The sequence below is a fragment of the Bos mutus genome, chromosome 22 (genome assembly GCF_027580195.1).
Source record: "Bos mutus isolate GX-2022 chromosome 22, NWIPB_WYAK_1.1, whole genome shotgun sequence".
Classification (NCBI taxonomy): domain Eukaryota; kingdom Metazoa; phylum Chordata; class Mammalia; order Artiodactyla; family Bovidae; genus Bos; species Bos mutus.
Genome location: NC_091638.1, coordinates 8269925 through 8414103, shown reverse-complemented (window position 1 = coordinate 8414103; position 144179 = coordinate 8269925). Strand labels below are relative to the sequence as shown.

Below are 144179 nucleotides of genomic sequence, written 5' to 3'. Positions count from 1 at the left end.
TCCAGGGAACCCTCCCCTTCCAGCAGGCTGACCCAGAGCTTGCATATGCTGTAACTCAGCAAGTTTCTAGGGAAACGAAGGAAGCACAGAAGCCCCTCAAGGCCTAGGCCGGGGCCTGGTGCTGGGTCACGTGGGGCACAGCAGGCTGCAGGGCAAGCCCGGGGTCAAGGCGTGGGGAAACACCCTGCACCTCTTGTTGGGGAAGCTTCAAGATCACAAAGCAAAGAGGTGTGAATAGAGGGGGGGAGAGGAACTACAGCCATTGTTCAGTCCACCATATTACCATCACTTTGCTAAACGGATCAGGCCTGGGAGAAATCTCCTAGGGCTGAGGGATGGACTTTTCTTAGTATGCCTTCTTATGCCTTTTGGATTTTAAATCTATTCAAACAATTAATAAATAATTTCAACTAAGTCTTTTATAAGCTCTGTTTTAAATGTCCAGTAACGAAGGAGATGGAAACATTTAGCTAAAGAAAATATGGGGCTTCATGATCCCTGCACAAATTAAGATAAATAACCACACGCTTGCTGAGTCTGCATTTCTAGCAGTCCAGCTTGCTGATTTCTTTGTATTTTGATTCTTTCTATAAGTCTTCCTGTGCTACTACATAATGATCAAGCGTTCAGTCCAAGAAGAAGATACAACAATTATAAATGTATATGCACCCAATATAGGAGCACCTCAATAGGTAAGGCAAAACTAGGAACTATAACGGGAGAAATCCCAACACAATAATAGTGGGGGACTTTAACACCCCACTTTATCAATGGACAGATCATCCTGACAGAAAATTAATAAGGAAACACAGGTTTTAAATGATACTTTAGACCAGCTGGACTTAATTGATATTTATGGAGCAGTCTATCCAAAAGCAACAGAGTATACATTCTTCTCAAGTATACACGGAACATTCTCCAGGATTGATGCTGGGCCACAAGGCAAGCCTTGGTAAATTTAAGAAAACTGATATCATATCAAGCATCTTTTCTGATCACAATGCTATGAGATTAGAAATAAATTCTGCCTGTCCTTAAAGAATGAACTGGTTGAAGTGTCATTTTAGAGGGCTGGTGTCACGTGATGTTATGCAATGTGCTCTGAGGTCACCCCTTCATGGGTTCAAATCCTAGTTGTAACATTTCCTGTCTGGAATTTCAGGCAACTCACTCATCTTATTTAAGTACCGATTTTCTCTGTAAAATGCAGAGACTATCATCTATTCTGTAGGGTTTGGGTAAGAATTAGAGGAAATAAATACAGAGTACCTAGAAAAATGTCTGGCACATCATAGATTAAACAAATGGCACTATTTAGAAAGTTGAAACTTGATTTTTCTTTTCACAAACCATTTCCTATGTTACTTTAAAAATAAAACTTTTGGGGAATTTCCCTGGTGGTCCAATGGTTACTGCTGCTGCTACTGCTAAGTCATTTCAGTCGTGTCTGACTCTGTGCGACCCCATAGACAGCAGCCCACCAGGCTCCCCCATCCCTGGGATTTTCCAGGCAAGAACACTGGAGTGGGTTGCCATTTCCTTCTCCAATGCATGAAAGTGAAAAGTGAAAGTGAAGTCGCTCAGGCGTGTCTGATTCTTGGTGACCCCATGGACTGCAACCTACCAGGCTCCTCCGTCCATGGGATTTTCCAGGCAAGAGTACTGGAGTGGGTTGTCATTGCCTTCTCCAGATCCAATGCTTAGGATTCAGCATTTTCATTGCTGTGGGCCCAGGTTCAATTTCTAGTTGAGGGACTAAGATCTCACATTCTGACAGAATGTGGTCCACTGGAAAAGGGAATGGCAAACCACTTCAGTATTCTTGCCTTGAGAACCCCATGAACAGTAGGGAAAGGCAAAAAGATAGGACACTGAAAGAGGAACTCCCCAGGTCAGTAGGGGCCCAATATACTACTGGAGATCAGTGGAGAAATAACTCCAGAAAGAAAGAAAGGAAGGAGCCAAAGCAAAAACAACACCCAGTTGTGGATGTGACTGGTGATGGAAGTAAAGTCCAATGCTGTAAAGAGCAATATTGCATACGAACCTGGAATGTCAGGCCCATGAATCAAGGCAAACTGGAAGTGGTCCAACAAGAGACGGCAAGAGTGAACGTCAACATTCTAGGAATCAGTGAACTAAGACGGACTGGAATGGGTGAATTTAACTCAGATGACCATTATATCTACTACTGTGGGCAGGAATCCCTTAGAAGAAAGGGAGTAGCCATCACAGTCAACAAAAAGAGTCTGAAATGCAGTACTTGGATGCAATCTCAAAAACGACAGAATGATCTCTGTTCGTTTCCAAGGCAAACCATTCAATATCATGGTAATCCAAGTCTATGCCCCAACCAGTAACGCTGAAGAAGCTGAAGTTGAACAGTTCTATGAAGACCTACAAGACCTTCTATAACTAACACCAAAAAAGATGTCCTTTTCATTATAGGGGACTTGAATGCAAAAGTAGAAAGTCAAGAAACACCTGGAGTAACAGGCAAATTTGGCCTTGGAGTACAGAATGAACCAGGGCAAAGGCTAATAGAGTTCTGCCAAGAGAACGCACTGGTCATAGCAAACACCCTCTTCCAGCAACACAAGAGAAGACTCTATACATGGACATCACCAGATGGTCAACACTGAAATCAGATTGATTATATTCTTTGCAGCCAAAGATGGAGAAGCTCTATAGAGCCAGCAAAAACAAGACCGGAAGCTGACTGTGGCTCAGATCATGAACTCCTTAAGGCAAAATTCAGACTGAAATTGAAGAAAGTAGAGAAAACCACTAGACCATTCAGGTATGACCTAAATCAAATCCCTTATGACTATACAGTGGAGGTGAGAAATAGATTTAAGGGACTAGATCTGATAGAGTCCCTGATGAACTATGGATGGAGGTTCATGACATTGTACAGGAGACAGGAATCAAGATCATCCCCAAGAAAAAGAAATGCAAAAAAGCAAAATGGCTGTCTAAGGAGGCCTTAAAAATAGCTGTGAAAAGAAGAGAAGCAAAAAGCAAAGGAGAAAAGGAAAGATACACCCATTTGAATGCAGAGTTCCAAAGAATAGCAAGGAGAGATAAGAAAGCCTTCCTCAGCGATCAATACAAAGAAATAGAGGAAAACAATAGAATGGGAAAGACTAGAGATCTCTTCAAGAAAATTAGAGATACCAAGGGAACATGTCATGCAAAGATGGGCTCAGTAAAGGACAGAAATGGTATGGACCTAACAGAAGCAGAAGATCTTAAGAACAGGTGGCAAGAATACACAGAAGATCTTCATGACCCAGATAATCACGATGGTGTGATCACTCACCTGGAGCCAGACATCCTGGAATGTGAAGTCAAGTGGGCCTTAGGAAGCATCACTACGAACAAAGCTAGTGGAGGTGATGGAATTCCAGTTGAGCTCTTTCAAATCCTGAAAGATGATGCTGTGAAAGTGCTGCACTCAATATGCTAACAAATCTGGAAAACTCAGCAGTGGCCACAGGACTGGAAAAGGTCAGTTTTCATTCTAATCCCAAAGAAAGGCAATGCCAAAGAATACTCAAACTATCGCACAATTGTACTCATCTCACATGCTAGTAAAGTAATGCTCAGAATTCTCCAAGCCAGGCTTCAGCAATATGTGAACTGTGAAATTCCTGATATTCAAGCTGGTTTTAGAAAAGGCAGAGGAACCAGAGATCAAATTGCCAACATCTGTTGGATCATGGAAAAGGCAAGAGAGTTTCAGAAAAACATCTATTTCTGCTTTATTGACTATGCCAAAGCCTTTGACTGTATGGATCACAATAAACTGGAAAATTCTGAAAGAGATGGGAATACCAGACCACCTGACTTGCCTCTTGAGAAACCTATATGCAGGTCAAGAAGCAACAGTTAGAACTGGACATGGAACAACAGAATGGTCCCAAATTGGAAAAGGAGTCCGTCAAGGCTGTATATTGTCCCCTGCTTATTTAACTTATATGCAGAGTAGTACATCATGAGAAACGCTGGGCTGGAAGAAACACAAGCTGGAATCAAGATTTCCAGGAGAAATATTAAGAACCTTAGATATGCAGATGACACCACCCCATGGCAGAAAGTGAAGAGGAATTAAAAAGCCTCTTGATGAAAGTGAAAGAGAATGAAAAAGTTGCCTTAAAGCTCAACATTCAGAAAACTAAGATCATGGCATCTGGTCCCATCACTTCATGGCAAATAGATGGGGCAACAGTGGAAATAGTGGCTGACTTTATTTTCCTGGCCTCCAAAATCACTGCAGATGGTGACTGCAGCCATGAAATTAGTAGACGCTTGCTCCTTGGAAGGAAAGTTATGACCAACCTAGATAGCATATTCAAAAGCAGAGACACTACTTTGTCAACAAAGGTCCATTAGTCAAGGCTATGGTTTTTCCAGTGGTCATGTATGGATGTGAGAGTTGGACTATAAAGAAAGCTGAGCACCAAAGAATTGATGCTTTTGAACTGTGGTGTTGGAGAAGACTCTTGATAGTCCCTTGGACTGCCAGGAGATCCAACCAGTCCATCCTAAAGGAGATCAGTCCTGAATATTCATCGGAAGGACTGATGCTAAAGCTGAAACTCCAATACTTTGGCCACTTCATGCGAAGAGTTGACTCATTGGAAAAGACTCTGATGCTGGGAAGGATTGAGGGCAGGAGGAGAAAAGGACGACAGAGGATGAGATGGCTGGATGGCATCACTGACTGATGGACATGGGTTTGGGTGAACTCCAGGAGTTGGTGATGGACAGGGAGGCCTGGTGTGCTGCAGTTCATGGGGTCGCAAAGAGTTGGACATGACTGAGCGACTGAACTGAACTGAACTGAAAGATCTCACAAGCCACACAGCTCAGCCAAAAGAAAGGTAAAAAAAAAAATAAACCTTTTCAATACAATGAATAACAACAAGTTCTTACTATATAGCACAGAGAACTATATTCAATATTCTGTAGTAAACCATAATGGAAAATAATATTTTTAAAAAGAATATATATAAAGATATATATGCTGTGTGCTAAGTTGCTTCAGTTGTGTCTAACTCTGTGCAACCCTATGGACTGCAGCCTGCCAGGCTCCTCTGTCCGTGGGATTCTCCAGGCAAGAAAACTGGAGTGGGTGCCATTTCCTCTCCCAGGGGATCTTCCCAATCCAGGGATCAAACCCACGTATCTTCGTCTAACCTGCATCGGCAGGCACGTTCTTTACCACTAGTGCCACCTGGGAAGGTTATATAAATATATAATTGAATCACTTTGCTGTATAGCAGAAATTGACACATTATAAATTAACTATATTTAAGTTAATTTAATAAATAAACACTTTTAGATCAGATAAGGCTTCCTACAGAAAGCCCTGGTAGTCAACCCTTTAAAAAGACATGGCAATCCTCTTACTGGCTATGATTTTGAAAACCCAGGTTTACTTATGGTAAACAATGCCAGTGTTAATCACCGTCACTCAGAAAGCAAATCTATCCTCCAATCCATAAATATACCATCAGAATCATGGGGCATTAAACCCAGAGCTAGATGAGTCAGGCCTCCAGGAAGCCAGAGGTTGGAACTGGCCCAGAGAAAAGAAACCTCTTTTCGAATAAAGCATAGGGTTTGGAAAAATTAGACTCTAATTTAGAATTTAGATGGCTAATAAGAGAATGGTCTGATGCCATCTGCTCCAGGAGATGCTCTTGTAAACCCCAGAGAAACGTGGCTCAGTTCCACAAGATGCCTTCTGGGATTTGGAAGGATAACTGAGACGGATCGAGTGGATTATCAAGGCTTTAACTAGGCTGATTGCATCCTTGCCAGCTTAATCACAAAGGCACTTCTCTGGAAGGGAAGGGCTCCACCCTTGCTAGGAGTTTAGAAACAGACGTGGTGGGCTCAAGGCTTCTGGGAAGCTAAAATGTGGTGCAGTTGCATGGAGTGCCTGCTGGGTGGCTGAAAACTGAAGACAATTGCCTTGAAAGGCAAGTTCCAGCTCACACTTGCTCACACATACAGATTTATGACCCAAACACCTGTCTGAGAGGCAAAATTTAATGTCTTTGACAAAGGGAGAGCATTTCTGAACTAGGGATTTACAACGATCAAGAAACAGCAGAAAGATACAGTCCTTTGCATCCATCTGAACAGTGCAGCAGTCTGAGAAATGATTATCACTGTGTTCCTTGAGGGCATTCATCAGAATTACAATGAGGAACTGGAAACTTCCACTGTGGAAAGGCCGGAGCTGGAGAAGTACTATTCCAGACTTCCAGGCTGTTCTCTCCTCCCAGTTAACCTGCCTCCCTGACTCGTCCCTACAGACCCTCTTTCCTGCATCCCACTCCCCTCAACATCAGAGGCTAACTCCCAGAATGATCAAAGCCAGGGACCAACTCACTTTTTCCAGAATATTTTAGACCTTCCAGACCATGAGTCTCTGTTGCAACAACCCGGCTCTGCCACTGCAGTACATCAAAAGTAGCCGAGGACAATACGGCATAATTGTGTTCCAACAACACTTTTAATTATGGACCCGAAATTTGCATTTCATATCATTTTCATGTGTCATGAAATATTCTTATTTTTTCACCAACCATTTAAAAATGTCAAAACCATTCTCAGTTCACTTGCCACACAGAAACAGGTTGGCAGGCAGCATTTAGCTCTGGGGCAGTAGTAGTCCTGAACCAATGGCATCATGTACACTGGGAAGTAAATGACTGCACGAGTTGAAAGTAACACCTCCCCAGTGGGGACTTGCATATAAAAGAATCAACAGAATCTATCCTTCCAATAACTAGGTAACGAACGTCTTCTAAGTGCCTAGAGCCATGCTGGACCCTGGAGATACAGGGGTGTTCCAAACAAGTCCTGATCCCTGAACTCTTGCAACTGACAGGTCACCAGGGAATTTCTCTAACTGTATTTTATGAAGACATAACTGAGCAGGATGAGAGGATATCTTAAAATGACTAGAAGGCTCCCCCAGATGCCAAATCCTTGAAGCCAAAGTCAACTTGTTACCGTGTCACAGCTCACTCTGCTCGCCACACGACAGGCCAGTGAATCTGAGAGACAAGATGTTGAAGCAAGGAATATGACTTTCTGCGGAAAGCTGGCTGATGGAGAAGATGGCAGACTCATGTCTCAAAGTAACCATCTTGTCGGGGTCTGGATGCCAGTTTCTTTTATAGAGTCGGAGAGAGAGAGGCAATGAAGAACTGAAGTCAAAAGGCAGAATAGAGAAGGAGAGGCGGTGAGGAAGTAAATAGAAAAGGATGCTTTAGTCTTGCAAAACATCTCCAGGAAGAGTCAGTCTTTAGAAGTGGTGTTTTAATCTCTATTTACAGGTGACAGGGTCAGATTCTCTCTCTACAAGCTGAACAAAGGCACTTCAGCTTACAGTCAGGCTGAGGGGTAGGGTCCTCTGAGGCAGGCTATTATGTATGATTAATTGATGCCTTTGAACTGTGGTGTTGGAGAAGACTCCCGAGAGTCCCTTGGACTGCAAGGAGATCCAACCAGTCCATTCTGAAGGAGATCAGCCCTGGGATTTCTTTGGAAGGACTGATGCTAAAGCTGAAACTCCAGTACTTTGGCCACCTCATGCGAAGAGTTGACTCATTGGGAAAGACTCTGATGCTGGGAGGGATTGAGGGCAGGAGGAGAAGGGGATGACAGAGGATGAGATGGCTGGATGGCATCACTGACTCGATGGACGTGAGTCTGGGTGGACTTCGGGAGTTGGTGATGGACAGGGAGGCCTGGCGTGCTGCGATTCATGGGGTCGCAAGGAGTCGGACACCACTGAGCGACTGAACTGTCAACTGTCACAATAACAAAAGCAAAGAAAAGCAAGTCAAAGGGAGAAGGAAATGGCAGCCCATTCCAGTATTCTTGCCTGGAAAAGTCCATGGACAGAGGAGCCTGGCAGGCTATAGTCCAAAGGGTTACATGACTGAGCATGTATACATGAGGAGGGTGGAAGGAGATTGGTTGGTAGCAATAAACTGGTAGAACTTAAGAAAAAAGAAAAACAAGTCAAAGAAACAGCTTCCAACATGGAGTCAAAATTGACCAGGACACCCAGCCCTGCCATTCCAGTTAGATCTTCTGGCCCCAGCACTCCCTGAGGAAGCTGCAACTGCTTTGTCCCTGGGAGAGTTGCATGCTTTTTGTTGGGGAGTTGGAGTGCAGGACAGAGGTAAGGGGACCAAGCCAGGGAAATCACTAAATGATATTACAACTCCAACCACAGACCTGCAATGGGATTAACATCTGTTCCCAGGCAAATCTACCGACGATAATTCAGAACTTTACATTTTCTGGGCAATGAGATCCTTTCATGCCAAGCTTTTGAAAATTCTGTTGTTCTGTCTCCCCAGCCCGTGAGGGGCACAGAAACACAATCTGCACTTGCTTATTTTGTATCTAAGCAACTGTCAGATTCCATATCTACTAATAAGAAAGGGTATAATTATACCCTGATACTTTAATTAGTAGCAGATGCCTGAGTTTGTGAATCAAATGTAAGATTTTGAAGGACCTGGAAGCTCAATCATATGCAAACTTCAGGAGCCTGATGTTTAAGACTCTAAATCTTCCTCTTGGTCACCCAGGACACAAGATGTTCAGACAGTGGCCTTTACCAGATTTGGCCACAGTGAGGAAGCCTAGGGGCCTATTTGCATGCGATTTTCATGTCACTGAATATCACTGTGTAATAGAACAGACTTCCCCTAGCCGTTTTTCCAGCTATGGTTGGTAACATCTTTATTTTCTAATTCACCACTTCTTTCTATCCACAAAACCTATTCAAGAAATAAACCCTATAAAAGGAGAGGTTCTCACCTTTTTTAGAATTCGACAAGCGTACCATAAACTGCAATTGGATTATAGTTGGGACAGTATCACTTGGATGATATTTTTGAGTTTATCTATTACAGAAGATGTATTTCCTCAGGCCAAAAAAAAGTCTTTAAGTTTACTAGCTTGGTTTATTTCCACACACTCCCCTCAGAATTCAAGACGAGTTCCTACAAATAAAAAAATAAAATAAAATGTTCTTCCTTGGGTCTGAAAGCACTACGTCTTATATCCAGGCCTTTGGAAAGGACAGAAATGATCAAACATGTCCTTGGAATTGCTAATACTGCTGCCTGCACACTTCTGCCTGGTAAATACAAAGCCCCTGAGGGCTGAAAAAATCATCACAATTCAAAAAAAAAAAGAGGAAGAGAGAAAGAGAAAGGGAAACTAATATAATAAAGGGGGGGGGGGGAGAAGAGGAGGAGGGAGACAGGAAGCCATTCTTCCCTACCTGTATCCACCACTCACCATCATCGCACCTGGGCCATAAGTTGATCCATTAAGTGGTAGAGACCGTGAGTCAGGTTCTTTGTTTGGCCTCAGTCTCCAGCACAGAGTGGGCCCTCATTTACAGTTTGCCAAAAGAAACCAAATGGAACTCTCTGGGTCTCAGTTTTCCCATCTGAACATGCAGGACAGGGATAGGATGATCTCTTAACATCCGTTCTGTAATTGTACAATCCTATTACCAGTAGGCTTGCAGACTTCTGCAGGGGTCAGTCTTCCAGCTAAGCCTACATCTTGGTTAGAGATAGAGGATAATTAGAAAAAGCCCAGACCCTGAAATCTCTTAGAATAACGTGTTTCCACCCACCTGATAGAACTTCAAGATATTTTCAGATGGCACTCCCACCAAACAGTCAGGAAAACATGACTCTCTTGAATGGATTCCCAACAAAGTGTTCCAACCTTTGGGATCTACAGACCAAATAAATGAGAGTTCTGGAACCAATCACTACAGGATTGAAAAAAAAAAAGGTTGGGTCTATATAGTATTCTCACAATCTGGGGAATTTCAGGAAACTTTCTTTTGCCCTTGTTTTCTTAGAAACCAAAGATGGACTCCAGTTCCTTGAACACGAGCGTCACAGGTCTCCACCCTAGAATTTAGTTCCAGAGGATATATGGAGGATGAAGAACCTTAGAAGCCAAAATAGCTCTGCATATTCTTTTCTCCAGTCTGGATTCAGCCAAATAGCTAGACACAGGAAAGAAGCAGATCTCTGCTGGCTTCAGAGGGTGTTAGAACATCTGGGCAGCGGGCGGGCCTATCCTGCGAGCCCAGTGCATGATGGGAAAGGATGCTCTCAATCCCCACCGGCGGGCTCTGACTAACCCCTGCTGCAGCCTGGCTACCACTGCCTCCCTGACCCCAGCGAGCAGAACGAAGCGGATTGGGAACTTTTTCCCACTCTTAATTCCCTTCGGCTTCACGGTACCCAGCTGCTGACATCCCTCCCCTGTGGGAAGATTGTGTGTTTAACATAGCTCGAGGCAAAAAAAGAAGCAATTACTCTTGCCCAAATCTCTCATTCCACAAAATAGCCTTTCCCAGACTGGCTGGTGAAGTTTCAGTTTCTTTAATATCATCCCAACAATCTCCTTTCACGACCCAACTGTGCTCAGCCACCCCCACCCACGCCTTTATCATTTCGTCTTGACCCTTGGCGGTGACAGCGCGGCGCCCGTTTACAGCCAAAACCTGTCCATCCACTGCCACCTAGCGTCCGCAGGCCGTCACATCCGCCCGACTCTGGCAGTCGTTGAGTGCATTTCCTTGAGCAATTTTGCTCATTCCCTTGATAAGAAATATTAGGAGTGGGTTTGGCTTTGTCCACCACTCGCAGGGGAATTTCTGTCAGTGGGGACACACAGCATGGGGCTGGTTGGTGTCACCGCTGTCTGAGGCTTCGTTCTGGAAGAAGCCCCTGGACATCTCTGGAGCAGGACTTCTCAGATTTTCAAATGCATTCCAATCACACTGGAGGGTCTGGGGAAAATGCAGATTCTGACACAGCAGGTCTGGAATGGGGCCTGAGACTCTGCACTGCTAACAAGCTTCTAGGTGATGCAGACGTGGTTGGTCCAGAGACCAGGCTGAATATCAAGGAGCTAGAGGGGCCGGAGGGACTCATCGATATTAATCATTAGCAGCTAAGTTGGTCCTCAGCTCTGTTTCTGAATTGCCCAGGCCTGCTGCACAAACACCCCACCCTTGCCACAGTCCACGGAAAGCCCGGCTCCAGGGCCATATGGGGGGTGGTCCTATACCTGACCTTGAAGTTTAAATCTGACTTTACCACTACAGTGTGGCCTTGGGGAAAGACGCTGACCCTCTCTCATCCTCAGTTTTCTCCTCTGCCAAATGAAGTCAGTGCTGTTCCTCAGAGAGAACACACAGAAACCAATCACTCGCCCCAAGGCGGGTGATGAGTGGCTCCATATTATGCAAGTTCATTGTCAGGAAGGCTCAAGTTCCTTCTCTGGCTGTCCCCGGACTGTTATTTGTGCTCTAAGAGATGATAAGTATTCAAATAGGTGTGGGCTTCCAGAGACCAAACAAGCAGACTCTGATATAAAAAAAAAGCTGGGAGGTGGGAGAAGGGGTGTGAGAGGCAGGAGAGGTAATAACCGCTGCCGCCTTTTGATTTCTGCTAAAGCCTCTGGAAGCTGCTCTGTCAGTTGTGAATGGCCCTCCAGGGAAGGTGACAACTGATGGCCCAGCTCAGGGGCTGTCAGCGGGCCACGCACGTGCACCCCCTCCCCACCTTGCTACTTGGTGCTGGTGGCTTTTATTTCTGCACAGCAGGCCTTGTTCCCACCCTGCAGGCATGCAGGGCACAGAAAGGCAGGCACCCAGCCCCTGGCCCTGGGGGCTTCGTGCCACGCGGTGGAGGGGGGACAGCAGCAAGTGGGGAGTGGGTGTGCCAGGACAAAGGTGGGTGGCAGACAGTCCTGCTCAGTCCCCAGGCTGAGGCCCCAAGGGACTGAGAGTGTGAAGAGTTAGGGACTGCACTTATTCAAGATGGTCGTTTAGAGACTTCCCTGGTAGGGTCCAGTGGTTGAGACTTCTCCTTCCTGTGCCAGGGGTGCGGGTTTAATCCTTGGTCAGGGAGCTAAGATATAACATGCCTGGTAACCCAAAGAAAAAACGTAAGACAGAAGCAATACTGTAACAAATTCAATAAAGACTTTAAAAATGGTCCAAATCAGGGACGTCCCTGACGGTCCAGTGGTTAACACTTCGTGCTCCCAGTGCAGGAGGCATGGTGTCAGTTCTTGTTCAGGGAAGATCCTCAATGCCAAGTGGCCAAAAAGAAAAAATAATAATAATAAAGATAAAAATGGTTCACATCAAAAAAAGCTTTTAAAAAAATGATGGTTGTTTTTGACCAACTAACCTGACCAGAATTCCCACATAAAGGAATATAAACCACAAACTTTGTTAAACCAAGAGTATTCCTAATTCCAGCTTCCTCATTTGGAGGCTTGAAAGTGTTTTCTGCCTAGTACATCCCTTTGTTATTGGAAGCCATAATCAGCCACGAAAAAGAGCCACAAGTCAAAGCATTAGAAGCAGAGAGGTAACACATTTGCATTGCTTTGATTCTTCCCAAGGACTTTTCCATTCTATTTTTTTATATTTGAATGGCAATTCCAGATAAAATAATTTTTTAAAAAAAGGCTGACATGCTGTTTACAATAGCTAGGACATAGAAGCAACCTAGATGTCCATCGGCAGACGAATGAATAAGAAAGTCGTGGTACACCAGTCAGAATGGCTGCGATCCAAAAGTCTACAAATAATAAATGCTGGAGAGGGTGTGGAGAAAAGGGAACCCTCTTACACTGTTGGTGGGAATGCAAACTAGTACAGCCACTATGGAGAACAGTGTGGAGATTCCTTAAAAGACTGGAAATAGAACTGCCTTATGATCCAGCAATCCCACTGCTGGGCATACACACTGAGGAAACCAGAAGGGAAAGAGACACGTGTACCCCAATGTTCATCGCAGCACTGTTTATAATAGCCAGGACATGGAAGCAACCTAGATGTCCATCAGCAGATGAATGGATAAGAAAGCTGTGGTACATATACACAATGGAGTATTACTCAGCCATTAAAAAGAATGCATTTGAATCAGTTCTAATGAGGTGGATGAAACTGGAGCCTATTATACAGAGTGAAGTAAGCCAGAACGAAAAACACCAATACAGTATACTAATGCATATATATGGAATTTAGAAAGATGGTAACAATAACCCTGTGTACGAGACAGCAAAAGAGACACTGATGTATAGGACAGTCTTATGGACTCTGTGGGAGAGGGAGAGGGTGGGAAGATTTGGGAGAATGGCATTGAAACATGTAAAATATCATGTATGAAACGAGATGCCAGTCCAGGATCGATGCATGATACTGGATGTTTGGGGCTAGAGCACTGGGACGACCCAGAGGGATGGTATGGGGAGGGAGGAGGGAGGAGGGTTCAGGATGGGGAACACATGTATACCTGTGGCGGATTCATTGTGATATTTGGCAAAACTAATACAATTATGTAAAGTTTAAAAATAAAATAAAATAAAAAAAAGAAAGTCGTGGTAAATATACAAAAAGGAATATTACTGATGGCAACCTCATAACGCGGCCCTCTTGCATGGGACTCTCAGGGACTTCGGAGGATTGGAGCTCACAGAGTTTGGGTGCGTGGCCAGCCCTGACCAGGCTCCCAAGAGGCGGGCACCAGGCCAGGTGGGCCGGGTGCTAATAGAGTGGCTGTCCTGCTCTCATTTCTGAATTAAATGGCAACATTCAAATCCCCCAGCCAAACGCAGCTTCTGAAGCTGTGCTTCCCACAGGCCATGGCCAGGCCCGACACTCCTGGTGCTGGTCACACCGCCCAACCCGGGTCATGAGGCTCCGCAGGCCAGTGTCTCCACAGCGCTATCTTCTGTGGAAGGCACCTCTGACCTCCCCGCCCTGCCCTTTCCCTTCTTCCTGCTGTTCTCATTAGCTCACGGGGGCTTTGCTTAAGGGGTCCTTGCCTTGGTCTGTCTCCCTGACATGCCCACTTTCCATATAGATATGGGGGTGAAGACCTCTCTGCTTCTGTGTCAGCGTTTGGGGGTGGTGGATCAGGAGGGGCATGTGCCTGCTGGGTTGATGACTCTCAGAGCTTTGCCTGCCGCCTCTCTCTAGGGCCATACACCGAGGCCCAATCCTGCTAGAATGGACCTTCCAGGATGGCCAGCAGGTCCAGCAAGAGCTCCCCGAGCTGTCAGCAGCCAAGCAGAGACTGGGAAGAATGGAAATGACTCCCTAGTTACAATTCATTTTGGAATTAGACAATCTCCCTGAGATTCTGCTCCCAAGAAGAAAATAAAGTGGACTCTCTTAGTCCTCAGACAGGCCAGCACCATATTAAAGCTGATGCCCATACAAAAAAAAACAAAAACAAAACAATGCTCAGTACTTAGTTCAGTTCAGTTCAGTTGCTCAGGCATGTCCAACTCTGCAACCCCATGAACCACAGCACGCCAGGTCTCCCTGTCCATCACTAACTCCTGGAGTCCCCCCAGACTCATGCCCATTGAGTCGGTGATGCCATTCAACCATCTCATCCTCTGTCATCCCCTTCTCCTTCTGCCTTAAACCTTTCCCACCATTGGGGTCTTTTCCAATGAGTCAGCTCTTCACATCAGGTGGCCAAAGTATTGGAGTTTCAGCTTCAACATCAGTCCTTCCAACAAACACCCAGGACTGATCTCCTTTAGGATGGACTGGTTAGATCTCCTTGCAGTCCAAGGGACCCTCAAGAGTCTTCTCCAACACCACAGTTCAGCAGCATCAATTCTTTGGCGCTCAGCTTTCTTTATAGTCCAACTCTCACATCCATACATGACCACTGGAAAAACCATAGCCTTGACTAATGGACCTTTGTTGACAAAGTAATGTCTCTGCTTTTTAATATGCTGTCTAGGTTGGACATAACTATCCTTCCAAGGAGTAAGCATATTTTAATTTCATGGCTGCAATCACCATCTGCAGTGATTTTGGAGCCCCCAAAAATGGAGTCAGCCACTGTTTCCACTGTTTCCCCATCTATTTGCCATGAAGTACTTAGTAGATGCTGAATTAATTTGTGTGGAATGAATGAATGAATGAATCAGTGAGGTTGATTCAGGATCAAGCCTAAACCCTCAAATCCCATTGAGGAATCACAGGGTGCTCCCTGTGGGCAAAGTCTGGTACCTCACGCCACAAGGAAGTCAGTGAGCAAGAATGCACTGTCCCTGCTTCAAAACTCACATAGCTTTCCCTGGAAGACAAGTCACAGACGTCAGGAAAGTTAATAACAGAGGATTTCACCCTTTGTGACCTAGGGAGATTTTTCAGTCTCTAAGACAAAATCTCTGTGTTATGGAATTAGCGATCCCTACTCACTGAAAAGTTCTCCAACCTCACCAAATGACACAATCCTCTTAATATGTGACTGGGGCCAGCTTACAGATATGACAGGACTGGTACATCAGTCCAGCTGCCGAAACAGCACCAGGAAGATACACAGAAGTTCAGGGAATTGAGTTAAATGACTACTGTACAGCACAAGGAACTGTATCCAATATCTTGTAGTAACCTACAATGGAAAAGAGTCTGAGAAAGAATAGATACATAGGTGTAGCTGAATCACTTTGCTGTACATGTGAAACTAACACAATATTCTAAATCAGTAAAAGAAAATAAACGAGAATTTTAAATCATTATAAAAGATACATGGATGTGAGAGTTGGACCATAAAGAAGGCTTAGCACCAAAGAACTGATGCTTTTGAACTGTGGTGCTGGAGAAGACTCTTGAGAGTCCCTTGGACAGCAAAGAGATCAAACCAGTCAATCCCAAAGGAAATCAACCCTGTATATTCATTGGAAGGAGTGATGCTGAAATTGAAGCTACAATACTTTAGCAACCTGATGCAAAGAACTGACTCATTGGAAAAGACCCTGATGCTGGGAAAGATTGAGGGCAGAAGGAGAGGGGGACGACAGAGGATGGGATGGTTAGATGGCATCACTGACTCAATGGACGTGAGTTTTAACAAAGTCTGGGAGATAGTAAAAGACAAGGAAGCCTGGTGAGCTTCAGTCCGTGAGATCGCAAAGAGTCGGACATGACTGAGCAACTGAACAACAGCAAAAACAAAAGATACACCCTGAGCAGGTATGTTTAAAGCTACCCTGTGGCCGCTTTGTTGTTCTTTAGTTGGATCATAGAAAAAGCAAGGGAATTCCAGAAAAACATCTACTTCTGTGGCCTCTAGAGAAGGTTATTACAAGAGAGTTGGAGGCAGCAGGGGTCACTTGGTGTCACTTCAAGCAGGACAGGTCAGAAAGGAAATACATTTGAGCCAGAGTCTCAGGTCACCGAGCCAACTTGTACACAGCCTACCAAGAGACCTGGGCTCCCTTGAAAGTGGAGGGATTTCCCAGAAAGGGAAGGAACCCTTTCTCCCACTAAGGACATCACCAAACTCCAGAACACCATGCTCTAGAAGTTTCCCTCAGAGGTCCCTTCTCTCTCGCAGGAGCACCGTGAGAATTTCAACACTTGGAGCACCCACGCCAAGCTTGGTTTCGGGAGCAGCCTTCATTCCCAGACAGATTCCCTCTTGTCCTCATATCTAAGAGCTGAGCCTCGGGGTGAAGTCGGGACTGACTGACACGTCCTGGCTGAGGGAGCAGGCCTGTCTTGTCACCCACTGTGTCATTTCCCTCCTTCATTCATAATTACTCTCACCTTCATCACCAGGCTCCAGGAGCTGCTGCCTGGCACGGCGCTGCCATTCTGGAAGCCTCCAAATGTGCGCAGGTGTGGTGCTCAAGAGGAGGGGGAGGCAATTATCCCCTGAAATGCACAGCTACCAAAATAGCAAAGTGGTGAGTCACCGAGAACTGCCAGCCATGGGGATCATGACAGTGATGTCATCATAAAGAGAGGAAAATAGGAGGAAATACTCCCGAATCCATCTTCTTAAAAGAGGTGGAATATGAAATGGGGGTGAGAGGACAAGAAATTGCTCAAACAATGAGCATGACGCTTCCTCCATTTCCTCCCTGCCCTTCTGCACCCCCTCCCAACAAAGGGATCTTTGCTGCCCTGAGGGACAGTCTTGAAATGATTCATTCAGCACATTCTGAACACCTACTATGTGTGCAGATGAATCAAGTGAGTGTCTAAAAGTCTTTGCAAGGCACTCAAGTCTGACTTCAAAATGCTTACTCACAATCTCATCTCTTGACTGTTTTCATCTGCAACCCACCTGAGAAAGAGCTGCCACCTAAAAATCAATCCCATTCAACTCAGGTTTCCCAAGAGAACAGGCTCATCTGCCTCTCAGAAGAATCTGTTACATCTTGTATATAACAACTGCACAGAGCTGTGAGGGTAAGCCAGGGCTCCTTTCAAATCTAAGGATGATAAAGCTGGGTGCCCGCAGCTCTCTGAACCCTGGGGCAGGGGGTGGGGGGATACCGCTTCCACCCAGCTGCCCCCTCCTCAGGGGTCAAGACAGCAAAAGACAGAAGCTGTGACCACACTGCAGAGCCTTGTCACCAAGGAGGGTCCTTCCTAGGGAAGTTGTAGACCTTGAGATCATCAGCCTCTCTTGGGAACACCCTTAACAACCTTTGATTCCCTTATTAATTAATGACTTCAATCAATCTTGGACACACATTCCTTCTATATTGGTATGACTGGCATTTTTAGCATTTTGAAGATTATATATTTGACAAATTCAATAGTATTAGACAGTATTTACTTTTCAGTCTGCATTTGAACCCATTCACATGAAGGTTTGAGAATATTGCTCTTTTTTTTCTTATTTTGGCTGCACCATATGGTATTTGGAGTCTTAGTTCCTCGACTGTGGATCAAACCTGCATTTGAAGTGTGGAGTCTTAACCACTGGCCCACCAGGGAAGTCCAAGGATTCAGGAATATTTTTTGGTGGAGGAGGAGTTGGTGGGGATGCACCCAAAATGCATGACTGGGGGGTGGGGGGGACAGTAATTAACCATAGCAGCTATTCATGATAGTTTGAGATTCACTCTTTCGGTGCTACCAAGCTCATTTTATTTACCATCATCCTTTAATTCCTTCCCTGGTGGCTCAGACAGTAAAGCGTCTACCTACAATGCTGGAGACCTGGGTTCGATCCCTGGGTCAGGAAGATCCCTTGCAGAAGGAAATGACAACCCATTCCAGTACTCTTGCCTGGAAAATCCTGTGGGTGGAGGAGCCTGGTGGGCTACAGTGCATGGGGTTGCAAAGAGTTGGACACAACCGAGTGACATCACTTTTGAATTCCTTCCTACCCTCCAAACATCTGGTTTTATCCTCTTTCACAAAAATATTTATTGTAAGGTCCTGCTCTCTTCTCACAGAGGAAAAAGGGGGGAAAATGTATTATTTCCTACTCAGAGATTTATCGGAAGTTCTAGAAGACAAAATTAAACCTGAGATCAGTCAGAAACTCAAACAAAGAGAAGAACTAGATTGCACGGTGGAGGCCTGGAGGGAGCCCTGCTTCCCATCTGGGGATGGAGGGGACTCAACGGCCAGGAAGCCCCACCGAGGCCCCAGCCCTGGCCCTGAGTCAATGCTCTGAGCTGTGCATTAGGTCCAGGGCTGGCAGTCTGAGATACTGCCAATTTTCTTCAACTTGCTGTGATTCACGGTTCCTGATGTGTTTCCATGGTCTTTTCTCACCACCTTTGCCTCAGCAGTGATGTCAGTGATATAAATGACTAGCTGAGAATGCTGATTTGAAATAAGCTAAGGATGGTCTCCATGGGTTGTCAAAGAACGGTAATTAGCAGCTAAGTATTGTGTCCGTCCTCTGTCATTTTCCTTAACTTGATAACAAATAAGTCAGGCTGCTTCGAGATTTTCTCTTTTCATTTTCAACTGCAAGTAGCTGAAGTCTAAAATGTCACAAATACAAAAATAACATCTCTTTACATTCTGCCACTTAAAGGCATTTCACAGGGAGAACTATATGTTCTGTTTCTCTACATATGTTTAGCTTACATCATCTTTTCCCACCCATGCCCTGCTGAAAAAAATGACTGATTTCTTTCCTGTTCCTCCAGTTTTGCTTGCTTTCCCATCATCTGCAGGATTTGTCTTCTCTCAACTTCTATCTTCAGCTTCTAAACCTGCCCCTCAGTTTCCCAGCATCAAGCTGTTAGTCCAGGAGTGTCCACCACCTTGTAAATGGGCTCCAGGCTTCTTAGATAGGAGGTCTTCTTGCTCTCAGACCTCCCCTGTCAACCTCTGGACTGATGCCTGGCCTACAGTTGTTGGAGCTAGGACTCAGGTGACGGGACCTGGGTACAGCTCCAACCCCATCATTTATCCATAAGACGATAGAAGCAAATCAATGGCTTTGAGACTGTCACCTGTCTATGCAAAGTGAGTGACACATCTCAGGGGTGCAGTGGGGACCAATGAGATGGCTTGTGAGCAAAGCACATCAAAGGGTCTGGAAAGCACTAAACACATGCTGACTCTGGTCTTCTTTTACCAAACGCCTGGCCATCATTTCTCTCACTCAGAGGTTTCCTGCAAGGTTTGCCTAAGACAGTCCAACAGGACACCTGCTTCTGGAATAAGGAAGACGGCTCCAGCTGATGCCTGGAGGACTTGACCCGGCCTCTCAACAGCTGCGTGGCCTTGAGCAAGCGTTGAGCCTCCCAGGACCTCAGTTTCCTCATCGGAAAGGATGAATAACAAACACCTCCCAGTATTTCTTGCAAGTTATCATGAGGATCAAATGAACATTTTCTGAAATCATTAAATGAAAAGCTTTATTATTTCTTAACTTGGAAAGAAAACTTCTTGACTTCTGCTCAGAATTTTTTCCCATGACCTCATGCCTCTCCTTATGGAAAATCTGACTCAGAAGATTTCTCCTAAGAAATCTCATTCATTCATTCACTCATTCAATCAATCCATCAACAAAAATTTCCTGAACACCTTCAGTGTGCCAAGACCCTCTGCCAGGCACCAGGCATCAAAGCTGAATGAGACACAATCCAGTCAAAAAGTGGGCAGAAGATATTAACAGACATATCTCCAAAGAAGACACACAGATGACCAATAAGCAATGAAAAAATATTGCATATCACTTATTAGAGAAATACAAATCAAAACTACAATGAGGCGCCATCTCACACCAATGAGAATGGCCATCACCAAAAAAATCTACAAACAATAAATGCTGGAGAGGGTATGGAGAAAAGGGAACCTTCCTATCCTGTTGGTGGAAATGCAAATTGGTAACAGTCACTATGGAGAAGAGTATGAAGATTCTAAAAAAAAAAAAAAAAAGAGTAAAAATAGAAGTGCCATATGACTTAGCAATCCCACTCCTGGGCATATACCCAGAGAAAACCATAATTCAAAAACATGCATGTACCTCAGTGTTCATCACAACACTATATACAATAGCCAGGACATGGGAGCAACCTAAATGTCCATCGACAGATGAATGGATGAAGATATATAGACAATGGAATATTACTGAGCTATAAAAAGAACAAAATAATGCCATGTGCGGTAGCATGGATGGATCTAGAGATTTTCACACTGAGTGAAGTAAAAGAAAAACAAATCTCATATGGTATCACTTACATGTGGAATCTAAAAATTGGTACAAATGAACCTATTTACAAAACAGAAATAGAGTCAGATGTAGAAAATAAATTTATGATTACCAAGGGGGAAGGGAGGAGAGGATAAATTGGGAGACTGGGGTTGACATATACACATTACTATATATAAAATAGAACTAATATAAAACTATATAAAACTAATAAGAACCTACAATATAGCACAGGGAACTCTACTCAATATTCTGTAATGACTTATATGGGAACAGAATCTAAAAAAGAATGAAGATATATAGAGAGAGACATATAAAGCTAAATATATATAACTAAATCACTTTGCTGTACAGCAGAAATAAACCCATTGGGCTGCCCTGGTGGCTCAGACAGTAAAGAATCTGCCTGTGATGCAGGAGACACAGGTTCAATCCCTGAGTCTGGAAGATTCCCTGGAGGTGGGAATGGCTACCCACTCCAGTATTCTTGCCTGGAGAATTCCATGGACAGAGGAGCCTGGTGGGCTACAGTCCATGGGGTTGCAAAGAGTTGGACACGACTGAGAGACTAACACTTGGCACTTTTTCCAAATCAACTATACTCCAATAAAAAATAACTTAAAAAAAAACAACATTGAATGAGAGGAGTCCCTGCTCTCAAGATCATGGGAAAATAGACAAGTACCAGCTAAGATGGGGCTTTGTTGGAGCAGAACAGGAAGGGGCCAACTCCGTAAGCTCTCTCTGGTCCACAGAGGGCCTGGTGTGAAAAGTAAGAGACTTGAACAAGACAAACCCTAGGCTTATAAATGAGCCTGCTGCTGCTAAGTCACTTCAGTTGTGTCCAACTCTGTGCAACCCCATAGACGGCAGCCCACCAGGCTCCCCCATCCCTGGGATTCTCCAGGCAAGAACACTGGAGTGGGTTGCCATTTCCTTCTCCAAAGCCTGAAAGTGAAAAGTGAAAGTGAAGTCGCTCAGTCAGCTACTCCATGGACTGCAGCCTTCCAGGCTCCTCCGACCATGGGATTTTCCAGGCAAGAGTACTAGAGTGGGGTGCCATTGCCTTCTGTGATAAATGAGCCTACTATGTTCTATTACTCCAAATCCCATTACAAAAGAAAAACATTGTAAGACTCAGGATGCCTGTATGCTCCAGTTCACCTGAGACGCCACACACATTGAAACATTCTCTCTCTCTCTCTCTCACACGCATAGACACACACCCCTCGCTGTGGGAGGGGATTTGGTGCATAATTCACAACCAGGCACCTTCCATTTAGTGCCTGCCCCCACCCTCCAACTCTTGGTCGTGGCTGAAGGCACTGCAGGGCTTTTCTGGATGTAAGCTGGAAGAAATCCAGGTTGGGCCAGCCTGGCACAGAGCAGCTGAGGTTAGCATGCAGACTGTCACAGCTTCAGGAGGTGGCTCAGGAGTTGTTCATAGACTTTTCAATATTCAGAGCTGTTGCTTCCCAATTTTCATTCATTTCTCTGAGGTTTTAGCTGTCAGATTAATTTCCAAGGTCCCCAAGGAATGCTGGACCTTTATCAACCCAGTTAGACTATTTTCTTTGAGGGTTCTTTTCTCTGTATGTGGAAAACACTTGACATCTTCAAAGATCTGCTCAATTTACCTGCGCTTCTTCAGCCAGAAAGGTCAAAAAGAGCTTCCAGGGACCTACCTGGTGGTCCAGTGGCTAAGACTCAGAGCTCTCAATGCAGGGGGCCTGGGTTCAGGGAACTAGATCCCACATGCCACAATTAAGAGTTCACATGCTGTAAATAAAGATCCCACATGCTGCAACTAAGACTCGGTGCAACCAAATAAAATAATTAAAAAAAAAAAAAAAACACCTACCAGATTTTAAGAATCCTAAGCACACCCTTCCCTGAACACCTTTCAGAGCAAACAAACTCACCATGGGGATGTGCAATTAGGAGAAACAGTGCACGCGTCAAGTATAAGCATGGTGACTACATACACAAATAAACAGAAATATGCATGACTTCATAAGTATTTCTGTAATCAAATCACAAAAAAAGACTATCTGTGTGATCTGAGTTCCAATGTTAGTTATGCTACCAACTATCTGCACTCCCTTGGGCTCAGCTTTCTACCTCTTTGAGTTTCTTTGTATCAAATAACAGAGTTGGGCTGAATTAGTGATTTTCAAAATTTCGAACAGCAGAATTCCTTCTTCAGACCAATGATATTCGAGAGGGGCTCAGGGCACAGAAGAGATGCTCCGATATATAAGGGAGATGCTCCAGCGGGTTGTGCAGGTCCTGAGTCCCACCTGGTGGGCCTCTCTTTTCTCCATTCTGGAGCCCTTGGGGATCACTGGAACACAGGCTGAAACCCCTTGAACTGAGAGTATTAAATCCTCACTGAATCCCAAGCTGTGTTATTGTCATTGCCAAGTTCTTGCTTCCATCAGCTCAGCCACCACCACAGGCTGCTTCACTGTTGTAAACAGGTCAGACATACAACAGTGAGACCTTCCTGACAAAAATTCCTAATGATCACTTCACTTTAGATGACCCCGCACGACTCAGTGAGGGTCCGTCAGCCCACGACACTGCAGCAGAAGTGACCCACTCCACAGGAAGCTGCTGTCAAGTGGGGAGACTTGGGCAAGTGACTTGAGATCTGCAGTGATAATCCAGACCTCCCCACAAACACAGAGCACCTCTCAAATACAGGGGTTCACCCCACTGCCACCAGGCACTAGCGGAGAACACAGAGACTAAGGTGAGTTCCCAGAGGAAGTCACCTCCAGTGGGACGCATTCAGCTCTGAGTATCAGGTACTGATGGGAGGACCCAGTGACTGGGGGTGAGCAGGGTGAATACCATCCTGAGGTCCAGAGCCTCAAAGCCAACTCTTCTGGAGGAGGTGGAGCCACTGTACCTTCCATCTCAAGGGCACGGTGCACCAGTGAGAGCCTCCAAAACTCTGGGGCTCCACTGATCCCTACAGAGTCTCTGAAGATTATGGAGCCCTTGATCAGGAAACCAATTGCAGCAAGTGTCTGCAGGCTCCACTACTGTTCCACCAGGCAGACAAGTTTCCACGGGATACGTCGAGGAGAGACTCCTCCCCTCCTTCAATAGAGGCCAAATGCCCACCACGTGCCCTGACATGTGCCAGGAATTAAGCCACAAACAAGACAAATATTCTTTGCAAAGCCACCAAGTCCAATAGACACTTATCAGTCCTCCTGTCAAGGAGCTTCTCAGCATTTGATGCAATTGACCAGCCCTTTTATGGATCACTGGTTTTCCATAGATTTTTACAGACAAAACTCATTTTCCCTACCTCCCAGGACTCCCTTCTAGGCCTTTTCAGCCTTTTCCTCCTTTGCTTATTAGCCCAAGACACTACCCTAACATCCTACGTACTCTCTTCCTCTAGCTCTAGACCAAGGGTCTTACCCTGGGGTCCCCGAGCCCCTTGCAGGGGGGGTCAGTGAACCTGAATGTGAAAAAAAAACTGCATCTTCCTTTTCACTCTCCTCTTACTGAAAGTTAGCAATTCTTTCAGTTCTGAATGCAAATTAGCAGGACCTGTCACCTCATCCCTGAGAAAAATCCCAGGGATCTTCATCCCACACAACAGTTGTTGCGGTTGTCTCAAAATCTGTATCCATCACTACTCTGCAACTAGAGCAATTATTAGAACTGCCACTGGGTATCATTATTTAATGAGTTAATAAAGAAGCATCTATACTTCTATAGCACAAACTTATTTTTAGTTATTTTGATAGCTGCGTTTCAACATAATTGGTTTCCATTGTTACCTTCTACATGTTATGTCACACATTTAAAATCACAGGCATACCCAGACTGCCAAAGGAATCCAAAGTGAAAAAAAAAAAAGTGAAGTCGCTCAGTCGTGTCCGACTCTTTGTGACCCCGTGGACAGTAGCCTATCAGGCTCCTCCGTCCATGGGATTTTCCAGGCAAGAGTGCTGGAGTGGATTCCCATTTCCTTCTCCAGGGGATCTTCCCGTCCCAGGAACTGAACCCAGGTCTCCCGCATTGCAGGCAGATGCTTTACCATCTGAGCCACCAGGGAAGCCCTTAAAAGGAATCCGAAGCACACAGAAAATGAAGTGCTGCCACCCTTGGGGGACTAACATATGACCTTGGCTTTAGTTACCACCATCTCATACAGGTCTTTAGCTCAGACCCTTCCTCTGAATGCCAAACTTGAAAAAATACTTGCTCAAGAGAAACTCTGAATATCTCCAAGTTACCCTAAACTCATCATGCTCAATGCCAAGTTCCAGTGGCCCCCAGGACTTCCCTGGTGGCACAGTGGATAAGAATTGGCCTGCCAATGCAGGGGACGCAGGTTTGATCCCCGATCCAGGAAGGTTCCCCATGCTGCAGAGCAACTAGGCCCGTGTGCCACCGTGCTCTAGAGCTCAGGAGCCGCAACTACCACTGAACAAGTTCTCTAGAGGCTGTGCTCCTCAACAAGAGACGTCACCAAAGTGAGAAGCCCTCAAACCACAACGAAGACCCAGAAAAGCCAAAACTAAATCAAGTGACTTCTTTCAAGGCAGCCCCCCACTCAGCAGAGAACCCCCAGTGTTAACTCCCCAGGCTTGCACTGTAACAGAGTCCAGCCGCTCTCTCCCTGCCCTCCAGCCTTCCTTGTCAGTCATTCATACCCCACCTTCTCCCCGCCACCAGACGTCTGGTCACAGAGGGTCCACCCTGCACCCTCAGCCTCTGCCTAGTTGACACTGAGTTTTCACATCTCAGCCCTCAGCAAAGCCTTCCTTGTCCTCCCTACCTATCAAATCCCCCATGGCATCATATAACCCTCCTTTCAGAACTACCTCTACAGCAATTTTACTTTTGCTTTAATTACTTATTGTGTGCGTGTGTGTGCCGTACCATGCAGGATGTTGGCTCTTAGTTCCCCATCCAGGGACCGAACCGGCACCCCTTGCAGTGCAAGCACGAAGTCCTAACCCCTGGACTGCCAGGGAAAAACCAGTAGTTACTTCTTACTGTTGGTGCCCCCAACTGATCATAAGCTCCCTGAGAAAGGAACTGGGTCTGTGTTTATCACCGCCCACATCCCCAGCACAACGCGTAGCAGAGAACTGGCATTCGATAAACATTTGGTAAGTAGGTGAGTTAATTAAAGTCCATGGAGTCTACAGGCTTCGAGAAAACAGATATGACACAAACATTCAAAATAATAATTATTTAATTCCAGTTATTGTAAGTAGTACTGAGTAAAGAACGATGTGCATTGTGAACGTATAACTGAAGGGTCTCATCTAGTCAGTCCGGATTAGTCAGTGAAGATTTTCCCCAAAAAGCAACATTTGAGCTGAGACTTGAAAGATGAGGACCAACTGTTCAGCTGAATGAAGGAACAGCATTTTAGGCAAAAGGATCGGCATGTGGGTAGTCTCTGGAGCAGGAAGAGCTGGGCAGATTCAGGGATGGCAAGGAGGCCTTTGGGGCTGGAATGCCGAGAAGGAGAGGACAGGACCAAATTACAAAGAGCTGCACAGACCAGGGTGAGGGTTTGGGGCTGTGATCGGTTGCATAAGTGGCTACAGAACTTCCGTGGTGTTCCAGTAGCTAAGACTCCGTGCTCCCACTACAGGAGGCTCAGGTTCGATCCCTGGTGGGAGAACTATTAATAGATCCCACATGCTAAACTAAAGATCCCTCATGCTGTAACTAAGACCTAGCACAACCAACCAAACAAACAAAAACATTTAAGTGGTCTCAGTTATTCCCCTACATGGATCTAGCCCCTCCACAATGTGGTTCTGTGGTTCCTCCCATCAAGAAATAGAATCCACTCCCCCACCCCTTGACTCTGACCTGGACTTTACTCTTGCTTGAGTCTAAAGAATGCAGAGGAAGCCATATGCCAGATCTGAGCCCAGGCTTCTGAGTACCTTGAGCCTCTTCTCTCTTTCTCTCTCTCTCTCTCTCTCTGTGTGTCTCTCTCCTCCTCTCCGCCCCCACCCTTTCTTTCTCTCTTGGAACCCTTCCCAGCTCCTGCAGCATGAGACCTTGTGTACAGCAAAGTCCAGCCATCCAAGCTGACTCCCTCCTAGACTGGCCCCTTCCCAGCTGACCCACCAGCTGACCCCAGAATTATGAGTGAGCCCAGACAGGTCCAGAAGAACCACTCAAGTGAGTCCAAACCAAGTTATCAATCATAAGCCATAAATGCCTGTTAGTTACAGCCACTACGTTTGGCATCATTTGTTAGGCAGCAAAATCTAAGTGATATCACGGCTTTCTCCTGAGAATCAAGTGACACCTCTGAAGAGACTTAACAGCTGAGTGCCAGGATGAGATGTGCCTTTGTAAGAACTCCTCTGGCTGTTGTGTGAACAATGAGTGGAGAAGGGGCAGGACCATCTCAGAGACCAGTTAGTGGGTGCTGCTGCCACCTGGGGGGTGGGGATGACCTGACCTAGGAGATGGTGGTGATGTGGTGAGAAGATGGGCACAAGAGTGCTTCAGGAAGTGATATCCGAGGATTTGGTGGCTGATTCAGTAACGGGGGTAATGAGAGGGGATGACGCTTCCATCTCTACTTAAGCTGCTAGGAAGGCAACTGTATTAGTCAGGCTTCTCTGGAGAGATAGAATTAATAGAATGTGAATACATATAGAGAGAGAAAGAAATTTACTATAAGGAAATAGAGCATAAAATTATGAGGACTACAGTACAGATCTGCAGTGTGGTCGGGCAGCCCTGAGACCCAGGAGAGCTGACAATGCGATGAAGTCCAAAGCCAACTGCTGGAGAAGCTTTTTACTCAGGGACATACCCATCCTTTTTATTCCCTGGACCTTCAACCAGTTGGATGGGGCCCACCCACATTACAGAGGGCAATCGGCTTTACCAATGAAAATGTTCATCTCATCCAAAAACACTCTTGCAGAAACATCCAGAAACATGACTGGCCAAATATCTGGGTACCCTGTGGTCAGGTCAAGCTGGTACTTAAAATTAACCATAGCACTGGTACTGCCAGTTACTGAGACAGGGAGGCTGAGAGGGGCAGGCTTGTGGGCTAAGGTGCTGAACTCAGGAAGGATGAGGTTCATTGGACAGAGGCTGCTCTGGATGGGACCAAGGCCACCCAGGGATGCCTGAGCAATGAGACTGGTTCCTCCCACTCCTACCATCATTCTACCATTGGATTGTGATGTGACCCTGAAGAAACCATGGAGAGGTGGATGGCACAGCACCTATCTAGGGACTTGGACAGTCCAGTTAGAGGAGGAAAGTGTAACTCAAGGAGAATGGATTCCAGCTGGACTCATGGAGGAGACCCTGGGGCCACCCTTCCAAAGCAGGCTCCACTGCAGCTCTTGCAGTGGACAGCCCAGCTCTGTTACTGCCCCACCTTGTGGCTGTGGGCCTGGGTGCTCCAGGGTCTGGGGCCTCTCTGCCTGCTGTTCCACTCACCTTCCCTCACTCCACCCTTCCAGGAAAAGAAATCAGAAAAGGACAATGATTAGGAGCATGGGCTTTGCCTTATGGCTGCCTGGGAGCAAACCTTCACCCACTGGTCAAGAGCATCTCTTCCAGGACAAGTCACTTAACCATTTCCCAGTGTCCTCATCCATGTTCAGTTCAGTTCAGTTCAGTCGCTCAGTCGTGTCCGACTCTTTGCGACCCCATGAATCACAGCACACCAGGCCTCCCCGTCCATCACCAACTCCCGGAGTTCACTCAAACTCACATCCATCGAGTCGGTGATGCCATCCAGCCATCTCATCCTCTGTTGTCCCCCTCTCCTCCTTCCCCTAATCCCTCCCAGCATTAGAGTCTCTTCCAATGAGTCAACTATTCACATGAGGTATCCAAAGCACTGGAGGGGGGAGGAGCCAAGATGGCGGAGGAGTAGGAAGGGGAGAACACTTTCTCCCCCACAAATTCATCAAAAGAGCATTTAAACGTCGAGTAAATTCCACAAAACAACTTCTGAATGCCGGCAGAGGACATCAGGCACCCAGAAAAGCAACCCAACTCTTCGAAAGGAGGTAGGAAAAAATATTAAAAACAAAAAAAAAGAGACAAAAGAGGGAGGGACGGAGTTCCGTCCCGAGAAGGGAATCTTAAAAAGAGAGAAGTTTCCAAACACCAGGAAACCTTCTCACTGCCGAATCTGTGCCGAGCTTTGGAAGCACAGAGGGCAACATAACAGGGAGAAAAAATAAATAAACAATTAAAACTCGCAGATTGCGAGCCCTACGGTAACTCCCCCAGCGGAGAAGCAGCGCAGACGCCTGCATCCGCCATTAGCAAGCCGGGGCTGGGCAGGGAGGCGCGGCGTGGGCTGCATCACTGAGAGTAAGAATCTGGCCTGAATACCCTGAGCGCTATCTGAGCGAAATAATTTGGGCTAGCAAACCAGACTGTGGAATATCTACCACGAGAAAAGCCAGCCCTAACCTAAGACCGCCAGGCCCGCGCACGGAACAAAGGACTGAACAGAGATAGCCGGCTGCAAATCTTCCCCCTCCGGTGACAGGCAGCCAGAGCCGGAAGGGGGCAATCGCAGCCCCAGAGAGACATTATCTATAAAACTGTAAGCAGGCTTCTTGGCTAACTAAAACTTCTTGGGGGTCTGGACGGTCAACATCTGCCTGAGAAGGTGCGCCGGTTTTAACACCCAGATAACCGAGTGGCGGGGAGGCGATAAGTCGCAGCATTGGCGCCCGCCAAACACCTCATCACCTGAGCTGCTCGGACCTGGGAAGAGCACAAAACGCAAGCCCAACTGAGTCTGCGCCTCTGAGGACTACCCGAGTGCCTGAACCTGAGCGGCTTGGACCTGGGAGGTGCATGCAGCCCAGGGCCAGCCTCGGATTGTTCCCGGCGGAACAACCTAGAGTCCGAGCAGTGTGGACAGGGAGGCTACACGCGCCGTGAGCAGGGGCAGACCCAGGGTGGCTGAGGCACTGCGAGCCCACGCCAGTGTTATTTGTTTGCAGCATCCCTCCCTCCCTCCCTCCCCACAGCGCGACTGAACAAGTAAGCCTAAAAAAAAAAGAAAAAAAAGTGTCCTCCACCGTGCCCTTTGTGTCAGGGCGGAAACCAGATACTGAAGAGACTAGCAAACAGAAGAAGATATAACAGAGGGAAACGCCTTGGAAGCTACAGGCAATAGATCAAAACCCTGTGGTTACTACGGACTACATAGGAAGGGGCCTATAGATCTTGAGAAATATAAATCTGACCAAGGAACTAGCCAAAAATGAACTGAACCCATTAACACCCAAAAAAAAAAAAAAAGTCCTAGATATATTTTTATTATTTTTACGATCATTCTTTCCTTTTTTTAATTAAAAAAATTTTTTTAAGTCCTCTATTGTTCCTTTAAATTTCACTTTTATAACCTATTACTTTGCAAAAAAAAAAAAAAAAAAAGACCCTATTTTTTTCTTCTTCAGCAAACTTCATATATATATATTTTATAATTTTTTGACCTTGTTTTTTGTTTGTTTTTGTTTTTGTTTTTTTCTTCTTTTCTTTAACATTGTATTTTTGAAATTCCAAACTCTACTCTAGATTTTTAATTTTCACTTTTTGGTATATTTTATCAATTTTGTACCTATAGTTTTTTTTTTTTTATATAATTTCTGACTTTTTTTTTTTTTTTTCCTCTCTGTTTCTTTCTCTTCTTCTTTTATATAACATTGTATATCTGAAACTCCAAACTTTACTCTAGATTTTTAATTTATGCTTTTTGGTATTTGATATCAATTTTGTACCTGTATTTTCTTTATAATTTTTGTGACATTGTTCGTATTTGTTTGTTTGTTTTCTCTCTTTATTTTTTTCTTCTTCTTCTTTTTTTTTTTTTTTTTAACATTGTATTTTTGAAATTCCAAACTCTACTCTAGATTTTTAATTTTTGCTTTCTGGTATTAGTTATCAATTTTGTACCTGTACTTTCTTTATAATTTTCACGACCTTGTTTGTTTTTTGTTTGTTGTTTTTCTCTCTTTCTTTTCCTTCTTCTTTTCTTTAACATTGTATTTTTGAAATTCCAAACTCTACTCTAGATTTTTAATTTTTGCTTTCTGGTATTAGTTATCAATTTTGTACCTGTACTTTCTTTATAATTTTCATGACCTTGTTTGTTTTGTTTGTTCATTTTTTTTCTCTCTTTCTTTTCCTTCTTCTTTTTCTTTAACATCATATTTTTGAAATTCCAAACTCTACTCTAGATTTTTAATTTTTGCTTTTATGTATTTGTTACCAATTTTGTACCTTTAAGGACCCAATCTTCAGGACCCATTTTTCACTAGGGAGTGAGATTACTGGCTTGACTGCTCTCTCTCCCTTTGGACTCTCCTTTTTCTCCACCAGGTCGCCTGTGTCTCCTCCCTAACCCCTCTCTACTCTACCCAACTCTGTGAAATTCTGTGTGTTCCAGACGGTGGAGAACACTTAGGGAACTGATTACTGGCTGGATCTGTCTCCCCCTTTTCATTCCCCCCTTTTATCCTTCTGGCCACCTCTGTTACCTTCCTCCTTCTTCTCTTCTCTGTATAACCCCGTGAACATCTCTGAGTGGTCCAGTTGTGGAGTGCACATAAGGAAGTGACTACTGGCTAGCCCACTGTCTCCACTATTGATTCACCTCATCTCATTTGGGTCACCTCTAACTCCCTCCTCCCTCTTCTCTTCTCCATGTAACCCTGTGAACCTCTCTGAGTGACCCTCACTGTAGAGAAACTTTTCATCTTTAATGTAGATGTTTTATCAATGGTGCTGTATAGAAGGAGAAGTTTTGAAACTACTGTAAAAATAAGACCGATAACCGGAAGCAGGAGACTTAAGCCCAAACCCTGACTCCAGGGAACTCCTGACTCCAAGGAACATTAATTGACAGGAGCTCATCAAATGCATCCATACCGACACTGAAACCAAGCACCACACAAGGGCCAATAAATTCCAGGGCAAGACATACCAAACAAATTCTCTAGCAACAAAGGAACACAGCCCTGAGCTTCAAGATACAGGCTGCCCAAAGTCACCCCAAAACTATAGACATCTCATAAATCATTACTGGACATTTCATTGCACTCCAGAGAGAAGAAATACAGCTCCACCCACCAGAACACCGACACAAGCTTCCCTAACCAGGAAACCTTGACAAGCCACCTGTACAAACCCACACACAGTGAGGAAACGCCACAATAAAGAGAACTCCACAAACTGCCAGAATACAGAAAGGACACCCCAAACTCAGCAATTTAAACAAGATGAAGAGACAGAGGAATACTCAGCAGATAAAGGAACAGGATAAATGCCCACCAAACCAAACCAAAGAGGAAGAGATAGGGAATCTACCTGATATAGAATTCCGAATAATGATAGTGAAATTGATCCAAAATCTTGAAACTAAAATGGAATCACAGATAAATAGCCTGGAGACAAGGATTGAGAAGATGCAAGAAAGGTTTAACAAGGACCTAGAAGAAATAAAAAAGAGTCAATATATAATGAATAATGCAATAAGTGAAATTAAAAACACTCTGGAGGCAACAAATAGTAGAATAACAGAGGCAGAAGACAGGATTAGTGAATTAGAAGATAGAATGGTAGAAATAAATGAATCAGAGAGGATAAAAGAAAAACGAATCAAAAGAAATGAGGACAATCTCAGAGACCTCCAGGACAATATTAAACGCTACAACATTCGAATCATAGGGGTTCCAGAAGAAGAAGACAAAAAGAAAGACCATGAGAAAATACTTGAGGAGATAATAGTGGAAAACTTCCCTAAAATGGGGAAGGAAATAATCACCCAAGTACAAGAAACCCAGAGAGTCCCAAACAGGATAAACCCAAGGAGAAACACCCCAAGACACATATTAATCAAATTAACAAAGATCAAACACAAAGAACAAATATTAAAAGCAGCAAGGGAAAAACAACAAATAACACACAAGGGAATTCCCATACGGATAACAGCTGATCTTTCAATAGAAACTCTTCAAGCCAGGAGGGAATGGCAAGACATACTTAAAATGATGAAAGAAAATAACCTACAGCCCAGATTATTGTATCCAGCAAGGATCTCATTCAAGTATGAAAGAGAAATCAAAAGCTTTTCAGACAAGCAAAAGCTGAGAGAATTCTGCACCACCAAACCAGCTCTCCAACAAATACTAAAGGATATTCTCTAGACAGGAAACACAAAAACGGTGTATAAACTCGAACCCAAAACAATAAAGTAAATGGCAACGGGATCATACTTATCAGTAATTACCTTAAATGTAAATGGGTTGAATGCCCCAACAAAAAGACAAAGACTGGCTGAATGGATACAAAAACAAGACCCCTACATATGTTGTCTACAAGAGACCCACCTCAAAACAGGGGACACATACAGACTGAAAGTGAAGGGCTGGAAAAAGATTTTCCATGCAAATAGGGACCAAAAGAAAGCAGGAGTAGCAATACTCATATCAGATAAAATAGACTTTAAAACAAAGGCTGTGAAAAGAGACAAAGAAGGTCACTACATAATGATCAAAGGATCAATCCAAGAAGAAGATATAACAATTATAAAATATATGCACCCAACACGGAGCACCACAGTACATAAGACAAATGCTAACAAGTATGAAAGGAGAAATTAATAATAACACAATAATAGTGGGAGACTTTAATACCCCACTTACACCTATGGATAGATCAACTAAACAGAAAATTAACAAGGAAACACAAACTTTAAACAAAACTTTAAACAAAAACTTTAAACGATACAATAGACCAGTTAGACCTAATTGATATCTATAGGACATTTCATTCCAAAACAATGAATTTCACCTTTTTCTCAAGCGCACATGGAACCTTCTCCAGGATAGATCACATCCTGGGCCATAAAGCTAGCCTTGGTAAATTCAAAAAAATAGAAATCATTCCAAGCATTTTTTCTGACCACAATGCAGTAAGATTACATCTCAATTACAGGAGAAAAACTATTAAAAATTCCAACATATGGAGGCTGAACAACACACTGCTGAATAACCAACAAATCACAGAAGAAATCAAAAAAGAAATCAAAATTTGCATAGAAACGAATGAAAATGAAAACACAACAACCCAAAACCTGTGGGACACTGTAAAAGCAGTCCTAAGGGGAAAGTTCATAGCAATACAGGCACACCTCGAGAAACAAGAAAAAAGTCAAATAAATAACCTAACTCTACACCTAAAGCAACTAGAAAAGGAAGAAATGAAGAACCCCAGGGTTAGTAGAAGGAAAGAAATCTTAAAAATTAGAGCAGAAATAAATGCAAAAGAAACAAAAGAGACCATAGCAAAAATCAACAAAACCAAAAGCTGGTTCTTTGAAAGGATAAATAAAATTGACAAACCATTAGCCAGACTCATCAAGAAACAAAGGGAGAAAAATCAAATCAACAAAATTAGAAACGAAAATGGAGAGATCACAACAGACAACACAGAAATACAAAGGATCATAAGAGACTACTATCAACAATTATATGCCAATAAAATGGACAACGTGGAAGAAATGGACAAATTCTTAGAAAAGTACAACTTTCCAAAATTGGACCAGGAAGAAATAGAAAATCTTAACAGACCCATCACAAGCATGGAAATTGAAACTGTAATCAAAAATCTTCCAGCAAACAAAAGCCCAGGTCCAGACGGCTTCACAGCTGAATTCTACCAAAAATTTAGAGAAGAGCTCACACCTATCCTGCTCAAACTCTTCCAGAAAATTGCAGAGGAAGGTAAACTTCCAAACTCATTCTATGAGGCCACCATCACCCTAATACCAAAACCTGACAAAGATGCCACAAAAAAAGAAAACTACAGGCCAATATCACTGATGAACATAGATGCAAAAATCCTTAACAAAATTCTAGCAATCAGAATCCAGCAACACATTAAAAAGATCATACACCATGATCAAGTGGGCTTTATCCCAGGGATGCAAGGATTCTTCAATATCCGCAAATCAATCAATGTAATACACCACATTAACAAATTGAAAAATAAAAACCATATGATTATCTCAATAGATGCAGAGAAAGCCTTTGACAAAATTCAACATCCATTTATGATAAAAACTCTCCAGAAAGCAGGAATAGAAGGAACATACCTCAACATAATAAAAGCTATATATGACAAACCCACAGCAAACATTATCCTCAATGATGAAAAATTGAAAGCATTTCCTCTAAAGTCAGGAACAAGACAAGGGTGCCCACTTTCACCATTACTATTCAACATAGTTTTGGAAGTTTTGGCCACAGCAATCAGAGCAGAAAAGAAATAAAAGGAATCCAAATTGGAAAAGAAGAAGTAAAACTCTCACTATTTGCAGATGACATGATCCTCTACATAGAAAACCCTAAAGATTCCACCAGAAAATTACTAGAAATAATCAATGACTATAGTAAAGTTGCAGGATATAAAATCAACACACAGAAATCCCTTGCATTCCTATACACTAATAATGAGAAAACAGAAAGAGAAATTAAGGAAACAATTCCATTCACCATTGCAACGGAAAGAATAAAATACTTAGGAATATATCTACCTAAAGAAACTAAAGACCTATATATATAAAAAACTATAAAACACTGGTGAAAGAAATCAAAGAGGACACTAATAGATGGAGAAATATACCATGTTCATGGATTGGAAGAATCAATATAGTGAAAATGAGTATACTACCCAAAGCAATTTATAGATTCAATGCAATCCCTATCAAGCTACCAACAGTATTCTTCACAGAGCTAGAACAAATAATTTCACAATTTGTATGGAAATACAAAAACCTCGAATAGCCAAAGCGATCTTGAGAAAGAAGAATGGAACTGGAGGAATCAACCTGCCTGACTTCAGGCTCTACTACAAAGCCACAGTTATCAAGACAGTATGGTACTGGCACAAAGACAGAAATATTGATCAATGGAATAAAATAGAAAGCCCAGAGATAAATCCACGCACATATGGACACCTTATCTTTGACAAAGGAGGCAAGAATATACAATGGATTAAAGACAATCTCTTTAACAAGTGGTGCTGGGAAATCTGGTCAACCACTTGTAAAAGAATGAAACTGGACCACTTTCTAACACCATACACAAAAATAAACTCAAAATGGATTAAAGATATAAACGTAAGAGCAGAAACTATAAAGCTCCTAGAGGAGAACATAGGCAAAACACTCTCTGACATACATCACAGCAGGATCCTCTATGACCCACCTCCCAGAATATTGGAAATAAAAGCAAAAATAAACAAATGGGACCTAATTAACCTTAAAAGCTTCTGCACATCAAAGGAAACTATTAGCAAGGTGAAAAGACAGCCTTCAGAATGGGAGAAAATAATAGCAAATGAAGCAACCGACAAACAACTAATCTCAAAAATATATAAGCAACTCCTACAGCTCAACTCCAGAAAAATAAACGACCCAATCAAAAAATGGGCCAAAGAACTAAATAGACATTTCTCCAAAGAAGACATACAGATGGCTAACAAACACATGAAAAGATGCTCAACATCACTCATTATCAGAGAAATGCAAATCAAAACCACTATGAGGTACCATTTCACACCAGTCAGAATGGCTGCGATCCAAAAGTCTACAAATAATAAATGCTGGAGAGGGTGTGGAGAAAAGGGAACCCTCTTACACTGTTGGTGAGAATGCAACCTAGTACAGCCACTATGGAGAACAGTGTGGAGATTCCTTAAAAAACTGGAAATAGAACTGCCTTATGATCCAGCAATCCCACTGCTGGGCATACACACTGAGGAAACCAGAAGGGAAAGAGACACGTGTACCCCAATGTTCATCGTGAGCACTGTTTATAATAGCCAGGACATGGAAGCAACCTAGATGTCCATCAGCAGATGAATGGATAAGAAAGCTGTGGTACATATACACAATGGAGTATTACTCAGCCATTAAAAAGAATACATTTGAATCAGTTCTAATGAGGTGGATGAAACTGGAGCCTATTATACAGAGTGAAGTAAGCCAGAAGGAAAAACATAAATACAGTATACTAACGCATATATATGGAATTTAGAAAGATGGTAACAATAACTCTGTATACGAGACAGCAAAAAGAGACACTGATGTATAGAACAGTCTTATGGACTCTGTGGGAGAGGGAGAGGGTGGGAAGATTTGGGAGAATGGCATTGAAACATGTAAAATATCATGTAGGAAACGAGTTGCCAGTCCAGGTTCGATGCACGATGCTGGATGCTTGGGGCTGGTGCACTGGACGGCCCAGAGGGTTGGTATGGGGAGGGAGGAGGGAGGAGGGTTCGGGATGGGGAACACATGTATACCTGTGGCGGATTCATTTTGATATTTGGCAAAACTAATACAATTATGTAAAGATTAAAAATAAAATAAAATTAGGAAAAAAAAAAAAAGAGAAATAAAAAAAAGCACTGGAGTTTCAGCTTTAGTATCAGTCCTTCCAAAGAATACCCAGGACTGATTGCCTTTAGAATGGACTGGTTGGATCTCCTTGTAGCCCAAGGGACTCTCAAGAGTCTTCTCCTACACCACAGTTCAAAAGTATCAATTCTTCGATGCTCAGCTTTCTTCACAGTCCAACTCTCACATCCATACATGACTACTAGAAAAACCATAGCCTTGACTAGATGGACCTTTGTTGGCAAAGTAATGTTTCTGCTTTTGAATATGCTGTCTAGGTTGGTCATAACTTTCCTTCCAAGGAGTAAGCATCTTTTAATTTCATGGCTGCACTCACCATCCGCAGTGATTTTGGAGCCCCCAAAAATAAAGTCTGACACTGTTTCCACTGTTTCCCCATCTATTTCCAATGAAGTGATGGGACCAGATGCCATGATCTTCGTTTTCTGAATGTTGAGCTTTAAGCCAACTTTTTCACTCTCCTCTTTCACTTTCATCAAGAGGCTCTTTAGTTCTTCTTCACTTTCTGCCATAAGGGTGGTGTCATCTGCATATCTGAGGTTATTGATATTTCTCCTGGCAATCTTGATTCCAGCTTGTGCTTCCTCCAGCCCAGCGTTTCTCATGATGTACTCTGCATAGAAGTTAAATAAGCAGGGTGACAATATATAGCCTTGATGTACTCCTTTTCCTATTTGGAACCAGTCTGTTGTTCCATGTCCAGTTCTAACTGTTGCTTCCTGACCTGCATATAGGTTTCTCAAAAGGCAGGTCAGGTGGTCTGGTATTCCCATCTCTTTCAGAATTTTCCACAGTTTATTGTGATCCACACAGTCAAAGGCTTTGGCATAGTCAATAAAGCAAAAATAGATGTTTTTCTGGAACTCTCTTGCTTTTTCCATGATCCAGCAGATGTTGGCAATTTGATCTCTGGTTCCTCACCCATGAGGTGGGGATAAAACAGGGCAGATTTGCCTCTGTTGAAAACTAACTGAAATAACGCTTAGCACAGTATCTGGCATTTAGTGAGGATGCAGTGAGTGGGATGATTAATTCTTGCTATCATCATTATCGGAAAAGGCAATGGCACCCCACTCTAGTACTTTTGCCTGGAAAATCCCATGGACGGAGGAGCCTGGTAGGCTGCAGTCCATGGGGTCGCTACAAGTCGGACACGACTGAGCAACTTCACTTTCACTTTTCACTTTCATGCATTGGAGAAGGAAATGGCAACCCACTCCAGTGTTCTTGCCTGGAGAATCCCAAGGACAGGGGAGCCTGGTAGGCTGCTGTCTATGGGGTCGCACAGAGTCGGACATGACTGAAGTGACTTAGCAGCAGCAGCATCATTATCATCACTCTGGGCTTTAGATTCTACAAGCCTGGTCCATTGCTTATTAACTACTTTTTTTAGAATATTCATATCCATTTCAAGCTATTTTATTTATTTAATATTTTTGCAAATTTTTTTTTTTTTTTGGCCGCACTGTGTGGCATGTGGGATCTTAATTTGCTGACCAGGGACCAAATCCGCACTCTCTGCATTGGAAGCACAGAGCTTTACCACTGGACTGCTAGGGAAGTCTCTAAACTACTTACTAACTACTTAGATAGTTAAGTCCCTTAATTACACATTCACCTACTGAGGTGAATCCTAGATATGTCATTTGACCTCCCAGTGCCCCAGGCCCTGAACAGTGAGATGGGACTCGGGTTCTTCATTCTCAGAGATTCTTTGAGGACTAAGATGGACCAATTGAAAACACCAAGAAGCTTCCCTGGAGTTTGATAAGTGAGCGGCATGCTTTAACCAGCAGCAGAGTAAGGGATGGAAGCTCTCAAACTGTGCCATGCTACTTGGCTCCTCTGTGACTTTTCTGCGCAGAAACCCTTGTCCATCTGTCAAGCACCACTCATCTGTGAAGCCTGCGCAAGCCACTGTTCCCCCTAGAAGTTTCCCAGATACTTGTCTCAGCCCAAGCACCCTCTGCTGGGCACACCTGCTGTGAAGGATATGCTTCTATCACTGCCTGGGTCTCTTCACATCCAGAGCATCTGCTTACTTCTCTGATCTCCACACGCAGGTCCTAGAATGGAGCAGAAGTTCCATAACTGCTGGTGAATTTCCCAGGTGGTCCAGAGGTTAAGAATCTGCCTGCCAATACAGGGGACATGGGTTCCATCCTCAGTCCGGGAAGATCCCACGTGCTGCAGGGCAGCTAAGCCTGTGCCTCACAACAACTAAGCCCACGCTCTAGAGCCCGTGCTCCACAACAAGAGAGACCACTGCAGTGAGAAGCCCACCACCACAATGAAGCATAGCTCCTGCTTGTTGCAACTAGAGAAAGCCCGCGTGCAGCAACAAAGATCCGGTGCAGCCATACAGAAAATTCTAAATGTTTTTAAAAGATCTAAAAAAAAAATGCTGGTGACACTGAACCAACTTGGCCAGAGACCATTCTGGATTGACAGGAGGTCTACAGCTGCAGATCTGCAGCCCCTCGGACCTGAGGGTCTCTGAGAAAGGCAGGGAGTCACTGAGGCTTCAAGGAGGCAGGCAGCCTGGGTGCTGCCTTCTCCCTGCCACCCACCCTCTTTCCTCCAGTAAGCCCTGGCATCACCACCCCAATCCCCAGAGAACAAGAAGGAAGACATGGAGAAGTGAGAATACCAGCAGGTGAGGACATGCCTCAGGGCCTCTCTCCTGCTAAGTGGGCTGAGTTTGCAGGTTTCCTGCGGCTCCAGCCCGATCCTTAATGAGTTGGCAAGAAAAGATGTCTCAGCTCAGGTTGCTACTCCTGCCAGCATCAAAAAATTCTTAACCGCCTCTCTCTGCCCCACCAAGCAGGAGGGTCACGCCCTGCCTGCCATGTGAGCTAACACGCCAGCCACCTGGGACTCGTGTGAATCCTCCCACCACCTGCGCTGGCCATAACTGGCGAGAGCTCTCGAGCTGGCCCCATCCCCAGTGCTAACAGCCCCCAGCCTGGCCCACCGGCAGCTCTATGGGCTCCCCCACCCATAGCTGTCTGCAAAGCCCACCATTAATGCAAAGCTCCAGGCATCCACACAGACTCCAGGAGGTGGGCCGAGAAGTTGCAGGCTTCACACCAGAAGCTCCCCACCCATCCTGCTAACTATTTCATCCAAGGTGCTGCATATGGGAGGGAGCCAGGGGCTGGGTGGAAGAGGGCAGAGAAAGATTTGCTATTTTCTTGTAAAACCTCAGACAAAACACAAACTGCTTGTTCACTCGAGTATTCTTTGGAAATTACTGAGTGCCCACTAGGTATCAGGTTCCGAGTTAGGTGCTAGACTCCCGGTGGTCACTCTGGTAAGATCCGCTGCTACTGGAGCCAGATTTGAACTAAGGAATCACAGAAACGAATGCTTGATTCTACTGTGCAAAGCTGCTACAGACTTCAGGGTGACAGTCCATGTCCTATGGAGAAGGGGCTCAGACTGAGTTGGGGGCTGGGAGTTAATCATCTCCAGAGATGCTTAAAAGGCATTTAATGATGACTCAGCAGGTAAAGAATCTGCCTGCAATGCAGGAGGCATGGGAGGCACAGGTTCGATCCCAAGGTTGGGAAGATCCCCTGGAGGAGGAAATGACAACCCACTCCGGCATCCTTGCCTGAAAAATTCCATGAATAGAGGAACACCGAAGGCTGGAGTCCAAAGGATCACAAAGAGCGGGACACGCCTGAGCGACTAAACACACATACACATGTACATTCTTAGGATGATTTCATTCGTAATAAAGAGAACTTTTTCACAGACTATCTTATGAACCTTTAGAAACAGTTAGTTGAGAGACTTCCCTGGCCATCCACTGGTTGGAATTTGGTGCTCTCACTTCGGGAATCCCAAGTTCGATCCCTGGTCAGGGAACTAAGAACACACAAGTTGTGCTTCACAGTCGAAAAATAAAAAAATAAACAAGGTCAGTGATAAAATACTCCATAATAGTTGTCCCCAAGTTTCATCCTTTCCTTCTACAGTAATCAAATGCCTGAATATTAGCAGGGGACTTGGCAATCTAGAACAAAATTACATTCTCCCAGGTGAGTGTGTAACTAAGCTGCACACAGTGTTGATATAAAGCAGAAATGGTCTGAGCAACTTCCTGGACATACACTTAGAGGGAAGGAGAATGCCCATGTATATTCCCTTCCCTCCTTTCTGCTACTAGAGCAGTGGTTATGGCTCCCGGTGCTGGAGCAGCCACCTGGGACACAAGTGGAGAAGGAGCTTAGAAGACGACGGAACAACAATTCACCCTAACTGAAACAAAACTCCTTTCCCGCAGGTGGGGAGCCGCAGGTAGCAGAGCATAAACGAGATGTTGTCCAGGCAGAGCTGGTGGGACGGCCCAGGGCAAAGGTGCAGACCTGAGGGACTTCCCTGGCGGGCGAGTAGTTAACAATCTGCCTTGCAGTGCAGGGGACACGGGTTCGATTCCTGGTCTGGGAAGGTTCCATGTGCCACAGGGCAACTAAGCCCTCACGTCACAACTACTGAGCCTGCACACCACGACTAGAGAGGGCGTGAACCAGCGAGGTCCGCACGATGCAACGAAGGTCCACGTGCTACAGCTAATGCCTGACGCAGCCAAATAAATAAATGGATTTTTTTAATAAAGAATTTTTTTTTAAAGGTACAGACGTGGTATCTTATCACACTCTAAGGTGCACATTTTTTGCCCATTTTAACATCTCTGAAATTGATTTTCATCTTACAACGAGGGCGCACTACAATCACCATGTGTCATATTTTACATTTTTAACACTGTTGAGTAAAAAGAGGTACCGAGCAATGGTGAATATCTCACATAAAATATGGCCTCACAAGCTGGTCATCTGATCCCTTGCCATTCCACGCAAAGCTCTTCATTAAACCATCACTGGTGGTTTCTTGGAAGACAGACAACCTGCCAGTCAAGGTGAAGCACTGGGGGAAATTCCAAAATTTTTTTTTTGTATTTTGAGTATTTATTACCTTTGTATAAAATGTATATGTTATCTTTAATTTGTAATACTTTATAATATTGTGATGGTTTTTGCCATGTAGCAACATGAATCCGCCATAGGTATACATATGTCCCCTCCCTCTTGTACCCCTTCCCACCTCCCTCACCCTCCACCCCTCCAGGTTGTCACAGAGCGATGGTTTTGGGCTCCTTGCATCACACTGCAAACTCCCACTGGCCATCTATTTTACAGATGGCAATGTGTACATTTCAATGCTATTCTCTCAAATAATCCCACCCTCTCCTTCCTTCACTGTGTCCAAAGTCTGTTCTTTACGTCTGTGTTTCCTTTGCTGCCCTGCCCATAGAATCATCAGAACTCTTTGCAGATTCCATATATATGTGTTAATATACAAACTATGGGGAAAAAACATGCTGTCTTTTTCTCTCCTTCCACCCAATGTTACGAGAGTGATGAACTCAGTAAAGAGCCAGCCAGTCACAAACACAGATGGAAGGGGATATAATTCTGCTAGGAGAGGGACTTTTTGTCTGTGGCCAGCAATCTAAGTTGGCTGGAAGTCAGTACTTTTACGGCCTTGAAGGATAAAAGATAAGAAAGTTAGTTTCCCTAGGCAGAAGTGGGAATTTCAGAGGACAATGAATTTTCTCAGAGAGCAGAAAAAGGTGGTCCAAATGGACTCACCAATGAAACGCATTCTACAGACAGAAAAGAGAACATTCACCATGCTAAGTCGCTCAGTCGTGTCCGACTCTCTGTGACCCTATGGACTGTAGCCCCACCAGGCTGCTCTGTCCATGGGGACTGTCCAGGCAAGAATACTTGGGTGCATAGCCATTCCCTTCTCCAGGGGATCTTCCCAACCCAGGGATGAAACTCACATCTCTTACATCGCCTGCACTGGCAAACAGGTTCTTTACCACTGAGCCACCAGGGAAGCCTGAAGTCCAGTGTAATCTGTGCCATGGACCAGTGTCTACCATAGTCCCCATTTTCCCTTTCCAACATGGGGTTCATGTTGTATTAACTTGTGTCCACTGAGTTACTACATATTGGCCATGCTGTGATTAGATCACTTCCTTTTAGTTCAAAGACCACCAGATCAAGGAAGACTATCTTTTTTCGCTGGTGTGGGGGGAAATGCTCTGAAGAAACAGCCTGCTTTCTGTTGGTCTTCAGATATCTCCACCAAGTGAGTCTGTATGATTCGTGCTGGGACATTCAGAGCCAAAGCTCTTCAATAAAGAGCTGAATATTTTATCTGTAAAAAGTTTAAGGTTCTTCATTATTTTCACTTCTAGTATATATTGTTACCTCTCAGACACAACCTCAATAATAATTTTGTTTAAAAAAAAACAGAAATTTGACAAAATAAATTATGATTCTAAACTTGATCTTATATTGTGGGTTGAAAAAACAAATCTCTTATAAAATGAAGATCAGACCATCTGACAATTTCTGAAAAACAAATCAGGAGAAGACTGTCTTCTCTTTTTTAATATTTCTTTATTTGGTTGCTCCGGGGCTAAGTTGTGGCACACGGGGTCTTTAGTTGCAGCATGCAGGATCTAGTTCCCTGACCAGGGGTTGAACCTGGGACCCCGGCGTCGGAATGCAGAGTCTTAGCCATTGGATCACAAGGGAAGTCCCAAGGGAAGACTGTGTTGCTCTGACGGGCAGGACCATGCCTCACCCAGAGATCCTGGCCTTTCACAGAGAAGCAGAACCAAATGGGACTCTGCCCCCAGTTAAGGGGTGGGGAGGCTCTATGTAGGGAAAAGGTACACAGATACTTGACTAGCCGAAGGAATTGGCCACAGCAAAGGCTATTAATGACGGATGCTTCCCTCATGTATTATAATAGATAAATATCTATTTCAACTTTTAAACCAGCCTCATGTTTAATGGGAAAACACAAGAAGCACTCCATGAAAGCCAGGAACCAAACAAGAATGTCCACCATAGTACATGCATGTTAAGTCGATTAGTGGCTTCCGACTGTTTGTGACCCCTGGACTGTAACCCTCCAGGCTCCTCTGTCTATGGGATTCTCCAGTCTAGAATACTGGAGTGGGTTGCCATGCCCTCCCTCCAGGGGATCTTCCCAACCCAGGGATCGAACCTGAGTCTCTTACATCTCCTGCATTGGCAGGCAGGTTCTTTACTACTAACATTACCTGGGAAGCCCATTATTTACAATGGTTCTGAAAATACCAAGCAATGCAATCAATAATAAACAGAAATATAAAGTACAAAGAATTTAAAAGTGGAAGCAAAGTTATTTGTCTTTGTAGTTGGTATGATTACTAACTAATAAAAGCCCAAAACAATACAAATTTTTTGTAGGTTGGATGACTACAAAATTAATACAAAGAATTTAATAGCCAGTTAGATTATTAAGGAAGAAAATCTCATTTGTAATAACCAAAAAGGATAAAATATACAGAAATAACCTAAATGTGCAAAGTTGATGTGAACAAAATTTAAATTGCCCCTGAGGGATGCACACCAAAAAAGGACTTGCACGAATGAGAAAACGTACCATATTCTCAAACAGGAAATCCCTTTAAAAAGCAGACCTTTGAAAAGTAGACATTTGAAAAGACTTCCCTGGTGGTCCAGTGGTTAAGAGTCCGCCTTGCGATGCAGGGGCCGTGGGTTCGATCCCTGGTTCAGGAGGATGCCCCATGCCTCGGAGTAACTGAGCTGGTGCACCACGAGTACTGAGCCCGCATGCTAGGGCCCATGCTCTGCAACAAGAGAAGCCGCTGCACTGAGAAGCCCGCGCACCCCAACAAAGTGTAGCCCTCGCTCGCCACAACCAGAGCAAGCATGTGTGCAGCAACGAAGACCCAGGGCAGCCAAAAATAATCTAAAAAAATTTTAAAGCATGTGAAAAGAGAAACAGATGCACAGACACAGAAAATGAACTTACCGTCACCAAAGGGGAAAGAGGGGAGAGGGATAAATTAGGATTTGGGGATTGATATACCAGACCACCTGACCTGCCTCTTGAGAAACCTATATACAGGTCAGGAAGCAACAGTTAGAACTGGACATGGAACAACAGACTGGTTCCAAATAGGAAAAGGAGTGCGTCAAGGCGGTATATTGTCACCCTGCTTATTTAACTTCTATGCAGAGTACATCAAGAGAAACGCTGGGCTGGAAGAAGCACAAGCTGGAGTCAAGATTGCTGGGAGAAATATCAGTAACCTCAGATATGCAGATGACACCACCCTTATGGCAGAAAGTGAAGAGGAACTAAAAAGCCTCTTGATGAAAGTGAAAGAGGAGAGTGAAAAAGTTGGCTTAAAGCTCAACATTCAGAAAACAAAGATCATGGCATCTGGTCCCATCACTTCATGGGAAGTAGACGGGGAAACAGTGGAAACAGTATCAGACTTTATTTTTCTGGGCTCCAAAATCACTGCAGATGGTGACTGCAGCCATGAAGTTAAAAGACGCTTACTCCTTGGAAGAAAAGTTATGACCAACCTAGACAGCATATTGAAAAGCAGAAACATTACTTTGCCAACAAAGGTCAGTCTAGTCAAGGCTGTGGTTTTTCCAGTGGTCAGGTATGGATGTGAGAGTTGCATTGTGAAGAAAGCTGAGTGCCAAAGAATTTATGCTTTTGAACTGTGGTGTTGGAGAAGACTCTTGAGAGTCCCTTGGACTGCAAGGAGATCCAACCAGTCCGTTCTAAAGGAGATCAGTCCTGGGTGTTCTTTGGAAGGACTGATGCTAAAGCTGAAACTCCAGTACTTTGGCCACCTCACACGAAGAGTTGACTCATTGGAAAAGACTCTGATGCTGGGAGGATTGGGGGCAGGAGGAGAAGGGGACGACAGAGGATGAGATGGCTGGATGGCATCACCGACTCGATGAGTTTGAGTGAACTCCTGGAGTTGGTGATGGACAGGGAGGCCTGGCGTGCTGCGATTCATGGGGTCGCAAAGAGTCGGACACGACTGAGCGACTGAACTGAACTGAACTGAAATACTCATCGCTATATATAAAACAAATAACCAACAAGGACTTACTGTATAGGACTTACAGGGAACCATATTCAATATTTTGTAGTAACCTATAAGAAACACACATACACACACATACACTTATATGTATATATGTTTAACTGAATCACTGCGCTGTACACCTAAAATTAACACAACACTGTAAATCAACTCTACTTCAATAAAAAATAAAAGTAACGTGAGAGACTGCCAGATATTAAGATACACTATAATACTATGGGGCTTCCCAAGTGGCGCTAGTGGTAAGGAATCCGCCCGCCAGTGCAGGAGCTGTAAGAAACCTGGGTTCGATCCCTGGGTCAGAAAGATCCCCTGGAGTAGGAAATGGCAATCCATTCCAATATTCTAACCTGGAAAATTCCAAATGGACAAAGGAGCATGGTGGGCTATATAGTCCATGGAGCCACAAAGAGCTGGACACGACTGAGCACACGCGCACGCACACACACACAATACTACAGTGACTAAGTTAATATGGTACTGGCACGTGAAAGGATAGACAGACAGATTAAAGGAACAGAATTTAAAGCCCCCTCCCCAAAAGATTTACAAATAAACATTTAACATACGATAAAGATGATATTTTGAAACAGTAAGAAAAAAATGGTTTCAACAAAATAATGTTACATGTTAGTCGCTCAGTCGTGTCCAACCCTTTGCGACCCCATGAACTGTATGTAGCACACCAGGCTCCTCTGTCCATGAGATTCTCCAGGCAAGAATACTGGAGTGGGTTGCCGTTTCCTACTCCAGGGATCTTCGTGACCCAGGGAGGAAAAACTAAATTACCAGATAGCAGGGCTGCCACATTGCAAATATTTTTTCCTAATCTGCTGGTATTTTTTTTTAACTTAGCATATGGTGTTTTTTTGCAATGCAGGTGTTTTTTATTTCTATTTTTGCTTTATGTAGTTAAATACATCCATCTCTTTTCTTATGACTTCTGGGCAAGTCTTGTCCACTTTGAGATTAAAACCATTTTCATATTTTCTACTAATACTTTATGACCTTATTTTTTTAATACTTAAATCGCTGTTCCATCTACATCTTATCTTGATGGAAGATGTGAGAGTGAGGCCATGTTTATTTCTCCTGGTGTGATTTCACAGAGAACCAAGGTGTGTTCAGAGAAGAAAAGTGAGTCTAGGGAATTCCCTGGCGGTCTAGTGGTTAAAACTCCATGTTTCCACTGCAGAACTGCAGCAGACATGGGTTCACTCCCTGGTAGGGTAACTAAGATCCTTCATGCCTCTAGGCATGGCCACAAAAAAAGCAAAAGCAAAAAAAAAATGATTCTTCCTTTACTTCTAGGACAAGAGCTAGCTCCCAACCGCAGGGAATCAAATAGCTTGCACTGGTCAGTCACTTCTTCAGCTCCAGTCCTGAGAACCCTCACAATAAAACGTGCAGTCACCAGCGGCCCTGCACTGCCTCCAAGACAAAGGTCAAAGGCAGGCTGAAGGCACTTGGGACCTGGCCCGGCTTTTCAGTGCAACCCCTCTCTGGCTCACTCCCTGCCCCTGAGTGCCCTCACTGATTATCTGGTGAAAGAAATGCCTTGTGTATCCTGGAATTCACTCTTAACCACATTCCTCGTCTGGCTGACTCATTTTTCAAATCTAAAGCCAGTCATTACAGGGAACTCCCTGGTGGTTCTGCGGTGAGGACTCCGCAGCGTCACTACAGGGGGCACAGGTTCAATCCCTGGCCAGGGAACTGAGATCCCACAAGGCTCACGACTCGGCCAATTAATCAGTCACAATCAAACAGTCAGAAATAAAAAGAAATAAATAAAGTCAGTCATTACCTACCCCTGGGATGCCTTGCCTTACAGACACACACACACACACACACACACACACACACACACACGCACGCTCCACCCACATCCCTCCCCCTGGGCCAAGACCCCTCCACACATATCCCTGCCAGAGCAGAAACCACAGTCCACGCTGGGCTGTCCCCCGCCGTGTGTCTTCCCTACTGGACTCCAACAAATGTGCCCAATGCTTCTGCCCCTCCCCGACCTTGTGCACAGAGATGCCGAATGAATGATTCAGAATGAGTGAAAGTCTTCCAACCCTGATCCCCTTTATAAGCATTCTTCTAATGTCAAGAATGCCAAAATCATCAGGAAGAATATAATATATTCACAGCAGTAATATATGTAATGTCCAGAATAATACATACTATAAATGCTTCATTTCTAACAGAGTGACACTTAGTCTGCCATTCTGCTACACAACAGCCTGTTGGTTTTTGCAAAAATGGCCCAAGTATGCTCCTCCCTGTATCCATACCTCTTTTCAGTGTGATGATTGTGCAGCATCTTCCTTCCAGAGGTGGAGAGTATTTCTTTGTCCTTGAGGCTGACCTTGGGACTTGCTTTGGCCAATTAAGTGTGGCAGAATTGACATCGTTCCCATTCCAAGCCTGGGCCTCAGGAGTCCTTGGGTGTTTTTTTGTTCCTTTTTTATGGAATGCTCACCCAGCCATGTGGAAAGTTAGATCTAGCCTTCTGGAAGATGAAATACATACGGTCAGGTCACCTCTATCACCCAAGGGGACCTGAAACACCCAGAGGCAGACAGTCTAACTGACCGGCAGCAAACCACAGGCACACGACTGACCCTAGTCAGGACCAGAAGAACCGCTCAAAGCCCCGCACAAATTGCAGAACCACAGAATCATGAGCTTAATGTGTTGGGATGTATTTTTTTAAGTCACTATGCTTTGGAATGGCTTACTACGCACTTAAAGCTAATTTACAGGGGACTTCTCTGGTCCCCTGCATTGCAAGGCAGATTCTTACCCACTATCCTTGGTCAGGGAACTAAGAGCCCACCTGCCATGGGGCAGCTAATCTGATGCACCGCAACTAGAGAGACTGAGAGCCACAGTCTGAGCCTGTGCACTCTAGGGCCCGAGCATGGCAAGAGAAGCCCTCTCACCACAACAAGAGAAGTAGACTGCAATGAGGACCTAGTGTAGCCAAAAAAAAGCCTATTTACAACTGGTTATTGAATTATTGGGCTTCCCTCGTGGCTCAGACGGTAAAGAATCTGCCTGCAATGCGGGAGACCTGGGTTCAATCCCTGGGTTGGGGGATCCCTCCAGAGGAGGGCATGGCAGCATGGTAACCTACTCCAGCATTCTTGCCTGGAGAATCCCCATAAACAGTGGAACCTGGCAGGCTACAGTCCATGCGATCGCAAAGAGTCAGACACGACTGAGCGACCAAGCACAGCATTGAATTGCTGCCATCCTTCTATATCAGTTACTAAATATTCATACCAAATCCCCCACCAGCAGCAAAGAGAGCCCTGGCTACTCTAAAACCAGCAACAAGGGCAAATGCTGGGCCCAGCAGGGATCTTAAGTACATATGCTGTTTCTATAGCCTGGTCTCTCCTGACTAAACGATATTAATGAGGTATCAGTTGTTAAATATTAACATCTGATCAAAGGGGAATAGCTAAACGAGCTCTAGCATATCAGAATATTACACTGTCACTAAAAATAATCATATGAACTGTCACTCCATAAAGCCCTGTTAATAAGATAATGTTAAGTGGAAAAGAACAGATTGCTACCGACTGGTATGCACCCACTGTAGTAACATCAAATGCCTATGTGCACAATGACAAAAAAGAGAATTGATATTATAGTACCAAGAGCTTGGTGTTTTTGTTCTCTGTAACTATTTTATTTTAGTGCATAATAAGAGAAAAGCAACTCTAAGTAGAATACACTTGGCAACTTGTCTTCTTGAATTGAATTATCTCAGAGCAAAGCCCTGATGTTGAGTAGAATGCATTAAGAAGAAATATTTCATTTCTTTGTAGGTAACATATCCTAAATGTCTATTTAGATTTCTAACTTATTTTTAAAGGGACTTCCCTAGCAGTCCAGTGGTTAAGACTTCCTGCTTCCAAAGCAGGGGGTGTAGGTTCAGTCCTTGGTGGGGACATAAGATCCTACATGCCCCAGGGCACGGCTATAATCAATTAACTAATTAAATAGCCTATGCCCAAGCTCTCTTTAAAAAATAAAAAAATAAAGTGATTTTTTAAAAGGTTAAGATGTTACAAAATAAGAACAAATCAATGTGTTCTAGAATGAATCATGCTTGTTTAAGTAAATACTAATTCACACTGGGTTAACTTTGCTCCATCAGCTTCTCTCCCCCAACCCAACATGGACAAGAGCCTGTTTCTGCCAAACTAGATGCCCAAATTCTTGTGATACAAAATCTAGAGGATGTGTATACCAGACATTGCCAAATTCCTATACAATATCTATTCTTTCTGTCTTTATTAACATGACCCTGATTTTTTTTTCTCAGGGTTGGAAGGTGAAAACTTACTTCCCCAGGATCCCTTGCTACTAGTGATGACCATGTGACCATTTCTGGCTAACAAGATGCAGGTGGTAATCTAATGCGAGGGGCTTCTGGGAAAGTAATTGTTTTCCTGATATAAAGAAATACAGAAGTTCTGTGTGAAGTTTTCTGCCATAACTTTGTAACTGTAGTGAGCTTTTTGAGGATAAGGGCTTCATCACTATTTTAAAGTCCTCCTCTACATTGTTTTAGCTGAGTGCACAGGAGCTCAATTGAACAAACAAGAATTAAAAGGACATCAAATAATTTTTAAGACACAAAGGTTGAATTTTAGAATGTGGATCAATGATTCTTTGAGTTCCTATATGCTTTATTTTAAGAAATAAAGAAGATGTAGTACATAGATACAATGGAATATTACTCAGCCATCAAAAAGAACAAAATAATGCCATCTGCATCGACATGGATGGACCTAGAGATGATCATACTAAGTGAAGAAGTCAGACAGAGAAAGACAAATTTCATATAATAACACTTCTCAGTTCAGTTCAGTTCAGTCAATCAGTCGTGTCCGACTCTTTTCGACCCCATGAATCGCAGCACGCCAGGCCTCCCTGTCCATCACCAATCCCAGATAACGCTTCTAGGTGGAATCTAAAATACAACCTCAGGAGCTAAATCAACTCAGTTGAGTCTAACTTTTTGCAACACTATGTAGCCCACCAGGCTCCTCTGTCCATGGGATTCTCCAGGCAATACTGGAGTGGGTTGCTGTGTCCTCCTCCAGGGGGATCTTTCCAACCCAGGGACTGAACCCACATCTCTTATGTCTCCTGCTCTGGCAGTGGGTTGTTTACCACTAGCGCCACCTGAGAACAAAGCAGAAACAGATTCACTGAGGTAGAAAAAACACTTATGGTTACCAAAGAAGGAAGGAGGTTGCTGCTGCTACTGCTGCTGCTAAGTCGCTTCAGTCGTGTTCGACTCTGTGCGACCCTATAGACGGCAGCCCACCAGGCTCCCCCATCCCTGGGATTCTCCAGGCAAGAACACTGGAGTGGGTTGCCACTTCCTTCTCCAATGCATGAAAGTGAAAAGTGAAAGTGAAGCTTTCCTCACTTTCCAAGTTGTGTCCAATTGTTTGCGACCCCAAGGACTGCAGCCCACCAGGCTCCTCCGTCCATGGGATTTTCCAGGCAAGAGTACTGGAGTGGCGTGCCATTGCCTTCTCCCACAAACTACTATATATAAAATACATAGACAACAAGGTTCTACTGTATAGCACAGGGAACTTTATTCAATAGCCTGTAATAAACCATAGTGGAAGAGTATGTGTATATATATACACTTATTTTTACATGTATATATACTTGTACTTATATGTTTATGTATTTATATTTATATATAAGCATGTTTAGTGGCTCAGTCATATCCAACTCTGTGACCCTATGGACTGTAGCTCCCCCCAGGCTCCTCCATCCATGTGATTCTCCAGGCAAGAATATTGGAGTGGGTTGCCATTTCCTCCTCCAAGACATCTTCCCAACTGAGGGATCGAACCCAGGTCTCCTGCATCTCCTGTGTTGGCAGGCGGATTCTTTACCACTGAGCCACCTGGGAAGCTCTCTCTCTATGTGTGTGTATGTGTGTGTGTGTATCTGAATCACTTTGCTGTACACCAGAAACTAATACAACACTGTAACCAACTATACTTCAATAAAAAATAATAATAATAAAGAAATCATTCATCAGGCATATGTCTTCTGCCTTCGTCCACTTCCCTCTTCTGGCCTGGAATACAAATATGATGCCTGAAGGTGCAGCATCCATCTGTGAGAATGAAGAAAGCTACACGGCCTCAATGGCAGAGCAGAAAAGCAGAAGGAGCTGCTGCTCCAGCTGCAGAACACCTTGCGATGGACTTTTCTGGAGGGAGAAGAAGAAACCTGGTACTTGTTTTAGCCACTGTAGTGAGGTTCTGCAACATGTAACCAGACACAATCTGGTTGATATAAAGGTGGGACGGGCGCTGAGAAAAAGGAGGATGGGATGGGGGCTTTGGACAGAAAGGCCAGGCCAGTCCATTTCAGAAAGAAGCAGATGGGAGGAAGGAAGGAGCAGGAGAAGACCCAGCCCCGGACTGCAATAAGGGAGCCAGGTAGGTGTTGGCACAGAGATCACGTGAGAAGAAAAGGCCTTTGGAAGTGTTATTAGAGCTTAGGAATCACAGCCCCTGAAAGGTCGCCAGCAGGGTCCTGTCACAATGGAATTCCTTCTCAATTACCTCTGGCTGCTGCATTTTATCTTTGTGTATAGTGGGGGGAAGAGTGTCTCTGCAGTGACCCAGCCAGGTGGAGCCCCAATATTTACTCTGGTGAATAAGCATCAACTCAGGCACACTCTGAAAGAGCAGAGACAAGGCAGCAGGAGATATGAGGTCAATCATCCTTTCAGGATTCGCTGTGGAATCTCAAGCCAGTATGCTGCCGTATGTGGCCTCAGGCTCCCCTTGGGGAAGCAGGGGAGCAGACCAAACATGCGGGGAGAAGCCTTTCGGCTCAGTGCCTATAGTAGCCCAAGAGTTACTGCAAGAGAGCATACCTGGATTCCTCAAAGGATATCCCTACTTTGGGTACTGATCCTTTTGGGCTTTGATGGCTGTACAGGGTGTGAAGGAAAGAAACACGTGCAGAAAGAATGAAGGTCATCCTAAGTCATGAACACCTGTCCACCAGCCACTCTGACTTGAGTACTCTGATGAAGATGGCCAAAAGAGGAGTCAAAGCTCCGTAGCTGGGCTACAGCTGAGCGCTGTAGCTGTAGCTCCATAGCTTCTCCAAAGCCCTTCCCACCTGGCCGGCTTGGACTCAGAGCCTTTCTTCCCCTGTTTCCCACACACATCCTCCTGTCTGGTTCCCAAGCCACCCACAGAGTCCTCAGCCTCTTGTGATACTCCACACTGCCCTCTCTCTCAACCAGTCCCACCCTCTCCCTGTAGGAGATGGCTTCCCTTTTTGACCTGGAAAACTCCTACCCATCCTTCAGGGCCCAGACCCAGTATTTTGAGAAAAATAAAAGCAGCCCTGGGAGCCTTCAGCTAGTCACTGGCCCAGCTGCTACCAGCTAGGTTGTGACGTCCCCTTGATAAACAATTTCATAGAATATCAACACCATACCACATGGATATCATACCTGAATAGAGAGAGAAACAGAGACACTGTGCAACCAGGAAAAGGACCACATCTCCCCTCCTGGGGTTGAAGAAAGCTGCCATGGCTTCTTTTTCAAGAACGTCTCTATTCCTCACTCCATTCCTCCCATCTCTTAGACAAAAGGTATTAAGATGCCCAATCATCAAACTGCCCCTCTTTCTAACAACACTATCCCAGAATAAACCCCACTTCCTTGTACTCAAATCGCCAAACACAAACCCAAAGCCACTGTGATGCCCCTCTGAGCCATTCTTACCCAGCACTGCATGGTTCCCTGGGGTGCGTGTTTTCTCTTCACGTAGCAGCTTACGAACCCAAGTCCGACTCCATGTGCATTCCTGGGGCCCTGGCCAAGTGGTTGGTGACAATCTCTTTCTCTTTGATCTGCTCCAATCCAACAGAGCTAATCTCCCCTCCCATGGACATCTACTATCTGGAACATTCTGCTGTAACATTTCACCATCTCGCTACCTCTCTCCTAAAAGGCCTGCTCATTCCCTCATGATGAGGTCCATGTCTTCCTCTGCACTGAACAGGTCCCTTGGGTGTCTTTGAAACAAATGCCCCAAGACCAACCACCACTGGGAGTTCCCTGGCAGCCCAGAGGTTAGGACTTGGCACTTTCAATGCAGTGACCCAGGTTCAATCCCTGGCGGGGGAAGTAACACCCCACACCACGTGCCACACATGGCCAAAATTTTTTTTAATAAATATTCTTTTAAAGACCCCACATCACAAAGCAGCATGACTAGACCTCTAAGAATCTCAACCCTAAGCACCAAAATGGTCCTAACTCTTCCCCCTTCCCGGTGCACACATCACGTGGAACCACAGGACGGGAATATTAGAAAGTCCTTCTTCATCAGCACTTGCCCTGCTGCTTTTCATTTTTGCCGTGTGCGCTCTTCTTAAATTTGCAACGTTGCCATCACTGCCAATGGCCCGTAGAGGCCACCTCTGTGGCTGGAACCTCCCCTGACAACAAGACGCCACGTTATTGCAAGAAGAGGACTGCAACCGCAGGCAAATAACAGGAGCACAAGTTAATGAGTTGAGAGCACCGAGCTCCTTCAGCAGAGGAAAGAAAGGAAGAGTCCTGAGGATTAAATCACATCCATAAAGTGTCTGCAAAGAGGCGTCAGAGGGGCTGCTGGCAGCCTAGGGCTGAGGTTTAACACGCACCGGTAACAGTGCCACGAAGCAGGCTTGTGGAGAGCAGCGTTTGCTGAAATGCCCCTTTCTATTTCTTTTCCAGTTTAAACACATGGACGTGCAGGCCAGCTTCACTTCTCCTGGTCCTGGCTCGACAGGACACCGCCAGGAAAGGCGGCCACAGTCCATCTTCCAAGGTTCTCTGTACAAAACCGCAACTGCTTTCACAAGGAAAATGTGATTTTGCTCAGCTTTATGGAATGTGGAGCAAATATTTTTTTTCAAAGACAGCTTAGGTGGGTTTTTTTTTTCCCCTCTCTGAAATGGTTCCCTAGATGACGAGGGTAGTACAAACACCACTCGCTCACCAAAATTTAAAAATGAAAACTTAAGTCAGACAGAAAGACAAATATCATATGACATCGCATATATGTGGGATCTTAAAAGGGTGATACAAACGAGCTTATATACAAAACAGAAAGAGACTCACAGACGTAGAGAATGGACTGTGGTTACCAAGGGTGAAAGAGAGATAAATTAGGAGAGATAAATTAGGAGGTTAGGATTAACAGATACACACTAATATATATAAAATAGATAATCAACAAAGACCTACTGTATAACACAGAGAACTCTACTCAGGATCTCATAATAACCTACAATGGAAACGAGTATGAAAAAGAATATGACTATATACGTATAACTGAATCACCTTGCTGTATGCCTGAAATTAACACAACCTTGTAAATTGACTACACCTCAATAAAATTAAAAAAAAAAAAGAAAATGTCTTCTCTGCTCCCATTTCCCCACTCCCTCGTACAATATCAGACCCCACAGCCCAGTACCTCGCTCTCATCAGAAAGGAAACAGGGTCATAGACACACACAGGAAAGAAGGGGCCCAGCAGGACTCTCTGGAAGAGAAGAGACTTTTTCTTGTCGTCTTTTTTGCCATAGTTGAGGGGAGGCTGAAATAGAACAAAATGGCCCCTTTCTCTTTTTTTTCCAACAAAAATTAATTCTGCAGCCACAGGAAAGTGTTGTAAACCAGACGCCGCCTCTCAATAGTTTAAGAAACATGTGACTTGCAGAATCACCTCAATTTTGTCACCTGGAAAGTAGGGTTCTCTTACCTGACCTTAACATCAAAGGGATGTTATAAGAAACATTCATACAATATCTATAAAGTCCCTGTGATTTCTCAGAGGAAAAAAAAAACTGAATATGAGGTGAGACTGTCAATGTAGGCATGTTCAAAAGTGAGTGAAACAAGTCTTAGCCCTCAAACCACACTCGCCTTGCTGCTCAGAATGCCAGCCCGGCCAGGACTGATGGTGGCGGGGGGAGCACCCAGGCTCCTGAGCGGGAACTGCCCGGTGTCGTGTGGTTTCTCTGCACCTGATCTGCACTGGAATCGGGGACACACCTGGTTCCTGAACTTGGCCCTGTTTTATCTCACAGCGTGGAGGGCCTCCAGGGAGTCAGAGGGAAGGGTCAGCCCTCCTACCCCACCACACAGTCCTCCTGGAGCCTGGGCACCATCGCTGCCAACCCATCGCCCCACCATCATCACCAGCTACTCATCACCATTCCCTGCCTAGACCTCCATCACTCAACTCACACCCATCACCACCCACCGGACCAGCATCACCCTCCCATCCCCACGAGCAGATGCTAGTGTTACCAACCAGGGTTCCTGGCCTTCCTCAATCAATAGAAATTGATCGGAGGCCAGATAAGAAATTCAGGCGAGGTTCTACTGGGGCCCCTGCTGCAGAAGAGGTGGGGCAAGAACAAACAGCAGTCCCTTGCTCTCTCACTCCCTTGGTGGGGTGGCGGGGTGGTGGGGGGAGGCAAGCTCATTCCTTACATGGAGTGAGGGTAGGGGTCAGACCAGAGGGGTGCTTAGAAGGTTTGCCCACCCTTTAGGTGGTGTGTGCAGAGGGCATGCACAATACCTGCTTTTGCTCCAGGCTCTTCAAAAGTGGCGGTTGGGTTTTTCAGTCTCTTTGTATCTTTTATCCAGAATTTGCCCTAACTGCATGTGCAACACAGTTATTTTTAGCCCCATATAGTTTATTTGTATTTTGATGCTGGAGGAGAGGTGTGGCCAGGTACAAATGTGCATGTGCGCTCAGTCGTGTCAGACTCTTTCCAACCCCGTGCACTGTAGCCCTCCAGGCTGCTCTGTCCATGGGCTATCTCAGGCAAGAATACTGCAGTGAGCTGCCATTTCCTCCTCGAGGTGATCTTCCTGACCCAGGGACCAAACCCATGTCTCCTGCATTTGTAGGCAGATTTGTTACCACTGGCGCCACTGCAGTGTTAGACCAGGTGCAAACACTGCAGCAAAGGGTCCCCGGCCTGTCTCCCTGCTTTGAAAACTAACCCTATACACAGAGGGCAGACATAGACCAAGGAAAGAGGCAGCCACTCCAGGTGGGGAGGAGGCAGGTGTGACAAGCCAGGGAACTTACACATGAGGCTGGTCTGGGGCACCACAGTCGAGGGCATCTCCCCACCCACCTGCCAGAATCTTCCAAGTTTAAACAGAGGCTTTAACTGGCTTCGGTCACATACACCGTCCAGATGATCCCCATACCTTACTCTCTCTCAAGGCTGTCCTTGAAACTGGCTCCCCTGTGGGGCCATGGGCGGAAGGTACATCCCAAGGACAGGGGAAGTTGGGAGAGGGTGGCAGCTCTCAGGTCAACCTGCGAGGAGACAGAGTCCATGGAGCTGACTACTGGTCTAGACCACCCTATGGATCCACGCAAACCTTTATATTTGTCATCAGAGAATATTTAGCAAGTCGCCTAGGACAATAACAGTAATAATCATAATAGCTCATAATTCTGAGTACTCACTGCATACCAGAGACCATTCTAAGAGCTTTTCATGTGTCAGCTCATAAGCACTTCATGCAGGAAGTGTTACTGGACCTATTTCCCATCTGGGGGAGCTGAATCACAGAGGCCAAGTGATTTACTTCAAGTCCTACCACTAGTAAGTGTCATACCCACCCAGAGCCCATGACCACCGTGTCACACTGTTATCCCACAAAATAAATACAGGGCACGTTAGTGAAGGGCACTGGTTAAGTTCCCTGGGTTACTGGGGTACCTGGGCCAGAAAGCCCAGCTGAAGCTGCAGCCGTTCATACTCTGGGCCATTTGCTCACCCCAAGTACACCACACACTCGAGGACAAAGCTATGGTCCTCAGTGATAACAGCCAGGCATGATGAGCCATGTACACCCTTGGTTTTCTTCATTCTCACAAGAATCTCCTGAGGTAGGTATAATATCTTTCTTATTTTATGCAAGAGGAAACTGAGGCTCGGCGCAAATCTACAACCTGTCTGACTGGCATGCAGCAATACATCTGAAGGAACCATGTTCAGGGTAGTCACCTGGACCCAGTGTGCAGAGTTCTGTAAGAAACTAGAAGCCACAGCCCTTGGGTCTCTGCTGTGGCTTCAGCATCCAGGATGGAGCCTGAAAGGTCAGCTACAGTAGATGAAGACACCCATGCACACCTGAAGGAAGGAATGACTGAAAGAAATAGCGGTGCTCGTAATCAAAGTAACAGCCAAATGGATCCAGGACATGGAACAACAGACTGGTTCCAAATAGGAAAAGGAGTATGTCAAGGCTGTATATTGTCACCCTGCTTATTTAACTTCTATGCAGAGTACATCATGAGAAACGCTGGACTGGAAGAAGCACAAGCTGGAATCAAGATTGCCGGGAGAAATATCAATAACCTCAGATATGCAGATGACACCACCCTTATGGCAGAAAGTGAAGAAGAACTAAAGAGCCTCTTGATGAAAGTGAAAGAGGAGAGTGAAAAAGTTGGCTTAAAGCTCAGCGTTCAGAAAACTAAGATCATGGAATCCAGTCCCATCACTCCATGGCAAATAGATGGGGAAACTATGGTTGACTATTTTTCTGGGCCCCAAAACCCCTGCAGATGGTGATTGCGGCCATGAAATTAAAAGATGCTTACTCCTTGGAAGGAAAGTTATGACCAAACTAGATAGCATACTGAAAAGCAGAGACATTACTTTGTCAACAAAGGTCCATCTAGTCAAGGCTATGGTTTTTCCAGTGGTCATGTATGGATGTGAGAGTTGGACTATAAAGAAAGCTGAGCGCCAAAGAATTGATGCTTTTGAACTGTGGTGTTGGAGAAGACTCTTGAGAGTCCAGTGGACTGCAAGGAGATCCAACCAGTCTATCCTAAAGGAGATCAGTCCTGGGTGTTCATTGGAAGGACTGATGTTGAAACTGAAACTCCAAAACTTTGGCCACCTGATGCGAAGAGCTGACTCATTGGAAAAGACCCTGATGCTGGGAAAAATTGAGGGCAGGAGGAGAAGGGGGTGACAGAGGATGAGATGGTTTGATGGCATCACCGACTCAATGGACATGGGTTTGGGTGGACTCCGGGAGTTGGTAATGGATACGCAGGCCTGGTGTGCTGCGGTTCATGGAGTTTCAAAGAGTCGGACACGACTGAGCGACTGAACTGAAGTGATACCCAGAGAAAACCATAATTCGAAAAGACACATGCACCCCAGTGTTCACTGCAGCATTATTTACAAGAACCAGGACATGGAAGCAACCTAAATGTCCACAGACAGAGGAAAGGATAAAGAAGGTGTGGTATGTACAGACAATAGAATATTCCTCAGCTACAAAAAAATAATAATGATGCCATTTGCAATGACATGGATGAATCTAGAGATTGTCACACTGAGTGAAGTCAGAGAAAGCCAAATAGCATATGGTATCACATATGCAGAACCCCCAAAAATGGTACAAATGAGCTCATTTACGAAACAGAAACAGTTACAGAAAACAGTCTTACAGTTACCAGGGAGGAAAGGAGGCTGAGGGATAAATCAAGAGATTGGGATTGACATATACACACTGCTATAAATAAAACAGGTAACTAATAAGGACCTACTGTATAGCATTCCACTTAATACTCTGTAATGACATTTATGGAAAAACACTCTTAAGAGTGGTTATGTGTGTGTGTATAACTAATTCACTTTGCTGTACACCTGAAACTAAAAACGTTGTAAATCAACTATACTCCAAAAAAAAATTTTTTTTAATCGTGCTGATATTGAACCAAAAGGGATGGAGTACCCATATTCCTAGAGATTATTCAATATTGTGATATTAAATAAAGCTAATATTTCATAGGGCTTCCCTGGTGGCTCAGACAGTAAAGAATCCGCCTGCAATGTGGGAGACCTGGGTTCGATCCTTGGGTTGGGAAGATCCCCTGGAGAAGGGAAAGGCCACCCACTCCAGTATTCTCACCTGGAGAAGTCCATGGACAGAGCAGCCTGGTGGGCTACAGTCCATGTGGGGTTGCAAGAAGTCGGACACGACTGAAGCAACTTTGCACAGAACAGCAATATTTTATAATTTAAAAATGTAATAACAGCCAACAATCCTTAAAGGTCAGAAGAGCAGGGAGAGAGAGCAAACACGTTAATTTTAGAGTCACTGCGGCAGGTGGCTGGAGCCCAGAACCAGCCTCTGCGGTAGGGACCCCGCCCACCACATCATTTTCCTCCCGTCCCACCCTACTTCTGTGTGGGGGCAAGTGAGGGTTCGCATAGCTGTTCCTCTGACCCAGGCTCATTTGTAAAAGTGGCTGCTGCCCTTTGCAATGAGACACTCTCAGACCTCCATTCTGAGCCCTTAAATATATCCAGTGACCTATGTGCTGATGTGTGTGGTCAAAGGACGTAGTGTAAGATTGTTCCCATTAAAATCAGCCCTGGGGCAACCACCATGTCACCAAGTTGCAGGCCTGGCTGGGTCCTGGGATTTGTTATAGAATCACAGTCTCTCTGTGCCTATAAAGTTCCGGTTGTATAAAGACCCTCCCAGGGTCTGGGGGAAAATGGATACACGTTTATCTGTGGCTGAGTTGCTCTGCTGTGCACCTGAAGCTACCACAACACTGTTAATCAGCTCTACTCCAATATAAAATAAAAAAGTTTAAAAGAAATAAATAATAAAGTCCCTCCCTCCTACTCCATCTCCCGCCTCTGCCCTCCCCCGACACACACAAGTGCAGCCACTTCCGACAGCCGCTGACTTAATGAAAACCCTTCAGCTTTGCTTCTGTCCTAACGGAGCGTCTGTTCCTACCAGAACAACAAGACAAGTATACTCTCTCCTTCATAAATTTGGTTGTGTGTTTTGTTTTGTTTTGTTTTGTTTGCAGGGTTGGGAATAGGGAGAGACAGCAAACGAGCTGTGGGCACTAAACAAGTTCTCATCTGTAAGAGACTCGGTTTTTCTTATCACATCTTCCTAGACTCACAACGCCTAGATGCCTCAGCTCATGGCCGGATATCAGCTTCAGAGCCTCATCACGGGGCCTCAATTACATTGTTAACAGTAACGAAAAAAACTGGAACCAATTTTAGAACAAGAGTTAAAAGAGGAATGAGAAAAATCCCTGCTGTGATCTTTTAAAGCATTAGTTGGGAAATAGTTCCCTCCTGTGGTCTAAGTGGAAATTGCCGCTCTTACCCAGAAAGCTTTCCAGTCTCTAGAGGTTAATACACTTTCTTGTGCTACTGTGAACCAAATGGGCAGTCAGGTAAAGCCTATGGACTTCTTCCTAAATTCATAAAGCAAAATGTATAGAATTACAAAGGGAACCAATTATATTTATATTTATTTTCCAATTATTATAAACAAGTGGGGTCTATACTAATATTATATGTGCTTTTTTGACAGTAAATAACAAGACCTCATGGCAGGTCTATTTATCATAAGGGCAAAGTAGTGATGAGTATAAATGACATTTTGAAAAATCAGTGGCAACTGTAATATGATATACAAATACCTAAGATTTCGAGAAGAGATATATCACAGGTACCAGTAACACCACACTGGTCAGGATTTGACCTTTTGTTGTCATTTATAATTGAAGGAAATTCTGTATTTCAGTTGTGTACATGCTCAGTCGCTCAGGCGTATCCAACTCTTTGCTATCTTATGGACTGTAGCCGCCAGGCTCCGCTGTCCACAGGGTTCTCCAAGCAAGAATACTGGAGTGGGTTGCCATTCCCTTCTCCAGGGGATCTTGCCGACCCTGGGATCGAACCACATCTCTTGCATCTCCTGCATGGGCAGGTGGGTTCTTTACTATAGAGCCACCTGGGAAGCCATATTTCAGTGAGAGCTTAGTAAATACAAAGCTCCAAATTTTTCTCATTCTAGTAGAGGATTTGACTTCCTGAATTCCATCCCCTTGAGGACCCTTTGGGGTTATAGGGCCCAAGTAGTTTATCTACGTTAATTTATTCTTGGAGTGGTTTACCCTCAGGAGGCATGGAGTTTACCAGTTTTGTAGTATTTCAGGGGGAAATGCTAGTGTTAGCTCCAGGGTGTGAGAACTGAGGAATCTGGATGAAATGGCCAGTGAAACAACACTACTCTGAAAAGCAAGACACCAGCTTCCTGTTGCATCCTGGCTAAACATGCCAGAAATGGAAGTGAATTACAGCCAAATAGAAATAAACCTGAAGCCACAGAAGTGCCAACACTTTCACCAAATTCTCCCCAAGTGATGGAGAGTTTGTGCTCGAAACCATTACAACAGCCAGCAGCACCTACCCGAGCAGGTGTTGGGGACGCTGCTCCTTTCCTGCCATCAGGGAGGCAGAGGCTTACAGCCCAGGGTCCCGCCCAGATTCACACAGGACCCGGCCCAGGTCAGGCTGCTTCTACCAACCAGTCTTCAACCTCCGCTCAGTGTTGCCGGTAGTTTGTAAACTGGGGACTTTCGGGGTGAAATCAACAGCCACTGTGAGAAGGCCCCTGACCCCAGGAGACCCCAGTGAATGAACCCAGGGGTTAGTCAAGGACCCCAACTTGGAATGAAAAGTTGAAGGGGAAGCCTGTCCTCTGGTTCCCAGGGACATGGGTTAGCCAAGGACTCCCCCCACCAATCGTGGAGAACGACCCAAGAGCATGACAACAAAGGACCCCTAGTCCAGAGTGTCTGACCCACTTTCCACAAGCCTCTCATCTACCAAGCAGTTCCACAGCACGTCCAGAGGCATCCCTTCTCCCTGCTGGGCTCCCCAAACCTCACGTGGCTGCACCTCTCCTACCCAAACCCTCTTGGGACCTCTGTTGCCAGCGGGGCTCCCTCGCTGCCACCCTTTCACACCCCTGGACTCCCCACACATGACCTTTGTCTAAACACTTGACTGCTGGGACTTCTCTGGTGGTCTAGTGGTTAAGAATCCGGGCTTTCCGTGAGCCACAACTGCTGAGCCCCTGCTCTAAAGCCTGCAAGCCACACCGAGTGATCCAGAGAGCCTACAGCCAGTGTTCTGCAATAAGAGAAGCCACCACCGTGAGAAGTCTGCACAACAGTTGTCCTCACTAGAGAAAGCCTGAGTGCAGCAATGAAGACTCAGCACAGCCAAAATCAAAAAGAAAAGAAAAGAATTGTGAGGAATAATATAATTCAGAAGGAAATAAAGAACATCTGAAAAAAAAAAAAAAAATCCGGGCTTTCATTGCAGAGGTCATGGATTCGATCCCCGGTGGGAGAACTAAGATCCTGCATGCCACCAAAAAATGAATAAATAAACACTTCACTGCCCAACCGGCCCCGCCACTGCCTCCCTGCTACACACACACACAGACACACACAGGTGAAGAGGGGTCTCCCTTGGCCATCTAGACACAGCGGGAAGGGGTGGAGGAGATAAAATGGCTGATGGCAAGACTTGAGCTCATCTCCTGTCAGGAAAACCCCCAAGTGACAATTAACTGCTGAACAACCACAGACAAAAAAAGACTGGAACCTACCAAAAAAGTTCCCTAACTCCAAAGGCAAAGCCACAATGAGACAGTAGAAAGGGTGCTTTCACAATACAATCAAATCCCACACCCACTGGATGCGTGACCTGCAAACTGGAACAGAATTCTGTCGATGAGGTTCTCCCACAGGAGTGAGAGTTCTGAGCCCCATGTCACGCTCCAGGGACCCAGGGGTCTGGCATCGGGAGGAGGAACCCCGAGAGCACCTGACTTTGAAGGCCAGTGCGGCTTGAGTGCCACACAGAGCTAGGGGAAGCAGATTGAGAGACTTCATTGGTTTTTTGTGGGGTTTTTTGGGTTTGCTTTTTATGGAGGTTTTTTGTTTGTTTGTTACCACACTGCCTGGCTTGTGAGATTTTAGTTCCCCGACGACCAGGGCAACCAAGGGATTGAACCCACAACCCCTACAGTGGGAGCAAGAAGCCCTAATCACTGGACGGCCAGGGAAGTCGCCAGAGACTCCACACTTGGAGGGCATACGAGGCACCTTGGGCGCTGGGACTCAGGGCAAAAGCAGTGACTCCACAGGAGCCTGCACCGTCCCTACCTCGGGTCTTTGAGGGTATCCTGGGAAGGCACGAGCAGACACTGGTGGTCGAGCCACGGGGAAGGCTCCTCAGCGTGAGCTCTCTGCAGACCGCCGTTTGGGCGCTGAGACCTGGCGGGCACCCACAGCCCTTACTTAGGCTCCGGTGCGGGACCCTTCAGGCCCAACAACCAACAGGACGGGAACGCAGCTCCACCCATCAGCAAACAGGCTGCCTAAAGTCGTCCTGACCCCGCAGCTCTCTCTAAACAAACATAACTGACGTCCTGGCCCAGCCCACCAAGGGATGAAACCAGCCCCGCCCACCAGGAAGTCTGCAGGAGCCCCAGACCACGCCCATCCACTCCGGGGTAGTCACCAGAGCCAGAAGAGCTACCGTCCTGCGTCCTGCAGAACAGAGACCACAAACACAAGACGTGAAGCAAAACACCACAGAGAAATATGTTCCTGACAAAGGCACGGGATAAAACCCCAGAAGAACTAAGTGAGATGGAGACAGGCAATCTACCTGACAACGAGTTAAAGGCAATGATCGTAAAGATCTGAGCCGAAATCTCGGATGAACACAGTGGGAAGAACCAGCAGTGGTGTCCCATGCCTCCGCTCTGCCGGCTCCTCCTGGATTCTTGACCATTCCAGGCCCTCCTCGGCCATCTCACCAACTGCAGGCTCTGTCTATGGCTGAAAACCTGTTTAATGTCCCAGGTCTCCCCCACAGCATGCAGTGGACTGGTCAGGACACTTTCTGAAGCAGGGTGTCCCTTACCTGCCTCACCTCGCTGTCCTTCCTAAGCAGGTCTCTCCCCAGGGTGCCCAGGCCACCCCATGAGGATAGACCGAGGGTCACCCTTACACTTGGGATGCAGGCTCCATCCCATTTCCCAAGGTTCTGAGACACATCCCCGTGTGTTGGCCTCTGGCAGAGCCTGGTTCCCCTCACTCACTAGAACCAGCTTTTACAGCATCAGTGCTTGGAGAAGGGGTGAGGGCAAGGGTGGGTCACACAGACTCACGTCTGTCAGCACCTGTCCTGAGTGTCCAGGTTTGTCTGTGAAGTCCAGAATGCTCTGCAGAGGCCCTTCTGACCTCTCCTGACCGGTGGATGTGGGCACTTTCCAGCAGCCCGCTGTGTGTTTGCAAGGGTGCAGCCCCTGGAAGCTAATGGGGAGTCTGCCTCACCCACTGAGTCTCCTTTGTTCTGAGCACACAGCCCTGGGGGCCCTGGATTTCATTCAAGCCTATGGTTTCTCAGCCACCAACCTGCTGCCTCACAGGAATGAGCCACAAGGAGATGCAGACTCTTCTCCTGGGACCAAGTTGGAGCTTCATCCTTCAACATACACAGCTTCCAGTGGGCTCATTTCTAACATAGCATGACAGGCTTCCCCACAACTGAGGCAACCCCTTGGCCTGGGCCTTACATGGCATGACTGGGCTGGGGCCACTTTAGGATTCAAGCAGAGAAACATGAATCTCCTCAGCACTGTCTCATGGGTGCTTTATCTTCTCTCCATCCTGCCAACCGTATCTGACCAGCAGGTGAAAGCATTCAGATCACTCTTTTGAACACCAATAGAGGCTTCGAACCCAGTAACTCAGAGGTAAAGAATCTGCCTGCCAATACAGGAGATGCGGCTTCGATCCCTGGGTCGGGAAGATCCCCTGGAGGAGGAAATGGCAAACCCACTCCAGTATTCTTGCCTGGAGAACCCCATGGACAGAAGAACCTGGTGGGCTACAGTCCAGCAGGTCTCAAAGTCAGACACGATTGAACAAGAAGCTTCCAGGAGCCCTGCTATTTCTGCTCACCAGTTCTCCAGTGGGGCCTCAGCCAATCCAAATGAATGCAGTGTTGTTATCAGAAGGGCCTTTCCTAGAGTTCTAGACTTCACAGACAAACCTGGACACTCAGACCATGGCTGCAACTATGAGTGGCATCAACATCCTTTGCTCTCCCAGAGATGGCCCAGATGCAGTAGGCAGCTATGAACTGAAGCTAGGCAGGACAGGTACAGAAGAAATGCCTATTGATTGAAGTCATTGATTTCCAACTCTGAGGCCCATCCCACAGGGTGATGAGAAATTCAGTCTTAGTCATTACTGACTTCCCACACTAACACCCAAGGCAGTGGCAGGTCCTGGGTTACCATTCCATGCTGTCCAGCCTCATGGTCCCTTCAAATACAGAAGCTTCGCCTCATCTAGAGCATGATACCCTCTGGGCCCTCTGTGACCCTTCTAAAAATGCTGTCCTAAAACCTATCCCCTTGGGGATGTTGCTGCTTCCTTTAACTCCTGGCCCCAGAGACGCCAGCTTCTGCTCCCCACCCAGCAAACAACCCCTGGCTCAGAAACATGCAAAGCATTTAAGCTACCTTGTGGCACTGAGAGGAGGAAGAAGGAAATGGGAAAATTCCCACAAATTCATACTTAAACCTATAGTTGTTCCCAGTTCAATTTCACTCTCTCCTGGAATATAAATTCCTTGAGGGCACAGCTGTATTCCCAGCACATAGTCAATAGCCTTTTGATGTTTAATTTTTAATTAGTGGGGAGAAAAAAATGAATAGGTGAATGGATAGATGGATGTAAGAAATGAGAGCAAATGCCCTATAAAACAAAGATGCCAGACTTCCCTGATGGTCCTGTGGCTGAGACTCTGAGCCCCTCCAATGCAGGGGACCCGGGTTCCATCTCTGATCAAGGAACTAGATCCCGCAACAAAGACTGAAGACCCTGAGTGCCGCAACCAAGACCCAGTGCAGTCAAATAAAGAAATTTAAAAATAAAAAGACTCCAAGGGACAGGAGAAACTCTAGAAAGCCTTTAACTTTTCAGGTTTTTTAAAATTAATTCTTATTGAAGTATATAGTTGCTTTACAATGTTGTGCTGGTTTCTACTGTATGACCCAGTAAACCCACTCCTGGGCATGTACTTAGAGAAAACCACAATTCAAAAAGATGCATGCACCCCAGTGTTCATAGCAACACTATTTACAATAACCAGGACACGGCAGCAATCTAAACATCCGTCAACAGAGGAATGGGTAAAGATGTGGCACATATACACAATGGGATATGACCCTTTCGTTTTTGTGGATTGTTTTGGTGGGTTGTTTTTTTTTTTTTTTTGGGCCTTTAACGTTTCATCTCAGTGAGATCCCGGCTCCATCACCAGCCAGCCCCAGGAATTCAATCCTTCTGTGCCGTTTCCTCCTGCCCTGCAAATTGTAATGAAATTAGTGGCCACCTCAATATTGACTGCTCAACTAGAATCAGTTGGTGGATCTGAAATGCTGAGAAGAAGGCCCAGATCGTGGCGAGCACTCAGCAGACGTGAGCTCTTTTTAGCAGCACTGACAGCACAGGAAGAGGCCGTCATTAGTTGCTCAGATCACAGGCGGCTGCTCAAAGAGCCCCAGCTCAGCTACTCGGCAGCCGTGTCACCACAGGCACGTTGCCCAACTTCTCCAAGTTGACTTCTCTGTGTAGAGTGAGTATGAATAAAAATACTAATTTCATGGGGTTCTTCTGCAACAAATGAATTCTTAGTCCTTAGAACCAATAAGCACATAGCTTGATGCTGAGCAAGTTGATACATGAAATGAGAGGAGGCAAGCGTGACATCGATGGAACACAGCAGCAGTGGATTAGAGACAGAAAGGTGAGTTACTAAAGAGTGCATCAGAAAGAAAAGATGAGATTTGAAATCATGGGACAAAGTTCCCCAAACTGGAGACACAGGTGAAGACAGAGCATCAAAGGTTACTAGGAGCAGAAGCCACTGGAGCCAAAATCTGGGAGGAAAACAAACGAGCACGAAACAGCTGTATTCATCATCATCAAAAACCAGAAGCAACCAAGCTAACAATCCAAAGGTCATAATGTAAGAATACTACATTAACACTAAGTCCAAACACTGTTTACAAACATATATTAAAAAAAAAAAAAATCTGGCTGGGGATGGGAGGGAAGAAAATAGTAGTAGTGTTCCAAATTACTAGAAAAAAGAAAACATAATCCAAGCAATGAAAGATTGGAAAATGAAACAAAAAAATACTTACTCCAAACACACAAAATGTCAGAAGATCACAAAACTATATTAATAACTTAAGCCAAATTTAAATTAAACTTTCCTCTTGGATTACCAAAACAAAACAAAAAAAACCCATAACTAATACATCCAGAAAGAAAAAAACAGTGGTATTAATAGTATATATTAAAAAGTGAAAATGGAAGATGGTCATTACATATGAATCACATGGCTTAAAAATGTGTAGAGACTAAAACAGTTATAAACAGGAAAACTTAAAAAGAAACACAAAGGTAATAGACTTGACCTATTTACCTGCTTCACTTGGTGTCATTGATTAAAAAGGACATAAGCAACTTTTAAGCGAAAAGGAAGGCTTTCAGGAGCCACAGAGCTGACACAAGCCAGGGTCCCTTGTGGGCAGAGTACTGAGGCAGACGACTTGGATGTGACCCAGATGGATAATTAACTACAAGGGCAAGATCAGTCAGTGGATGGGGACCCTCATTAGCAGGGGCCAGGAGCTCTCTGGGGGCACTGGCTCCAGCCAAGTTCACGTCTGCTTACGGGCAGTGCTCAGGCCAAGCCCACCCGCCTTGCAGTCCTAACAGCCCCAGCGCAGAGCTGCTTGTCGTTCAGCTGCAGATGAACCCCAGTTCCAGGGAGGGTCCGTTAGATCCCCATTTGTCCACCCACCACACACATCTAGGTTCCCAAGCCCCTCAGTGAGAACTTGGTGGTCTCCAACCTAGAAGCCAGGTAAGTGAAAACCAACCAACAAAGATTTTAAACGTATTAGGGATTCAGATTCTCAACTCATTCCTGGAGCTAGTTTGTTCAACTCCAACATAGTTGAGAGACATACAAAATCAACACATCCTCTGATAAACTGCCTATTCTGAGCTACACAGTAAAACAGCTACATCTGATCTCGAAACAGGGAAGAAGCAGGAAGAAAATAAGAAAATACAAATGTTTTCAAAGATGAACACATTCACCATCCCCTTTTCCCTGACCAATTGACCGTGGTAATCTTGCCAAACAATTCCAAAAAGTAACCCCCAAAATGACACCTGAGGAAGAGACTGTGCTATGCTGTGCTTAGTCGCTCAGTAGTGTCTGACTCTGCGATCCCATGGACTACAGCATGCCAGATTCCTGTCCATGGGGATTCTCCAGGCAAGAATACTGGAGTGGGCTGCCATGCCCTCCTCCAGGGGATCTTCCCAATCCCAGGATCAAACCCAGGTCTCCCGCATTGCAGGAGGATTCTTTATCAGCTGAGCTACAAGGGAAGCCTGAAGAAGAGATTACTCATCTGAAAGATCTGGGTTCAATCATAAGGGACATTTGAAAACCATGATCATCTACAAGGTTGACAGCTATAAGAAAATACTTAAATACTGTCGTCTTTTCTGTAAGTCTCATGTGGTTAGTTCAAGTGGGTTATTTTTTAATTTCCCAACCCACTGTTCAATGAAGAAATTAAGAGAAATATAAAAGCTGAAGGATAAATATTTTAAATAAGAATTCATACTACAAGGAAGTAAAAATCTTTCAACTTTTATTTCTAAGATACATTTCATCTGGACCCTTTTCTTTACAATTTTCCCCCTAAGAGAAATGAATACAATAAAAAATATAATCCAACTACCAGCAATGTTTGTAACCAGAAAAGAATCTCTGGCGTGATAATATAGGATTTTTTTTAAAAAATATAAACTTCATACCAGAAATAAAGCCTGAATATTCTCTTTTTCTTTAAAAATATAATTTTTCCTTCTTTGCCTTTCCATGTAAATCTTATAACCATTTAGTTCTAAAGTCTACTTTTAAACTTGTAACTAAAATGCAGTTTTTCTCCTACTTTGTATCCTGTTCTGTACTGTGAAGCAATTAATAACTGCAGAAGTGTCACAAAAAAAAAAAAAAAGAGAGAGAGATGGCACTAGGTTGTAGCCAGATTCTTCTAAGACATACTGATCATTTAAAAAAAAAAAGCTCCCCATTAACAAATTGAAACCTACTTAACGACGTGCATTTTGCCATGTTTATGAAACTAGAAATTGTGTACAATGCACTTTTGCAAACTGTAAAGCTCTAATGGAAAACATTTCTTAAATCTGACTAGAAAGGTTGCTGACTGGCATAGAAAATCAGTGACTCTTTTTCTCTACTTACATTTGGGGAAAGGGAGACTAGAAATTGCAGAGAAGTTGGGTATACAGATCCCACAAAGATTGAGTGGCTTGCAGTGGCATATGACTATTATTCTTAAATGAGAATAAAGACGGAGGGGCACAGGAGTACACCATTATTTGACACCGGACTCAGAAATCAAGCCATCTGTCTCAAACTAAGAGTACAAAATAAGTTAGTTTTTTTCCCCACTTCAGACCAGCTTTTCAGATTACAGTCCATTTTAAAATAGCATTCCAAAGCCTTATAAAGAAATTAAACAGGAATAGTGTGCTTTAGGAAATCAAACAGCCTAACTATAAACACAGGTACAACATACCTGAACCAGAGTGACACTCTCCTTCCTTTAAATAAAAAGCATTACCCGTAACTTTGTAGGGTATTTTCTGGAACATAGAAAGCAAAGGATAAAAAAGTTTGGCAACAAAAATAATTCCAGTGAGGGCTTCCTTCTTGTTAGGATGCAAAATAGACAAAAGAAAAACTTTCCATGTGCCACCTTAGTGGAACTAGACAGCTCCATGAAGACACACCGAGCAATGAAGGACTGTGAAAACTTGGTCATCTGTGGACACAAGTGACCTAAACAAAGCATCTGCATCCTGTAAAGGATGAGGGAACAGACGAGAGGGAATAGCCTTGGGTCTGCTAACAGAGCTGAGGGAGTCGGGTAGGCTGCCACGAGGGTATATGGAGACTCCTTTCCTAAAGTGTCTGAACTATCTTCCTGTGGCTCCGAGAATAAGCCCAGCCTAGCACAGGAAATGAGCTAAACAGCCTTGTAACTTCTCTTTTGGCCCTCTGACGCACTTACTCTTTTCTAATAGTGCCTTCTTTCCCCAAGAGAATATTCAGGCCAATTTTGTTTTTTGTTTTTTTCTGTATTAGTGAGAATTATAAACTAGCAATTTGGGATTCCCCTAATCTCACTGAGTATCTTCTGTTGGTGATGGTACCTTGAATGATGAGGAGGAGGAACTTAAGTGCCATTTACACAAGAGTCAAACAAGTCCATTTCATATTCTGATGATTCCATATTAATAGAAGTCAGCTATGATATGTAAAAAACTATTTTGCCAAGGTTTCAACTACTGAACTTTAAAGCAATTTCAGTATTGCATGTAAAAGTCATTTATACTGAAGTAACATGCCTTCATGTTTTCCACATACAACAACAAAGATTTTTTTAAATATACATATATTTTAAACCAATTAGCTCCCTTTACAATCACACCTTCAGCCCCACATTTAAAAATATAAACCCAAACTGTCAAATGAAAACAACAATGGACCAACTGACAGCATCATTTAAATGAAACAACAATTCAAGAAAAGGTTAGCATTAAAACTGTGAAAATAAGCATAAACAGATTCATTGGAACTCTGCTCGGATGTCTGGTATGTTCAGATATGAGCCTCACATAGAGCAGACCCCACTGGGACGTCAGACAACTCACTCCTTTCTCACTTTCTCATTCCACGATGCACGTCTGTGCATTCCACCAGGCAAGTCTCACTGAGGCTTATACAGCACTTAGTCATCCGAACAGCACAGACCAGTATTAAATACACAGCCTATTCCAGAATTGGCATATGCTCCCAACAATTGTTTTGTGTACTCCCTGAATTATAAAATAGTCCAATCTTTTAGGAGCATAAAAATGAAAGGGCTTATCATATCTATTCATACACACTGTGCATTAAATGTTACTAGGTTAAGACAGTAAGGTGAAAAAAAGGACAGAAGGGTACAGTAAATTTTCTTTAAACAATTCTATTACATTAGACAGTACTGTTAATGACACGTATTTATTTTAACCAGATTATGAAAAAAAGAAAAAACTTTTTACCAGAATTTGTATTGATTTCTTGGAGAAGTTAGTAATAAAACATTAAATATACATATTCACTTGAATATTTGAAGAATCTTTGGTAGCAATTGTGTTTCTTCCACATTATAAGATTTTTCAAAATAAGTGTCAAAATTAATTTACTAATCAGCATATGAAAGATAAACTATGGTTATTATTCTTTTGGTTTTCCTATAAGATATATTGAACCTGACTATTAACTTGAATTAATCATGCACTTAACACAGGACCTGTTTAACTTATGTACACATAAAATGAGAGACTAGTACCAGGAAGAAATTAGACAGCAGTGAGAATCAATGACAAAGCATAACAATGACAACTGTTCTTAAGGAATTTATTTTTAAATTAAAAGATTTACAATGTTTTGATTATGCAAAATAGCGTAAGGAAAATCAAACCAAATCAATAAACCAAAAGAGAAAGATAACTTAGTTTTCTTGTATATCCATACTTAAACCATCGTTGTAAGCATCTGATGTTCCAATCACATACTTAAGTCTAATAATTTCAAACGTTTCACCGGTGGGTTTAATTTCTCATTTTCAACTTTTATGAACTGTAATGTAATTTACTTCAAATTCTATTATACTTAGTGTTTACACTGCAACAGCAGCAAATCGCCCAAGTACAATCAAGTGTGGAACTGGGGCACAGCTTCTAGCCGCAGACAGAAATTATACACTGCACTCAGTACAGTAGAGGACGTTATAGTAACCAGAGCGTAGAGTTTAGTACACTTATTGCAGGGTTGGTATTTCTTTCCCTTTGAACTGAACCAGCTGAGCTTCTGAGCTGACATATTACTGCTGTGGATAGTAAGACTGCTGTGGGGGCTGAGGGAAGGGGTATGAAGGCTGCTGGGGTCCTGGGTATGGAGCCTGCCCAGGGCTCTGGTGATACACTGGTGGATACGGCATATTATACTGGCCATACGCATAAGGATTGTAGCCCATGGGCATGGGCATTTGGCAATACCTGATGGGAAGAAGAACAAAAAAAAGAAAAGCTAGATTGGTAAATCAAATACTAGAAAATGAACCATACAGTAATTATTCTAAAATGAAGTTTTTTTCAAGAAAATCATGTTTTCCTCTATTTCTCACTCTATTAGAGAACAGTGGAGAGAGGAAAAAACAGCTGTTCCAAGGTACTTCCTAGAAAAAAGAGTTCTATCCTGTTATTAATTGAAATGAAAGAAAAAAGTATTTAATACTACCCAAGTAAAGATTCTTGAAGGAAATAAGATTAAATATTCAACCATTACCAAGAATAAAAACAGAGACTCTTCATTTTACTGTGGCAATCTACGTACATTTCTGTTTTACAAGAGTCAATGTTAACTGTAATGCTCATAGATTTATACTGTTTTCACAGTTTTAACATTTGGAAGATACAATTTACTTACTAAGTCTGGAAGACAACTTAAAAGAAGTTAAATGTCTGGATTTTTAAGATTACAAAAATAACAAAGACAGCTGATCTTTAAGTATATGCCATAATTAGATAGATTCCTGGTTCAAGAGTTGATCGGAATGTCAAGACGTCAGAGTACAGGTATGTGAAGAAGCCTTTACCAGTCTTGCCAAGTCCAGGAAAGGCACCTATCTGTTTATCACCTAAACAAAGATGACCAAGGAAGCACATTCTGAATTCCTTACAGAAGGTATGTTTACTATAAACCCAACATGTAAAACTAAAAACAAATTAAATAAACCGGGGAAATGGCTATTTAACTGCTCAAAGTGACTATAACTTACTATATTTCTATGTGAGCTGACAATGTAGCCTATATGACACCTCCATTCAGAGAATGGGTGACCTTTTTTTTTAAAAGACTAACTACAGTTAGAAACATTAGCCAGTTCACTGGGCATACAGAGTTTCAGTCTTACCCGGGATACCCTGGATAGGTGGGGTACGGGGGTCCCTGGGCCTGAGGCAGGGGAGCTGAACCGGGAGTCTGTGATGGAGCTGGTACAGTGGTCCCAGAGCCTGCCGGAGCCGGGGCTGGAGCTAGAGCTGCAGCCGGAGCTGAAGCAGGAGTTCGATTTGCTGGCAGCACAGGAGGTGGAGGCCGGGCTGGGGGCTGGGGCTTAGTAGGCTGTAAGAAAGAGTCGGCACTGACTGCAACACACGTCAGCTTTCTGTCAAATTGCTAACAATTAAAATGAATGAGAGCGTACAAGAAACTCCAGAATCCAACTGAATGTATTTCTAATTCCCATTCTTAAATGTGGGCTCACCATTCCAGGAATGTACCGTAGTTGAAAAATAATTCTCCAATTTGTGGATATTCCACAAATATCCACACTAGCACTGCTCTTTTCCTGATGCCCAATGTTTAATCATTTACTGCTCCCATCCGTGGTCACACATTTGAGGGAGGAGGAAGGAATGGGTGAGATAGTGTTTTTCTCTCTTATCTCCTCCTGGCCCCATGATTTTTCATACTAAAATCTCAAACACCAGAAAACCTAAAACAGTACTATCATAAATAACCATATAATTACCAATTAAATTCATTAATTATTAACATTTGGCCACTTTTGCTTTACCTATAATTATATTCTTATATTTACCTCTACATATTTACAGAACCATTTGAAAGTTAAGCTGCAAACTTAAGGACACTGGCCTTACACATTTCAGTATACAAGTCCTAATATTCTCCTACATAATCACGCTACCATTTCACCCTGAGAAAATTAACAGTTACTCCAAAATTAATAATTATTCCCTAGTATTACCCCACTCCAGTACTCTTGCCTGGCAAATCCCATGGACGGAGGAGCCTGGTGGGCTGCAGTCCATGGGGTCACGAAGAGTTGGACACAACTGAGCGACTTCACTTTTCACTTTCATGCATTGGAGAAGGAAATGGCAACCCATTCCAGTGTTCTTGCCTGGAGAATCCCAGGGACAGGGGAGCCTGGTGGGCTGCCATCTATGGGGTCGCACAGAGTCGGACACGACTGAAGTGACTCAGTAGTAGTAGTATTACCCTACATTCAAGTGTCCTTATTTTTCATAAAAACACCTATAAGAGTTTTAACCAAGATCTAATCGAGGTTCATGTACTGCATTTGATTATTATGAGTCTTTCCTCTCTTTTAATCTAGAAGCCCTCTCCATCTATCTTTTCTCTTTCTATAACATTCGCCTTTAGAAAACCAAGCCAAGTGTCTCAAAGAATGTTCCTGTTGTAGGTTGTCCAAGTGTTTCCTAACAGCACAATTTAATTTATGGTTTTATCACTGTCTTTGCTATAAACTGGAAGTTGGTTCCAAAGACTTCATTAGACTCAAGGTAAACATTTTTTAGCAAAAATTTATAAGTGATCCATGAATAAAGAATGCATATTCTTTATACTGCAAAACATCAGAAGGCTGGTCACCTGATCAAAGTGGTGACCACCAGACCTCTACCATGTAAAGTCTGTGTTACCCTTTACAGCTAGCAAATGTCACAAACACGTAAAACTTCCATCTTAAAAGGTCGGGCTGCTTACTGACCGGCATGGTTCTTGGTGCTGGAGTTGGTGGCGTTGGTGCGTGCCCCCCAGCTGGAGAGGACTGGTATGTGGGTGTTGGGATTGAAGGAGCACTAGGTTCTCTGGCAATGCTTTGTTGCAAGTCCCTTATTAAAGACAGAAGCATTAGAAATTAACACAATTTTGAAAACCAACACCTGCAAAATATCAGGTACTTTTCTTTCTTTTCTTCATGTATGAAACACAGAAAATAGAATCAAAACAATGATAGTATTTTAAAATATACTATATATTTCTGTTCTTGGCAAGAACTAATTGAAATCATCTTTCTTCCTACTACTGAATAAAATAAAGTTAGTTTTTGTTCTATTTCTGAAGACAAGGGGAAAAAGTAAACTTTTCCAGAGCCCATAATTATAGCCAGAGTAAGGGACACGTTAAACGAAGCAAGTGGCCCTTAGAAACTGCCCTCCCTCTACTAAGAGGTCAGCCCCTAGATGATGAGAAACTCCTAATAAAAATCTAAAAATGATCAGAAAACTACAACTGTTCACAGTCACCTGCCTAATATTTTAATCACTGTATATCAGTGTTCACAGAAAACAACGGAAATTTCAAAATTTTCTGAAGATATCCAAAACATGGCACGGAGATATTTTATGTTAAAAGATACCTCACATAAGGTAATCTCATTAAAGACAGATGTTTAAAGCACCATTAAAATACAGTATCAAAATTTTTTAAAAAATTTAAAGACTCCTCTGACAGTAAATTGGAATCTATCCCCAAATCCCGATAAACAAAATCCTAAGGTAAAATACACTCTTATGAAACATTTGGTACTGTGCTGATTCACAAGCTCGAAACAACACACACGACACGCCCTCAAGTGTCTGTGGCAGGCCCTGCTGTCCTGATGGAACAACTCCAGCAAGTGTCCCCAGACCACACTTTGACTCTCAAAAACAATCCCAGGTGAAAGATAAACTAGACATACAAAACTGACAGACCACCATCTACAAATTCTCACTCCACCATCACGCCCACACACAGACACTATACTATTCTTTCCTATGAACCTGTCCAGAGCTTCCTGATCAGAAATAACCCAATCCAAATGCTCATTTTTATTTTCTCCCTTTTTACACAAAAAGCATACTTTACACTAGTCTGTAATCTTATTTTTTTTAACATAAATTATTCATCTTAGAGATTTTTGTATATTGGTAAATAGAAAACATCCTTTAAAAAAAAAGCTGGATTAAATAATGTATGGGTCTGCAATTCGGACCTTACTGGGTCCCACAAAAGGGCTGCCCCACTGTGCACTCCCACAGTAGAATGAGACTTGCTCCCCAAAGTGTGCCAATAAAGCATGCTATCAAACTTCCAAATTTTTGACAGTCTGAAAAATGCCATTTCAGAGTAATTTCAACTCATATTTATATTGAATGAGGGGAGGTATTTTTTCATATGCTTAACAGTCACTTTTATTTCATCTGCAGAATTTCTGTTCATATCCTTTGCCAATTTTTCTATTGGGTTTTTTTTTCCTCTTCATTAGTATCTCAGAGTTCTTTATAAATTTGGTAAATTTGCCTTTTGTCCTGGGAACAGGTTTCAAACAGTTTCCACCAGCTTATTACATTTTGACTCTGCTGATCATCTTATGATGAACTTACTCTTTTTTCTTTAATGGCTTCTGGATTTTACATCAGAATTACAAAGACCTTTCCTATTTCAGCTTTACTAAAAATTTCTCTCGTTTTCTTTTCATTTCGTTTCATTTTATACATTTCAAGTATGATCTGTTTGGAACTTACTCTGTTGTAAAAATAACTTTTGTTTCCTAAATAACTAGGCACTTGTCTCTTAACTTCTATGATTTAGGATTTTTTTTTTCTTAAAACACTAAATTCACATAAGGATTTAAATCTATTCCTATCTTCTGTCTTTAGTCTAATCATGTGCCAGTACCACTGTGTTTTAATTAGAGACAATATTACATATATTAAAATCTGGTAAATTAGTTTCCATTACTATTATTTTTATGCAGTTTTTCCTGGCTATTCTTTCTTGACTTTTTTCACCTTGAGCTTTAGAACAACTTGTCTACTTTTAAACGAAAATGTGGTTTTTTTAAATCAAAATTATGTTGAATGGATAAATTTATTTAGAACTGACGTCTCATCCTATCTAAGGACATGATATGTCTTATAACTTGCTCAAATCCTCTCTTGTGTCCTTGAATAGTGTTTCAAAGCTTTCTTCATACAGGTCTCATATATGACAAATCTATTCTTATGTATTTTACTTTCTCATGACTATTTAACTGAGGTCTTTCCCTCCATTGTATCTTCTACGTCTTTACTTGTATGAAAGCTATTGATTGCTACAAATTATTTTTATAATCACCAATTCTCTTTTTATTTGCAGAGTTTGGCTGCTGATTCTTTTAGGTTTCCCAGATGTACGATCATAAAGTCTGTAAGTAGTGACAGTTTACAATTTTTGTATCTCTAATTGCCTTTGTCTAATGGTGCTGGCTGGTACTGCCAATATAGTACTGAATATCAGCACTGATAGCTGGCACTTGTCTTTAGGGGGAATGTTTATAGTTTCTCCATTAACTTTCTCACACTTTTTCGTCATCTATGAAGATCATCTTTTTCTCCTTAGATGTAAAAATACTAAACCAATCATTGTATTCATGGAATAACCACCCATTCCTCCTTGGTCATGGTCATGGTCATGTTCCTTCATTAATTAATATACTGGAGAATATGGAGAATATGAACAGCAAGCATTTTATTTAGAACTTTCACATCCATATTCATAAATAAAACTGGTCCGAAGACTGCTCTGTTTTACTCTTTTCAGATTTACCTACTAGTAAAACTAATTTGGGTTTGTATTTAGCCTCTAAAACCGTTTTTTAAAGATTTTAATTATTTGCTTTTTAAAGGTGTAGTAGAAAAACTGGTAACAAATGGCCCTTCTATCTTGGGGCTGGAAGGAAGTAGCTCTTAAGTTCTCCCCATTCTTCTACAGGAAACTGTTTAAGCATGGACAGATGAGAATAATGGTCAGCTCATCTGAGGGGCTCAAGAAAGGCTCCTGGGTATAATAGTCTCTGGGTTCTTCATATTCATCACTGATGACCACCTGACTTTGAATATAGCTGAAGGACAGGCTGGCCGGATATAAAATCTTTGTCTTATATTTGCTTTCCTTGAGTTTCAATAGCAATCATTCCATTCTCTTCTAGCATGCAGTGCTGCCAGCCTAAGTTTTTTTCACCTTTTTATAAACGGAGCTGAGCCGTCTGCCTGACTGCCTTAATAGGATTCTGCCATTTTCTTTTTTAAAGAATATTTATTTGGCCAGACCATGTGCATGTGAGATCTTAGATCCCCAACCAGGGATCAAACCCATTCCCCCTGTGTTGGGAGCACAGAGTCTTGACCACTGGGCCATTAGGGAAGTTTTGTCATTATCTTTGAAGGCTAATAATGTATATGCCTTAATACAAATAAGTGTTAACAGTTCTTACTCATTTTTCCTGACCAAATGATGCATACCCTTTCAACAGGACTTATTCTAAGAATATTCTTGAGTAATATCATTAAGTATTTGTTCTGTTCACTGTTTGGGATTTTCTTCTTTGAAGGGAATTCAGTTTTACATATGTCAGATCTTCTCTGCCCAGCTTCTCTACTTTTAATCCTGTTCCTTGCTTTGGTTTCATTTTCTTTGATTTCTTCTTTGCTACTCTTTGCTCCTGTGTTTTCTTCACTCTTTTCTTGCTTTGGCTCCTTCTCATTTCATCTCACATTCGTGATAGTTTTGTTCTCTTCCAATTGTGTCCTAAACCCTGACACTTCATATTTTATGACCTCTTGTTTTCCTACCATCTTCCTTGAGTACTGGCTTTGTTTGTGGTAATCCTTAGTGAGTCTTTCCTAACCTTTGTTTTAAATTCACAGTAAAATTTTCACCTGTTCTGTGACAATGTTATTCTGGTGAATGTTCATCTATCAGTTTTGTTAAATTTTGCTCTCTTTCTCATCTTAATGGGTATCAATGCTGAGTTAGCACTCCATTACTCCACACAGAGTGAGTCTTATGTTGCTTGCCCAGTAGGCCCCTATAGAAAGTGATTTTGCTGACATTTTCTGAGCTATAAATCCTCTCTCCCTCGTGCTGTGCCTGCAGTTTCATTTAAGGAACCCATTTGCCCCTTCAAGGTAAACTGCCCGTGTTTATTGGCACTCCCTGAGCTCTGTCACCATGAGCTGTGCTCTCATCACTTCTGTGACATCACTATTCTCCCTTCATCTAGAGTTTGTGCTCCTTTACATCCTGTTGTTCTTGAAGCATGTAGCTGGTTGCTTGTTGCTTTGTAAACCACCACAGAGGAAATGAAGGAAATTAACTCACACTGCCAACCCACCACAAGAGTATCCACATGTGATTTTTCTAAAAGAGGTAGCAAGAATATGATTTTTTTTCCTAAGAAAAATACTTCAGAAGTATAATTTGATAGAGAAAATAAACTTACTTTAAGAGTTCATCCCTTTCTGTCTTCCGTGCAAACACTATATCACTGCATTTGTTCTGGAACCTGACAAGTATTTCAGTCAGCTCATTGTAAAACTACAAGCAAAGAACAAACATAAGTGATAAACCAGAACTATTTTTAATCTAAGAGGAACACAATGTAAAGCTCATTTGTCAATAACAGTTAAAGAACTAAAACCCTATGCATGAGAGACAGTCATACCACTTAAGTCCAGTAACTTATTGTTAAATATGACCTAAAATATTTTGAAAAAAATAAATACTCGTTAGAAAGTGCTGTCACCAAAAATTCAGTGACAAGTTAAGTTTCATGATAGTGAACAAGTTCCCAATTCCTAGAGAAAAATCAACTACTTAATAAAAACAACCTATTTAAGTGGAAACATTAGATTTGCACATTCACTTCAGAAACGCAGGCATCATTTCAGAAACTTTTTGAAGAATTTCCAAAAGCACTCTGGAGAGTTTTCTCAGCTTACCTATTTCAACAAAGCATTTTAAATCAAATTAAAATGGCATTTTACTATCCTCTCTCTTTGGAAGGTTTCGGCAGTATTTCTGTGCTCTCTTTAGAGGGTTTTACATCATACCTACTGTATTAAAATCAAGATAACTTTATTCAGTCATCATTGTGGAGTTAAAGTACCAAAAGGAATTATGTATTTGAAAAACTTAAAAAATCACTTACTCCCCAAAATTGGTCAAACCAAATATAAGCATTTCCCCAAAATATTTAAAGGAAAGGCTAGAAAATACTGAAACATATTCAGTAAGCACTCTAAGACACAAGCATATCACAAATCTATCATCACCTAAACCATCAGCAGAGGCTATGAAGGTCATACCAGCCCCTTCCCCATCACGTATCAGCTCTGACTAATACTCCTATTCCCTCATAATTCACTCAGACTGGCCGACTTTCTATCATGTAACAAAGTATTGCTGATTCTCGCTAATTCCTGCTACCTGAAATGAATGTCTACGCATACTCATTCTGCAAAGTTCCCATGAAATCCACCACCTTCATTAAGCTTTCTCCCACTTGTAACAAAGCTCTCAGGGGCCAAAGTAATGAAAGCTAAGGCATTCAAGATGAAGAATGATTTGGTCCAACTGGAAATACCAATTAACTTCTCAAACTATATCCTCACGTCCACACTGGTCAGTTAGCTCTTATTTTTTTTGTGCTTCATACCTTTGTGCCCTCCTTCAAATTAGCCACAAGTTCAACAAAGTTATCATACGCAGCAGCTAAATTCTTCAAGACTTCTTCTCTTAAATTGGCTTCGTTGTTAGATTGTTTCATTTTTGAAAATTCCTGGTGTGAGACCTTATGAAAAGAAAGATTTATGCAGTTATATATATTTATGAAATTAATATAGCTCATGACATTTTTATTGATACTTTTCCAACTATGAAAATCACCTATGATTATATTGAGTTATTATTAGATATTTACCTAATATATTCCCTTTGGAGTAGCACAGTACTTTATAGCTTTCCATTAGTAAAATTACCCCAAATTCAGTGGGCATGAAAATATAACCAACAATTTACAGTTTTCTATTAATATGGAATACTTGCCAAAAACACAATCCTAAATGGACAGATTTAGTCCAGACTATCCCTCCTGTATACAGATTATCCCTTCTGTAATTTTTTAAATAAAAATCTTACTGAAGTATATAAACTTTACCTGAATATTTTTAAGAAGATCTTCCTGTTTCTTTAGAGATTCCTGGACTTTAGTTGTGAGACCCCCATAGATTCGATCCAGTTCGGTAACAGAAATAGCTTCTTCGTTTATCACACCATCTTGAGCCAGAGCAGTCAGAAACTTGCTTGTCATGTCAAAATTCACTGATTTCAGGTCGTTCTCCAGCCCCTCTCTTTCCTTCTTTACTTCATCAAGATTTGTTAATAAGGATTTTAAGACATTCACCACCTATACAAATTTAAAAAACTTTTAGCTGAATTGCCCAAAAAACCATAAGCCAATTACCAGAAGGGAATGATACAAAGGTTCACCAGGGTCAGGGAGAGATGATTTCTCAGAGAGCCAAGTGTAATGCAGACAGCAGGTTCACTTACATACAGACACTGCTGTACCTTCAGTGGATTCGGCCTGCAATGGCAGCAGCAATAATGAAAACAGATTTACTGAACATTTATCATGCGCCAGGCACGGTCCTACACACTTCACAGATTAAACTTAATGTACTTCTTACAATATCCCAGAGTATGTATTTATTACCTCTATTCCACAGATGGAGAAACTGAGTCTCAGAAAAATTAAGTCACCTGCCTGAGGTTACACAGCTACTAAAGGAGCAGAGGTGAAACCTGAGACCTGCGTCTGCCTGACTCCAAACCACTCTCTAACCACGTTTACACTTTACTGCATCCTCACCATGATGTAGAGGAAGGTGTGTTTTGTCAAGAGATAGCCTATTTTGCCAACATAGTGAGACTGAGAGAAGGAGACATGGAGATAAAAATAGAGATAACGATACATGGAGACAGCACACAAGAGAAGAGAGAGAAAGCTCTAAGTCATACGCTGATTTTAAATCCTGGGAGAGAAAGAAGGGGTAGGTCCTATCTCTCTTCACATCGTGAGTTCTGCCTCTCATTCAGTCCAGGCAGTCTCTGCCTAACAGCCCCATGATTCATAAATGCCTAACACCCCTATGTAGTAACAGTGTTTCAGGGTTCAAGTGCCCTCTAAGACCCTTGTGAGCTGCTCCCTTTCACTCACAGCTCTTCACACTTCACCTGGGCGACCCCAAGCCCCTATTCTGCTTGACCAAGAATGCTCAGAGCAAGAAAGTGGGCAAAGAAGGGACAGTCCAAGAACCCCATCTCCAGCCCTGACTCGCTTCTTACCAGCAGCAATTTCAGCTCCAGAGATCTCCTCACCTACTGCCCGTGCCTAAGCAGCTCTGCCCTGCTCTGCAGTCCCTGGCCTTAGTCATCAGCTCCGTGATGAGAGGGTCCAGAGCGACCTTCCCATGTGAAAACCAAAACCTGAGGAAAAGCCTCAAGTTTCTTCCACATTTCAGCCTCTGGTAACCACCATATCTCCTAGGCATCCTATCTTAAATGCAGAGTCTCTTAACATGTTCTAACGTGACTCACAGAGGTCCAAGAAGCATCAAACCACAGACACTCTAAAAGGAAGAAGAGGACGAAGAGTCACGGCTGGATGGGCACAGCAAAGTCTATTAAAGGGGCCTAGTAGAATCTGACGTTAGACAAGCTGGTCAAAGTCTTGCTTGCAAATGACTTCCAGGACATATCGTTAAATGAAAAAAGGTACAAAAGCATATACATTGTATGTCGCATTTTCAATGAGAAGGGAAATCAGAATATAAAGCTATACACACACATAATGTATTATGTACATCTGTGTGCATATGTATTTTTCACAAAAATAAAAGCACTAAACACAGACCAGACAAAATGAATACTGTTACGTATAACAGAGCAGATGGGAATAAGGTGGAAAGAACAGGGGTGAGAGTTCTCTGCAGGAACCTTCTGAACCGTGAACATTCTTCTACCCATCCAAAACACAAAATTAAATCAAAACTTCAATACAGAAACGAAGGAATCTAGCTGTCCAGCACAGTGAAACATGACGACATAGAAAAAAATACTTCAACTCTGATTATACTCCCTTAGTGAATATCATGGGCTTAGTTACTATATAACCAAGGGCAGTTTACCTGGAAAATTCATCTGCAAAACAAGAATAATAATAGTACCTTTATGTCAGGACAGTTGTAAAGACTGAAGCAAGTCCATATAAGTGCTTAATGTAATTTCTAACACAGGCCAAGTGCTCCATAAGTAGGAGCCATTATTATTAACTGTTGGTTATGTCTCACGGTTTAACTCTCTACTTTGCGTGCACTGTGGACTAAAGAGTCTTAAGCATATAAGCACTCAGACAAGAACAGAGGAAAAATGAGGAACAGACCAAGAATTAAAGTATCCTTTATTCTGCTGAATTATAAGGATTTCTATAATCATGTAACACAGTTTGTGTTGGGGGATACAGTAGCATATAAATTCAAAAAGGTTTTGATAGCTTTACCTGTTGGTAAATTGATAATGGTATCTCAACCTTGACTTTAACCCTATGTGAAGTTGCTTGGCCATTAGGAAAGTAAGAAATGTCATTTTCTTCTATATGTATGTTATGCCTAACAGAAGTTCGAAAATTTTATAGAAATGAAATAAAGCTAGGGGAGAAATAGGAATATGCAGAATTAATTTAAAAAAAATAGTCTAGTAAACAAAGCTGAAAGTCAGGAGTATCTTGAAACAGATTGTCTTATATAGTATAGAAATTAACATCCTCTCAGTACCTAAAAACAGCTGCCCAAACAGAACAAAGATAAATAACTAGATAGTTGGCCTCTTCAGAATGAAAGAAAAAAACAGCCCTACCCATTATGCTTGGACCTCTTAATAAAACATGTACTTTGTATCACGTTAATAATCAGCAATTCAAATGGCTGTTTCTCATAAAAACTCTGGCTAAAGTGTCATCAACTATGGTGACAACTATCTGAAGGAGCTGTAATAAACAAATGATGCTTCCCTTTTCTGATAAAGACACATATTGAATGAATATATAGAGCACTGAAAATTGTTGGTTACCTCCATGCAGAAAATCTAGTTTCAATAAAATAACTTCATATTGATTGTCAAACTTTTCCTCCCCTATGTAATACCGTTCTGGATTAACAGAGCAGCTATTACAAATTAAAAAAAAAAACAAAAAAACATTTTTGCTTTTCTACAGAAAGCAGAATCAAAGAACGAAAGCCATGTAAGTTCCGAGTCGTGTATGTGACACTAAAAAAAAAAAAGGGGGACATTAAAGAGAGTTCTCCTAAAATCAAAAGAAGCCAGAACATGCTGCTGTTCTATAGGTGTGCAGTCTCTTCTTTACAAATTTAATCTTTCAACCACCTTCCTTTTCTCCTCGACGCCCTGAAAGCATCTGACTTCAGAGTGGTCGTTCTCTCTGGCCCCCAACCAGAGATGCAGGTTCTGTGCATATCCCCTGACGCTGTTTTCCCTTCACTTCAGGGGCTGGTTTCCACTCAACCTCTGGTAGCTGCTCTGCACACACTCACTCAATATTCTCGGATCCTACTCTTGTTCACCTTTCTGCCTGTCCACTGTTCTCATAACGTGCCAATGTCCTAAGAAGCCTCCTAGGCGAGGGGCTCCAAATGCTGGAACATTCAGAATTCCGTCACCTAAAGCCCTCACACCTCTCAGTTTCTACCATGTATCCCAGTTATCTCTGTGTATGTCTCCTCTTCTACGCCTGCTTGTGAATGGGGAGTGCGGGCTGGCCATCGTGTGTACAGAGCGTAGTGCCTTACACAGTAGATGCTGTCCATTAAGCCTTGGCTGAATGAATACATGAAATGCTTCTGAGCAAAGACAGATAAGAAATGACAATGATAACTTCTGAGAACTACTGTCACAGGAAATTCACCTTTTTTAAGAAGCTTTCGGCAGTATCTCTTGCCCTTTGGCTTACTTTCCTGTGTGCTTCAGGGCCCCTATCTCACCTCACAGTGATCAGTCACACCCATCCCCTTAGGGTCTCAGCCAATCACGCTCCCATGAGCCTGTAGCCAGTAGAAATATCATGCCAATGTGATCCACTTATTAACATGCACCACCTTGACAACCCTCCCTTCAGAGGTAGTCCCAGAGGAATATGGTAGAAGGCAGTATATAGAAAGATGCAAGAAACAAAGAATCTGTTGTCAGAGGAGTATCTGGCCAATCCAGTCCTTCCACCCCAAGGAAGCGCCTGTACTTCCAAGTTGCTCCCTCTTACCAAATGTGAATTAAACACTGTGAATATATACAGTACCGAGTTCACAGAGGAAGCATTCAATAAATGGATAGTAATATAACGTTCACAGTGTATATATATCATGTTGCTCTAAACGCAAGCACCTCAATGTACATCATCATTTTTTAAAAAAAAGGTCAGTAAGAAAAAACTGGGCAATTCACTGTATGTAATAGCTTGAACATAGTTGTCAGAGCAGCTGCCCACCCACACCAAAGTGCACGTCCTCACCTCACTGCCCTGCATTGTCTTCGCCGGGTTAGCAGAAGGGATGGCGGCGTTCAGCTCCGGCTCCGGCTTGCACAGAAGCACAATGGTGTCTCGGTGAGCCTGGTAACGCTCCTTCACCTGTCCATCTGCGTGCACAGCTTTATCCAAAGTGATTCTGAAGTTGTTTCCCTCTGTGGAAGAAGAAAAAAATGTTATCAGAGCACAGTAACGATTTTAACAGTGAAGTACATAAGCTGGTTGTACTTTCAATTTTGTTCTCCAATTTTACTTGTCTCCCTGTCAGCCCCAAAGCACTAGATGACAGAAACTGAGCTCCTGTCAGTCCTTGCATCTTTAGTGTTTTATAACCTTAAAACACCCTTGTGGTTACAGTCCACTAAATAAAAGCCAACTGACATTAATCTTTTTCTACAACTCATGAATATAGAAAGATAACATTCACTCCAAAAACTGTTACAACTTATTTCAAAAAAGTTCCTGTCTCAAAAGATCACTCTTTAAATCTGACTTATAAGAAAAGCAGATACATTTTTAGAAAAATCACAATAGTATTAAATACTTTTTACAGAGAAATAAAGCAAGTCTAGATATTGTTTCGGAGAAGGCAATGGCACCCCACTGCAGTACCCTTGCCTGGAAAATCCCATGGACCGAGGAGCCTGGTGGGCTGCAGTCCATGGGGTCGCTATGAGTCAGATGCGACTGAGCGACTTCACTTCACTTTTCACTTTCATGTACTGAAGAAGGAAATGGCAACCCACTCCAGTGTTCTTGCCTGGAGAATCCCAGGGACGGGGGAGCCTAGTGGGCTGCCGCCTATGGGGTCGCACAGAGTCGGACACGACTGAAGCACCTTAGCAGCAGCAGCAGCAGATATCATTTATCTAAACAAGCACAAAATCTTTATAATCAAAGTCTTAAAAATAATTGGCTTCAGGTTAATTTTAAAACTCATCCTTTACTACCTGGTAGTATTACTACTAAATGAAATGAAATCACAACACCATATATTTATATATATCTCATTTATCTTTTTTTTACAATACGCAGAAAGCTTGGAACAGGAAGTCAGAGTCACAGGATCATTTTAATTTTCACTGTCTTAAGAATCTGAATTTATCATGATGAACATTCTTGTTATTTTTTATTTTACATGAACTGAAGAAAAACACCTGGCTTTTCATATGAAGCCTAATTCAATCAAGCAAAATGAGAACTTACTCAAGTGAAAGTCATTTAGGGACATTTTTACCTGCTCTTAAAGGCTTATAAAGTTCATTGGATGGCGTCCTTTGCCAACGTTCCTTGAATTTTGCCCTTAAATCATTGTCAGTCGCTTCTTCTTCATCCAACAACCTTAATGACTTTTAAAAAGGAGGCAAAGCAACAGTGAACTATCATTTCTGGTGCAAAAAACTTTAAAACGTTTTTAAAATGATCATACTTAATATAGGTGAGAATTAGTGAGCTAGGACTATTCCTACAGTACTGATTAGAATATAAATTAGTACAATAATTTCCACTGCAGAAATCCAAATCATAATATACTTAACAAAACATCTTGTAAAATTTAAGGCTAAGTTAGCCATTACTGTACTCAGTAAAATTAAGATGACTAAGAGATTATGGAGTTGGTGATAGGGAAGCCTGGCGTGCTGTGATTCATGGGGTCACAAAGAGTCTGAGCGACTGAGCAACTGAACTGAAGAAATTATGTACATCCATATACCAAAACTACTTTTAAACAAAGATTTTTTTTTTTAAGATTAAATAAACAGAAAGCCTTTAGAACTTTGAAGCCATAAACAAAACAAAGAGAAAACTGATTAAGTCATACAAATAGAAGATTTAGATGTCAACCCAATACAACAAACTGAAAATTAACATTAAAAAAAAAAGCCTTTCGAATGCAGAGCTGAGAAAGCAAGACATTAGAGGCAGAAAGTGCTAATCCACCAACAGACTCAAGTGCTAGAGCCAACAGCACCTGTGAACGCCTGACAGTTTAGAGCAGAGGTCGGCGAACTTGGTGTCCAATGTTAGAGTAAATATTTTAGGATTGGGGACTACAGTCTCACATATTCTTTTAAAAAAAAAAAAAAAACAATTTTCTACAAGTGGTAAAAATCATCCTTCACTAGTGAACCATATAAAACAGGCCACAAGGTGGAGCTGGCCTACCGTCCATAGTGTACCAACTACACATTCTCTAGTGGCTCAGAATGTTCATTTAACAGGAGACAAGAAACACAGGTGGGGCTAATATGAGTAGGAGATCAGATCAAAGGCACCATCTTCCCTCAAATGGGGACTTCCAAATAAATGACACTCAGTGGATGAGTATTTAAAGGAAAATTGACCAACTGAAGGGAATTTGACCATCTGAACCATGGCTCTATACAGAAAAGAAAAGAATATCACCTTAAGATTCCTAACCAAAAGCCTGAATTTAGGACTGGAAATGACTACCTGCATGACACAAACTCCTAAAATGAATTTCAAAATAAAAGATTAACCACACACACACAAACAAAACCCTCCAAAAAAGTTTTAAAATACAGCAAACACACAAACAAAACCACTGAAATAAGAGCAAACAAACTGGTATGAGAAAAAAATCAGGAAAAAACAACAAATCACAGAACCAAACCACAAAGACTACTGACCCTGAGATAAGATAAAGAATATAAACTAAACATATTTAATATGTTTTAGAGTAAAAATATGACAGGAGAAAGAACATGAGAAGAACTGAAAAAGAGCCAAATAAAATTTCTGGAAATTAAAGAAATTATCAAATTAGGAAGCTAATGGATAGTTAAAAAACTGCTGGGATATAACTGAAGAGAACTAGTGAACTGAAAGACCAACCAGAAGAATCAGGCAGAAGGAAGCACAGAGCAACAGAAAACCCAGAAAAGTAAACTGAGAAGATTCAACATCAGAGATGGAGAAAGACATAATAATGAGAATTGGGGAAAAGCAATATTCAAAGAAGTGAAAACTAAGAACTTTCCAGGATGGATGAAAGACACAATTTCTCAAATTCACTGAATCCAATGGAATATCAAGCAACTTAAATAAAAGAAAACCCATACCCAGACACATCATAATAAACTATAAACAAGAAAAGTAAGTATACAACTTTCATGCTGTCAAAAAGGGGAAAAAAAAAAAAAGAAAAAATGGAGGGAACTCAATAAAACCATAAAAAGTGAGGGTGAGAAGGAACCAAAGAAAGAAAATAGAGAAATCAAAAGAGTAAGACAACTGTTGTACAAAAATATGGTTCCAAATATATGAATAACTTAACCCTCCAGGAAGAGATGAAGATTGTCAAGCTAAAAGTAAAGGAAAAATCTTATTACCATATGCTATTTACAAAAGACACAATCACAAAAACACACAAGTTGAAAGTCATACACACAACAAGAAAATTACAGACCAGTATCCCTTACGAATATAACTGCAAAATGCCCAACGAAGTACTACCAAACCAAACCTAGCAGCTCATTAAAAGGACTCTACACCATGACAGGAGAAGGCAATGGCACCCCACTCCAGTACTCTTGCCTGGAAAATCCCATGGACGGAGGAGCCTGGTAGGCTGCAGTCCATGGGGTCACTAAGAGTCCGACACGACTGATCGACTTCACTTTCACTTTTCACTTTCATACACTGGAGAAGGAAATGGCAACCCACTCCAGTGGGTTGGAGAATCCCAGGGACGGCGGAGCCTGGTGGGCTGCCATCTATGGGGTTGCACAGAGTTGGACACGACTGAAGCGACTTAGCAGCAGCAGCAGCAGCACACCATGACAAAGTGGGATAACCTAGGCATGCAAGGGTGGTTCACACTGAAGAATCAGTTAATGTAATACTCTGTATTAGTAGAATGAAGGGAGAAAATCCATGTGATTATCTTGAGATACAGAAAAAACATTTGACTAAATCCAACACCCTTTTATGATAAAAGCACTCAACAAATTAAGAATGGAAAGGAACTTCCTCAATCTGAGAAGAGCCATCTATGAAAAACTTAATAGCTTAACAGTGAAAAACTGGAAGGTTTTCCCCTAAGCTGACGATCAAGACAAGTCTGTGGACTCTCACTGCTTAAACCAGGATTGAACTGGCTGGCGCAATTAGAGTAAGAAATAAAGGGCATCCAAAAGTGGAAAGGAAGAACTACCTATAGTTGCAAATGGTATGACTTTTTATATGAAAAAATCCTAAGCAATCCATAAAATAACTATTAGAGAGAATAAATAAATTTAGTAGAGTTGCAGAAAACAAAATCAACGCACAAAATCAGCTGTATTTCTATACTCTAGCAATGAAGAATCCAAATAGGAAATTAAGATAATTCTATTATAACAGCATCAAAAAGAATAAAATAACTAAGAATCAGTTTAATCAAGGAAGTAAAATACTTGTACAGTGAAAAGTATAAAACACTGATGAAATAAATTAAATGGAAAGACAGCCTCCATCCATGGACTGGAAGCCGTAATACTGTTAAAGATAAGTAATATTCCTCAAATTGATCTAAACATTCAATACAATTCTCATTAAACTCCTACTAATTTTAGGATTTTCTACATATAAGGTCAAATCAAATCATAGTAAGATACCATTTCATAGCCACAAAGGTGGCTTTTTTATTTTTTAAGACAATTATAAGGGTTAGCAAGGATATGGAGAAATTTGGAACCTTCATACACTGTTGGTAAAATGTAAAAGGGCACAGCTACTTTTGCAAACCAGTTTCACAGTTCCTCAAAAAGTTAAACACAATATTACTGTACAACCCAGTAATTCCACTCCTATGTATATAACCCAAGAGAACTGAAAACAGTTGTTCAAACATAACCTGTTCACAAATAACAGCATTATTCTGAATAACCAAAAAGTGGGAACATCCCAAGTATCTATTCCTGATGAATGGATAAATAAAATACTTAATGATATATCCACACAATGGAATATTTAACTACAAAAAGAAATGAAGCAGTGACACATGCTGTGACATGAATGAACCTTGAAAAGATGCTAAGTGAAAAAGGCAAACTTCAAAGGCATGATTCCATTTATCTGCAATGTCCAGAATGAATAAATCTATACAAACAGAAATCAGATTTGTAGTTGCCAAGAACAAGGGGAATGGGAGAAAGAGGACTGACTGTTAACTAGTACAGGCTTTCTTTTGGAGGTGATGAAAATGTTCCAGAATTAGACTGTGTTGGTGCTCATACAATATTGTGAATGTACTAAAAACAACTGGATCATACACTTAAAAGAGATCAAAATGGTGAAATTTTATGTTATGTGAATTTTACCTCAAAAAGAAAAAAGACACATGTAAGATAAATCTAGGTGATTTATGAAAAGAACCAATTAAATATCCTTATTCTGGAAATGAAAAACATAGGGGGAAAATGCAGTAGAGCGGCTGAAGAACACAAAAGGCAGAGCTAAACAGGCAATCAAGGAGCTGGGAGGCCAGTCTCAGATGGTCGCCCACATAGAGAAAAAGTAATAGAAATGTTAAGAGATGTGAAGAACTAACTCAGAAGCACTGCCATCAATCTAACAGGAATTCATTAGGAGAGAATGGACAAAAAAGAGTAACTGAAGAAACAGAACCCATGAATCTAAGATGGAAAGGATCCAACAGATCCCAAGCAAGATAAATTTATCATTTAAAAAATAAATTAGTGGACACTTCAAATTATCTGAAAACCAAGACTTGAATTAAATTTGCTACCAGAGACATAAACACTCAAAAACAGTATCAGCTTCACAACTTAATAACGTACTTAAAATGAAACTACAAGTACAACCAAGAAAATGAGTCTAATTCATCAGGCTGTTAGGAAGATAAAATAAATAAAAATACCTCATAAGAGAGGCAGACAACAAACATACCATACACACTAATAAAGCCAGTTATTCCTTAATTATGAGATGAGATTTTTCCACATTAATATTTGTTTTATTTTAGTTAAGCTCTTAAGTAACCCTGCGGAGAAGGCAATGGCACCCCACTCCAGTACTCTTGCCTGGAAAATCCCATGGATGGAGGAGCCTGGTAGGCTACAGTCCATGGGGTCGAAAAGAATCGGACACGACTGAGTGACTTCACTTTCACTTTTCACTTTCATGCATTAGAGAAGGAAATGGCAACCCACTCCAGTGTTCTTGCCTGGAGAATCCCAGAGATGGGGGAGCCTGGTGGGCTGCCATCTGTGGGGTTGCACAGAGTCAGACACGACTGAAGCGACTTAGCAGCAGCAGCAGTAAGTAACCCTGGAAGGTATATATTCTCCTTCCCAAGGTTCGCACTGTCATAGTATATAAGTACTCTGTCTTTGCCCCAAAGTATTTGGAAACAGTGACTGAAACATCATGGATTAAAGCATTGATAACAGAAGTCACCTAAAAGAGACATGACTCCTAAACTGTCAAAAACCAAAATAACCAGTATGAACACATTTATAGCTAAAGAAACAAATGTATCAGTTAGCAGAAAGAGGTGAAAGCACCTTAAAAGCAGAATAACACTGGCAAATAGTTGACTTTAGCCAACAAACATTAGTGCTACATTCCTCATGATAAAATACCCTTGCCATCTGAAGATGAGCATGGTGGGCTTGGAAAACATATGATGGCCTAACTTCCTTAGTCTGATTCCTTGTTCACCACAGACTGAATGTTTCACAAGAAAAAAAAATCCTTAATAATGAAAAAGTCTGAACAGTGTGTGTGATAGTGATTTCCCACAGTATACTAGTTTCACACAATGGTCGTAATGCACACTTATATACCCTTAAGACATATGAACCCATTCTCACTCAGAATTCCTCTTAAACTGAAGGGCAGACTATGGGCCACAATAAATTAACCTGAATGATGAGTGCTACCCTGTGAAACCACAGGAAGAAGCAGCAAGAAGCCTCCTGTCCCAATCCCTGCTGGACACCAAGGGGCCAAAGAGTATTTTATTTACCTGAAAAGCAAACCTCTTAAAACATACCTCGTCGAGGATTTCTCTATTTCTTTGAAGAAGTTCGGGTAGCTCTTTGAACAACTGATCAACGGTCTGGATGCCTCCCTGTTCAATCACAGATGTGGACTTGGTCAATATAGACTGAGGTACGGTATCTCCAGATAAATCTTCAATTGCTGCTGGAAGATTAAGGGAAGCTAACACCCTGAAAAAATGAGATACTATGTCATCTAAAGGTCTAATCCTTCTTTCAAACACTAGCAGCGGAGTTATCACTCCAAAAAAGTGGATAAGCCCTGTAAATGGAAACATAAAGCAAAGACAAAGGAAAAACAGAAAATCAGGAATTGAGAAAATTAAATAAAACATTAGAGAATTAAGTTAGATTCACAGTTCAGAACTGAGAGCCAAAATGTTTAAAAGTTACATTAAAATATACTAGATACCTTTGGCTCACTGGTTAAACGTTACTTCTTTCACTCTAATTAAAAGTAAAAAATTCTATTTTAAGAATGTGATCTTTTATCACACTCCTGATTCTTATACTGTCAATGATAAAAGAGAAATAATACACTAAATAGTTATAATTTCACATCAGTTCAGTTGCTCAGTTGTGTCCGACTCTTTGTGACGCCATGGATTGCAGCACGTCAGGCCTCCCTGTCCATCACCAACTTGCATAGCTTACTCAAACTCACGTACATCAAGTCGGTGACGCCATCCAGTCATCTCATCCTCCTCGTCCTGCCTTCAATCTTTGCCAGCATCAGGGTCTTTTCCATTGAGTCAGTTCTTTACATCAGGTGGCCAAAGTTTTGGAGTTTCAGCTTCAACATCAGTCCTTCCAATGAATATTCAGGACTAATTTCCTTTAGGATGGACTGGCTGGATCTCCTAGCAGTCCAAGGGATTCTCTTAAAAGTCTTCTCCAGCACCACAGTTCAAAAGCATCAATTCTCTGGCTCTCAGCTTTCTTAACAGTCCAACTCTCACACCCATACATGACTACTGGAAAAACTATAGATTTGACTAGACAGATCTTTGTTGGCAAAGTAACATCTCTGCTTTTTAATAAGCTGTCTAGGTTGGTCACAGCTTTCCTTCCAAGGAGCAAGTGTCTTTTAATATCATGGCTGCAGTCACCATTTGCAGTGATTTTGGAGCCCAAAAAAATAAAGTCAGCCACTGTTTCCACTGTTTACCCATCTATTTGCAATGAAGTGATAGGACTGGATACCATGGTCTTAGTTTTCTGAATGCTGAGCTTTAAGCTAGTTTTTTCACTCTTGTCTTTCACGTGCATCCAGAGGATCTTTAGATCCTCATCACTTTCTTCCATAAGGGTGGTGTCATCTGCATATCTGAGGTGATTGATATTTCTCCCAGCAATCTTGATTCCAGCTTGTGCTTCATGAAGCCCAGCATTTCTCATGGTGTACTCTGCATAGAAGTTAAATAAGCAGGGTGACAATATACAGCCTTGACGTACTCCTTTCCCGATTTGGAACCAGCCTGTTGTTCCATGTCCAGTTCTAACTGTTGCTTCCTGACCTGCATATAGGTTTCTCAAGAGGCAGGTCAGGTGGTCTGGTATTCCCATCTCTTTCAGAATTTTCCACAGTTTGTTGTGATCCACACAGCCAAAGGCTTTGGCATAGTCAATAAAGCAGAAATAGATGTTTTTCTGGAACTCTCTTGCTTTTTCCATGATCCAGCAGATGTTGGCAATTTGATCTCTGGTTCCTCTGCCCTTTCTAAATCCAGCTTGAACAGTTGCAAGTTCACAGTTCACATACTGTTGAAGTCTGGCTTGGAGAATTCTGAGCATTACTTTGCTACTATGTGAGATAAGTGCAATTGTGTGGTAGTTTGAACATTCTTTGGCATTGCCTTTCTTTGAGACTGGAATGGAAACTGATCTTTTCCAGTCCTGTGGCCACTGCTGAGCTTTTCAAATTTGCTGGCATATTGAGTGCAGCACTTTCACAGCATCATAAAAGGATTTGGAATAGCTCAACTGGAATTCCATCACCTCCACTAGCTTTGTTCGTAGTGATGCTTCCTAAGGCCCACTTGACTTCGCATTCTAGGATGTCTGGTTCTAGGTGAGTGATCACACCACTGGGGTTATCTGGGTCATGAAGATCTTTTTTGTATAGTTCTTCTGTGGATTCTTGCCACCTCTTCTTAGTATCTTCTGCTTCTGTTAGGTCCATACCATTTCTGTCCTTATTGTGCCCATCTTTGCATGAAGTGTTCCCTTGGTATCTCTAATTTTCTTGAAGAGCTCTCTAGTCTTTCCCATTCTGTTGTTTTCCTCTATTTCTTTGCACTGATCACTGAGGAAGGCTTTCTTATCTCTCCTTGCTATTCTCTGGAATTCTGCATTCAAATGGGTATATGTTTCCTTTTCTCCTTTGCCTTTCACTTCTCTTCTTTTCTCAGCTATTTGTAAGGCCTCCTCAGACTACCATTTTGTCTTTTTGCATTTCTTTTTCATGGGGATGGTCTTGATCATTGCTTCCTGTACAGTGTCACGAACCTCCATCCATAGTTCTTCAGGCACTCTATCAGATCTAATCCCTTGAATCTATTTCTCATTTCCACTGTAAAGTCATAAGGGATTTGATTTAGGTCATATCTGAATGGTCTGGTGGTTTTTCCTACTTTCTTCAATTTAAGTCTGAATTTGGCAATAAGGAGTTCATGATCTGAGCCATAGTTAGCTCCCAGTCTTGTTTTTACTGACTGTATAGAGGTTCTCCATCTTTGGCTACAAAGAATATAATCAATTTGATTTTGGTATTGACCATCTGAAGATATCCATGTGTAGAGTCTTCTCTTGTGTTGTTGGAAGAGGGTGTTTGCTATGACCAGTGCGTTCTCTTGGTAAAACTCTGTTAGCCTTTGACCTGCTTCGTTTTGTACTCCAAAGCCAAATTTTCCTGTTACTCCTGGTATCTCTTGACTTCCTACTTTTATATTCCAGTCCCCCAAGAACTCCACAATTACAGCTCGCTGCTGAACAACCATCAACAGGAGAATGTTGGATCCCACCAAAAAAAGATACCCCACGTCCAAGGGCAAAGGAGAAGCCCCAGCAAGACGGTAGGAGGAGCAAAATCGTGTTTAGAATCAAACCCCATATCCACCAGACACACTCAGAGGGCTCAAACAAACCTTGTGCACACCAGGACCCAGAGACTTACACCAGAACTTAAACAGAACTGGGGAAACAGACTCTTGGAGCGTACAAACAAAACCTTGTACACACCAGGACCCAGGAGAAAGGACCAGTGACCCCATAAGAGACTGACCCAGACTTGCCCGTGAGTGTCCAGGAGTCTCCACCGGAGGCATGGGTCAGCGGTGGCCTGCTTCAGGGTCAGAGGCACCTTTTGAAGGAAGTGGCCATTATCTTTATTACCTCCACCACAGTTTGGCCTCAGGTCAAACAACAGGGAGGAAACACAGCCCCACCCATCAACAGAAAATTGGATTAAAGACTTACTGAGCATGGCCCTGCCCATCAGAACAAGACCCAGTTTCCCCCTCAGTCAGTCTCTCCCATCAGGAAGCTTTCATAAGACTCTTATCCTTCTCCATCAGAGGGCATATAGAGTGGAAACCACAATCACAGAAAACTAACAAAACTGATCACATGGACCACATCGTTGTCTAACTCAATGAAACTATGAGCCATGCCACTGTAGGGCCACCCAAGACAGACGGGTCATGGTGGAGAGTTCTGACAAAATGTGGTCACTGGAGAAGGGAATGGCAAACCACTTTAGTAGTCTTGCCCTGAGAACCCCATGAACAGTATGAAAACGCAAAAAGACAGGACACTGAAAGATCAACTCCCCAGGTCGGTAAGTGCCCAACATGCTACTGGAGATCAGTGGAGAATTAACTCCAGAAACAATGAAGAGAGGGCGCCAAAGCAAAAACACCACCCAGTTGTGGATGTGACTGGTGATAGAAGCAAGGTCCGATGCTGTAAAGAGCAATATTGCATAGGAACCTGGAATGTCAGGTCCATGAATCAAGGCAAATTGGAAGTGGTCAAACAGGAGATGACACAAGTGAACGTCAACATTCTAGGAATCAGCAAACTGAAATGGACTGGAATGGGTGAATTTAACTCAGATGACCATTATATCTACTACTATGGGCAGGAATCCTTTAGAAAAAATGGAGTAGCCCTCATAGTAAACAAAAGACTCTGAAATGCAGTACTTGGATGCAAGTGCAAAAACGAGAGAATGATCTCTGTTCATTTCCAAGGCGACCATTCAATATCACAGTAATCCAAGTCTATGCCTCAATAACTAATGCTGAAGAAGCTGAAGTTGAATGGTTCATTGAAGACCTACAAGACCTTCTAGAACTAACACCCAATTTCACATCATCTAGGCATAATGTCAAGAGGACATAGTTGATATACATATTAATACAGAATTTCCATTTGTTTTGTTTTGTGGCACAGTAACTATTAATCTATTACTTCATTTATATAATGGGAGGAATATTTGGGTAAACTTATGCTGTCTTCCTGCTGGAAAAAGAAAAATGAGGTCAAAACATACTCATTCATCAAAATTAAGAACATGAAAAAGCAAACAAGACTAGGGAAAAAAAAACTCAGTAACATATCTGACAAAAGACTTACCTCTAGAATATCTAAAGAACGCTTTAAAGATATTAAGAAAAAAAATGAGCAATAGATTTCAACACATGACGAAAGACATGAAGGGCTAATAAGCACATGAAGAGTTGCTCAATATCATTAGTCACCAGGGGGAATGCAAACTGAACCACAATGAGACACTGCTACACACACACTACAATAGCTAAAATCAGAGAGACTGACAATGCTAAGTTCTGACGAGGCGCCAAGAAAGCGCGCTTCTCAAACGGTGTAGGAACAATGACTCTGGAAAACCATCTGGCCATTTCCTGTGAAGTAAACATACACTAACCATACAACTCAACAATTCTGTAATCCTAGGTTATTTGCTCATGAGAAATAAAACATGTCCACAGAAAGATGTGTACACCCATGTTCGTAACAACCAAAATGTCCACCAATAGGTAAAAGTAACAAACTATTTGACCGTCAAAAGGAATACTGCTAAGTAATAAAAAGGATCAAACTGATACATATACCATGATTATGCCAAGTGAAAGAAGCCTAAGATATTTTTAATACATACTGTTACATGCTGTACATACTATATTATATATTATACATTACTATAACAATACCATACACTGTATATATCATACTATATATGCAATATACTATTTACTGTATATAATACACTATAAAATCTACATATTGCACACACTATAATGATTACATTTATATTAAAATTATATAAAAGGTAAAACTAACCTATGGTGACAGGGAGCAGATCAGAAGTGGCTAGAGGGTGGAGGAGAAGACATTGAATGGAAAGGCGTGAGGGAATTTTTCTCGGGTGATAGAAATGTTCTCTACTTGATCATGGTGGGTAGTTACATGGCCACACACATTTATCAAAAAACAACTATACATTTAAAATGGATTTATTTTGTTGTGTAAAATTATACTCAATGTATTTTTTTAAATGATAAATTATTTTGTCTTCAATCCACCAAAAACAAGAACTTGTTCAGAATATTGAATGTACATGTATCTGAACTTTAAAAGTTCATTTCTATTTCTCATTTCCCTCAAATAAATACCCCCAAAATACAAATCAGTGGCCACATATTTTCACTTTGTTTCAGCAGTTAAATTTCTTCCAGTTATATCTGCTTTGTTGTTGGGGCTCAGTAAATATAGTGTTCCCAAGAAATGTGTGTGTGTCTATATTCGCTATTTCAAATATCCTTAACATTCAGTTCTAAGCTCAGAAAAGTACAATGTTCATAAATAATCCATCAGGAAACATCAGAAATTTAGATAAAGTTATGAAAGTTAAGCCCTACTTACCCATTTGCCAAAGTGGTGGCTTCTCTCATCTGAGCAATTGATCTGTTAACTAAATCAGCTTTCCTCTGATTATAGGCAGCCAAAGACTGCTGGACTGACACAGGAACCATCTTCTCGAACAGATCTAAAAAGAGGAATCAATTTCAATAAAGTTTTAAGACAAAAACTCAAACTATAAAGTGACTATTCATATCTCCTTTCCAATATTCACATTAAAAGTCTTCAAACATTTAAAAAAACAAAACTAAATCTATTGAAAGGACAATGATAAAGAGAATTTTTAGATCACTGCATTCACAGGCAATGATAATGAAGGCTTTTCCTTGAACTTAACTTTCTTAAAGATGTGTTTATCATTAAGTTTAAGGGATCTTTGGTGAAGAAGATCTACACAAGAGAAAACAATACTCATTCATTGATAAAACTGACCATAGTACCATGGTTTCCAGCTCTACCACTTCCTGGCTCTGCAACCTTGAGCAAATGACTTCACCACTCTCCATCAGTATACTCAGCAGTCAAATGGGGACAATAACCACACCTGCCTCGTGTAGCTGCTATGAGAAGTAAATGAACTAATATTTTAAAGTGCTTAAAAGAGCTTTTGGCACACGGTAAACACTTTGAGCTTGTTAAACAGAAGTAAGTACAGTAGTCCCATGGTGTCCTCAGGGGACTGGTTCCAGGACCCTCAGTGGGTACCAGGCTCTGAGGATGCTCAAGTCTCCTACATGAAGTGGCACAGTGTTTGCACATAGCTTACACATATTCTCTCATACACTTTAAATCATTTCTAGCTTATTTATAAAACTTAATACAATGTAAACGCTATGTGAACAGTTGCAGAGTATTGCAAATTCAAGTTTTGCTCTTTTTGGAACTTTCTGGAAATTTTTTCTGTGACTATTTTCAGTCAGCAGTTGCTTTAAATTCATGGCTGTGGAACCACAGATACAGATGGCCAACTCTAAAACAACCATCCAATAACTTAGAAATATTAGATCCCTGGGGTCTCAGCTAGAGGCTACCATATATTGATTGCATAGACCTACAATAGTCAAGGATATTATGACATTTACTTATCTGATACAACCATGACTCCAGAAGCTTATATGCTTAAAGTCATATACGTTTATTCTTAATACCAGAATCTTAAATAACAAATGTTAACAAAAAGACAGATCAGATCAGATCAATCGCTCAGTCGTGTCCAACTCTTTGCAACCCCATGAATTGCAGCACAAAAGACAAGCGCTCATTTAAGTCTTTATAGTTACTCAGTTTCAAGTTTTCTGACTCTGTTGTATACTTTATGCTTTACTACCATTTACTGTCCATCTTAAAATTTCACTGTTAACATGAATAAAATTATATTCAAAGCATACAATTGCAACTATGTGATTTTAGCTACAAAAAATAGATTAAACTGGAGAAAAAATACCTAACACTAAAGTGCCTCTGAATAGCTGACATACCAGTGAATTTCTGGCTGATGGGTACGTTGACTGGAGTAGATTTCACAAGTGTGGCTTTGCCAATAGGGTCCAGATCTTTAAGGTCTGGAACTCGATCATGATAGATGAAGTCATTATCCTTCTTTGCCGCAGTAAGGGCACGGCTGATTTTGTCAGAGAATTCCTTCACGTTGACGTATTCATCATAGCGAGATGCCACTGTTTTTATCAATTCTGCTGCATGCTAGCAAGAAAATGTTAAAAAAGAAAAAAAAAAGTTTTCTTTTTTTCCAACAAATATCCAAGCTTTGGTTTTTTAAAAAAATCTTTAAAGACCAGCATTACTAGCATTGTGATCAACAGAACAACCTAGCAATTCAACCTAGCAATTCTCTTATCAAAAATAACCAAAACATCAAAAATGAAGAATACATAGCAGACACCCCTCTAAGACATGAATGAATTACCAAGAGAATAAAAGAAATCAAAATTATAAACTGACATTGAGGAAAGCTGTCTCTGGCTGTTGGGTATTTCTGTATCCAAAGGACTAGCAATTAAAATGCATTAAAAGCCTTCAGGCAGACTTAAGACAGGGGTCTTGAAACTACCTAAGACAGCAAAGTAGAAAGAAGAAACATCCCCTTCACCGCCCCACCCCTACATGAAGGCAAAACCTCAAAGGGCTATATGTGGGATGAAAATGGTGGGTCAGAAAACTACTCTGCAACACAGGAAAACAACAAAGAAGCATGTCATGTCAGCAACAATCGGAATTTTTTCTTTAAAAGTTGCCCTTGCGATGCAAAAGATGAACATAGCCTTACATAAATTTAGGGCTCAAATTACTTAGGTGATATTGGGTACAGTAACACCAAATAAAATTGATAATCAAGTCAAAAGCTATTGAGGATAAATGCAGTAATATAATGTTTAACATCTGACAATTTGCCAGAAAGATATAAACTTCACAAATGTTGTATTTGAAAGCCTTTATGTTAGGTAGTTAGAAAGAGTCCAGAATGGTGGTGGCTAAAAGACAAGGAAGGGAAAAGCCTGCAAAAATAGAACAAAGGAAGGTCAAAGGAAGGTCCGAGGACCAGAGTGAGGACTCAGGTAGAACAAACCTCTAGCTACCCCAATTTGCATAGGGCAGGCCCAGAGGGAAGAAAAAACATATAAAAAGAGGAGCCAAAGGGCTCTCTCTCTCTCTTCTCATGAGGTCTCGACATGACCTCTCTACATGACCTCATGCCTCAAGGATGGATTTTCCTGCTATTATCTAAATAAAATAGAGCTGTAACACGGAGCTGTAACACTGATTTGTCTAAGAGCTATAACACGGTCCGTTTGAGACCTGAGAGCTATAACACAGTTTGTCCAAGACCTAAGAGCTGTGACACGCCGAGGGCTTTAATGTCTGTCACTCCAAATCTTTGTTGTGACGAGACAGAACAGAGGAGCATACACTCGCTTGACATCTATATAAACAATTATAATAAAAAACTGATAAACCTATCCATTTTATTATCATTAGAGTGCATGATTTTAACACTCTTTGTTTCAGCAATAAATGGACCAAGTAAACCAAAAATGTTTAAGATTACAGAAGTTCTGAACAACACAACTAATGAGTTTGATTTATCAGACATGGAGAACCCTGGACTCCACAATTACAGAATACGTAATAGTCTCAGGCTTATAAAGAACATCTGTAGTGACCACATGAAGACATAAAAGCAAAAACACCAAAAGATAAAGTAAAAACATCAAAATTACAAGATTATAAGAATGGTTTAATGTTAGAAAACCTATTTATGTAATTCTCCAAATAATAAATTTAAGTTTAAAAAAATCAAATTATCTCATAGATGTTGAAAAATCATTTAATAAAATATTCACTCTTGACTTTTCTTAAATCTTAGTAAAATAAAAATAAATATCCAGTTCCTTAATACATTAAAATTTTAACCCTCAATGCTGATATCATGCTTAGCAGAAAAATAAAATATTCCTAGAGTTGAAATAAAACAAAGATCACCAGTATCATCATGAACATTGACCATGTAAAAATAACCAGACAAAAAAATGAAATTAGAGGTGTAAAATTTAGAAAAGAAAAGGAACAATTTATTATTTACAGGTGATATATTTATTTGCATGCCAGAAAAATCTAAAAGAAACAACTATTCTACGTAAGAAGTAGTTTAGATACACAATCAACATAGAAAATACAGATAAACCACCACCAATCTGAAAAGATAACCAAAAACTAATAATCCAGTTACTAGTAATGGAAAGAAATCTTAAAATATTTGTGCAAGATTAATATGAAATAGAAATAAGGAAAACCAAAACAAACAAAAGCTACATCTTTAGTGTAAACTAGGAGATGGGAAAACACACAAATTTAAACCACTTTTTAAATCTGTACATCAAATTTGACTTGTAAATGTGATCAAACACTCTCCTAAATAGCAAAATTGGTATTAGAAGCAACAGAGCAGGAGAAACAAGGGAAGGCTAAGGGCCCACCCTGAGGGGAAAGTGCTTAGTTAAGCAAATCTGAAAACAATGAAATGCAATGAGGTGACAGCTGCCAGCTGATGATAAAGGAAAAGCCAAATGGCCTCCTGGAGCCAGACAAAGGTTGAAGGAAAAACAGAATTCTGAGGGGCCTTGACCCAAAAAGGCAGATAACGACAAGAACAGGGTTACTGGGTAAGCAGAAAAAAGGGCAGAAAAGTGGGGAGGAGGAAAAGGGATGAGCACTCAGAAAACGTCCACAGAGTACAAACTGTTACAGCAGATAAACCACCTAGAAAAGCAAAGGCACAAAAGTGGAATCCTTCCTACACCAGGCTTTGAGAACCAGAGGGGAAGGGCCCTACACAAGAAGGCTTGGAAAGATACCTGGAGTTCCCCCACCCAGGAACCTCTTTGACTAAAATCAAGCTCATTCAAACACAAGTAACCAAAAAGGCATTCCATCTGTCTCAACACAAAGAAACCACAAGGAAAAGGGTGAAAATGAGCAGTGAAACTTTTCAACAGAAAATGAAAATTCACCAAAGAAAATGTTGCCACAGGGAATACTGGTGATCCAGTGGTTAGGACTCTGCACTTTCACTGCTGTGGCCCCAGGTTCAATCCCTGGTCAGGGAACTAAGATCACGCAAGGCGTGAGGCACAGCCAAAAGAAAAAGAAATGGTGCCACAAACCAAAGAACACAGCCTACTAAAAAAGGTAAAATAAGCTAAAAGACATAAGGATGCAATCACAGTACCAAAAGAACACAAAATATGAACAGAGATGCTATTCAGATAGCAAGATAACAGTGGGTAACACTCAGGTAACAGTGGGTGATATTCTGATAGCAACAGAATGTGAAACGAGACCCGAAGAACTCAGTGAAGAAAAATATGAAATCATTTAAGAAAAGAAAGACTGAAATATTTATGCAAAGAACATGAAAGGGATAATAGGTTATCACAGAAACCACTGTAAGAAACATATAAAACAAGAAAAAGTAAAGACAATTCTACATGGCAGTTGGGGAGCAGAGGCCATTACAAACTGAAAATTCATGAGACCAATCAACATGAATCCTTATTTGAACAAACTATTAAAGCACATTTTAGAAAAAAATCAAAGAAAACTAAACCAGGTTTGGGTAATATTAGGTTACTAGCTTACAAACTAGTACTAACTGTACTAAATAAGATGACATTGCGGTTTTAATTTTTTAAAGCCTTATCTATTAGAGGCATATACTTAAGTAACTTAAGGATGAAATGATACGTGAGATAGCTATAAATACATCAGAAAAAAAGAGGAAGGGGGAACAGATGAGACACAGAGAAAATATTAATAATCACTGAAACTGGGTAACAGATATTTGATGATTCTTATTTTTATATGTATGTTTGAAGCTTTCCATAATAAATACTTAAATAAAATTCATACAGATGCATAAGCAGGAGCAATCAAGAAAATTCAGGGACTGAGAGATGATCACTACCAATCAGGTATTAAAACATTCTAAAGTGTCAATGATTCAAATGGTATAGCTGGAACACGAACAGATAAAATGGGCCAATGTAGCAGAATAAAAATAGACCCAAATACATATGAAGGATTTAGTAAGTGATAAAGTCAAAATCTCAATGCAATGGGGTAAAGAAAGTCATTGCAGTAACCGATCTGAAGACAACTGGGTAGCCGTTTGAAAAAATAAAAATTGCATCCATCCTTCACATCACCTATCAGGATAAACTCCAAGTGGATCAAAGATCCAAGAATTGAATATAATATACAATGAATTACAGATGTACTTATACTCTGATATCAGCAATCCCATTTCCAGGAATTTAAAATATACCTGCTAATGTGGACTGAACTGTGTCCCCACCCCCACCCCCTCAGAATGTGTATGTTGATGCTCTAACTTCCCAAGATATGGTACTTGGACATGGGGCCTTCGGGAGATCATGGTGAAGTCACGAGGGTGAGGCCCTGGTGAAAGGATTAGTGCCCTTGTAAGAAGAGACAACAGAAAGCATGCTGTCTCTCCCTACCATAAAAGTACACAGCAAGAAGTCAGGCTAGCAGTAGGTAAGCCCACCATCCTGACACCCTCAGAATTCTAGCCCCCTGAACTATGAGAAAATAAATTTCTGTTGTTTAAACCACCCAGTCTATGGTATTTTGTTATGGAAACCTGAGCCAAGACAACTACTGAAATACAAAATGCCACATTCACATAATTAATCACTGCAGTGTGGTTTGTAATAACAAATCTTGGAAACACACAAGTATTCAGCAATAACGTGTGGTTTATATAATGAAGTAGAATGCAGCTCTGAAGAGAAATGAGAAAAGTCTCTTAGCTGCTGTATGAAATGGAGAGGGCTTCAATATGCTGCTGCTGCTGCTAAGTCACTTCAGTCGTGTCCAACTCTGTGCGACCCCATAGACGGCAGCCCACCAGGCTTCCCCGTCCCTGGGATTCTCCAGGCAAGAACACTGGAGTGGGTTGCCATTTCCTTCTCCAATGCATGAAAGTGAAAAGTGAAAGTGAAGTCGCTCAGTCATGTCCGACTCTGTGCAACCCCATAGACAGCAGCCCACCAGGCTTCCCCGTCCCTGGGACTTTCCAGGCAAGAGTACTGGACTGGGGTGCCACTGCCTTCTCCATTCAATATGCTATGTGAGAAAAATAAGACGCACAACACTACACAGAGCATGTATGTGCTCAGATGCCCAGTCACGTCTGACTCTTCACAACCCCAAGGACTGCAGCCTGCCAGGCTCCTCGGTCCATGGGATTTCCCAGGCAAGAATACTGGAATGGGTTGGCATTTCCTACTCCAAGGGATCTTCCCAACCCAGGGATCAAACCCGCAATTCCTGTGTCTCCTGCACTGGCAGGTGGATTCTTTACCAATGTGCCACCCGTGGCATATGATCTCTTATATAAAGAACAGGAGAGTTAAGAATATGCATTAAGTGTGCGTGCACATGTGCACATTTCTGCTTATATTTTCAAAGAGAATAAAAAAAAAAAACACTGAAAGGATTAAATAAGAAATAAATGAAAATTACCTATGAGGCAGTGGGGGAAAAGGCTGTAGGGAATAAAACAGAAGGGAAAAGGTAGAGATCGGCTAAGTGTATGCCTGTTTTCCCCTTATATTGAAAATGTTCAAGTTCACAGAAAAATTAAAAGAACAAAACAATTGAGAAAAAACGCCTCCTCTGGCAAGTTTAACAACTGTTACCAATTTTGTCATATTTGCTCTCTTTCCCACATATACAGACCCTTTCTTTTTACATAACTGTTTGAAGTTCAGACATCACAACCCTTTATCCCTAAATATCTCAGCACATATCTAGTGAGGACACTCTCCTTAATACCTACAAACTAGTATCTAACAAAGAAAAAGCAATACTTTCATAAAGTCAGTCTTATCATCTTATTAGACTCCTCATTAATGAATTAAATAAATATCTGATATGTATCCATTTTATCTGAGTCACAATTTTACATCTATACAGAGGCATCCCTCAGTATCTGTGGGGGTTGGCTCCAGAACTCTTCACAGGCACTAAAATCTGAACGCTGGCCCCCTGGACCTACAGATTCTGTGTCTGCAGATTAAACATAGTACACGACCAGCAGTTGGTTGACTCCACAAATTCAGAAGCTGCCAGTATGGAGAGCTGAGTATTTATTCATTGAAATACACCTGCATGTAAGTTGACTTGGACAGTTCACATCTGTGTTGTTCAAGGGTAAACTGTATTTTTATGTCTTTTTAAAAATTGAGCCTTGGTAGCTTTAGAGACTCACCAGGACAATCAAGTAGACCCACTTCCTGGAGCCTAATGAACTATATTGTTCAAGAAGCGCACTTCCTGAGCTGTGTAAGCCCAGGTACAATTTTTCTTGGCCCCAGAAGTGAATTACCCACAGCAATTTTCCCTTTGCTATCTTACCTATTGCAGTGATATTCCTGAGTCCTGTGATTTGTTTTTTATCTCTGGCTTGCTCATGACTAATAAGCTTTCCCCCATTACTGTTAACAATGACTGCAAAACTGACTGAACGGTGCGACCATCAGGTGCATGGGGCATTCTGAGCAAAAGACTGCAGAGAATATGACTTACTGTTCATCGTTTTTGTCTGTTTTGTTCTCTTTGCCTATGTCTCAGCTCAAATCAAGTAAAAAAAATATATTTCATGCCTAATGGAAAGAGGAACAGCCCCAGGAGACATGAATCAGTAAGTATTTATGTTGTTAACTTCTGACCTATGACTAAAGCTAAAAAAAGTGTCTAAAAGTGAAAGAAGTCCTTATCTCCTGTGTGAATTTGAAATAGCTTCCTTTTTCCAAAGAGGTTTTAAAAATTAGATTAAAATTTCAAAAGGAGATCTTATATAACCGGTTTATAGAGAATACTCATTTGAACATAAAAGTTCCAGAATTCCCCAAAATAAAGAAGCTACACTCCTGTAAAACAAAGACCAGTTTACCAACAGTGGACACTGAGAGAGGAATTCAGGATAAAAAACAAGATGACGCACTCCTCACGCTCTGGAAAAACAGGCCCCTTAGACAGATGTATATCTCAGGAAGAATTTTAATGAATTCAGATACCTGTATCTTCCCATACACAGAAAAGCACTAAAATCATTAACCTGAGATATCTGTTCTTTGTGACTAGCAGTAATCTTTTACTGAAAGGTATGCTTGACTGGAGGTATTCTCTCATCAAAATCAAATATGAGCGGGTTTCTCCCCTACCTCTTCAGAAAGGCTCCTCAGAGCTACTGAGAGGCCATCTCCTAGGCCACTGCTGCTGCTGCTAAGTCACTTCAGTCGTGTCCAACTCTGTGCGACCCCACAGACAGCAGCCCACCAGGCTCCCCCATCCCTGGGATTCTCCAGGCAAGAACACTGGAGTGGCTTGCCATTTCCTTCTCCAATGCATGAAAGTGAAAAGTGAAAGTGAAGTCGCTCAGTCGCCTCCGATTCTTAGCGACCCCATGGACTGCAGCCTACCAGGCTCCTCCACCCAAGGGATTTTCCAGGCAAGAGTACTAGAGCTCCCAGGCCACAGTCCTCAGTACAGTCCCTGAATAAAACTTACACTCCAACTCGTATGCTGTGTGCTTTTCTTTCAGTCGGTACTCCTGATACTTTAAATACACTACCCTGAAAAAAACTTTCCCCTAGAAACCCCTTTCTCAGAAGCATATGTTTTCATCTGCTTTCATATGATGCTAAGTTATTCCAATCAAAGTGAATCCCTGGACAAATAAATGTTTGATAATCTGAGTGTGCCTTTCTCTGATTTTGTCAGTGTGGAGTATAATACAAGCATATATTTTATTTTTTTTTATAAAACTTGGGTTTCTCTTCTCATGAAAAGACTAATTACCCTGAACTTCCTAAGTAAGATTTGCATTGTATCTTCTAATACTAGTCCATACTTAAATTTCCTTAACAGTCCTCTTCCTACCATCTGCTGACCAACTCTTAAAATACAATCTGTATAACAGCGCTCGCCCCTGCTGCAAAGTTGACCCAGATATCATAGCAAGTTACTCACACACCTAGGGCAGATACCACAGCATAGAAGGTAGTCTGCTGATTACACGATCTATTTATATACATTACCACTGTCCTTCTCAAACTATGGAATTGTATGACCCAATTATAGACCAAGGCTATGCCACAAGTTAAGCACTCCACATCCTTTCTGGAGCATGACAATTAATTTAGAGTATTTTATACTAAAATAAACATGAGTAAATAAAAGAGAACTGAATGCAAAGTTAACATGAAATTTTTAGATAAAATAGGAAACTTCAAAAAGCACACAGTAGGTATGCTGTGCTGTGCTCAGCTGCTCTGTCACACAGAACTCTTTGTGACGCAATATACTGCAGCCCACCAGGCTCCTCTGTCCATGGGATTTCCCAGGCAGCAACACTGGAGTGGGTTGCCACTTCCTTCATAGCCTGAAAAATAAAAACAATCACCCATCTTCATGGACAGGTGCAGTCAGTGGGAAAGCTTTTTATGAGCAAACTTTGGAATCTCACTAAAAAAAAGAAGAAAAAGGAAATCCAAGTATTCAAGTGACTTAAATATTTATTTCTAAGAAACTCACCTGTAGCCGTGCAATCTCTTCTCCAAATTTCTTCTGCTGTTTTGCCAGGATAGACTGGTGGTACTCAGCATAGGCCTGCATGATACAGGGCTTTGCAGCCAGGACAGGGAACACCTCCTGGAAATAAAAATACTGACCAGGGAGAGTCCAACCACACAAACCACCACAGACAACATGGGATGCAGGAAGAAAAAGGAAAAGGAGACAGAAATTAGAATCACCCCATTAATAGTTTAGAGATAGGTTAGTCATTAGGTGTAAACAGAGAAGACCACATGATTTTACGTGGACTGGATTCAATGAATTCAGGGTTTTTTTCTTCCAATTAGAATTAACAACTGGGTTTTTTAACTGTTAAATGTAGCCAATTTAGGTTTTTACAATTCTCTTTAAGCCATGAAGTCAACATTTTGTTTACAAAGAAATAAGGAAAGCATGCATTAGAAAGAGAAGTAGAATGGACATTCACAGAGGAACATCAAGCACAGGGCTTTAGCAGCTTTCTTGTGAGCCCTTACCCAGCTCTCAGTTAACTAAGACACCATTACTCACATATACTAATGAAACTGCTCTATAGCTGACTGTTTGATCATGTTTAAAAGACAAAAGACAGTGAAGTAAGTTCCCACTTAAATTCACAATCTAAGAGACTTTTAATAACAATGATTTTTAGCCATATAAAAAGTACTCAGCATCACATAAAGACTAACATTTCAATACCATACACTCAAAAACACATAGCAGACAGACAAATGCACTGAGCTAATAACTAAAATGATAAAGTCTTACTTTGCCCTAATTTGTTTTGAAAAACGTTCCAACCAAAACTGATTTTAGAAGATCCAAAAACATGAACCAAAAAAACAGTAGAGGGTCTTCCAAAATATCAAATCCTACCCTATAAGCTCAATGTTTTTAGGAAGTACATGCCATTTAATATCCAAGAAATATACTAGACAATCACTGTCTAGACAAAAAAAATAATAAGAGAAATGAAAACTGAATTACTACCTTGTTTGCTTTCCTGTCTCCCAGTGAATAATTTCCTAGCTTCCTGGGTCACTACTTGCAGATATTCCAGTTTTATAACTAGAATATGAAAATACCTGATGAGCTTTATTAGTCAAAAGGCAAAAATAAAAGACATCTAAAATCTCAAACTGCACTTATGCCAGTTCTCAAGGTTAAGTCTGGAGCAACTGGGTACTTAAACAGATTTTTCAAGGAATACCAGGAGTGGTGCAGAGGTAGTTTCCAAGTCTTTGTAGGTGACACTGTCTTCTCGCCAGGCCAGGACTGAACTAACGGCCTCACAGGATTTAACAGTACACTGTGCAGCTGATCACGAGGTCTTTCAGATGAAGAAAAGGTGACAGGAAATCCCAAGTCTCTTAACAGCAACACTATTACTACTCAAGAGTCCTAGGCAAATTCTTCTACTGATCTCTTGGTGAATTTTAAATCTCCAGCATACTTCAAATTCCTTGATGCTCATATTCTGCTCATTCTCAACACTCATGTGTTGAGATACTTTCATGCTTTTTTATTTTGCCACAAAATTGTCTGCAATTTCATAATTTATAAAGATTCCTGAACGACTTATAAATCATTTTCCCTAAAAAAAGCACGTAACAAATACCATTTGCTAGCATACAGACAAAATGAATTCCTTGAACATTTCTGAAAGAAAGCAGTTGACTCTTACGACATTTCAATCTGTAAGCTTCTGTTTTTAAGCATACTGAATTTACCTCTCAGTCTGTCTGCTTTATCATTTACAAATGCTCATCACTGACTAGTCTCTTCAAATGCTGCTTCAGAAAGGTTAACATTAAAACAATTAATACTTCCTGTGACACGAGGTTTTAGACGACGGTTTTCCTGAGCTGTACAACAGCAGCCCAATTCTCTGTCCCTGCTGGCAAAACTCAATTCTAATCAAAGTACGGGGTGATTTGTTAAGTTTCCTTTTCCTTTTGTCTTTATGTCTGTTTGTGTGCTTTAAGATTCATCTTTAAGAAAACAGGACAATAATTAAAAGCGTGAATAATCAACATGCTCAAGTATCATGCTGTACCAAAGGACCAATGATTCAAAACAATGCCCTGATCTGATAAAATTACTGGAGACAGGTATTCACAATTTTCCAGAAAGAGTTTTAGCTTCGAAAAATAAATTTAGTAAAGAACAGAAGCAAAGGCATTCGCTAAATATGAAAGAGAAAGTGTCATGCATCTTAAATTAAAAACTATTTCTACAAACATATTCTTCAAATGCCTCCCCTTAAATTTCAAATTTCTTTAGAAATTGTAATTTTCAACTTGCTTAAGACACAAAAATGTCCGAATAGTTCCACATGCAAAACAACCAAGTATTTACAAAAAACAATAACTTACTTTGGGGAGAGTATCTTTGTATTGACATTGTTTAAAAGCATCACCAAAATAATCTGCAGCCTGATTAGCCAATTTAGCTATGATGGCATCTTTCATTTTATCTGGAATAAAATATTAAACTGATCATTTCAATGAAAATAAATATAAAATAATCTGATATGTCATGGTAACTCAGTGAAGACATTGAGATCACAAGTTTATACATTTGTCTTACAAAATCCTTGGTGATGAAACTAATTCTCCTGTGTACAAGTTAATTATTCCATAGACAGATCCAGAGAGTTGGAATAAATGAGCAGCTGTCAGAAGCCAAGGTACACAAGGAGTGGAGAGTGACTGACAGTACCTGTGGCATTTCTTTCATTTCTTTTGGGGGTGGGATGTTCTAAAGTAAGACAGTTAGGGATGGCTGCAAAACTCTGAATACACTAAAAACCAATGAACTGTATATGTTAAAAGGGTAAACGTTATTGTATATGAATTCTATCTCAGTATAAGCTGTTATTTTAAAAGAAAACCTTTTCCAGTTCGTTTAGCTTCCACTTGCTGGACTGCTCTCATGCTCTGTTCCTCTATACTTGTACGTTCAGTCCTTGTTCTTATCTCTCACACTAACTTACATGCCTTAGAACAAGTGTCCTTATTCCCTCATTCACAGGGCCAGGGACTCTGCTGGGATGGCTCCTCCTTGTTAGTTGAAGTCTAGTTTAAACAAGACCTCCTCAAGGAAATTCTTCTTGACTGAAAAATCTAAAAACAGCATGACTCCCCCTACATCCTTATCCCACAGCCACCACCAGTCATCATCACATCTTATTTTGTTTATAGCAATTATCTCTCTCTAAAATTACCTTGGCTACTTACTTTCTTGTTTATCATCTCCCCCATGATAAACTGCAAGCTTCCTAAAAAGAGAAATCTTCTCTGTCTGCTGACTCCATCTAGAGCCGATCACAGGGACCAGCATACAGCTGTACCCAGTAATTACAATATCTGATGAATGAGTGAATTTTAGATGTTACAAACCTACATAACTACTCCTCCAGGGTTCAGTGTTTTAAGATGGTAACTACACATTTTATAAAAGACTTCAAAAACAGCCTACATTCTGAATTGTGTGTTTATACCACCTTCAGGTCAGAAAAGGAAAGCTGAAATTTTTCAATGAACCACGGGTCAAAGATGCAAAGATGAAAGTTCTACATTGAACATATTATAATCACCTTATTTTAAAAGCCTGTCACTTCTTTTCCCATGCAACAGAATGGAGAACAAAGTGGAATTACCTCTTTTGGCTTTTAAAAAAAACACTTCTTGGGCCTGGGCCAGCATGATAAGGCTGAGGGTCCCAACAGTGTCTGGAGATATGTCCACAGTGGGCTCTCTATTCAAGGCAGATAAAACGGTCTCTTTAATGTGTAAAAAGGCACCACTAGCAAACTAGAGGAAGGAAAAGGAGAATTTCATTAAAATCTGTAAGAACTCAGCAAGACAATTTTCTACTATTACACACAAAACCACTTCAAATGTTAACTCAGTTCAACAGTTACTGTACTTAAATTCTTATATTATGAAAAACAGACCTAAGACATCTCACCTACCAACAATAAGAATATTTTTCTAAAAACACTACAGAATAAGATTTAACATGCATTAGACATTCAACAGCAACAAAGTAAACTGATGCGACCAAGTGATTCAACTTTTGCAAATACTTCCTCAAAATCCAACATGTGAACAGAGGCAGGGATATTATTAAAATGTTTTTAGCCCTAAAATGTTCTTGCTTTGGTTCCAAATTCATCTCTCAGATAATTAAAGAGTACTGATACCTAGTCCTCTGGGGAACAGCAGGATGATCCCTGGCTAAGGATCTTTCATTTGGCTTTCAGAGCTCCCTGGTAAAACGTTTCCCATCAGATTTTTCTTCTCAATTACATTTTGCTTAGCTTCCCAGGTGGCACAGTGGTAAAGAATCCACCTGCCAATGCAGGAGGCACAAGAGACATGGGTTCCATCCCTGGGTCAGAAGATCCCCTGGAGAAGGAAATGGCTGCACTCCAGTATATCTCGCCTGGGGATCCCACAGAGAGAGGAGCCCGGTGGGTTGCAGGCCATGAGGTCACAGAAGAGTCAGACGTAACTCAGCACTGCACTGAGGTTAACACTAAAATAACTGCGTTTATGAAACAAGTGACCCTGGGAGAAAGAAAGACATCGATCTGGGATTAAAAGGAGCTGTGGGTTATGCAGTTAAGCTACACAGAGCTAACTCAAGGTTAAGCTGCACCGAAGTGAACATCACATTTGCTGCAGTCAGAAAGCACCATAAAACTAGATCAATGTCTGCAAGGAGCGATCAGCTGACACGCTGAGCACACTAACAGAATCACACACTACTAACGCACAGGATCTGGTCTCCCATTCACAAATAAGGAACGGAGAGCTACAGAGATTAAAGCACTTACCCAAGGGCACAGAGTGTCTTGGCAGCAAACGGCTTGGAAAGAAACTTAGAATCTCTTTCCCTCACACTAGGGACCTTGCTGTGAGTAAAAGTGCAATGTATCCTCAGTAATTCAGGATGCCCTCTAAGATCTCACATGCCAACAAGTGGAGTTTACAATGCATAGACAACTAAATAAAATTTTAATTCATTTTCTTATTTTAAAAAACTTGCCACTTATAGCCTCCCAAAGGAAAGGTATTTGGATCAGGATTGTCATCTGTGCCCATCCAAAACTGGGAGCATGTTGTGTGGTTAAAGTACATTTTCCTCTCACTTTCTTAGAACAGCATTCTTCAACTCCCCTAAACTTGAACAATGGAAAAGACCGAACTCCACCTCTGAAACAAGCTAACTTCAGAACCATGAGAGACAGTACAAGGACCATTTGGGATTCCCTAAAATTTAGAACCCCTGAAACCCCAGGGGACCACTGCATTAACACTTCTGCCCTCTAGTCCCCTCATCTGGAAAACAAGAATGACATTATGCAGCGTGCATCACCAAGTGTGCAAGAGAACATGAACGTACTCTGTAAATGATAAAGCAACAGAAAACATGAAAACATAATTATAGATTACCACTTCACAATAATCACTTATTTTTCCTTAAATTGAAGCAAAAAAAAGCTGAGTCAACAATACACTCTCGCCAAATAAGATGCCATATTAGTAACTGACTGTATGTAAAACTTACATTTAGTTAATAACATTACGTATCTGACCACATTTAACTATGACCTCTTCACAAGTCTTAGAGGTAAAATTTTCTTGCCAAGATGTCTTAACTTTTGTGACACTGATGAAATTTTAACTATATCTCGCTAAGAAAAATTATGCAAAAATAATGTACAAATATTTTAAATGAGGTCATGCATTTAAAAGGGACTCGCCAAAGATTTTATCTCAAACAATTAATCATTTTTTCTCCCAACATTTACTCAGCCTTTATTATGTGCCAAGCACTGTGCTAGGTGCCGGGTGTACAATGGTGAGGAAAACAGAGCTGGGTTTACAAATCCGTTCTTTTATCTAAGGACTTCAAAAAAATGTATCAATTCATTAAAAAGTACATTATTTTTCAAGGAAGCATCTGTATGTAAAGAAACATTTACAAACCCTAAACGCAAATGATTTTCAATTCAATCCAACTCAGTGTTGACAGGTAGTAACTACTGTTCTGCGTACCTGATAATGTTTAGCAGCGATTTTCAATCCTTCATCATTATCCAGGTTCTGTTCTGCTGCAATCTGGCTAGCTAAGGCTGCACAATTGAACAACACACAGCTCTTTTCATATCCTAAGCTTGCAAGAGCTGTAAAAGATTGAGAAGGAAAAATTCATCAGATTATATTTTTTTCTAAAGAAAATGAATGTTTCAAAGAGAAATACTATGACCTCTATCCCACTAGCTCTCACAAAAACAAGTTTCCAGACCTGTTTTCTCACCCATAATCTGCTCCCATATTTCTAGCTGCCCTAGCAGGCATCTATTTCCACAACAATATTCTCATCACCTAAAACTCAAGGATCAATAAATTCATCTTTCCTTCCCTTTACATCCACACTATTAGATTCAAAATGAAAAGTCATTCTCACATTATTTCAAATTCAATTCAAATAAATTCTTCCCATTTTCCCATCAGCTCTCTCAAAATGACACCTTCCCATGACATTCAAACCAGTTTCTCACTTGCTACAAACCTATGCCAATCTGAAGTACCTCCCACCTGGCCTTCTGTGTCTCACTTCCTTATATTAATAACGTATCTCTCAGAGGACTAGAAGACTATCTGGTTAAAATACAGTTCTGACTAAGAATCTACACGTCTCACATCAATTGGGATAGCTACTATCAAACAAAATAGAGGACTTCCCTAGCAGTACAGTGGAAGAATCCGCCTGCCAATGCAGAGAACACACAGGTTCAATCCGTGGTCCGTGAAGATTCCACATGCCATGCGCACAGCAACTAAGCCCATGAGTCACAACCACTGAGCCTGCGGGCTGCAGCTCCTGAAGCCCACACCCCTGGAGCCTGTGCTCCACAAGAGAGGCCCTGCGATGAGAAACCCACGCCCCTGGAGCCTGTGCTCCCCAAGAGAGGCCCCGCAATGAGAAGCCCACTCACCCAGGGGAGGGTAGCCCCCGCGCGCCCCAAATACTGAAAGCCCCCTCGCAGCAACAAAGACCCAGCACAACCAAAACTGAGTAAAGAGAAACAAAACTGAATGGGACAGTTGTCGACAGGCATGTGGAGAGACTAGAACCGTTGTGTACTGGTGGTGGAGATGTAAAATGTTGCAGCCATGTGGAAAACAATACGAAGATCCCTCGAAAAGTTAGAAATAAAATTACTGCATAATCCAACAATTCCACTTCTGAGTATAAAACCAGAAGAAATGAAAGCAGGGTTTAGTCTCCAGGATATCTGTACATCCATGTTCATATCAGAATCATTCACAGTAGCCAAAAGGAGGAAGCAATTCACTGGTTCATGAACAGAAGCAAAACATAGTATAAACCTACAACGGAGTATCATTAGGCTTAAAAAGTAGGGAAATCCGATCACATACCATAAGATGGACGAACCTTAACGACATTACACTAAGCAGAACATGCTAGTCACAAAAAGACAAACGCTCTATGATCCCACCCACGTGAGGTGTCTAAAGCAGTCAAACTTCTATAAACAGAAGGTAGAATGGTGGTCACCAAGTACTGGGGCACGGGTGAAAAGGGAAGCTGTTATTTAAAGAGCACAGAGTTTCAGACTGGCAAGATCAGAACGTTTCAGAGATGTTTCACAATGTGAGTACACCCAACGCCTCTGAACTATACACTTAACAGTGGTTAAGACAGGGACCTCCCTGGCAGTCCAGTGCTTAGCACTTGGTGCTTTCACTGCTGGAACCCAGGTTCAGCCCTTAGCTAGGGAACTAAGAGCCCACAAGCCACGCAATGAGGGGGGAAAAAAATTTTTTTTAATTGGTTAAGATAGTATATTTTATGTTATGGGTTTTTTAAACACATACACACACACACAGAAGAACAAATTCAATCATAGTCACATTCAAGATGTCACATAATGTGCCAGATATTGAAAACCAAGCAAAATAATCATAAGGCTTCTGACAAAACCATTGAACAAACCACCCAGGAAAACCAGAATAACATTATAGCTGTGTGTTTATGCCATACAGAAGTGTCATAAAGTAAAACACTTGTTATGAGCACTTTAGTAGTCTCCCCTGTAATTACAGCCAGCTTTTAGCTTGCCCCCAACCTAATGATAGCCTCTGCAGCATAAAGCAGACATACACACCAGCTATTCTAGCCTCATTTCAGTTCAGTCATTCAGTCATGGCCGACTCTTTAGGACCCCATGGACTGCAGCACACCAGACTTTCCTGTCCATCACCAACTCCCGGAGCTTGCTCAAAGTCATGTCCATTGAGTCAGTGATGCCATCCAACCATCTCATCCTCTGTCGTCCCCTTCTCCTCCAGCCTTCAATCTTTCCCAGCATCAGGGTCTTTGCCAATGAGTCAGTTCTTTGCATCAGGTGGCCAAAGCATTGGAGTTTCAGCTTCAGCATCAGTCCTTCCAATGAATATTCAGGATTGATTTCCCTTAGGATGGGCTGGTTGGATCACCTTGCAGTCCAAGGGACTCTCAGGAGTCTTCTCCAACACCACAGTTCAAAAGCATCAATTCTTCGACACTCAGCTTTCTTTATGGTTCAAATTTCACATCCATACATGACTACTGGAAAAACCATAGCTTTGAGTAGACAGACCTTTGTCAGCAAGGTAATGTCTCTGCTTTCTAATATGCTGTCTAGGTTGGTCATAGTTTTTCTTCCAAGGAGCAAGCGTCTTGACCTGCATACAGATTTCTCAGGAGGCAGGTAAGGTGGTCTGGTATTCCCATCTCTTTAAGAATATTCCACAGTTTGTTGTGATTCACACATTCAAAGGCTTTGGCATAGTCAATAAAGCAGAACTAGATGTTTTTCTGGAACTCTCTCTTTTTTGATGATTTAACAGATGTTGGCAATTTGATCTCTAGTTCCTCTGCCCTTTCTAAATTCAGCTTGAACATCTACAAGCTCACGGTTCAACATTCTGTTGAATCCTGGCTTGGAGAATTCTGAGCATTACTCTAATAAGTGTGTGAAATGAGTGCAATTGTGCGGTAGTTTGAACATTCCTTGGCAATGCCTTTCTTTGGAACTGGAATGAAAACTGACCTTTTCCAGTCCTGTGGTCACTGCTGAGCTTTCCAAATTTGCTGGCATATTGAGTGCAGCACTTTCACAGCATCAACTTTTAGGATTCTAAATAGCTCAGCTGGAATTCCATCACCTCCACTAGCTTTGTTCATAGTGATGCTTCCTAAGGCCCACTTGACTTCGCGTTCCAGGATGTCTGGTTCTAGGTGAGTGATCACACCATCGTGATTATCTGGGTCATGAAGATCTTTTTGTATAGTTCTTCTGTGTATTCTTGCCACCTCTTCTTAATGTCTTCTGCTTCTCTTAGGTCCATACCACTTCTGTCCTTATTATGCCCATCTTTGCATGAAATGTTCCCTTGGCATCTCTAATTTTCTTGAAGAGATCTCTAGTCTTTCCCATTCTATTGCTTTCCTCTATTTCTCTGCACTGTTCACTTAAGATGGCTTTCTTATCTCTCCTTGCTGTTCTCTGGAACTCTACATTCAGATAGGTATACCTTTCCTTTTCTCCTTTGCCTTTTGTGTCTCTTTTCTCAGCTATTTGTAAGGCCTCCTCAGACTACCATTTTGTCTTTTTGCATTTCTTTTTCATGGGGATGGTCTTGATCACTGCCTCCTGTACAGTGTTACAAACCTCCATCCATAGTTCTTCAGGCACTCTATCAGATCTAATCCCTTGAATCTATTTCTCACTTCTACTGTATAGTCATAAGGGATTTGACTTAGGTCATATCTGAATGGTCTAGTGGTTTTCCCTACTTTCTTCAATTTAAGTCTGAATTTGGCAATAAGGAGTTCATGATCTGAGCCACAGTCAGCTCCCAGTCTTGTTTTTGCTGACCATATAGAACTTCTCCATCTTTGGCTGCAAAGAATATAATCAATCTGATTTCAGTATTGACCATCTGCTGATGTCCACGTGTAGAGTGGTCTCTTGCATTGTTGGAAGAGGGTGTTTGCTATGACCAATGGCATTCTCTTGGCAAAACTGTTAGCCTTTCCCTGCTGCATTTTGCACTCCCAGGTCAAACCTGCCTGTTATTCCACATATCTCTTGACTTCCTATTTTTGCATTCCAGTCCCCTATGATGAAAAGGACATCTTTTGGGGGTGTTAATACTAGAAGGTCTTGTAGGTCTTCACAGAAACATTCAACTTCAGTTTCTTTGGCATTAGCGGTTGGGGCACAGACTTGGATTACTGTGATACTGAATGGCCTGTCTTGGAAATGAACAGAGATCATTCAGTCATTTTTGAGATTGCACCCAAGTACTACATTTTAGACTCTTGTTGACTATGAGGGGTACTTCATTTCTTCTAAGGGATTCTTGCTCACAGTAGTAGATATAATGGCCATCTGAATTAAATTCACCCATTCCAGCCCATTTTAGTTCACTGATTCCTAAAACATCACCTCTTGCCATCTCCTATTTGACACTGCCAATTTGCCTTGATTCCTGGACCTGACATCCCAGGTTCCTATGCAATATTGTTCTTTACAGCATTGGACTTTACTTCCATCACCAGTCACAGCCACAACTGGGCATTGTTTTCGCTTTGGCTCTGTCTCTTCATTCTTTCTGGAGTTACTTCTCCACTCCTCTCCAGTAGCATACTGGGCACCTGCCGACCTGAGGAGTTCATCTTTCAGTGTCATATTTTTTTGCCTTCTCATACTGTTCATGGGGTTCTCAAGGCAAGAATACTCAAGAATACTCTAACCTACTTTCTTAAATAAATGTATTAACAATCTACAATAACCAGGAGCAGAACACACACAAAAATTAAGATCAAGGTGAACTGAAAATCTGAACCCAGAATAAACAAAAACAATTTCAGTAACAGAAAGCAACATTTCCAAGATCCTCATGAGCATCCTTAAAAGAGATTCAAAGACAGTACATCCATAAAACAAGTACAGGATGTTATTAAAAAAGAATACTCCTCGAGTAAGAAAAAGCCCCTGGAAATGAAAATTTGATCACTAAAAGTTTTTAGTGATCAGAAGGGATGATCCCACATGCCACAGGGCAACTAAGCCCAGGGGCCACAGCTACTACAGCCTGCACACCTTAGAGCTGGTGCTCCACAGTGAGAGAAGCCAAGGCAAGGAGAAGCCCGTGCACGCAACCAGAGAGTAGCCCCCACTCACCAAGCTATAAAAAGCCCATATACAGCAGGACCCAGCACAGTCAAAACTAAAAATCAAACAAAAACAAAAGAATATATTCCAGTGAAGGAGGAACACACAATATTCAGAAAACAATGATTCTAAACTAAAGGATAATCATTATAGAGAAGCTTTAGACAGCAAACGGCTCACACTCAAGAAAGAAAAGACGCCAAGGGAACAGAAGAGCCACTCAGGAAGAGGGGAGTTGAGAGAGACAAATAATGAGACTGAGAGTTTGGGAAATCTTGAGACTATGATAAAAGCACAGAATGTATGTGTTGGTAGAGCAATTAAAACTTGTAAATGTACACACAGAGCCGTACAAGAAAGTGACAGTGTAAATATGACAACAGCTCATCCAATATATGAATTAGCAGACTTCAAGAACAATGAAATATACTCCAAGCAACAGATAAAAGTAAACTTTTTTTTTTTTTTTTTACAAAATATATATCCCAGCCTATTATATTTCCCATAAACATTATCATTCCAGGTCATAGTCTGCCATTTTATTTTGACAATTTCTCATCCAGGAAGTAGCAATCACCTTGGGTTTTATACAAAAGGTGTCCCAAGGAGACCAACTCTGGGGCCCTGAGTTATATAGCAGCTCTCACCTGTAACATGTCTTTTATTGGATATTCAGTGGACACAGGTCTACATGTCAACAAATATATATCATTCTTAATACTTTAAATTACACAATATTCTAAGGAATGGGCAGCCCATGCTTCATTTACCCTAAACATTACTGATGGACATTTAATCCCCCATAACTGATACTAGAAATGCCTTGATGATCTCTACCTCCTGTTTTATATGTGCGCTCAATTCTTTTCCATCCCAATTCCTCTAGGATCTCGATTCATCAACTTTACCTATCTCACTTAAGTGTATCCTAGTTCTATGGATACCTGCTCCTTATTCCCAGCCAAAGAATCTGCTTGTCACAGCAGTACTGGAAGTCCTTCTCTTGATCTTGCCTCTCTCTCAGCATAATGACCCCTCTGTCCCCAAATCGTCACTGCATGTTTTCTGAACTGAGCTGTTCAGCACCCACATGTGTTGTTCGCATTTCCTAACTTCCGGTCCTCTCTCAACCCAACACAACCTGACTTCAGCCTGCCCTAGGGAATCTTCTTTCTCCTCCTGTGTTGTGCTGTGCTTAGTTGCTCAGTCGTGTCCGATTCTTTGTGACCCCATGGACTGTAGCCCACCAGGCTCCTCTGTCCACGGGGATTCTCCAGGCAAGAATACTGGAATGGGTTGCCATGCCCTCCTCCAAGGGATCTTCCCAACCCAGGGATTGAACCCAGGTCTCCAGCATTACAGGTGGATTCTTTATCGACTGAGCTAGCGAATTTTACAACCTTCTTTGACCTACATCTGGACTCTGTCAACAATGTTTCAACATCAAAGTCACATGCAGGCATTTTCAAAGAGATGAAACCCAGTGGCCCACCCTGCAATGTCCTCCTTTCACATCTGGCAGACTGTTATCTTTGTCTGTAAATACAATCAGTATTTCTAACATTTTCCCCAGGTAACTGCAACATGCAGCCAGGTTTGGGAACCACTGGACCGTACAACCTCTGAAACTCTTCTGCACGACCTCTGAAACTCTTCTGGAATTCAATCCCATCTCTATTTTCCCCTGGTTCTTCCGAGATCTGAAAGCCTTTTCTCAAACTCATTCCCAGGAAACTCTTCCTCTTATTTCCCCTAAAAGTTATACTCCCTAGTTTGGCTTTCATACTCTTCCCAACCCACAGTCTACCAGAGAAGATAAATTTATTATCTTTTAAGGAAACTGTTCCTAAATCTACGTCTCCACCTCTTTTGAGTTTTAAATACATTACATCTAAATGCCAAAGAGAAATTTCTACCCAGATATAACACAGAAAAGTCAAACTTGACCTGTCTATTGAAAAGAATAATTATCCACAGGTCAAACCAAGTTACAAATCTTAAAGTCAATCATCAATTCCTTCTAGCCAGCAGATCCATTGGTTTTCACCTCTGAACCCTCTTTCAAAACCATCCTTTCCCCAACCCACAGACACGATACTTGGTCTAATCTCTTCATCTCTCACCAGTTTAATGGGTCTGTTTCTCTCTAGTCTCTGGATTTAGGCTTTTTGAGTCATATACAGTTTCATTAAATCTTAGAAAGTCACTCATCTTTCTAAACCAGTTTTAGTAAGAATAGTGCCTTTTCTCACTGTGCTAAGAGGGAGTTTAGTTAGATAACATGTATAAAGCCCTTTCACAGTGCCCAGGTGGAATAAGCTATGAGGGAAGAACACAAATTGATAGCACACTTGCAACTCTTCACAATCTACTCTCCAATGGCTTCACCCTCCAAAATTCCCGCATCACCCAGAGTTTCAACTCTTATCAATAATTATATTAATATGTGTTAATATGGTAACTTATACTATATGATACTGTTATATAATGTTATATAGTATATATCCTATAATGCATACACATTATATTATAGTTATATGTAATATTAATATTATTCATTGTAGCTAATATTTATTGAGTCTTGTTTTAAGGACTTTACACGTATTCCACTCATTTAATAATCCCACTTCAGAAATGAGAAAATTAACACACAGAAAGGTTAACATGATGAGCTGGTAGATAAAAAAAAGCCTTCACTCTTCTGACTTTGGTTATTCTACCTGTAACATTATTTTCTACCTGGAAAAAACAAATTCATCCTTCAAGGATTCATTCAAACATCACGTGCATTCAAGAGCAGAATTAACTACTTCCTTGTCTAGGTGCCCATAAGTTTCTTCAGAGGTTAATATACTTCCCACTGTACTTTAAAATGATCAGCTATCTTCCAACCAGACTGAATACAACTATCTTGTTCAGTTTTAAAACTAGGACAGTGCCTGGCAAGACATAGGCTCTCTACAAGTATTTGGAAATTTCATTAGAAGTTGAAGTTAAAAAGAAAACGAAACATAAAAATTTTCATTATTTACAAAGAGTCATTAGGAGAGCAATTTTGGAGACTAAAACAATCCAAGATAGAACAAATTTCCTGTCATTTTTATTTTAAAATTACATACCCAATTTTACCGATCCTCCAAAAAGTGAACCTTTATCAAAAGCATCCTTCCAGGTAAATGTCAAGCAGATCTTGATACAAAGAGGAGGGGAAAAAGAAAATTATGTTACCTTCCTGAATCTCATTCAGTCTCTTTCAAAAAACAATCCACAGTGAAGAAAAGGACAAAAGTTTCAATCTGTCTAAAACACTATCTTCTCTAACCAAACTACTCCTTTTCCTTTTTGTGAACCATAAAATGTTCTTTTCTGAAAGTAAAATTCAGGCAGTAGGATATCTGCAACGTTGCTCTTCCACAGTAATCACACACACACTATCTTCTCCAGAAAACATGGTCTTGCGCATCTTTACAAATCCACAGTGACCTGAACAGAACAGGCACTTAAGTAGGAGAAGTTCCAGGATGAGATAAACTTGTATTTCTTGATTTGGGTGATGGCTAGTGGACACAACTGAAGTGACTTAGCAGCAGCAGCAGACGTGTATACTCACTTCATGATGACTCAGGCTATACACTGTTTGTTAACTGTTCTGTGTGTGTTTTATACACGAATAAAAAGTTTACTTAATTAAAAACTGCATCTCACTCTAAACTATTCCACAGTGTGAAGGTTAAAAGAATTTAGCCTCTTTTAAATTATGTATTGCAATCCAATACAAAATTTTTCAACTATGGCTGAGAGAAATTTTCAATACACCTGAAAGTAGAGACAGTAACACAAGGAACTCACATACACACATCAGTCTTCTACCCTTCTCCACTCATCTACCCACACTTTCCAATCCAAACACCAACACACACATACTTTTTCTCCTGGGGTATTTTAAAACAAGTCTCACTACATCACTTGACTTGTAAAAACTTTATGCTTAAAGTATTTTGTACAAACTATTTTAACATTTAGAAATGTCACAAAAGTTAAAAACTTTTAACAAGTGTCCCAAATATAACTGCACGAAATCATCAGCACTTTCAATATCTATCTTTCAAGAGAAAGACTGACATGCCTACAGTGTAACACCTAATCATAACAGTATTTGCAAGTTTATATGCAAATGCAACTTGGGCAAATAATTTTTAAAGCACATAAACTGAAACTAAATACGTCCTGAATCATATAGTTTCCTACTTTATTCTGTAAAAACCAAAGGAAAGGACATCACAGATTATCTTGGTCCATACTTTCTACAGATAAAAAATGCAGGAAGAAAAATGCAATCCAATGCACTACGTGAGCACAGAAGTGACTGAGGAACGGCATGAACAGAATTTCAAGAGACACTTCAAAGCAGCACAGATTCATAACAGATGGGCTTAAAAGTTTTTCATTTAAAAGTGTTATAAAAACCTAGACAGTGAAGAGACACCGTTTATTTTAATAAAACACCAAGGGTAAGAGGAAATGGGTGATTTACCATTATCACATGTAACTTTAAAACAAATGACTTACCTGGTTTTCAGAAAATGGAAATTTGGGTTCAATGGAACAGATCTGATCATAGTATCTGAAAAAGAGAGCAAATTTGTTTATTTTTGCTTTTGTTTCCCTTGACTGAGGAGACATAAAAAGATATGACTCATATCAAACAGTGTATTTTGTTTTCTTCTAGAAGTTTTATGGCTTCAGGTCTTACATCTAGAAGTCTTTAATCCATTTTGAATTTATTTTTGCTCATGGTGTGAGAAGTAGTCCAGTTTTCCCAACACCATTTACTTCAGAAGCTGTCTTTTCCCTATTGTATAGGAGATTAGGCATACAAATGTCTAATAGAAAATAAATGAGCCACAGATATGGAATGTACAGTGTGGGGAATGTGGTCAATAGTTATGTAATATCTTTGTATGGTGACGAATGGCATCTGAACATATTGGGATTACTTTGAAACGTACAGAAATACTAAATCACTATGCTGTGTGACAGAAACTAACACAGTGTTGTGGGTCAATTCTACTTCAAAACCAAACACACACAGAAAAAGAGATCCAATTTTCAGTTACCAGAGGTGGGGACTTGAGGGGAGAAGAACTGGATGAAGGCAGTCAAAGGTACAAACTTCTAGTCATAAGGTAACTAAGTACTGATACCAGGGCTGTCTAACACAATATGATACATGTAATTAACATTGCTTTATATTATATATGAAAGTTGTTAAGAGAGTAAATCCTAAGTGTTCTCACCACAAGGAAAAAGATTTCTATTTCTTTAATTTTGTATCTATATAAGATGATGGATATTCACTAAACTTACAGTACTCACCAATTCATGACTTAACGTCAAATCCTTACGCTGTACTATACCTTAAACTTACACAGAGCTAAGTGTCAATTACATCTCCATAAATCAGGAAGAAAAAGGAACAATAAAAAATAATTGATCAATATAAAAACCAGTCAAAACCTAAAATTACCAAAGCTAAGTATTACACACATTTATATAAATACAACTGGTTTAAGAGTATACTTAAAATTACGCATGCTTACTTTCAGTGGCCCACAAATTAGATTTCAATCAGCCATTTTAAAATTAATTAACATAGTCTTTTAATGTGTAAACCTATAGCTAAAATGCATGCAATGAAAAAACTATTAACAAAAAACTCTTAGCACCAAAGAAAAATATTTGTCTACTATTATTCGCTAAAAGCAAACTAACCTCTGCCTAGGTAACCAATGCATTTCTTAAAATACTATTTCTTATTAAGGTTATTGTTTACATCCACTGGACAAATTAACACCTCTGGTAAACTACTGATCTATGGGGTCGCACAGAGTCGGACACGACTGAAGTGACTTAGCAGCAGCAGCAGCAAAAGCAGTTTGCTGCTGCTGCTAAGTCGCTTCAGCCGTGTCCGACTCTGTGCGACCCCACAGACGGCAGCCCACCAGGCTCCTCTGTCCATGGGATTCTCCAGGCAAGAGTGCTGGAGTGGGTTGCCATTTCCTTCTCCAATGCAGGGAAGTGAAAAGTAGTTAAGCTGCTGAGTCGTGTCTGACTCTTCTCGACCCCATGGACTGCATCCCACCAGGCTCCTTTGTCCACGGGATTCTCCAGGCAAGAGTGCTGGAGTGGGGTGCCATTGCCCAGGTTTACCAGCTTTCAAATGTGATTTCAGTATGTCCGCCCCATCCATTTCCACCAATGCTACACAGTGTGCCAACATTTCCCCTCTCCCCTGAAAGCAGACTAATCCACAAGTTCCCCAGCCAGTCACCCTTTCTCTTCTTTCTCATTCTTCCATCTGTTCTCCATATAGCAGCCAGAATGACCATGAAACGTGACCTCTGAGCTAGCAAGGTGGGGGTTAAGGGGTGTCCAAGGCCAAGCTTCTAACTGGCCTCTAATCTTTCTTCTTCCCCTTATCACCTCCCTGCCCATCCCCTCCCACGAGTCATCAGGGTTGACTGCAATTGTTATTTCTGAAGCTTAGTTTTCAGGAGGGGTGGGAGCAGATAGGACAAATCAGAGATCAAGTTTATGGCTGCCATGGCTACAAGTTTGGTTACAAACAGGAAGAACAGAACAATTAAATACACTGAAGATAATGGGAGTCAGGTTTCTAACTGCCTTGGAAAAAAAGAGTTACAAATATGGGATAGTGGACAGTTAGAAGAAACTGGCTTTGGACTGGAACTGGAGGTATCAGTGTGAACTCATTTTTAACACAGTGTAATACAGATACAAAAAGTGGTATAAATGTGTGTGTGTATTTCCTAAATTTATATGCTGAGAGGCTCTAGCAACAATAATACTAAGTAGCAAAAAGCACACCTAGAGTCCAGATAAATTATGCTCTGCACTAAATGGAGCCAGCGTTGGGACTTCCCTTGGTGGGCCAGGGGTTAGGACTCTGCACTGAACTGCAGGGGGCATGGGTCCCATCCCTGGTCCGGGAACTAAGATCGCATAAGCTGCGTGGTATAGCCAATAAATAAATGAATTAATTAATAATTAATAAACAGAGCCAGTGCTCCTTAGAGAAATGACGGACCCCACGGCTGACAATGAGAAAATTCAAGTCAAGCCTAAACATTCAGCTATGCCAGAAAGTTAAGGAAGTACTTAAAACATGAGGAGGAAATGTCAAAAGTACACAGGAACTAGCTGAAAGCAGCTCCCACTAGCCAAGTCCAGAATAATTCAAACAAATAGCAAATCATACTCCACTGAGGAAAATAAGATCATTCTAAAGTAAACAGAACAAACAATTTAACAGGGAAAACTCTACCCTAATATACAATGCCAACCAATGAGTCTAGAAGAAACAACGAGGTGAGCAAAGTCACGACGTTGCCCCTTTCATAATATATCTGATTCAGGTAAAATCATTACCAGAAGCTAAAACATAAGCTTGATGGAAACAGGGTATTACAGAATCTCAAAGTATCTCCCCACAAGATCAGATCAGATCAGTCGCTCAGTCGTGTCCAACTCTTTGTGATCCCATGAATCACAGCCCGCCAGGCCTCCCTGTCCATCACCAACTCCCGGAGTTCACTCAGACTCACATCCATCGAGTCAGTGATGCCATCCAGCCATCTCATCCTCTGTTGTCCCCTTCTCCTCCTGCCCCCAATCCCTCCCAGCATCAGAGTCTCTTCCAATGAGTCAACTCTTCACATGAGGTGGCCAAAGTACTGGAGTTTCAGCTTTAGCATCATTCCTTCCAAAGAAATCCCAGGGCTGATATCCTTCAGAATGGACTGGTTGGATCTCCTTGCAGTCCAAGGGACTCTCAAGAGTCTTCTCCAACACCACAGTTCAAAAGCATCAATTCTTCGGCACTCAGCCTTCTTCACAGTCCAACTTTCACATCCATACATGACCACAGGAAAATCCATAGCCTTGACTAGATGGACTTTTGTTGGCAAAGTAATGTCTCTGCTTTTCAATATGCTATCTAGGTTGGTCATAACTTTCCTTCCAAGGAGTAAGCATCTTTTCATTTCATGGCTGCAGTCACCATCTGCAGTGATTTTGGAGCCCAGAAAAATAAAGTCTGACATTGTTTCCACTGATTCCCCATCTATCTCCCATGAAGTGATGGGACCGGATGCCATGATCTTCATTTTCTGAATCCTGAGCTTTAAGCCAACTTTTTCACTCTCCACTTTCATCAAGAGGCTTTTGAGTTCCTCTTCACTTTCTGCCATAAGGGTGGTGTCATCTGCATATCTGAGGTTATTGATATTTCTCCCGGCAATCTTGATTCCAGCTTGTGCTTCTTCCAGTCCAGCGTTTCTCATGATGTACTCTGCATATAAGTTAAATAAACAGGGTGACAATATACAGCCTTGACGAACTCCTTTTCCCATTTGGAACCAGTCTGTTGTTCCATGTCCAGTTCTAACTGTTACTTACTACTTAATATAACTTATTAACTGTGAGGTCAAAAAAACTGGCGGACACCATCTTAACAAAGTGATAAACATCAAACATTATCAGCAATGGGACAAATCAACCTCATGCTTTTCTTAAGGTGCATTAAAAAAAACACAGCATCATTTGGGTTTGTACAACAGCCCCACCATGCATAAAATCCAAGAAAATAAGAGGCAAGCCCTTTAACTAAGGGACATTCTACAAAGTAAGCAGCCTGTACCTACTCTTCAAAAATGCCAACGTCTTGAAAAACAACGAAAAACTGATGAACTGTTCCAGACTGAAGTAGACTAAAAAGGCAATTAATTGCAATGCAAGATCTGGTATTAGATACTGGACCTGTAAACATTAATAGGAAAGTCAGCAAAATTTGAATGAGTACAACAGATTAAATGGTAATATTTAATCAATGTTAATTTCCTGACTTTGAAAGCTGTACTGTGGTTATGTAGGAGAGTATTCTTGGATTCCCACTATAATTCCATCCAAAAATTGTGGTATCATTCATTACCCAATTTTCCAGCCTCAACTAAGAATATTCACTTCACACTGTAGGCATTAAGATTCTGTGCTCTCTCCTGGCTCAGGACATTCACCCATTTTCTTTCCCTTCACCCAGAAACTTTCCCATCACAATTTCCCATTTTTCTCGTCCTCATTCATTCACTCTTTCAACAAAGACATACTAACAGTTTGCATGCGTGCTAAGTCGCTTGAGTCATGTCCGACTCTTTGCAACCCTATGGACTCTAACCTGCCAGACTCCTCTCTCCGTGGGATTTTCCAGGCAAGAATAGTCGAGTGGATTGCCATCCCCTCCTCCAGGGGATCTTCCCAACCCAGGGATCGAACCCAAGTCTCTTATGACACCTGCACTGGCAGGCGGGTTCTTTACCACTACCTGGGAAGCCCATGCTAACAGTCTGCCATGCACCAAGCACAGTTCTACAACAGGAATTCAGCAGTATATAAATATTAAAAAATCTGCACCCTTGTACAGCTTACTTTTAGAGCTGGAGGCAAAACAAAATTAAGTAACAATGCAGAATAGCACATAGTGCTAAATGCAATGGGAGAAATAAAGAGGTGAGAGGGATAAGGTCATGTGCAGGGGGTGACATGAGAAGGCTATAGTTTTTTTTTTTAATAACATGGTCATTGGACTACGTAAAAGTAAAACAAAAAAAAATTTTTTAATGTCATGTATAATAGGGCACGAAGGAAGTGATGGGATGTGGGGAAAAGCATCACCAGTGGAAGGGAGAACAAGTGCCAGGAATCTGAGAAAAACGTATGCCTGAAAATACCTCTGCACAATGAGGAGGATATGGCTGGAGAGCAAGCACAGGAGAAAACAGCAGATGAAATCAAGGAAGTAATGATGCCTCGAGTGCATCTGTAAGACTTTTGGCTTCTACTACTGCTTAAGAGGAGGAAGCACCAAAGGGTGTGGACAAGAGTAACACGAGCTAATCTATTTTCAGATTCACCCCAGACCCTCTGTAGAAAACTGACTCACAGGTGTGCAAACGGCAGGAGTCCAGAGAAGTCAGGAAGCTACTACACTGAAGCAGTCAGGTGACGCATGGTGGTGGCAGAAGCAACAGCAGCAGTCAATGTCATGCCTTTTCTAAACGCCTCTCCACTGACAATCACTTAGGGCCCAGAATTTTCCCTTCACAACTTACCACAGTCAGTTATGTATTAATCGGTTCTAAACTCCCTGAGAGCAGGAACTGGATCTTATTTGCTAAGCTTCATTGCTAGCTCCAAACAAAAAAATCAGCAAAATGCAAAGTTTTCAAAAAGCAACTTTTTTATCTCTGAAACGTAAAACCTGAGATTCTGTTTTGAGAACAAATAGGAACTACTAAAGAATGTGTCCATAAAGAGAGACAAGTGAGTACAGAGACCCTGAGGCCACAGCCCCTAAGGGCGAGCCAGCATAGCAAAGGGGCCAACAGGGCTACAGAGCAGGGATCCCCACACTTCGTCTTTGGGCTTCCCAGGTGGCTCAGTGGTAAAGAATCTACCTGCCAGTGCAGGAGACGTGGGTTCGATCCCTGGGTCGGGCAGACCCCACGGAGGAGGAAATGGCAACCCTCTCAGGTATTCTTGCCTTGAGAATTCCATAGACAGAGGAGCGTGACGGGCTAGTCCATGGGGTTGCAAAGAGTTGGACGTGACTGAGCACATCCTAGGCCTTGCCAGAACAAAGGCAAAAATCAAGGATGACATGCAGGTACCTGTTACAACTTAACAAAAGAGAAAACATCTGCCCTGCCCTGCACCCTTTCTACCTGGTTGGGCCACCTCAGATGATGGGATCGCTAGGGACAGGTATCTAACTACCATCAGCTGAAGTTCTCTGAAGGAAAACTATTCAGTCAGGCAGTGAGAAATCCAGGAGACAAGAGGTGGGTAGCGGTCAACGCAGTCAGTTTTGATCTCTGCCCCGGTGACACTCAAATTCCGGCACGCCTTCCTCCCTTGCCAGAGAGTCCAGCCATCTCAACCTGGACAGCTGGCAAGAGATAAGGTGACTTGCTGAGTCACCAATTCCTGGTTCGAGATTACATCATTCACTGCCAAGCCACTTGCCAAGCAGAACATCCAATGTGCAGTGACACCTAAGCAAGTCCTGGGCAGCAGTGAGGCCTGGCTACCGGCCAGGGAGGCAGACACTGAAAATGAAAGGGAGGACGGGGCAGAGGGGAGCACCCTACCCAGCTGTCCAAGGCTCCCAGTGCCAACCCGCTAGAGAGTGCCCCAGACCACACAAAAGCAGGCAGCTGGGCAGGCCTTCATTTGCTGCCCTCTGCTCTAAACCGGAAGGAAGTAGGAGGAAATGAAAATACTCTCTGCAAATGGATCAAGGAAAAAAGAAAGGCTACACAGAACATACCAAATTTCTTTGTATCTATTTACTCCAAAGCTTTGGGGGTTAACTCTCAAAATTTGACTTGTGTGGGGTAACAGTACATTTATATCCTACATTTAAATGCCTAAAAGCTACGTGATGGAATTCTCAAAGTAAAATAAGTGTCATAGGATAGGCTGGCTTCCTTTGTGGCTGAGATGGTAAAGACTCTGCGTGCAATACAGGAGACCCAGGTTCGATCCTTGGGTCAGGAAGATGCCCTGGAGAAGGAAATGACAATCCACTCCAGTTTTCTTGTTTAGAGAACTCCATGGACAGAGGAGCCTGGCAAGATACAGTACATGGTGTTGCAAGGAGTGACATGACTCTGACATGAACCAGGAATTAGTGACTCAGAAAGTTGCCTTATCTCCTGCCAGCTGTCCAGGTTGAGATGGCTGGACTCTCTGGTAAGGGAGGAAGGGCTTCCCTGGTGGCTCAGCAGATAAAGAATCCGCCTGTAATGAAGCAGACCTCAGTTCAATCCTGGGTTGGGGAGATCCCCTGGAGATCTACCCACTTCAGTATTCTGGCATGGAGAATTCCATGGACTGTACAGTGCATGGGGTCACAAAGAGTCAGACATGACTGAGCAACTTTCATTTTAGGATAGGTTATATAACATGAAATGTAAGTATGAAAAAATGAAACATAAGTACAGTAGTCACCGGAAATCATTAATACCTGATTTCATAGTATGGAGTAAACTCCACAAAGAAACTAACTCTTTTCAAAAGAAAGGAGACACTGCTAACCACAGGTTCAGTTCAGTTGTGTCCGACTCTTTGGGACCTCATGGGCTGCAGCACGCCAGGCTTCCCTGTACATCACCAAAGCCCAGAGCTTACTCAAACTCACGTCCATTGACTCGGTGATACATTCCAACCATCTCATCCTCTGTCGTCCCCTTCTCCTCCAGCCTTCAATCTTCTCCAACATCAGGGTATATTCAAATGAGTCAGTTCTTCGCATCAGGTGGCCAAACTATTGAAGTTTCAGCTTCAACATCAGTCCTTCAAACGAATATTCAGGACTGATTTCCTTTAGGATGGACTGGTTGGATCTCCTCGCTGTCCAAGGGACTCTCAAGTCTTCTCCGACACCACAGTTCAAAAGCATCAATTCTTTGGTGCTCAGCTTTCTTTATAGTCCAACTCTCACATTCATGCATGACTACTGGAAAAACCATAGCTTTGACTAGATGGACCTTTGCTGGCAAAGTAATGTCTCTGCTTTTCAATATGCTATCTAGGTTGGTCATATTTTTCTTCCAAGGTGCAAGTGTCTTTTAATTTCATGGCTGCAGTCACCATCTGCAGTGATTCGGGAGCCCAAAATATAAAATCTGTTTCCATTGTTTCTCCATCTATTTGCCATGAAGTGATGGGACCAGATGCCATGATCTTAGTTTTCTGAATGTTGAGTTTCAAGCCAACTTTTTCACTCTTCCCTTTTACTTTCATCAAGAGGCTCTTAAATTTTTCTTAACTTTCTGCCATAAGGGTGGTGTCACCTGCATATCTAAGGTTACTGATTTCTCCCAGCAACCTTGATTCTAGCTTGTGCATCATTCAGTCCAGCATTTCTCATGATGTACTCTACATATAAGTTATATAAGCAGGGTGAAAGTATACAGCCTTGATATACTCCTTTCCCGATTTGAAACCAGTCTGTTGTTCCATGTCCAGTTCTAACTGTTGCTTCTTGACCTGCATACAGATTTCTCAGGAGGCAGGTAACGTGGTCTGGTATTCCCATCTCTTGAAGGATTTTCCACAGTTTGTTGTGATCCACACAGTCAAAGGTTTTGGTGTAGTCAATAACGCAGAAGTACGTGTTTTTTTAGAATTCCTTTGCTTCTTCTATGATCCAACGGATGTTGACAATTTGAGCTCTGGTTCTCTGCCTTTTCTAAATCCAACTTGAACATTTGGAAGTTCTCAGTTCACATACTGTTGGAGCCTCGCTTAAAGAATTTTGAGTGTTACTTTGCTAGCGTGTGAGATGAGTGCAAATGTGTGTGAGTTTGAGCATTCTTTGGCATTGCCTTTCTTTGGGACTGGAATGAAAACTGATCTTTTCCAGTCCTGTGGCCACTGCTGAGTTTTCCAAATTTGCTGGCATGTTGAGTGCAGCACTTTCACAGCATCATCTTTTAGGATATGAAATTACCCAGCCTATAAAAACTAACCACGCCACATTTTGCAGCACTTGCTCTCTTCAATGGCCCCCACTCTGTCTGTGGAGTGTGTTTCTCTCTGAATCCCAGTAAATCCATTTCTTACCTATCACTTTGTCTCTCACTCTATTCTTTCTGCGATGAGACATCAAGAACCTCAACTTCATTCTAAACTGAAACCAGGTAGTGTGGGTTTTGGCTGGGTTCAAGGCCCAGCACATGGGTTCTAGTCCCAACCTGAGATGAACGATTTCAGACACACAGCACATGTTGGAAAAACAGGAGCTACAGATTCTGATTTTGCAAATATTCAGAAGTGTTTTTTATATTCTCTAGTACCCATGGATGGAGGAGCCTGGTAGGCTGCAGTCCACGGGGTTGCACAGAGTCGAACATGACTAAGCAACTTCACTTCCACTTTTCACTTTCATGCACTGGAGAAGGAAATGGCAACCCACTCCAGTGTTCTTGCCTGGAGAATCCCAGGGACGGGGGAGCCTGGTGGGCTGCCATCTATGGGGTCGCACAGAGTCAGACACAACTGAAGCAACTTAGCAGCAGCAGCAGTACTTTAAGAACTCAATGGCTCTAGAGCAAATAACTAAGAACTCAACTTTTTAAATCTCATGGGGAAAAAAAATAGCAAACGAATATATTTATTTTAATATACCAAAGATAAAACAAATTTCCATTCAGTTCAGTTCAGTCGCTCAGTCATGTCCAACTCTTTGCAACCCCATGAACTGCAGCACACCAGGCCTTCCTGTCCATCACCAACTCCCGGAGTTTACTCAAACTCATGTCCATTGAGTCAAAGATGCCATCCAACCATCTCATCTGTTATCCCCTTCTCCTCCTGCCCTCAATCTTTCCCAGCATCAGGGTCTTTTCAAATGAGTCAGCTCTTCGCATCAGGTGGCCAAAGTACTGGGAGTTTCAACTTCAACATCAGTCGTTCCAATGAACACCCAGGACTGATCTCCTTTAGGATGGACTGGTTCAATCTCCTTGCAGTCCAAGGGATTCTCAAGAGTCTTCTCCAAAAATCCTAATTAAAAAAAAACTTTTTAGGGGGATGGTATGGAGACCAAGAACAACCAATCCACATGGAAAGTGATACCGCAACACAACTCACGTAAGCCATCCAGTCCCAGTCAGTACTGAGGGCTGGGCAACTCCAAGCCCACCAACCAGATACAGAAGACCAGAGCACTGGGCCAGGTATTGATTAGAGCCAGTGGATGCCTCCTGCACCTTACCCTCACACTTCCTTCTTTGCCCAATCTATCTCATGAAGAATCACTCACAGAAGCACTGCTGCAGTAGAGTATGGCAGCAAATTCCCTCCAGGATTACAAATAATGAAGACAGTCCTGACAAGCCACTTTATTTATCAAACAAAGATTTTAACTTTTCCTGTTAAATCTGTGTTTACTCATCTATGTAGCATAAATAAAATTAACTCAGCCAAACTAAGGTCTGGCAACTACAGGTACTCCTTGAGATCAAAGGTCAAGTATTATTTATCTTTATATCCACCATACTCTATTTGATTAACAAACTGTAGCAATGTCGTTAGGGCTAATATTATCTCAATATCTTCACCACCAATCAGAATGTAAGCAACAGCTGAGAAGTAAAATGGAACAGCAAAATTTCTTTCTTGATTTATAAAACATTAGTGCTTGGGAAAATTTGCAGAATTATGAAACTAGTTCCATCAACTTTATTTTACAAAGAAAAAGACAGTACCATAATGCAGCAAACTACGTATTAACCCACAAAAAAGTGACACACAAATTTACAAATGTTACAAAAGCTCTATAAAAGACTCACATTAAAGAAAACTAAAATTACAAATTATTTTAAAAATGTCAACAAGAATACTTCATACCAAAACCAGTTGGATGCAACTGAAAGCAGATTCAGAAAAAACATATAGTCCTAAATGAGATGTATTCGAAAAACAAAAAAAGCTGAGAAGCTAATCATTCTATACAAAAAGAGGAAAAAGAAACAAGTGAATGACAGCATAAATCCAAAGGTTAAGCAGACTTGGTTTAAAAAAAAAGATGGCTCTGAACTTTCAAGAGATCTGATTGGGGGGTGGGGGGTAATCATACGCAACATCAGAAATAAGAAAAAAATTGTAACAACAGATTTTGAGGAGAATAAAACACTTTTCAGGATTTCATTACTCAAACTCTGAGCTTCTGAGCTTCCACTGCAGTGGGTGAGGGTTGATCCCCGTTTGGGGAACTAAGATCCCACATGACAGGAGGCAAGACCAAAAAAAAAAAAAAAAAAAAATTGCAAGGACTTTTGTGTGACAAAAGATACCATAAACATAAGAGACAAAAAACAGATTTAAAGATGATATTTGTACTATAAATAATAGAAAAAGGATAAATTGACAGAAAATGTACAGAACTCTTAAAAATCAGTAAGGAAAACACAATGTAGAAAATGGGCCAAAAAAAGGACATGCAATTTACAGAAAAAGAAAGTGGCCAGCCAGCAAACAGAAAATGCTGGATCTCAGAGATATCAAGGCAATGCAACCTAAAACTGGGTACCATCTCGCACCCATCTATTCAGCAAAAAGCAACTTATTTAAATTATTAATCAGTGAGTATTCCTGAGGATGTGGAGGGAAAAAAATTTACTTGCCAAGAAGAATGCAAATTGATATAAACACAGAAGAAAGCTGAAAATGCAAATACGCTATTTGCTAAACAAAGAGATCTGAATAAACAACCTTCTCTGCTCCCTCTCTCAAACTTCCACTGGAAAGGCAATAAAAATTAAAAAGCTGTAACTGCACTAGGACAAAAAGAATGGGAAAGGGCACAACAGCATACAAGAAGTTCCAATGAAATTTTCTAAAAGGTGAAAGAAAAGTGAATAAATGAAGCAGACACAGCTGAAAAATCTAACTGCCTAAACAGAAAGCAGGCAAATTGTGCAAAGAAGCCAGACAGGAAACTTGAGGGGACTTCCCTGGTGGCCCAGTGGTTAAGACTTTGCCTCCACTGCAGGGGATGTGGGTTCCATGCCTGGTCATTTGAAGATCTTTGCAAGAAATCTTGAGGACAGGCTCATTCTCGGGAAAACGTTCAGGACAGCAAGCGCGGCTCAGGTGGGCACTGAGCGCAGCTAAGTGGGGACAAAGGGAACTGAGAGCCTATTCAAAGTGAAGACAAAGTGTGAGTTTCTCAGACGTGTTCTCTTGGGTTCTCTCTCCATGGGATTCTCCAGGCAAGAATACTGGAATGGGTTGCCATTCCCTTCTCCAGGGGATCTTCCTGACCCACAGATTGAACCCAGGTCTCCCATGTTGCAGGCAGATTCTTTACCGGCTAAGCCACCACAGAGCCTACTGATGTGCTAATTGCCTACATCATTACCTCTCCTTCCTTCCTAAGAAAATCACATATTTTAGCTGGGTATATGCATGCCCTTAATAAAAATTCCTTTACCTCTCCTACCCTTCCAAGACGTGGACATACATAATGGCTAATAACATACGAGCAGGGTGTTGTGGGGCAGTTTTCAGGTAACATCCTAAAGGCTGAGCCTTCTGCCTACCCCCTGTCCCTCCCTCCCTCCTCTTGCCTAAAAGTTGAGTATAACTGCTATCTGGACCCTGGGAACGAGGACTCTAGCTTTTACAGAGCGGATAGCTGAAACGAGCCTGAACCTGATGAATTTCACAGTGCCATCCCTTTGCTGTGCTGTACTTAGTCGTTCAGTCATGTCCAACTCTTTATGACCCCATGGACTGTAGCCTGCCAGGCTCTTCTGTTCTTGGGGATTCTTCAGGCAAGAATATTGGAGTAGGTTGCCATGCCCTCCTCCACGGGATCTTCCCAACCCAGGGATCAAAATCAAGTCTCCTACATTGCAGGCCAATTCTGTACAGTCTGAGCCACCAGGGAAGTCCAAGAATACTGGAGTGGGTAGCCGATCCTTTCTCCAGGGGATCTTCCTGCCACAGGAATCAAACCGGGGGCTCCAGCATTGCTGAGCTACCCGGGAAGCCCATACCATCCCTAAGCTATCTAAACTACCCCTCTACCAACTTTTTACACAAGACCAAAATCATAATTTAATTCACTGATAATCTGAGATCTCCCACATACAGCTGAATTCAACCCTCGTACAGCAACATAGATGATATAAAACAGGCTAACACAGAAAAGTCCATACATGAATGCTGCTCACCCTCCATTTTTTCGATCAAATTTCAGAAAGCTGACAACCAGGCTTTTTCATGGAAGGAGACTGTAAGCTTTCTCTACAAAGAAATTAATCACCACAAAAGACTGATCACCTAGTGATCAGATTCAATATTTACTGAGGCACTCCTAACCAATTTGTACTTAAAGTCACTTTACAAAGGATAAAATTCACTTTTAATATTACAACACATAAACGGTATTTTAGGACATTTTAAGAGTTCGTCTAAAAACAAAAAGGCAAGTCCATCACTGGACCTATATGTGTAGAGCTGTGTGCCAGTACTTACTAAGCTAGTTTCTATTCTTTAGGAATTAACTTAAATCTTCTTTTTCAAAAAGTTCATTAAGTTAAAATATGTAAATTAATGCTCAGTTTATACAATTATTGAAATATATTAACAGTAAAATATTCTGCATAATTGGATGAACCACCCCATAACAGGATGCATACCAAAGATACTTTTGTACATACCTCCATTATAAAATGTAATACACTGTACTAATATCTATCAGCTTACCCTAACTCCACCTGAAAAGCAAGAATGTGCTAATGTGAGGATAATGCAGAGACGACTAAAGAAACAGTTTCAAACAAACTGGCTCTGCAAGAGCCCTAAAATCTAGGAACAGTTGTCACATTTATGCCTGGGAAAATACTAAAAGAATGCACAAATTTAAAACGTTTTAAACTTCATATTACCAATATTCACTATCCTTTCTTGTCTATCAAGTCTCTGAAGACTCCACTGCTCCTTAAGTGTTGAGACCAAACCTAATGCATTCTTGTTTTCATTTCATACCATGACCCATGCTTTGTAAATACTGCTAGTGAAAAATCCTCACTGAACGCTACTCAGGTCTAGGTAAGAGCACGTTAATATAAAGAATGTCTAAGTATTCATAGGTTAACTTTTTAAAAAGCTTATGTAAGTATCAAGCTTATATATCTTCGAAACCCAAGTCTTAGCTTTTAAAATTTACCACCAAGGGGTCGTAATCTATTCAGTACCCTCCTCCTGGAAAACTGACTCCATACTAATGCTACTTTAATCCATGCTGCACGGAGAAGTTAAACCAGCACAGTGACTCAGAGGAGGGCGATTAGGCCATTTCCCACTGTACGTGGGCACAAGCCAATCCAATCAGAGGCTTCCGTGGACTTTTGCCAGGGCACAGGAGAAAAGCACTCTTGTGTAAGATCCTGACTGTTAAGACCACCGTAATTACAGGAGAGCCAGTGGCCATCTCTCCGGATTACAGGAACAAAGCTCTCCTAAGAGGAAAACATCCTGGAGGCAGAATCATCTCCAGGAATGCCTAAGGAAGCAATATTCGTTGCCTTTTCAGTTAGTGAGTTTAACCTGAGCGGCTCCTACTTGCGTCTTAATATAGCTGTGTTTTTCCTGTGAAATGAGACTACATTAGACACAGAAAATGTGATCATTAAAAAGGTGAGCGAAAGAATTTTAACTATAAAGTACTATAAAAATGTCCTGCCATCCTAACTGGAAAGTTCTACATAAAAAACTCTCATTAAATACATCCTGAGTTCAATAAACATTTACTAAGATAACAAATTTACTCCATTATGTGCATACCTGTTTGTGAACAAACTGATTAAAAGGAACCTATCTGGAACGTTCTGTCATTCAAGTTTAAATTTTAAATAATGGCAGCTCCTAACCAATGGACGGAGAAGGCAATGGCACCCCACTCCAGTACTCTTGCCTGGAAAATCCCACGGACGGAGGAGCCTGGTAGGCTTCAGTCTATGGGGTCGCGAAAAGTCGGACACGACTAAGCGACTTCCCTTTCACTTTTCACTTTCATGCATTGGAGAAGGAAATGGCAACCCGCTCCAGTGTTCTTGCCTGGAGAATCCCAGGGACGGGGGAGCCTGGTGGGCTGCCGTCTATGGGGTCGCACAGAGTCGGACACGGGCTGCCGTCTATGGGGTCGCACAGAGTCGGACACGACTGAACTGACTTAGCAACCAATGGAATTCTCCATCGGTCGTTCGGTTGCGATGAACTTAGGAAGAGGGTTCATTTCAAAGTGGACAGTATGGAGTAAGTAACAAACATGAGTTCCAGAGCCCCAATTCTGCCACTTCCCTCAAGCAAATTACTATTATGAAATTCCAACCTGGCCAACAAAGTTTTGCGGTGATGCAAAAATGGAGGAAGGGAGGAGTCTCACAGACACCCCCCTCCCCCGAAAAAAAAAAAAAAAAAAGTGAAGAAAACTAGTTCTGGGTAAATGTGACAAGAGAGACTGAATACGTGGTGGACCGTTCCTCCCAGGTCGGCCGGGCCCCGGAGGACCGAGGACGGCGGACCGCGGCGGGCAGCCAGGGGAAGCGGGTAGGGTCACCCGGGCCTGCAGGAGGAAGAAATGCAGACCACACCTACGCGCCGGGCCAAGCTGGGGTGGGGCGGCCGCTCCGGCCGTGGATGTGAAGAGTCAGGAAGGGCGGAGGAAGCAGGGCAAGCGGCAGGCCGCCGACAGCCTCCCCCTACCCGGCCCCAGGCCCACCTCAGCAGCGTCTCGAGCGCGCCCTCGTGCTTGTCCAGCGGGCGGCCGAGCGCGGCGCGCCGCAGCTTGCTGAGCTCCTCCGCCGCGCGGCAGTACTGGGCCTGCTCCTCCCCGCCGCTCGGGTACGTCTGCTGGATGAACTTCACCAGCGGCTTGGCCAGGTCCACCTCCGAGGTCTTTTTCAGCTGTACTGAGATGAACGCCGCCATGGCGAGCGCCTCGGCCGCCCTTCGGGCCAAAGACACCACGGGAGGGCGACGAGGGCCGAGGGCCGCGGAGTACCGGGCCGGCGGACGGGCGGACTGAGGGGCTGACGGACGTGCGCTCCGCTTGCGCTTCGGGTCCGGCCACTTCCGGGAGCTCCGGCGCAGGCGCACTCGGCGCGCCGCCCGCGGTCACGTGAGGGAGTCGGGGAGCCGGCAGCTCACCTGGGCCCCACTCGTCCGGGGCTGAATCTTGAGGTGCCAGCCTGCCCCACCTGTGGAATTTTTCTCTTTCCTTCTACTGCTTCGGCAATTGGGCCGAGCGCTTGCGTAAAACTAACTTCCTGCACTCGAACAGTTCCCCAGGGAAGTACTATTACTGGCACTGGCGTGAGTTTGCGGCCACCTGCCCAAGACATGGCTGCTTCAGGGTTATTGTGACCTATGGTGATTGATTCGGCGGGGTGCTGTGCACAGATGCTGTGTTCACAGTGAGTCGAACAGGCAAGGCCCTTGCTCTTGTGCAGCGTACTGTCAGGTATGGACACAGATACTAAGGTGGACCAAAAAAGTATCTTGGGGGTCTTCCCAGGTGGCGCTAGTGGTAAAGAATCACCTGCCAATGTGAAAAAGTATCTTGGTACAAAAAGCAGGGTGCTTGGGATGTAGGGTATGAGGGTCCCTCCAACGAAGCTAGTTTAAATAATTACAATTATTAAATAATTAGAGACAGCTTTTCTGAGGAAGTGAACTTTCAAAGATCTGCAGTTTGAGGGATTTCCCTGGTGGTCCAGTGGTTAAGACTGCATGCTTCCACTGCAGGGGGCTCAGGTTGGATGGAAGATGCCAAATGAAGTGGCAAAAAAAGTTAATAATAGTTATATGAAGTATATTTTTTTAACAAGAGGAGGGGGGTTACAGTTTGATAAGATGCTTGACTTTAGGAGAAAGGAAGAGAAGCGGAGAAAGTAGGGGCTGGGGAGGCTCTCCCAGACCAAGGGGCAAAGGCCCTAGAAGGCAAGCACTTCAGCTTCCCATGTTCAGGGAGTGGAAACAGTGTGGCAACAATTTTAAAAAGCAAGTGGAGACTGGATGAAATTAGATTGGAAGAGTACATCATGAGAAACGCTGAGCTGGATGAAGCATAAGCTGGAATCAAGATTGCCGGGAGAAATATCAATAACCTCAGATATGCAGATGACACCACCCTTATGGAAGAAAGTGAAGAGGAACTAAAAAGCCTGTTGATGAAAGTGAAAGAGGAGAGTGAAAAAGTTGGCTTAAAGCTCAACATTCAGAAAACGAAGATCATGGCATCCGGTCCCATCACTTCATGGCAAATAGATGGGGAAACAGTGGAAACAGGGACACAGTTTATTTTGGGGGGCTCCAAGATCACTACAGATGGTGATTACAGCCATGAAATTAAAAGATGCTTACTCCTTGGAAGGAAAGTTGTGACCAACCTAGATAGCATATTGAAAAGCAGAGACATTACTTTGCCAACAAAGGTCCGTCTAGTCAAGGCTATGGTTTTTCCAGTGGTCATGTATGGATGTGAGAATTGGACCGTGAAGAAAGCTGAGTGCCGAAGAATTGATGCTTTTGAACTGTGGTGTTGGAGAAGACTCTTGAGAGTCCCTTGGACTGCAAGGAGATCCAACCAGTCCATTCTAAAGGAGATCAGTCCTGGGTGTTCTTTGGAAGGAATGATGCTAAAGCTGAAACTTCAGTACTTTGGCCACCTCATGCGAAGAGTTTACTCATTGGAAAAGACTCTGATGCTGGGAGGGATTGGGGGCAAAAAGAGAAGGGGACAACAGAGGATGAGATGGCTGGATGGCATCACTGACTCAATGGACATGAGTTTGAGTGAACTCTGGGAGTTGGTGATGGACAGGGAGGCCTGGCATGCTGCAGTTCATGGGGTCGCAAAGAGTAGGACACGACTGAGTGACTGAACTGAACTGAACTGAAGGCATCAAATCTTTCAGACCGTTTTAAGCCAAGTTGAAGAGTTGTAGAATAAGTAGGAAGCTGTAAATGGCATTTAAGCAATGGTGACATGATACCATTCATGTTTAAAAGACCACCTTGTGCATCAACCTCATGGGGTGTCATGAAGTATACAGTATCATCATCTGTGATCTAGTCCAGTCAAAAATGTTTAACTTGACTCTGTCAGTTCTTTGCATCTAACACAATTTATGAGAAATGCAGGGGATAAAAGAGCAAACTAAATGATACCATACAAAGTAAGCAAGCAAATCCAGAAGCTGGAATGTTGTGCAGAAAAACTGGTCCCATCTCTTTAAAAATTTAGAGTTGAGGGAAAAAAGCCCCTGCCTCTATAAAAAGAAATGTGAGGGACATAGAGTCTGGATTGAATTCTGCTTTGTACAGAGTACCTATGAAATTTCAGAACAACTGAAGAAATGTGAATATAGATGGACTGAATATGAGCTGGAAACACAGTGCCATGGAAAGGTGGAGTTTGTTAACTGAAAAGGGCAAGTCACAAAACAATATGTATGTTACAGTATCTCATTTTGATTACAAAATGCACATATGTATATGTAGTATGAAAAAAGATCTAGAAGGATTTTACATAAGTTGTTAGTGTTGCCAAAACTTGGCCAGCTCTTCACAGAGACAGGGAGACAGAGTTTTGGATGAAGCAGAAAGAGTAGCTTTTATTGCTTTGCCAGGCAAAGGGAGCCAC

General features: G+C 42.2%; 1 protein-coding gene and 1 long non-coding RNA gene across 3 annotated transcripts; both read right to left on the bottom strand.

Annotated features, from left to right (window-relative positions):
• Positions 1–39005: 39005 nt before the first annotated feature.
• Positions 39006–48548, bottom strand: LOC138984769 (uncharacterized). The gene is made up of 3 exons (XR_011462055.1): positions 48340–48548; positions 44542–44749; positions 39006–39092 (listed from the first exon to the last, which is right to left on the bottom strand). It is a non-coding gene; the product is annotated as an uncharacterized lncRNA (long non-coding RNA).
• Positions 48549–72601: 24053 nt separating this feature from the next.
• Positions 72602–141606, bottom strand: PDCD6IP (programmed cell death 6 interacting protein). 2 transcript variants are annotated; one of them, XM_005898148.3, is made up of 18 exons: positions 141255–141606; positions 125450–125504; positions 124000–124069; positions 115686–115813; positions 113279–113432; positions 111993–112093; positions 109597–109728; positions 100938–101160; positions 99463–99586; positions 93510–93687; positions 87726–87837; positions 86474–86643; positions 82049–82297; positions 81548–81682; positions 80333–80427; positions 75794–75917; positions 74174–74382; positions 72602–73256 (listed from the first exon to the last, which is right to left on the bottom strand). In XM_005898148.3, the coding sequence occupies exons 1-18, from the start codon at positions 141461–141463 to the stop codon at positions 73082–73084; spliced, it is 2643 nt and encodes an 880-aa protein (XP_005898210.2). In that variant the 5' UTR covers positions 141464–141606; the 3' UTR covers positions 72602–73081. The 2 variants fall into 2 exon arrangements, with proteins under 2 accessions (XP_005898210.2, XP_005898211.2); XM_005898149.3 differs by having other exon boundaries at positions 109597–109713.
• Between the last annotated feature and the right edge of the window lie 2573 nt (positions 141607–144179).

Coding starts and splice junctions, on each gene's coding strand:
- PDCD6IP (XM_005898148.3), bottom strand. CDS start 141,463: ATGGCGGCGTTCATCTCAGTACAGCTGAAAAAGACCTCGGAGGTGGAC. Junction 125,505..141,254: donor GCGCTCGAGACGCTGCTGAG/GTGGGCCTGGGG, acceptor TCTCTTTTTCAG/ATACTATGATCAGATCTGTT. Junction 113,433..115,685: donor TCGCTGCTAAACATTATCAG/GTACGCAGAACA, acceptor TCCTTCCTCTAG/TTTGCTAGTGGTGCCTTTTT.